The sequence below is a fragment of the Embiotoca jacksoni genome, unplaced genomic scaffold (assembly GCF_022577435.1).
Source record: "Embiotoca jacksoni isolate LCO1_2020_lvr unplaced genomic scaffold, fEmbJac1.0.p SCAF_23, whole genome shotgun sequence".
Taxonomy (NCBI): Eukaryota; Metazoa; Chordata; class Actinopteri; family Embiotocidae; genus Embiotoca; species Embiotoca jacksoni.
In genome coordinates this window covers 11,196,600-11,311,315 of record NW_027185374.1, presented here as the reverse complement: position 1 = coordinate 11,311,315, position 114,716 = coordinate 11,196,600, and the positions used below count along the sequence as shown (strand labels likewise).

General features: G+C 38.9%; 9 protein-coding genes and 1 long non-coding RNA gene across 11 annotated transcripts; 3 read left to right on the top strand and 7 right to left on the bottom strand.

Moving 5' to 3' along the window:
* Positions 1-4,143: 4,143 nt before the first annotated feature.
* LOC138203742 (trace amine-associated receptor 1-like) lies at positions 4,144-5,130 on the bottom strand. Its single transcript, XM_069158753.1, has one exon. It carries the CDS (start codon positions 5,128-5,130, stop codon positions 4,144-4,146), a length of 987 nt encoding a protein of 328 aa, XP_069014854.1.
* Positions 5,131-15,981: 10,851 nt separating this feature from the next.
* On the bottom strand, positions 15,982-16,962 carry LOC138203741 (trace amine-associated receptor 1-like). The gene has a single exon (XM_069158752.1). The coding sequence runs from the start codon at positions 16,960-16,962 to the stop codon at positions 15,982-15,984; it is 981 nt and encodes a 326-aa protein (XP_069014853.1).
* Positions 16,963-28,679: 11,717 nt separating this feature from the next.
* LOC138203683 (uncharacterized) lies at positions 28,680-34,405 on the top strand. 2 transcript variants are annotated; one of them, XR_011178739.1, is made up of 5 exons: positions 28,680-28,726; positions 31,750-31,876; positions 33,055-33,157; positions 33,281-33,332; positions 34,320-34,405. It is a non-coding gene; the product is annotated as an uncharacterized lncRNA (long non-coding RNA). The 2 variants fall into 2 exon arrangements; XR_011178738.1 differs by lacking the exon at positions 34,320-34,405 and having other exon boundaries at positions 33,281-33,648.
* Positions 34,406-39,551: 5,146 nt separating this feature from the next.
* Positions 39,552-44,042, top strand: LOC138203774 (uncharacterized). Its single transcript, XM_069158780.1, has 7 exons — positions 39,552-39,651; positions 39,738-39,908; positions 40,563-40,604; positions 40,712-40,873; positions 41,167-41,337; positions 42,794-42,862; positions 43,951-44,042. The coding sequence occupies exons 1-7, from the start codon at positions 39,552-39,554 to the stop codon at positions 44,040-44,042; spliced, it is 807 nt and encodes a 268-aa protein (XP_069014881.1).
* A 12,765-nt stretch (positions 44,043-56,807) lies between these two features.
* On the top strand, positions 56,808-65,292 carry LOC138203682 (adhesion G protein-coupled receptor F4-like). The gene is made up of 13 exons (XM_069158699.1): positions 56,808-56,952; positions 57,041-57,090; positions 57,183-57,322; positions 57,402-57,608; positions 57,938-58,147; positions 58,241-58,378; positions 58,463-58,641; positions 59,900-60,064; positions 60,177-61,577; positions 61,688-61,729; positions 62,759-62,818; positions 62,990-63,047; positions 63,128-65,292. The coding sequence occupies exons 1-13, from the start codon at positions 56,860-56,862 to the stop codon at positions 63,199-63,201; spliced, it is 2,817 nt and encodes a 938-aa protein (XP_069014800.1). The 5' UTR covers positions 56,808-56,859; the 3' UTR covers positions 63,202-65,292.
* Positions 65,293-65,798: 506 nt separating this feature from the next.
* Positions 65,799-66,800, bottom strand: LOC138203773 (trace amine-associated receptor 1-like). Its single transcript, XM_069158779.1, has one exon. The coding sequence runs from the start codon at positions 66,798-66,800 to the stop codon at positions 65,799-65,801; it is 1,002 nt and encodes a 333-aa protein (XP_069014880.1).
* Positions 66,801-92,762: 25,962 nt separating this feature from the next.
* On the bottom strand, positions 92,763-93,752 carry LOC138203739 (trace amine-associated receptor 1-like). The gene has a single exon (XM_069158751.1). It carries the CDS (start codon positions 93,750-93,752, stop codon positions 92,763-92,765), a length of 990 nt encoding a protein of 329 aa, XP_069014852.1.
* Positions 93,753-95,982: 2,230 nt separating this feature from the next.
* Positions 95,983-96,978, bottom strand: LOC138203738 (trace amine-associated receptor 1-like). The gene has a single exon (XM_069158750.1). It carries the CDS (start codon positions 96,967-96,969, stop codon positions 95,983-95,985), a length of 987 nt encoding a protein of 328 aa, XP_069014851.1. The 5' UTR covers positions 96,970-96,978.
* A 5,942-nt stretch (positions 96,979-102,920) lies between these two features.
* Positions 102,921-103,895, bottom strand: LOC138203737 (trace amine-associated receptor 1-like). The gene has a single exon (XM_069158749.1). It carries the CDS (start codon positions 103,893-103,895, stop codon positions 102,921-102,923), a length of 975 nt encoding a protein of 324 aa, XP_069014850.1.
* Positions 103,896-107,085: 3,190 nt separating this feature from the next.
* LOC138203736 (trace amine-associated receptor 1-like) lies at positions 107,086-108,057 on the bottom strand. Its single transcript, XM_069158748.1, has one exon. It carries the CDS (start codon positions 108,055-108,057, stop codon positions 107,086-107,088), a length of 972 nt encoding a protein of 323 aa, XP_069014849.1.
* Positions 108,058-114,716: the final 6,659 nt, after the last annotated feature.

Sequence of the window (114,716 nt, the reverse complement as noted above, 5' to 3'; positions counted from 1 at the left end):
TGACTGACCTAATTCAACAGAGGTCCAGCTAGTTGATGCCGGCAGTGTCACAATTAGTGAAATGGAGAGCACCTGAGTGCAGTTGATGTTTGTCAAGTGATTGTAGTATAAAAACACCTCTGTCTGGGAGGTCCAGTCTCTGGTTCATCAGTATTGCTGCTACAATTGCAACATGAAGAGAAAAGAACACTCCAAGCAACTCAGAGAAAAGATCATTGAAAAGTATAAGTCAGGAGATGGCTACAAAAAGATTTCCAACTCACTGGACATACCACAGAGTTCAGTTAAATCCATCATTAGGAAATGGAAGGAGTGTGGCACTTGTTTAAATCTGCCTGGAGCTGGCCGTCCTCACAAACTGAATGACCGGGCAAGAAGACTGGTGAGGGAGGCCACCAAGACACCTACGACCACTCTGAAGGAGTTAAAAGCTTCAGTGGCTCAGATGGGAGACTGTACATACAACAACTGTTGCCCGGGTTCTTCACCAGTTGAAGCTGTATGGGAGAGCGGCAAAGAGAAAGCCACTGTTGAAAAAAGCTCACGTAAAATCTCACCTGGAATTCGCCCAAAGGCATGTGGGAGACTCCAATGTCAATTGGAAGAAGGTTCTTTGGTCTGATGAGACAAAAATGTAGCTTTTTGGCCATCAGAGTAGACGCTATGTTTGACTAACACCAAACACTGCACATCACCACAAACACACCAGCTCCACCGTGAAGCATGGTGGTGGCAGCATCATGCTCTGGGGATGCATCTCAGCAGCAGGCCCTGGAAGGCTTGTAAAGGTAGAAGGGAACATGAATGCAGGAAAATATCACCAAATCCTGGAGGATAATCTGATTCAGTCTGCAAGAGAACTACGATTTGGGAGAAGATTTATTTTCCAGCAAGACAACGACCCCAAAGCATACAGCAAAAGCTACACAGAAATGGTTCAAAGACAACAAGGTGAATGTTCTGGAGTGGCCAAGTCAAAGCCCAGATCTCAATCCAATTGAGAATTTGTGGCTGGACTTGAAAAGAGCTGTTCACACCTGATCCCAGAGCAACCTGACGGAGTTTAGGTTGCTTTGCAAGGAAGAATAGAGAAAATTGCAGTGTCCAGATGTGCCAGCCTGTTTGAGACATATCCACACAGACTCAGCGCTGTGATTGCATCTACTAAATACTGACCTGAAGGGGCTGAATATTTATGGGATCATTTACTTTTTACCGTAAAAAAATTGGTTTAAATCCACTTTTGTTCATTTTCTCACATGAACGTAGCCTCCGTGACATTAGACATATTATAAGACTGTTTTTGAAGCTCAGGCTGAAAATAGTCAGTTTTCAAAAGCTTCCTGACTGAGTGAAGTGACCTGGAAGTACTAATAAGGTCTCAATTATGTAAATGCCTAGGAAAGGTGTTTCAATGCTTCCTTTCTTGTCTCATTTAGCATAGGATACACCATCTTTTATGAAAGAAAAGGACATAATCCTGTATGAAGGTATTTTTGTGTCTTTATAATGCAAGCAAAAAGCTTGGAAATAGAAAAAAAAACAGTTCCTGAGTTCAAAATAAATGTTGTAACCCATCCATCCAGCTTCTCATCTAGACTCTTTCAACCTGTAACCACATCAACTGACTTCTTTCTTTTTTGCTGTTTTCTTACTGACACTTTTGAAAGTTTTTAAACTTTTGATCATGTTTATATATGGTTTCTTCTTTGCAGTGTGGAGTTTTAACCTGCAATTGTGGATGCAGCAATGAACTGTGTTCACAGACGATGGATTTCAGAAATATTTCTGCGCCTATTCAGTGTTTTCCAGTAAAGATTTTTATCCGTTTTTAATGCAGTGCAGAGGGGCTGAAGATCAGGGCGTTCAACATTGTTTTTTCAGCCTCATCCCTTCTGTACGGAGATTTTGTCAGATTCTCTTGGTCTTTTACTGATTTTATATATCACAGATGATGAAATCCCCAAATTCTTTGCAATTTTACATAAAGCAACATTATTCTTAGACTGTTACACTATTTACCCACAAAGTCTGTCACAGAATGGAGAACCACACCCCATCTTCTCTCCTGAGAGACTGCCTCTCTTGGAAGCTCTTTTTACATCCAATCTTGTTACTTATCTGTTGGCAGTCAACTTAATTTGTTGTGAGATCTTCCACCTCGTGTTGTTTTAGCATTATACAACTTTTTTACCCTGTCCCAACTTTTTGGGAAACAGAGCTGTATAACTGTATAATTGCAAACTTTGTAGCCAATGACATAAATCCTAACATGTCACGTGTGAATGGAAAATGCTCTTGAAAATGGCAAACCAGTGAAACTTCCATGTCATCCATAAAAACTGTATGCAGGGATCTGAGGACATAATGAAAAATAGGCCTACATGACCATGACAGCAATGTAACGTTGCTCCCTCTTTACAGTTTTGGGGGTTTAAGCAGCATTTTCAGGATATCACTCCAGGTGAAAAATCCTTTATCTTGTTCCTTAAGGGCAAACTGTGACTTCAAGGATGAACTGAAATGATTTTGGAGGTGAAAGGTCATGGTGACCCCCAAAACATATTTGTGGCCATGACTCAATAATTCATACCATAATAGCATTTCACACAAATGTCTAAAAGGATGAAATTATGAAGTGGTACATTTTATATTTAAAAGAACACAGGTCAACTTCACTATTACATTATTCTGCAGGGAAAGGGAAATGGTGACCATATTTGTGAAAATTGGTGTTATGCTGAACTGGGGACACTAATCTTGGGTGTTCACTTTGAAACTGTGGTGATTGTATGGAGGCATTCTGTGCTGTTGGGTTAGAGATGTGTGTCAATTCACGTTTTAGAATTCATTGTTTCTTCACAGCAACATCTATATTTGAATAATTGTCGAGTGACTTTAACTTGTCATAAAATTATCATAGTTGTCTGGACAGATATAATTGTAAACTATAACTTTACTTGATGATGGAAGCATACAACCACGAGGAAGTAATTCAGTTTTGTCTGAAAACAAATACCCTCGTAAAATTAATCATTTTCTAAATAGAGCTTTTCTATCACAGGTCTTACATTGGATCTATATAAGAAAGTTGAGGTGGGAATTCTAAACCGTACTTGTAAAGTCATATAGTACAGAGACATATATGGCGAAACTATTTACATAGCTGTCTGTTTGCCAAGTTTCCTGTTTAATGTTTAAGTCTAGCTATGATATTTTTCATTTTAGGTTGACAAGATCATGAACCAGAAGCATTATATGCTGTATATTCATTAAAGTACTAAAAGATGGAACTAAAAATATGCCCCGGTGTTGTACAGTGTGGAAATGTTGTAACTTTAAATTATGCTTATTTCAAGAGAAGTAAATTTCAAAAGTTGCTTTGAAATTTGATTTGGTTTATGACACTGTATTTGACTATATTTACACACCGTGCAAAACATCAAGAAAAGCAGCTAAGGAAATTTGTAATTTCAAGTGGGATTTTTAATCATATTTCAGTCAGTTAATTACACAAAATAACTTACTTCTACATCTGAGCCAGGCTTTGACAGCATTTATTGTTTTTCATGTACATGCAAACATATTAATGGCCGGATTTTTCTGTGATTCGAACTGCATGTTATCATGGAAATGCAAAGAATTTACAAATGAAAAACACATACATGACGTCAGGTATATTTATTTATATATATATATATATATATATATATATATATATATATATATATTTAATATAAATAAACATACAAAGCATGACATTTGACAGTGTAGGCCAGTTACTAGTTTCAGAGAGAAAGTGGCACTTCATCTAAGAAAGCATCAAAAAGAAAAGAAGTCAGCTGATGTGGTTACAGAGTCCACATGAGGAGCTGGATGGATGGGTTACAATGTATAGTTTTAACTCTTCTTCAATTTAATTTTGTTTTTTTAGTTTTTTGTATCCAACCGTTTATTCCTGTAACAATGGCAACAAAGGTTCCCTGACTCGTCATTTTAACCCAAACCACAAAGTTTCCCTTAAAACAGGACCTGGTCCTTCCTTGTAACGAACCAAATCATTGGGTTTATTAGTTTATTACGGTCTTTTACTGAAACATTTATGACAATTCAACTGTGTTTCTTTGCACCTTAAACAGTAACTCAATGTAATTTGGAGTTAACAAAATCCCCTCTAAATATTTTTCCAGAAATAATCATTTTAAAGGCCGATCTGAACCAGCTGTAAAAGAAAGCATAAATAAATGGATTCAGCATTGAATTTGACAATGTTAGCCAGTTAAGTGTTTCCATCACAGAACCTGGTACTGAATCATTAGTATAAGGCAGAAAGGTGTAACAAAGAAAGAAAGGAGTCCAACATAAAAGAAACACTCCCAAAACAACAGCCAGAGTTTTGGTGGCCTTCCTCTCCATCTTACTGACAGCTGCTCCAGACTTTGTGTTCTGGATTCTCCGTGCCTGTCTCAGTGCAACAAGGAAAATCTTCAGGTAGATACACAGCATTATGATCACTGGGAGGTAAAATGATAATATAAGTCCAATAGTGTTGGCTATGAGAACAGTAATTAAACACTTTCCCTCGCATGTTTCACTGTTTAATCCTGCAATTATGACAACAATTCCAATTAGAGCAGAGACACCCCAGCTCATCAGGATCATGATCACAACAACATAGTGATTGATTTTAATTGAGTATGTTAGAGGCTTACACACTGCGTAATATCTGTCAACAGATATACAACACAGGTTCAGAATAGAACATGTGCTCAGTGATATATCAAAGCTGCCTCGTACTTTGCAGAATAAACCCTCATGATACTGACATGAGCTGAGAGAGAACACCATGCTGAAAGGAAAAACTATAATCCCAACAAGCAGGTCAGCTGCAGCCAAAGAGAGGATGAGGTAGTTAGTGGGAGTGTGCAGCTGTTTGAAGTAAACAATAGAGATTATTACAAGGAAATTTCCACAAACTGTTGTAACAGACAATAAAGCAAGGAAACCGTATACCAATACACATATAATGGAAGGACTGTTTGTCAGTATATAATTCAAATTATCTATGACATAGCAGGGATGTATGTCAGTCACAATGTCAGTCCCATTGACAGATACTTCTGGTTTCATCTTTCACAATTCAATAAAATTCAAATGATGAACAATATAATTTTACCGTCTGCACCAGCCTGACGCTCCACTTGAGTAGCCTGATCAACTAACGAGCTGCTCAGCAGTAAGAGAGTCAACACACAGAGTTAAAGAAGGTTGTAAAGAAGAGAGACAGTGTTGAGAGTTGTCCAATCACATGATGATGACAAAAAAACACATTATCATACTCTAACTATGAAGGTGGGAGGGTCCAGCAGATCTGCAGCACGTTTTTGGTCACGTGCAGCCTAATTGTGCAGCACCTACATGGCCTCTATCAGACAGGAAGTATATGTATTCACAAAGAAGTTAACTAACCAACTACCAGGTAGACATGAGTAAACAATTTTTTACCTCAAACTCATTTTGCAATACCTTGCAACAAGTACAATTTTGGATACTTGGTAGCTTTCCAGCAATCAAATCCACCCAAGACACATGAAGTGACAAAGTGTACATGAGGTTTGTCACTCTCAGATCTTAATCCATCCTTGCACATCATGACCCTCCTTAGGCCATGCTCCACTGCACTGTCGAGGCATTTTCCCAGGGCCAACCAACATCTTTTCCTGGTAGTCCTGTGGATTATCAGTTTGTTGTTGATGAAGACGACAAGTCCGTCACCGTTAATGTCCCAAGGACTCCCAATCATTTCATAAAACTTTATTTTTGATCGGTTTGTGATTTTACAAGTCTCTGCATGTATCGGCAGTAGTGCTGGAACTCGGTTATCGTCCTCTGGACAATAATCGGATGACTCTGAGTCCTTGCACTTTTTGCTTTTGGACCCCTTCTTTTGAGATATTCCCCCATTTTTTTCATCTCGTTCCTTCTTTTTATCCTCCGAAATGTCAACCACCCTAATTAATTCATTCACTAACGGGGTCATTTGGTTTGGCAGAGATTTAGGGATGTCAAGTTTGGTAGGGTCTGTGTCTGGAGGTCATGGTGATTCCTCTATCCCCCATTTTCTGGATCAGATTAAGGATCAAAACTGCTTTTTTCTGATCCATCTCTTTCGGAGCCATGGCTTTCGAACTGGCTCTGACTATTTTTATAGTTGGCTAGTTTGGGTCTTGTATGCTCACAGGCGGTTCAGCTGGTTTGATGCTATTTGTACCTGCTGGTTGCCTTGGACCCAGTGTTTACCAACACAGAGTCTATTCCAGCTTCACCAGCAGTCATTTTAACTATGGAGTCATACATGGTGGATGGGCTCACTTGGGTGGACACCCTGCCACCCCTCCAGTAGCATTACCCACCATTCCAGCCAGATGTGAATGTCCCCTATTGTCTTTACATTGGTTGGACTTTTCCCCACCTCTACTAGCTGGTTCCCCTTGGTCTTCTGGGAGTAGTGGATTTCCTGGACCCGGCAGGTTTCTTCCACCTCTGCCCCGAGTCTGTCGCTGTCCTTCCCCGGGTTGCATTCTTGGAGGTGACGCTGCACCGACTGGTCCCAGGTGTCGCAACTGTCCCCCCTCAGGATGATCTAACACGGGAGCTGATAGGTTGCTCCGGCAGGATCCGAGGCCTGACTCCCTATAGAACCTGGTTCAGCCATGCTGTTATAATATGTCCAGAATGTGGTTTGGTAGTGTTTTGCTGAAACAAGCAAGGCCTTCCCTGAATAAAACGTGGTCTGTATGGCAGCATATGTTGCTCCAAAAGCTGTATATATCATTGAGCATTAATGGTACCTTCCCAGATGTGCTAGCTACCCATGCCATGTGCACTAACGTATCTCTGTACCATCATGGATGCTAGTTTTTTAACTGAGTGCTAATAACATCGTGGATGGTCCCTCTCCTCTTTTGCCTGAAGGACACAGTGTCCATGATTTCCAAAAAGAATTTCAAATTTTGTTATGTCAGACCACATGACCGTTTTGCACTTCACTTCAGTCCATCTTTTGGGAGGCACGGTGGTGCAGTGGTTAGCATTGTCGCCTCACAGCAAAAAGGTTCCGGGTTCGAATCCGGTCCTGGGCCTTTCTGTGTGGAGTTTGCATGTTCTCCCTGTGCTTGCGTGGGTTCTCTCCGGGTTCTCCGGCTTCCTCCCATCATCCAAAAACATGCACGTCAGGTTACCTGGCGCTGCGCTAGTGGCAGCCTGTTGCAGCAGCTCCCCCCTGAGAGCCCCCCTGCTGTAGCGAAGAAATTTCCCCTCGTGGATTAATAAAGTGAAATAAATTAAAATTAAATTAAATCTTAAATGAGCTTGGGCTCAAAGACATCAATGTTTGTGGATCATGTTTATATATGGTTTCTTCTTTGCATGGTGGAGATTTAACCTGCAATTGTGGATGCTGCGATGAATTGTGTTCAAAGACGATGGATTTCAGAAATGTTTCTTCTCCTACTCATTGTTTTCCAGTAATGATTTATATCTGTTTTTAATGCAGTGCCGAGGGGCTGAAGATCACGGCGTTCAATATTGGGGTTTTTTCAGCCTTGTCCCTTAGGTACAGAGATTTTGCCATATTCTCTTAATCTTTTACTGATTTTATATATCGTAGATGATGAAATCCCCAAATTCTTTGCAATTTTACATAAAGCAATGTTACTCTTAGACTGTTACACTATTTACCCACAAAGTATTTCACAGAATGGAGAACCACACCCCATATTCTCTCCTGAGAGATTGCCTCTCTGGGAAGCTCTTTTTACACCCAATCGTGTTACTTATCTGTTGACAGTCAACTTAATTTGTTGCGGGATGTTCCACCTCATGTTGTTTTAGTATTATACAACTTTTCCCATCTGTTTTGACCCTGTCCCAACTTTTAGGGAAACAGGGTTGTAAATATGTGTAATTGCAAACTTTGTAGCCAATGACATAAACCCTAACATGTCACTTGAATGGAAAATGCTCTTCAAAATGTCAAATCAGTGATGCTCCCATGTCATCCACAAAAACTCCTACAAAGCCATGGCTATTGCAGAAATGTATGCAGGGATCTGAGGACAGAATAAAAAATAAGTGTACTTAACCATGATAGCAATGTAAAATTGCTCCCTCTTCACGGTTTTGGAGGTTTAAGCAGCATTTTCAGGATATCAGTCCACGGGAAGAGTCATTTATCTTGTTCCTTCAGCGCAAACTGTGACCTCAAGGATTAACTGAATTGATTTTGGAGGTGAAAGGTCATGGTGACCCCACAAAACATATTTGTGGCCATAACTCAGGAATTCATGCAATAATTATAACAACATTTTACACAAATGTCAAAAAGGATTAAATTATGAAGTGGTGACATTTTATATTCAAAAGATCACAGTTTAATTTCACTGTTACATTATTCTGCAGGAAAGGGCAAATGGTGACCATATTTGACACAACAGATATTATTGCAAATTGCAACTTGACTTGTTGTTGGACGCATTCAGCCACAAGACAGTAATTCTAGTTTTTTTCTGAAAACAAATAACCTTCTGACCAGTGTGACTTTTTTTTATTATCATTTTATATAGAGAGCTTTTCTCATGCAGGTCTTACATTGGATCTATATAAGAAAGTTGAGATGGGAATTCTAAACCATACTTGTAAAATCACATATAGTACAGAGACATATCTGGATAATTTTTTCACGTAGATGTCCGTTTGTCAAGTTTCCTCTTTAATCTTTCAATATAGCTATGCCATTTTTCATTTTAGGATGAAAGGTTTATGAACTAGAAGCATTATACACTGTACATTCATTAAAGTACAAAAAAATGCAATTAAAAATATGCCCCGGTGTTGTAGAGTATGGGAATGTTGTAACTTTAAAATCAAATTAATTAAAAATTAATTCAAGAGAAGTTAAGTTTCAAAACTTGGAAACTGCTTTGCATTCACCGAACTCTTCGTAATTGGAAAAATAAAATATGATTTCTTCAAAACATAGGTATATATTTTATTAGTGCACAAAATAAACCATGCATCAGTTGCACACAAAATCACTGTGTGCAAAGAAAAAAACCAACAAACAAAACATGAATTTCACACAAAAACATAACTCAATGAATGATTTGCGATCAGGTACGCAACTTCGTACGATGCTGTGAGGATCGGTTTGTCGACAAACAAAACATGAATTTCACGCAAAAACATAACTCAGTGAATATTTACTGCAAATCAATGTGACTTTTGCTGTTGCCTTTCAGATACAAGTTCAGAAATGCACGGCTTCTCCTTGGCAAGTGCCACTCTCATATCATTTTTGCAGCAAAGTCTGTTCCTTTTCTTAGTTTTCATGTCCACCATCCTCGAAAAGGATTGCTTGATACGTTGTAACAAACGGTGTGAGTATCTCAAGGGCTTTCTTGGCAATACGAGGGTATGGTACGATTTGGTGACACCAAAACGTTGAGAGCGTTGTTGTTCCGAAGAGTTGCTGTTGAAGCTGGCTCTGCTGAAGTTCAATGATTTTGTCGAGGCATTCATCGTTGACATCTGCTGTCGCAACACTAAACGTGAACGGCTGTCTCACCCTTGCTGGATATGACTGTGTGGTGGGGAAGTATCCGTCGAGGGACTTTGCGAGCACATCTAAGTGCATGGCAATCGCTTGCTTCAGCTCCCCAGGTACAGAAATGTCTCCAATTCCAGACACGTCTTCGATCTTACTTACACAGTCGTCCAGCAGGGGAAAGTTTGCAAAGTTGTCATTCTCTGTTCATCGTTTCCATAAAGGTAGCTTTTTTTTTAAAAACGCATTCAGGTTTTCTTCCGCTTTGATGATGTTGACTCCACCGCCCTGCATCTGTCGATTGAGATGATTGAGAGCATCGAAAATATCGGCCATGTACGCCAAGATGAGAATGAACTCAGAATCTTCGAAGCAATCTGCGTGACAATGTTGGTGCTCTCGCAAAAACAGGGCTAATTCCACACGCATTGCAAAAACCCGATTCAGCACATTTCCCCGGGATAACCACCGAACGTTAGAATGGTACAGAAGTACCTCGAATTCAGAGCCCATTTCCTGACAGAGCTCTTTGAAGATGCGATGATTCATAGCACTATTTCGCACGTAGTTCACACATTCAACTACGATTTTTAGTACTTCTGCCAGTTTTGGAGGCAAGGTTTTTGTTGCCAACGCATGCCTGTGCAGAACACAGTGTGTAACAATGATGTGTGGTGCATCGGATTTCACCAGCGCTCCAAAACCAGAGTGTCGTCCCAGCATGGCTAGAGCTCCGTCCGAACAAACTGCAGAAACCATATTCCACAAAAGATTGTTGTCTCTGAAGAAGTCATCCATGAGTTTCTTCACATCGACTGCCTTGGTTGCTGTTGTAAGAGGCTTACAAAATAAAAAATCTTCCTTTATCTCGTCGTCTTTCATATAGCGCACGAATACAACAAGATGGCTGAGATTGGAAACGTCGGTGGTCTCATCGAGTTGGAGGCTGAATTTTGCTGGGCTTGAAATCAGATCTGCAACTACTTGAGCCAAGATGTTATTGCTCATGTCGTCTATTCTGCTGCTGATCATGTCATTTGAAAGAGGAATTTGGGATGACTTATCTTCAGCAGCAGTGTTCGCCATCTTCAACGCAGCTGGTTTCGCGAGTGTTTCACCAATGGTGTGTGGTTTGCCCTGCTTTGCGATCAGGTACGCAACTTCGTACGATGCTGTGAGGATCGGTTTGTCGATGGGTACAAAGCCGAGAACAGGCAGAGTAGCCTTTTCATCGAATCTGGCTCCCTTCACCTTGAATTCAGCGAGCGTTGTGTTCTTGTATTTCCCATCATGCAGCTTTAGGAAGTGTTCCTTTAGTTTTGCCAGTGCTAGACTAGAATTGCTCAACTTGGCATTGCAAATCATGCATTGAGGACGCTGACTCCCATCACGTTCCTCTTTACACGTGAATCCATATTGTACGTATTCGTCCAACCACTTTCTTTTTTTGCTCGACATGTTAGTATGAAGGGATTGAAAATCACAAATGGCGTACAACAACAGAGCGCAATGTGGCGTGATCAGCTGCAGCCAATGATGGCCAAGCGCAGCATGACGTCACGAATAATACGTGGGCTGAATTGCGCACACCAAGCGCCCCGTTCGGTGTGAACGCAGCATATGTTTTAGCTTTCTCCGTGCTTTTTGGGCTATCCAAGCCACCGTACCCGTTATGCTGCGTTCACACCGAACGGGGCGCTCGGTGTGAACGCACCTTAAGGAATAGACGGTCATTCATTTTTAAAGCGGCGGCTCACTTGACTGCAGTGTGTGTCTGCTGAACCCCTGAGAGTGACTCATCGAACCCCTGGGGTTCGATCGAACCCAGGTTAAGAACCACTGGTATAGAGTGACTCGTGACACTCAAACAGGTCAAGAAAACACCCAGTTGTTGGTGCCAAAAAGCCGTCGGGAAATTATTTTCCAGGCGGCTCACTATAACCCGATGGTGGGCCACATGGGATATGAGAAAACTCTGGACCGGATAATGGCCCGGTTTTACTGGCCGGGCATCCGGGGGGATGTGCGCCGTTGGTGTGCCTCTTGCCCGGAGCGTCAGCTGGTAAACCAGCCGGCCATTCCGAGGGCGCCTTTACATCCGCTACCCTTGATGGAGGTCCCATTTGACCGTATTGGCATGGACCTCATCGGGCCATTCCACCAGAGCGCACGCGGATATCGCTTTGTGTTAGTCTTAGTGGATTCCGCAACACGATATCCCGAGGCAGTGCCGTTGCGCAGCATTTCGGCAAAAAGCGTTGCGCAGGGTCTGTTTCAGGTCATCTCCCGAGTGGGAATCCCGAAAGAGATTCTGACTGACCAGGGCACCCAGTTCATGTCACAAACACTGAGAGAACTTTATGGATTACTGGGCATTAAGTCTATTTGGACCAGTGTTTATCACCCACAGACTGACGGGCTGGTGGAGCGTCTGAATAAGACTTTAAAGTCCATGAGTCGTAAATTTATACATGATGATGGACGTAATTGGGATAAATGGCTTGATCCTCTGTTGTTTGCAGTGCGGGAGGTCCCCCAGGCCTCTGCGGGATTTTCTCCCTTTGAACTGCTGTTTGGCAGGAAACCACGAGGGGTGCTCAACCTGCTTAAGGAAAACTGGGAGGAAGGTCTGAGCCCCGGGAAAAATGAAATTCAGTACGTCATGGACCTGCGAGCAAAACTCCACATACTGGGTCAGATGTCACGTGAGAATTTGCTCCAGGCCCAGGAACGTCAACAACACCTGTACAACAGAGGGGCCAAGCTGAGGCAATTCGCACCGGGAGAAAAGGTACTTGTATTGCTTCCGTCTTCCAGCTCAAAACTCCTTGCCAAGTGGCAAGGGCCCTTTGTGGTCACACGGCGGGTAGGGGACATCGACTATGAGGTGGTGCGATCTGACAGGGGCAGAGCTACACAGATTTACCACCTCAACCTCTTAAAAATATGGAGAGAGGCGGAGCCTGTTTCTCTGGTGTCCGCGGTATCTGAGAGAGAGGAGCTGGGGCCAGCGGTTCCAAAGTCCACCAATCCTGCCTCGCTCCCTTTCAACGCCCATCTCTCCGGGACCCAGAGAACAGACGTGGCCCAGTTGCAGAAGCAGTTTGCTGACGTGTTCTCCCTCCGGCCAGGACACACAAACCTCATAGTGCACAACATTGAGACGTCTCCGGGCGTGACGTTGCGGTCACGGCCCTACCGGTTACCTGAACACAAGAGGAAAATTGTTCAGAGGGAATTGGCTGCTATGCTGGAGATGGGGGTAATAGAAGAGTCCAACAGTGCCTGTTGTAGCCCCATTGTTCTTGTTGCCAAGAAGGATGGATCTATATGGTTCTGTGTGGACTATCGCAGGGTGAATGATGTGTCACGATTTGATGCGTACCCAATTTCCTGGGTCGACAAACTCCTGGACCGACTGGGCACTGCACGTTTCTTCATGACACTGGATTTAACCAAGGGCTACTGGCAGATTCCTCTCTCAGCAGAGGCCAAGGAGAAAATGGCCTTCTCTACTCCGTTTGGGTTATATCAATTCACCACGCTTCCCTTTGGGTTGTTCAGTGCCACAGCCACGTTCCAACGTCTCATGGACCGGGTGCTGCGTCCGCATGATGACTGTGGCCAACTTCCTCTCCCGCTCTCTGGGGGGGGGTTAGGTTAGGCCGGATGGCTCCCCGGCCTAAGTCGGGCGGTGGGGGTATGCGGTGATGGGGTGTGATTTAGCTCAGCTGCAGGGGGTAGAGAGTGGGAGGAGTGGTTCAGGGAATGGTGCCGGGAGGAGGGAAATTGTGTCTGACCTTACAAAGGCAAGCAGGACCTGTTGAGGAGGGAGGAGAAGCAGCCCGGAACCCGGACGCTTGGAGGCTGAACAGGAGAGCGCCGGCCCCAGTTGTAAAGGAGTGAATCACGCAATAAAAGAAACCATAGACCAAACTTGGTGGCTCAGTGTGTCGTCTGTCTCAACGGAACCCCCACGGTAGCTCAGACCTGCTACACCCATCTTCAATTTAAATCAGTTTTTTAGGGGTCTTCGTATCCAACTGTTTATTCCTGTAACAATGGCAACAAAGGTTCCCTGACTCATCATTTTAACCCAAACCACAATGTTTCCCTTGAAACAGGGCCTGATCTTTCCTCAAATCATTGGGTTTATTAGTCTTTTATGCCCATTTACTGTCATATTTTTGACAATTGAATTGTGTGTTGTTGCACCTTAAACAATAATTTAATGTAATTTGGAGTTAGCAAAATCCCTTTGGAATAGTTTTCCGGAAATAATTATTTTGAAGGCCGATCTGAACTAGCTGTAAAAGAAAGCATAAATAAACGGATTCAGCATTGAATTTGACAATGTTAGCTAGTAAAGAGTTCCCATCACAGAACCTGGTACTGAATTATGGAGTATAAACTAGAAAGTTGATGCAAAGAAAGGAAGGAGTCCAACATAAAAGAATCAATTAAAAAAAAGGCTTTCGATCTAGGCCTATTAGCAAAATGTATACCTATAGATTATCTGCCCTTTATTTCAAAAGTTTTTGGAAAAGCAATTGCAAAATAAATGTTCTGACTGAATTTTTCAGTCGGGGTTCCAGTGCCCTTCCTGTGCATCAGAGCACATTACAAATGATCTTCTCGTTGCCTCAGCCAATGGACTCATCTGTTTACTCTTTTTGCTACAGTAGATCTCGTGTTGCTTTTGGCACCATTGATCACATGTCATTCCAGAGACGAAAACATGTCATTGGGATTGAATGAACTGCATCAGGCCAGTGGAAGTCATATTTATCGGATAGATTTAAATTTGGTCCTGTGAACAATTCTATGAACACAAAAGCTAGACACGGAGTTCTACAAGTTTCAGTGCTAAGTCTGATACTTTTCACCTTATGCATTCTCCTTTGAGGCCAAATTATTAAGATGCACTGCATTACTTTCCATTGTTATGCAATGAGACCCAACTACACTTATTTTTGGAAGTGAACAAAACAAATCAGTTTGTCAAATTTCAAGTAAATGGCTGGATGACCAGTATTTTTCATTTATAAATCCAGAAAGAACTGAACTTTTTTTATTTTGCCCAAAATTACAAATTCCTTAACAGTTACTGTAGATGGGTTTGCCTTACCTTTTAGCATAATTCTTAGTAATCTTAGAGTTAATTTCATTAGGATACATCCTTAAACTATTTAAGGAAGTCTCAAGGACTGCTTTCTTTGTGCAATATTCCATGCATTTGTCACTTCTAGGCTACACTACTTTAATTCCCTGTTGTCAGGATGCCCTGGTGGCTCCCTGAAAATCCTCCAGCCAATTCATAATGCTGCTGCAGGACAGGAGTTGGCATGAGAGAGCATATTTCCCCCATTTTACCTTCCCTACATTTCGCTACCTTTCAAATCACAAATAAAATAAAAATCAAGCTCCATCCTATATTAAAGATCTCGTATGTACCCTATTATTATAATAGAGCATTTTGTTACCAAAGCACAACCTTGCTTAAAGTTCTGACAGTTTCCAGGTGTATAATGGAAGGCAGGGCCTTTAGCTATCAAGTACTCAAGTGAAACAAACTCTTGGTTTGAGTTCAGGAGGCAGACATCCAATCTATTTTTTTTAAAGTCTAAGCCAAAAACATTTCTTTTTTAACAAAGCCTATAATTATGGTAGGCAAAAATGACCATGAACCATCCTTCTCCTATACTGTTGTCTGCTCTCCTAGCTTGTGCTACCAATGCATACTATTTTAACATTTCCTTGCAGATGAATGTCATTGTTATTGATATGTAGCATTAATAATTAATTGCGCTTGTATATTATTTAATTCACTGCAATTGCGCCTCAACTTTAGGAGTGCTTTAGCCATTTTCCCAACTTTGGATTTTAATAATTTCAACTCCAGAGAAGAATCATGACAACAGCAACCAAACGTCTTTTAACATACATATAGCATTTGAATATTGTGTCAGACATGAAACATTGTGAACATACTGTAGCTGTGTGAAAGATATCTTTAGGTTTTCCAAGTCAGTCATAATGGACTCTGCAAACATTTGAGAATTTGAGGTAGGGATTTTCTGTTTTAACATAAGGTTAGATATTGAAATTCCCTTCCTGAGACATTAAGTCAGATGAAACAAACTCCCTTTATAGCATGACAAAGACAAATTATAACTTTTGTTGCCTCCAATCACATCAGATGGCTGCATTTGTAAATGTGCTGAAATGTAACTATTTCGGTTTTACTTCAAAGTCCATCGAAATACTATAAATTCTGCTCAGATGTTGAATACATATATTACTGGGAACATATTCATTTTTATGATGGTTGATCTTTATTTTTAAAAAAAATGTATCCAAGTGTTCAAAAGTACATATCAAAGGAGTTTTGTGTTACAAAAATTCCCTTGAAATATTTTTCCAGTAATGATCATTCTGAAAGCCGATCTGAACCAGCTGTAAAAGAAAGCATAAATAAATGGATTGAGCATTGAATTGGACAGTGTAAGCCAGTTCAGTGTTTCAATCACAGCAATTGGAGTTACATCATATGTTAAAGGTTGAAAGATTATACAAATAAAATATGGAGTCCAACATAAGAGAAACATTCCCATAACAGTAGCCAGAGTTTTGGTGGCCTTTCTCTCCAACTTACTGACAGATGCTCCAGACTTTGTGTTCTGGATCCTGTTTACTTGTTTCTGTGCAACAAGGAAAATCTTTAGGTAGATACTAAGCATAATTATGACTGGGATATAAAATGAGAAAACACATGCAAAAGTGGTTGATATTAGAGCATCAATTAAACAACTCTCGTTACACTTTCCTTGATTAAAACCTGCAACTATTATACCAATTCCAATTAGTGCAGCAATTCCCCAGCTTACTAGAATCATCATCCCAACGATACGATCATTTATTTTACTTTTGTAAGTCAGAGGCTGACACACGGCGTAATATCTGTCAATAGAAATGCAACACAAGTTTAAAATAGAAGCTGTGCTCAATGTAACATCAAAGCTGCCTCGTACTTTACAAAACAAGCCTTCATGATACCAACACGTAGTGACGGTGAATGCCATGCTGAAAGGAAAGACCAAAACTCCAACAAGCAGGTCAGCCACAGCCAGAGAGAGGATGAGGTAGTTAGTAGAATTGTGGAGCTGTTTGAAATAAATGATTGAGATTATAACGAGGAGATTTCCACATATTGTGACAAAAGACAATGAACCAAGAAAAATATACAATAAAACACAAGTAATGGACGGGTTGCTTGTAAATATGGAAGACCCATCATGTGATTCATAGCAGGGATGTATGTCACCAACAGTCCTGTTGACACTCAACTCTGGTTCCATGCTTGTAGATTCCTGAAATGAAGGTTTAAAATAACATCACATTACAATTTGAAATACTTTATATGTATAACCACTGAAAAAACAATGTTCCTCAGATGTTTAGTTTGAAAAACACAAAAGAGTTGCAGTTTATTAAGCATCATACCGTATGCCTCGAGTCTGTCAATGCATCAGCGTTGAAGTGTGTCCTTATTCACTGTGCCACTGAGCAGGGACTTAATGTTTAAATAATTAACCCGACCCAGTTATCATAATTAATGCACACATCTTGTCCAATCAGATGGGACACACTACATTCTGTTTGCATGTCTTTGAGTAACGATACACAAACTGTGTTCTTGAGTCTGTTGAAAATGTTTCAAATTAACCTTTTTAAATGAATAATTTAATTCAAAATAAGACAAGATAAACCCTGAAACATGCAAAGTTGGGAGATATTTTCTCTTGCAATATTATTTGCTCTTCCTTACTGTGACAGAACAGTGCAAGCAGAAGCTTTACGGAACTTATTGTAATTTCTTGAATATTTGTTGTTTGTTTGTTTTAGTCACATTGTTTGAATTTGTCTATTCAGTGGCCTGGGGATCACCATCTCGAATCAATTGGTACCAGGCCACCATTTGACAGTAGATAATGATTCAAATACATTATTTGTGTATGAAGTCCTGAGTTATGGGCACAAATGTGTTTTGTGAGGTCCAAGTGACATTTGATTTCCAAAATTGGATCACTTTATTCTTGAGTTCAAGTGAAAGTTTGTCCCACATTTGAAGAAATGTTCCTGAGATGACGTGTTCACTACATATATTATCAGAGTCTGTAAAAATATTGATGTAAACTGCAACTTATTTGGTTTGTGGAGAGACACACAATGGGGTGGTAAATCTGGTGTCATTATTAAGCAGGTCCAGTTGCTCCACAAATAATGTGAAAGTGTCAAAATTCTCAGACCATGGAGAAATGCAAACAGCCCGTATTGACAAACTGTGACATTTGGACTTCTGTAAATTTGTGATGGTACAAGCTCTCGCTCATGTAATATGTCTGCCTGCAGTACGACCCAGAGTCCAGCCTATTATGCAAAAGAAAACATCAAGCGATCATTCAGCCACAGAGCTAGCAAGCTACAAGACCGAAGAACACCTGTGCTTGGCCTGGGTGTGCGTTACTCAGAAAAGAGTCAGCCGATCAGAAGAGAGGGTAATTGATATCAACATTACAGACACAAATCAGCCAGTTCTTAGAACCCCTAAAAGAGAATCTCCACAGAAGATGTAAAATGATGTTAAAATTAATTTTGGGAATTCAAACCACAAAAATATCTTATGGAAGTCAAAACCATAAGTAAAACATGGGACCTCAAAGTAAGCAAGCAATTAATTGACTGTGAACTGGAAGCTTCTTTTACACTTCATTTTATTTTGTAAAAGAGACAAGCTTAATGGCTTAATGAGTCATTATTCAAGAAGAGACAATTAAGGAATGAAGTTCTGGTCAAAATTATCTATTACATTTTATAAATAATAAATAAATACATTTAAACTCTCAAAGGAAAGGTGATGTGTATCTGGATAGGAGCGTCCTATATTTTATGATTTCTCATCACCACATCTGATGAGGCTGATGATTATTTTGTTGTCTGCAAAACTTTAAGGGTTAATGTAACCCAAAACTGTAACTAGCTCTTCATGGAAATGTTTATTCTGGGGAAAAACTGTCTCATTTCTGCAATGTAAATGCTTTGCGTAGGTGCTAATGGCCCATCATGAATTATGCGACACTGCAAACTTCTGTCAATAAAGTAACTGTTGATGCAATAAGCGCAAGTAAATTAGACTTGAAGGTCCCATTGCAATCCATTTATTGACCACATTGACCTTAAAACTTAACCAAATGTTGATTATATATGTATTAATAATTTCAATCAAAAAGATTATGACAATAGATGACTATTGACATACTAATAACAGTGTCTGTCAATTATGTAACATAAGAGGAATAAATGACTTGGGCAACTTTTTGAACATGCCTTTGTGACTTAAGCAATTTTAAACCTTCAACTCTGTCAACAATAAAGCATAACTAACAAACTAACACAACATAATGCTGGCATGTGCATCTCCTCACTTCTCCCTCCAGCTCTTGACTGATCCCTATTGATGTGGCAAATTGTCAAAGAAGTGATGCATTTAAATGACACCGTTATGTGGTGGGTGTTTTACCAGGACCCAAATGCAGGTTCACAGACTCGGGTATCGGTTCCAAAATACAGTCTTTATTTACATAAATAAAAATAAACAAACAAACCAAAAGGTGGCACCTACAGTGTCCACTTGCTTCCAAGTCGGGAGGGCAACTCAACCAACTGATCTAGGGAGACACGGCTGGCAGGGCAGCCGGGCAACTCCACAGACCGGTAGCTCTGCAGGTGGAACAGGAGCCGGAGGAACGGGAACGGGACCAGGACGGACGGAGAATGGACGAGTGACTAACTAATGAACCAACAACCAGAGGAGTGCAGGGGCAGGGTACATATAGTCCAGGGAGGTGATCAGGGAGATGCAGCACACCTGCAGGTGGTGATCCAGGGTGAGTGGCTGCAGCTGCTGGGACCGGTGAGGGGCGTGGCCACGGGAGGTGAGGAGAGGAGGACACAGAACAAGCAGACAGGGGACTGAGGAGACACAGGAGGAGAGGTGATCGGGGGCAAAACGGAGGAAAACCAGACTCCTGACAGACACATTGTTCCACACTACTACTACTTTTTCAAACTGTAACCAATTTATGTGTAATTTGATTGCAATTCATTTGTAGTTAACCCAGGTTGCCGTTTATATTTTATGGGTGAGATTGGCTACTATGTCATGAAGCACGCCAACTGCCTGATTCATATCCAATTCGATACACAAGAGTCAGCTTAATTGTTATTATGACTAACTGAATTGGAAGGTTGCATTCAAAAATCTTGTTTAATTGTTCATGTAAGTGGAATTAAATATATAGATTTGTATAGGTCTGCTCATGTTCACTGTGGCCCAAAATCACATACACCAGAGCATGCAAACTTGTAAATAAAGGCCAGACATTTCTGTGCTTTAAACAGTGCATTTTATTATGGAGATGCAATAACTTTACAATTGAAAAACACATACAGTTATCATGTATATTTGTGTCTGAGCTGTGCCAATATCAGATGGTAATGTTGATGGGGCCACTATTAATAAATCAAAACAGTTTTGTATTAGAAAAAGCACGTTGAATTTTTTTTCCAGAAATGTTTAAAGCTGACCTGAACCAGCTGTAAAAGAAAACATACTAAGCTAGTCACATGTAAGCTAATCACGTTTTCAGATGCAGAAAATGGCACTTCATTTTGGGTCAGAAGCCGAGATAAAAAAAACAAAGAAAAAAAGGACTCCCAACAGATTAGGAAGTAAGTAGGCGACACAGCGAGTGTCCTCCGAAGAACAATGGCAGCATTAGTCATTGTACTCCCCCCAAGCAACATGTTTATTTAAAAGAGACTCGTAGCTATTGTAACTGACCAAAAGAGGAAGTCAGGTGATATGGCTAGAGGCCACATGAGGAGGTGGATGGATGGGTCAAAACATTGCACTTTAACACAGCAACTGCTCATCCCCATCTCCAACTCAGTCCCTTTTTAAGATGTTCCTTTTTTTTTTTTTGCCATGACCAAAATAACAAGAGTACTGTCATCTACTGTTTATTACTGCAAGAATGAAAAGAAAAGTAATTTTAACCCAAATCACAGTGTTTCCCTTAAAATAGTTCCTGATCTTTCCTCATAATTAACCAAGTCATTTGTGTTCACTTTTCAATCGTTATTTGAAGCAGATTTGGGAGGCAATACAAAATGTTGTCAGACCAGGAGATGTTTTGATGTGTGGCACCAAAGAATAGCATATTTTGTCCTTTGATTTATTGTTGCAACTTGTCAGATACAGTAGATATTTAATCACCATGCAATATACTATGCTGCACTTATGATGTTTAGGTTTAAGTTACAGGTTACAGGTTGTGGGTAGGCTATTAGTTGCAGTCACTGTGGTGTTTCTGCCTTTTCTGGTAATTAAAAGGTAATTGCAGACCTCTACTTTCAATTGTTACAGTAAAAACCTAATTTCATTTAGGAGATGCTAAATTGGATTCAGATTTGATGAAGTTCTTTTCAACCTCAATCTGATTCATATTATAGCCCAAAAAACTGTTACAAGATCCTATTCAGAGCATTTAGATTGAAGTGCAGCACATACGGTACATATTTAGCACAACTGTGCTAAATTAATCAGTCTGCATGGTAAGTTATAATAACCTTAAATTTCTACCAAACTGTTATGCATTTCAAAAACAAAAATTGTCTTCATAAGAAACAGAGTGGATTGGTTAAAAATGAGTTCAATTCTTTTTCAAATCTTTTGGGAAAAAAATACATTTTATTCTTTTAACTTATTTTATCTATCATTGTTGTGATGCTATGGGTAGAGTAAAGAAAACATATGTAAATATAGTCACTTTTACTGTCATTTACCATAACATATTTGACATTTAAATAGTGCACCTAAAAAGTAAATCAGTGCAATTTGGAGTTAACCAAATTGCACTGGAATATTTTTCCAGAAATAATCATTCTAAAGGCCGATCTGAACCAGGTGCGTGGAAGTGATTCCAACTATATCTAGCTGATACTGCTCCACCTCCTGCACCAGCTCCAGCTCTTTCCCCGCTAGCGAGGTGACGTTCCACATCACTAGAGCTAGTCTATGACACCGGCGATCGGCTTGCCCGGGCCCCCAGCCTAGCCCGACGCCCGGTCTGCATTGCACCCGACCCCGATGATTGTCCACAGGGTGGCTGTTCCATGTTGTTTCTTCGAGCTGATGGTCCGGCCACCAGACGCTGGCCAGGGAGCTGCCCTCCTAGGTCTGTCTCTGGGAGGGTGCCCTGGTTTCCCTGATCCGGGCGAGGTGACTGTAGACCGTGGGCTGCTATACATCGGGGGTCTTTCGAACCGCTCTTAGACTGGGCTCTCACCTGCTGAACTGGGGACACTAATCTTGGGTGTTCACTTTGAAACTGTGGTGATTATGTAGAGACATTCTGTGCTGTCGGATTAGAGATGTGTGTCAATTCACGTTTTAGAATGTATTGCTTATTCACACCAACATCTATATTTGAATAATTGTTGACTGTCAATCAGCTTCATTTACCAAGCATGGAAACATTTATAAAGAATACTTCAAAGTCTTCCCAAAAAATAGTATAGTTGTCTGGACAGATATAAGTGTAAACTATAACATTAAAGTACTAAAACATTGAACTAAAAATATGCCCCGGTGTTATACAGTATGGAAATGTTGTAATTTTAAATCATGCTTAATTCAAGAGAAGTAAATTTAAAAAACTTACTTTGAAATATGACACTGTAATTGACTGTTTACACACTGCAAAACTGCAAGAAAAGCAGCTCAGGACGTTTGTAATTTCAAGTGGAATCATATTTCTGTAATTTCAAGTGGAATATTTAATCATATTTCAGTCAGTTAATTACACAAATTACCTTACTTTTACATCTAAGCCAGGCTTTGACAGCATTTATTGTGTTTAATGGATTTCTGGCCACAAATTAGTTACATATCATTAAACCTGTGTTTAATGTTTGTTTGTTTTTTCACTCCTGTCGGGCAGCAGAAACCAGCTGTCAACACAACGGTCACATATCATCACCTTTTACGTTTACTGAAGGAAGAACCTGTTAGAAAACCGTTGCTTTGAGGAGATATAGCTGGAAAGTCCCTGCAAACCCACTCAGGTGTTTCACCTCCAGATCGGAGTTGGAAATGTGTTCTAATTTGTGGGATAGCACCTGTGATACACAGTCAAAACCTAGATTTTGGGGGGAACTACTGGTCGTAAACTGGTTTAAGATAAGATAAGATAAGATAAGATAAGATAAGATAAGATAAGATAAGATAAGATAAGATAAGATAAGATAAGATAAGATATAGGTAGCAAAATACAAAGAAAAAAAATACACATACAATAAAAAATAGAATAGAATGAAAAAGTCTTAGAAAATTGAATAAAAAAGAATAAACGTATAGATACACACACAAACAAGCTTTATAAATTAAATGGACTAACCTCTAGCACTCATGTAAATAGCTGCCTAACACTCATCTCCGCCTCTCTGTTTCCCCTCCAGAGAAGAAAGACACGGTGCTCCGGCAGGTGCGTCTGGACCCGTGCGACCTGCAGCCCATCTTCGACGACATGCTGCACATCCTAAACCTGGACGAGCTGCACGTCATCGAGGAGATCCCGGCCGCCGAGGACAAGCTGGACCGGCTGTTTGAGATCGCCGGAGTGAAGAGCCAGGAAGCCAGCCAGACGCTGCTCGACTCGGTCTACAGCCACCTCCCCGACCTGTTGTAGCGGAGAATTGAGGAAGATACGAAGAGGAATGTGTTTGGGAAGAGATGTGTCAGATGTGGTATTATTCGGACATATTGACATATGAACCGACTCATTGTGCCACTTTCTCACACGGTTCATGCTGGGTGTTTACTTTGCGTTTACTCCCTCCGATGGCTCTCTCAAATCTTTAACTTGCATCTGCTCCTCTTCTTCCTTCAATCTCATTCTTCTCCTGTCTGCTGTGTACACTATTACTCCTTTAAAAACACCTCTATCCTATCTTAAATACGTGGTCAGCACTCAGTGTAACTAAGCACGTCTTGTGACCTTAACAGTGAGGCTCAAGAATTTCCTCAGCTAGGATGAAAAGGAGCTGAATCGACTCCACTGTTAGACACAAATAGCACTTTCTTTGTCTTTAATGGCCAATGCCTTCATGTGTCGAGGATAATACCAGCATTCTTTTGTTGTCTCTGTCAATCATTCAGGCTTGTCTTTGCCTTTAACTTGATTTCACTTTTAAAATATGATTTAAAATAATAAAATCAATCACTGCTAACTGATTGAAAGAAACTACACACGGACGTAAGTAAGCTATAACTCCAAACGACACTGGTATTATCCTTCGATTTCAAGGTTCTTGTAAACCATCACCTCAGATATTTTTTGCCCAGGTGTAGATTGACCTGTAAGTCATGTGCCTGAACAATCCGTTATCCCTGCTCATTAGCCCCCCCCCCCCAGCTGCCTGTAACCGTGAGCAGATCACCTGTGGGTATTGTAACAACCAGCAGGTAGCAGCATTAGCTAAGATGGCTGACCTGCTGCTCTGGAAAAAGAAACCATATATCAGAAAATATCCAAGAATTGAGTAAATGTTTATCTTTTTTTTTTGATATTGTGATATATGGCTTTGCCTTGAACTCTTTTGCTCAAAGACAACAACAAAAACTGAACAGGGAGTTTGCAATATCGCTTGCTTCTCTGGAACCAAAGCCATATATCTAACAGGGTTTAGATACGTCGCTTTGGAGGCTCTGTCACTGTTGGACTCGTGGGCGGGACACATTGAATACTTACACATGCAGATCTCTGCTAGCTAGCCCTGTTTGCCTCAACAAATGTAGCGTTGATAAAGTGTTCTTGATACATTTTGGAGCTTCATGTCGTCATGGTGTTCGACCACACCCGGCTGTCTGAGTGTTCCTGTGCTATAACAAAAAAAAAAAAAAAAAAAAAAAAAAATTAAAAAAAAAAAGTAGATTATTTTTTACCATTTATGTTGCTACATGTTCTATGTAGTTGATATTAAAATGTAATAATGATGCATTAATTCTTTTTTTTCTATTGAAGAAGCAGCAATGTACTTTCGGTGTCCTTAATATATATTTTTTTCTTTCCCTCATTCTGAAACGCTGTTCACTAACATTTGGTTTTGTTGTAGTGTTTCCTATATTTAGTTTGATTTATTATGCCTATCGTCGTATCTTTCCGTTCACATTTTAATTTTCTCTTTTCATGGGCATTCACATGTATTTCCCCCCCACTCTGTGTTCCAAGACGACCTGGCTGGGATGTAAGATATGCATACTCCATACTCTACTTGAAGTCTGTCTACTTGTGTTCCTTGATTTAAAGATCATGTACTCTCTCAGTTCCTTCCCCCCTGTCCCACATTCTTTCAACAATACGACACCTAAAAAAAAAGCACCACCAAAAAAACCCTCATCAACGTTCGGAGAGGATTTTGCGCCACGAGAGCAGCAAATGATGGACTCTTGTTTTCACCATGTCAGTTTCTACTGCGGTGCTAGAACTAAACTTTCACCAGTTGGCCTGACACAAGGGAAGAGGGACTTAACCTCAGACTAATGACTATTTAAAATATTCCAGACTGCGTGGAAAACAGTGAAGGTTGTGCTGCTGTGGACTGCTTGCGGGATGTTGACGACGAGGACGGCGACGATGATGTGGATGTGTGAGGATGCGTGAGCTCGCTCCCCGCTTGTGCCGTGGAGACTTAAACTGCAGGATGTGAACTTTTTATTTTGGAAGTCTGAAAGGATGACGGTGAGGTGTGACATGCACATGAAGCTTGAGTGGATGATTTAATCAAATTTCACGCGTGTAACCAGTATGTGTTTAAAAACATAGAGGTAACACGTATTATGTCAGTTTCCGTTTTTTTTTTTTAAATGATTTTGCACAAGCACGGCTTCTAAATGTGTCACATTTACAGCATTTTAAAATTATGACAGTCTGCCCTCCATGAAATTGGGTCTGTTCACTCTCCATAGAGAATCGTTTGCAGTTGTTCCATCCTTCTGGGTGTAGACCTCCAATTTATTTTAGCCAATCAGCTTCCGCTGGAACCTTCCGGTACTCTGGAATCGCTGCTGCTACCTATGGACCTTGTCCACCAAAGCAGTTTTTCTGGAGTACAGTATATATATATATATATATATATATTTTTTTTTTAAAGAACATCAGCAGCCTGAAGAGGTGCTGAGCATTTATTCATCCCTGAGAGCTAAATGTTTGGTGATTTTAGTCAACATGTTAAGGCAGCGCTTGTCACTGTCACCAGCCGTCAAATCACAGTGAAGGAGCGGCAGGAAAACTGAGATTGGAAGACTCACGAGTTGAGTTCCCAGACTGTATTCATTGCAAATAAAAGTCTGCACTTTCCTGCATGAAAATATATAAAGTAGAGTTAAATTAAATAAAGATTACGGGCAACAACAAAAAAAGAGATCCATTTGGAAAGTTGAACACCTTGCTGATCAGGAAATATTAAGCCAGTTCCAATCCTCCTGTAAGATTGTTGAAATGCTGCACCGGTTCTCACCCTCTTTCCAAGAAGTTTAAGTTACGCAGCCGATGTGAACTCTGGAAAGTACAAACAAGATTCCAAACCTGTCTGGAACATAAAGGACATACAGTACATGTACAGCACTCATGTGAGTGACAGGACATTTCATGTACTCTTGGTTGAAGAGGCTGTTTGTGCAGTGTGTTCAGTCTGTTACAGCTTCTACACAACATTTACAGCATCCAAGAATCCAGTGGGGGAGATAAATTACAGCATTTGAGTATTTTCATTTTTCTATCTGCTTTAACCACAATGCCGGAAAGGCGTAACTGCCCTTTTGGCCTCAACTGGTTTGGTGTGTTCAGTGTTCAAAGTCTTTTGGTCTTTGGATAACGCCACTAAAATAATTAACAATTCATCTGTATCTTGTTGGCAGTATAGGAAGCTCATCAGGAGCTTTCATTATATATATATATATATATATATATATTTCACAAAAAATGTCACCTACTGAATCTTACCCTACTGTTAAAGTAAAAAGCTTCCTGTCCCAGTTAATTCTGTGTTTTAACAATTTTAAAGACTTAAAACAGGAAGAAAAACATCTAATCACAATACATCGCTGATGATCTTGACGTCTTGCGTGCTAAGGTCCACATTGTTTTGTTCCCACTACCTCGTAAGGACATGGCTGTCAGACATGTGGCTGTGTGTTCATTTGAAGAGCTTTGATTTATGTGTTTGTCTTTGTTGAAATATTTCCTTAAGGTCTCAGTGATCTTAAACCACATACACCAGGCCTTAATTTGTTTTTCTTTGGTATCATATTTTCATCATTTCCTCAACTACTTAGCATCAAAGTGAAGAAGACAGCGAGTTGGCTCACCTGTCAGGTGTGTGTGTCAGGACTGGTTGAATTATTTTATTCACTGTAGTGTCAGATTCTTACTGGAAGTGCAGAATAACCAGCAGAGCAACTCCCCCCTGGCCCTGTCACTGGTTGCGGTTGTGCTTTCATGTGCAATGTGTCACTGCCACTGTGTACAGTGGAGTCTATGGAGTCTGTTGCTGAGATTGACGAAACACAACAGGGACTCCGATAGGGGTTTGGTGTCTGCATGAGGCCAGTATTAAGACCTCAGAGAGAGGTTAATGGATTAAACCTCCAGCCTACCTACCACAGAGCTGACGGTCTGACCTCCGTATGCAGCTCTTGTACCCAACACTATCTGGTTTTATCATTTAGTTTTTATCATACAGGAGGCTTAACTACCCCAGAGTACAAAGTCTTGTTTGCAGAGACCACACATTCAAAATGAAAGTATGAAATGATTCAAAGGAAGGTCACAAAACAATGTCAACACTCAGAAAATGCTAACCAAAGTCATATTTCTGATTTCAAAATACAGTTATGTTTAAAATGAAAAACTGAAATTTGATTATATGATTTTTTAATTGTGTTCCTTTAATATGTATGTGCCATGGCCACAATATGCAATTTGAATTGGACTTTCATACAAATACATTCATTTTCGTAAAAAAAATAAAATTCTGTTACTTATTTTTTTTAAATCATATAAAAAGAAATATATAAAGAAATATATAAGTATGTCACCTGAGTAAATTACTGTGGAAATGACTTTACAGACCTACATACCAACAGCAAATATGTTTTACAAGGAATGATAACTGTAACATAATCACTTTTGGACATGTCAACAGGCCTAAACACACTGGGCATGACAAATAAACAATAAGCCAAATAATTGCCTGCAAATATTTTCCAACAAAGCCTTTAATAGGCGCAGGGATGCACAGTTGCGACAGTTGTTAAGAAACAAGTTTCAATACATCGCTTGAGTTGACATCTTTTCTATTTCACATATTTTACAGTGTTCTGCTGCATTGGTTGATGACTTTATTATGTCCACAAACTCAGAAAAATCAAACTGCCTTAAAAAAAAAAAAAAAACTACTTTTTTTCCTTCTATGTAAAAGTACTCAATAGTTTGAAAAGATATATTTGAACTTTTTTACTTGTCTATACTTGAACAATTGGTAGATACTTAGAAGGCATCAGATGACAATGAATGCAGATTCTACAGATTTGTTTGCCTGCTACACCTGACCGTATAATTGATCTGGATTTAAATCTATTTGCTCCTTTGTGCTACCGTCGTCCTGCTGCTTCGGGTTATCATCTTACTGTTTTTATGTTCCTGCTCCTCTCTGATCAGAAAAAGATCAGAGTTAAAGAAGCAGCTTATCTTCTTGTGAGGTTTCACATATGCCCACGTCAGCAGAAACATAGAAAACAGCTGATGAAATCAGACAAGGAAACTGGCGGGAATTGTTAAAGCTGTTGACTCCATAATATTGAAAAAGTTTTTTGCACTGCGTGTTTCCCACATGTCAACATACGGGTTTGACAGCCCCTGCACTCTGCACGCTACTTTTGTGCAGTGTGTTACTGGAGCAGCAAACGAGTGGATCAGAGGAGAGAGAAGGTGAACTATGGTAAGGCTGATCTCTATTTTACGAGCTGTTTTACAGGAATGGGCTCACTGAGGGAGCAGCTTGTTTTCACTTTGACCTCTTTTCTGATTATGGAGGAAACACTTTGTATGGTGTCTTCTCAACAAAGGAAAGTTGTGTTAGTGCTGGAAGTAACTGTTAGGTCAATCCGTTTGCTTTGACCCATCGGCATCATTGTAGCTTTCTTCTATCTGTTTTCTTTAACAATATTCCTTGAGCGTTAGCCTTGTGGACTGAATACGACTTTATGGATCATGGATAGTTATTTATTGAAATCCCATTTATTTGTCTTCAGCGATAACACGGGTGTCTGCTGGTGTCCTCTAGCAAACACTAAGGCGGTATCTGCAGTTCACACGGATATTTTAGATTAATGGCTGTTAAACGTAGTCTCCTCTGGAGTTTTGGTCATAAGTATTAGAAACCGCCAGGCTGTTTGTTTGGTTAAATTATTAACTAGAAGGAAGGTAGATGTAGTCGTTAAATCAAATATGCACAGTGCGACAAAGGCTTTACGCACTAAATATATGAATGATTTTTAAAATACTAAAATGAAAAGTTTTTATTTGTCCATTAGATTTGTACAAAGTACAGTACACTAAATCAAATCAGTACGGTCTTTAAACAGCACCAATACTCCTCGGCACATGCACTCATTTTTCTTAATTGGCAGGCAAGGTGTTCAGCATTCTGGAAAATTTGCTTCAGTTCTTTTGTGGATTTATTCTTGTTATATTCTGTCTCTTAAAGTCATTTCAGAGTGACTTCATGATGTTAGGATTGTGGGGGCCAGAACATCTGCTGCAGGATTTCTTGTTATTCTTCAGGCTTAAGATATTTCATCATGACTCGGACTGATTGTCTGCGCTTGTTGTCCTGATGCAGAAGGACTCCGATCAGTTGACTCTCTTATGGCATTGCGTGATGGAAAATAATCTAAACATCAGGTGCCTTAAACCTTTACATCTTGCTGTATTTTTGGGCGCATTCTAAAACCAATATTATACCAATATAATATAATATAATATTATTAATCAGCTATACAGTAGGCCTATATCCAAACAAATGTTTTTGCAATAGTCCTTTCCATGGGGTTATCAAACACCTTTGACAAAAATATGTATTGGAGGTCGGATCGTCTATAGTTAATTGTCTCTCTGATTGGCCAATACTGGGCGCTATATCAGTTGGGTTGTAATGTGTATATTAAATTGTATTGTAAGTAATACATATTATGTATAATGAATCTCATTTTTTTTTTTTTTAAAAAAAACCTAATAATCTAGATAAAATAATTATAACATTAGCTCCAGTTCAATATGTTTAAACCATTTGACAGCTCGACATGAATTTTACACAATCTGTATTTCTTATAATGGCAGGTTCCATAAATATGTAAATACGAAAGAAAAACAGTTCATAACCGTCTCTGTATAATTCAGCATTTTCCCTTTTTTAAAACTTTATCATGCACATGTTTTAATGCGCGCCTGTCACTTTAGATTGGTGCGATACAGATAAAGTATACCTAATATTTATACCTGTTTTAAGGAGGCTGTGGCTCAGATGGTAGAGTGGGTTGCACACTAACCATTAAGGTTGGTGGTTCAATCCCCAGCTCCTCCTGTCCACATGCCTAAGTGTCCTTGAGCAAGACACTGAACCCTAAGTTGCTCCTGATGGTGTACTATCAGTGTGTGAATGTTCTCCTGATGGCAGCACCTTGCATCGTGATCTCTCTCATTAGTGTGTGAATGGGGAAACCATGTTAAAGTGCTTTGAGACCAGAAGGTGATAAAGCACTGTACAAGTACAGACCATTTAATATTTCCAATTTGTTTTTGATTGTCTTGTTCACATTTCTAGAACATATTGTTTTGAAGGCATTGGATTTTTGCGTCATTTATTGGATGTAATATTGGATTTTTGCTGCTGTCTTATTTATGGTAGTTTCTGTTTCCTCTTGTTTTCAAGGTTCTAGTGGAATTTTTTTAGAACATCCAAAAATACCAAATGCAAAGCTTTGTGATTACATGTTCTGTTTCACACCTGTTCTCCTACATGACAATTAAAGATGCATTTATAAAATAGTTCTTACTGAATGTTCAAGTATACGCAAATACCCCAAATTTTACTTCTTTCTTCACCTTTAAACTTTGCTAATGTTTTCATGTGCGAAGTCCCATAAGTGAAAGATTATACTTTTTATTTTGTTCTTTGTATTTTCAATCATGTTGCTTAAAAACAAGGAGCATTTCATGTTTATCTGTTGACTGCCTATTTATAATTTATGGCCTGTTTGACTTTTCCTGTTTTTGAGAGCTTGACACACTTTTCTCACATTTCCAATGTTAATTAATGTTACTTTCATATAACCAGAATTTTGCAGCCAACTACTTTACTTGCAGCAGTTGCATTGCATCGCTGTATAAACCATTGTAAAAGTAACGAAAGCCTTAGAGCTGGCAAGCCAAAGCGAACGAAGTTAGCTAGCAAATGGTAATTGAAACTGAATGGTAATGGTAATTGAAAAAAAAGATTTTGTTTACATTTTTTTTATATGATGTGAAAATAGAAAAAAGTTCTGCACCCTCAAAATTTCAAGGATAACCCAATCCAGTTAAAGACTTATTTCCACTGTAGGTTTTGATGAATGCATGGACTCTTTCATTTACATGGCTCCATTAGCTTCCAATAAAGAGCTCACATTAAAGAGAGAGAGTATTTTTTTTCTTTGATCATGTGACAACAGTTGCTTTGTTCGGTGCTGCACCTGTGAACTAACTGCTGTTCACTGACACTCGTAACTTTTAATGGCATGTCGCTGCCATCTATGTCCTCAGCAACAGCAGAACAATGCTGTCATTTCAATTCATGTCATTGTGTCGTGTTGTATTACCTCAACAAAAGCGCATCAGATTGGGTGTGTCACTGGAAGCACGGACAATTATGTGTTCTTCCTCGGATATATTATCATTGAAATATCTTTATGCATTTCTGAACAGGTCTCCTTTGTGGCATCTCAAAAATTATAAATCTTCTGCTGGATCTTCTTGACTCACAGTCAGTGCTATGTGGAAGCTTCTTTCTTCGGCACAGTTAAAGTTATCTTGAAGAGGACCAGCCATTAAGGTGAGGTTTGAATGGGAGTATGTGAATGAAATCTTTCAAATTTTACCTGAGGATGACTTTCTACCTTTTTTTTTGATGATCCAACCTAATAAAGCCTAACTTTAATTTGAAAAAAAAACAAAACGAACGCAAAAAACGATTCAAAGTTGGATTTTTTTTTTTACCGGTTAAAAACTCCATGCAACAATGGGTGCTTGAAAAAAAAGTACATGGTTCAAGACTGTGTACTTGAAAATTCTGCGGGTGACGTGAATTATGACTCAATTTCAAATTCTGTCATGTGCACCACTAAAGGCTTTCAATTTTTGGTGTCAAGTTTAGGGCACTGTTTTAATAACACTAATAACAAAGCATTTCAAATGATTCCTCCTCCAGTGTTAGCATTATTGAACGGACAGGGGACTAGTTAAGGGTCAATGACTCTCTTTCATAAATAAATCTGTGCGGACAGATCGTGACTGACAGCAGCAGTGAGTAGGTCCACTGTAACCTCAACTGTTAACTGCTGGCTCGGCAAAGCATGACATACAACCGCCGGCCACAGATACCACTTGGTCTGGGTCAGGAACAAAAGCTTTCTTAGTTAGAGTGAGGAAAAGATCGTGGTTTAGGGTAAAATACGTGATTCTATGAAAGTAACATTACCATGTAAATGACATAACTACAGTTAAAAACTGTATATTGAGAAAGTAACTCACTGACAATCAACGTCACTTTCACATGGACTCACACTGGTCTCCTCAGTAACCGTCCTGGGTTTGATCCATCCAACCATCCCTGACTCCCCCCCCCCCCCCCCCCCCCCCCACATTTGGACTTTACTCTTCTTTATACTTCATCACATGTCCTCCATCACATGACCTTCGTCACATGATGTCCATTTTTGACCCTGGTCATACATGCGTGTACTTTTCATGCCTAGCTGAGACAGAAGTCCTCTAGGTATCCTCTGGTGGATTGCTGTGTGTTTTAAACGATTGGCATGATCCCGCAATCTCCAGTCATTTGAACAACAACACAGTGCTGTCATGACAGAAACAAATTAAATCAAGTGTAATTTCTTCTTTATATTATAATTTTATTACATTATATTGATATTATAGGAATATTCTTTTAAATAGAGATCCAGATGGAATCACTAATTTCTTCTTTTTTCCTATTCTGCTCTTATTGAAAAGAATGGCAATACCTGAGAATGCTTTGGCCATCTTTGCCCTTATCGGGACACTTTTTATTTTGGAAACAAGGAATGTTGGGGAACGCACAGGTCTGGTTTTACGGGTAGGTGAGGTCCACTGTATCTATTTACTATAATTAACAGAAAATATGGGACTTGTACTTGATCGCTGTTTAGTTTTACAAATACCAATGATTTAAACCTTTTCGGTTTGTTTTCTGTCTTAGGAACACCATGAAGAAGAACACTTTCTACCACACACCCGGCAGAGAAGGAATGGTTGGTCTGATGAATGAATTAAGATTGTTCTATATGAATATTTTTGGGAAACAGGCAACACTTATTCAATTTCTGGCCGAGAGTTAGATTGATTTGATTTTTTTGATTTTATACACTTAATTAATCCCCGAGGGGAAATTTCTTCACTACAGCAGGGGGGGCTCTCAGGGGGGGAGCTGCTGCAGCAGGCTGCCACTAGTGCGGCGCCAGGTAACCTGACCTGAGGTGCATGTTTTTGGATTGGAAGGATTGGAAGGTGTTTTTACACCACTCCCACATCTGGCTGTTACATGAACATGAAACTAGAGACCATATATCCACGCAGGCATCCTGGCTTGTGAGCCTCCATTTTGCTGCCACACTTTGGCTTTTTTAAAGAATAGATAAAACCAAACTTTGTGAAGCATTTGCATGTTCTAATGAAAACAATGCATAAACCAAGCAACTTTTTACCAAAGTCAATTTTTACTCATTTTTATTCATTTATTAATATAACTTCTTCTCAGTTGTAGAAAACAGAGAGAATGATCAGACGGTGCAATCTAGCTGATTCACAACATGTATCATCTTTGTTATCTTAAAGTGTAAATGAGAAAAACAAAACTTCACTAAGTTGAAATCATACCTTTTTTTATATATTAAAAGTTGTAGAATAGAGGCTATTTTACAATGCAGCATACAAGAATATTACAATTACAAGTGCCTCCTCTTCTGTAAAAACACAACTTGTTGGTTTTCACTTTGGTTTTGGTGTCGACTAAACTAATGAGAGTAACATGTTCATGAGAGAGCTTTAGAGGTCCTTGTAAGCTAAGTCTCCTGGATGTTGGAGTTAATAGGAGTGGGATACATCTTTTCATTCAAAGTGTCAGCCAGAAAGTGCAGAAGTGTATTCTCCAAGGTATTATTTTAGATGTTGTATATTCTATATGTATAATTGCGCTGGAAAATCCAATTTATTTTTTTTTCTCATTCCAATCTTTCCAGTGCTTTCCGACCAGTGGAATTACTCTGTTGATGTTGTACTGAAAGTGTCTAATGTAACATCTGAGAGCATTCTGGCTGCCCTGAATGCAACTAATTTTCCCATTCAACTTGAGAACAACACCGAAGTCTCTGAGATTACCATCACCACAGGTGAGTGGCGGTCCTTAACTCCTTTGGACAAGTTGATAACAAACAAGAAAAACAAAATGAACAGTGTATAATACAGATCTCCTCTTCTCACAGTATGTTTCCCAACTGACTCTGGCTACATATGTAAATGCCAGGAGCAGTTTGCTTGGCCGTACAGCAGCTGCGTCACATATGGAGCCTGTGACGACATTTCCAGTGGCATCTGTAAATGCATCAATGCCATTCCAGCGGATGGCCTCTACTGCCAGCCAATATCAGGTATTCAAGCCATAATTCCATAATGAAATCCACTCAAGGATGAATAGAGAAGTTCTCATTGTCTTGTCTTGTACATGAATTGAATCCCTGAACGACGATGTAACGTATCGCTGAACTTTTATTGACGTACCGGTGACAATACAGGATCTGTTAGCAGGAGGGCGAACTTCACACACGCTGCATCTACATAGGTAACTTAATGTTGTCACTCTGGACACAGTTAAGCATAGCTCATCACCCAATAGGAATAGTTGCAGCCATGTCATTACCGTAACTGGTATCAACACATCTCATCAGTACAGTAGCTGCTGATGTGGCAGATATTTTTCCCAGGAGTGGAAGAAGTGCAGAAACAAAGCCAGAAGGAGAATGAGTATGGATCTTCTCTGTATCCTGTGGCTCACCAGTGGAATGGAAATTGGCAAATTTCTTTAATAAGTAAATTAATGTGCTTCGGTCATGCATGAGATGTTTGGTGTGTGTGTACAGCTTGGTTCTGTTGCCAAAACAAATGAATGAACAAATTAAGACATAATGTATGAAAATATTTCACGGTAGTCTACAGACTTCATAAACCAGCAACATTTATGTACCTCTTATAAATAATTATGCTATTTCACTGTATGTTTTCCCTATACGGTATGTAGGCATAATACATTATCGGATCCCTCACATGAAATTTAGGGTAATTATTTCCAAGAAATACAAGTTTCACCTTCAGCACAATGACTGTGTTGTGATCTCTTAACAAGGGTGTGTCCTGACACAAGAAATAATAATAAAAAAAAATAACGCTGTCATTATCTTTCAGAACTGCTCGCTCAGGTTGAGTATGAGGTTGATGTGGAGCTGAACGTGACAGATATTGAAACAGTGAACATTCTGAGGAGCTTACTGAACAATGGCAGCATTTCCCTGGACTTGAGTCCCACTGTGAACATCACACATCTTGAGTTGACCACAGGTGAGAATGAAGCAAACTGTGTGTGCTCATTTGTATGCTGACTGTTTTTAAAATATGTGATACAGGCTTTTCCACAATTCAGTCCATAAAAACACTTCCTGATGCCTTTGTCAGTAGTCAGATGCAATGTTTGCTATTTTCTTTCATGATAAACTTGAAGATAGATCATGTGACAGGTACTTTACACAATTAAGTGTAGACTTTGGAACACTCACCTCACCAGATCTCTAGAGGAAGTAATGCTGTGGTTAAAGGCATTTATAGACCTAACTGTTGTAAGGCCTTTGATTGTTTTTCCCCATTATTCTGAATAATAGACTGCTTTTCAAGACCTGGGACTTTCCCTGCCCCGATCCTTATGCCCTATGATGAATAACTGCAGAGCAACATCCACCCAGAACATTTTTTGTATTTCTTAGTTTTCTTGTTAACCAAACAAAAGTTACATTCAGAGTTATCACCAAGACGTTCCTATCCAAGGAGATTTTTATATTCGATAAGATCCACGTTGGTCGGACTCACCAGGATGTAGAATGTTGGTAACCTGCCGCTCGGTGACTATTTCAGTTGGCTTTGTCATCCTTTTCCGCCACCTTTGTGTCACCGTTTCAAAATCCCCATCGCAAAGAGGGAAACATCCACAACAACCTCTGAGCAAGCAACCTACATGCTGAAAATGGCACATTTTGACAAAGATTTGGATCCTGAATAAGGCGGGACTGCTTGGTTCTTTTTGGTCTTTTGCAGGGATTTAGTTCAATTCAATTCAATTTTATTTATATAGCGCCAAATCACAACATAGGTTATTTCATGGCACTTAACACATTAAAGTCCTTACAGCAAGACTTTACAACATAGTCACTTGAATATCAGGGCTCGTATCCTTACATGTAAATGTTCCACCCAAACAAGTCCCTGCCTTCCCCCCTCGCTAATTTTTTTTTGCAAGGGCACCATCGCTGCATCCTCGGCTCTGTGCCACCTAAGGTGATTGTGATTGGTTAAAAGCAGGGGTCTCCAACCTATAGTGTGCCACCCATTTCTGAGTAGCTCGCGGAAAGTTCGAACAGTATGCATTGTTTCCCGCACATGGACTCACTTAGGCGCGCCTCCCAGGTACATTGACGGCCGCCCAAGTGTATTGGAGGATCCATTTCGGCATTTTTTATTTATTTATTTTTGAATCTGTCTGAGAGAACGACGGTATTGGCAGAGGTTGAGCTCCACCCTGAGTTAGACACGCAGAGATCAGAGGTCAGAAATGCAGCAGAGACTCTTGCACTGAGCCGGAACGAAACAGGTGCTCATAAATGAGGTAAATGATCTGCATGCGATATTCTTGGCTGGATCACAACAGCAGGGCGGCACTATAAAGGGAATGTCACTGTGTTTTTGAGAGGTCAAAGAAACACCACAGTTTGGCCAAATGCTGTGACTTATCACATTAAAAGCCCTCCAGTTTCACACAGGGTCCAGCCATATATCAGGTGACTTAGACATGTATTTCTTTCAAGAGGGGCAGAGGGTCCCAATCAAAGAAGAAACACTGGATTTCCCTCAGTAAATCTTATATTAGTATGCTTCATTTGACACTTTTCAAACCAGCTTGACTACTCAAGGTTGCGTGCACTGCAGTAGGCATTTAGGGAACATCTGTGTAATTGTAAACATACAGGCATTTTTAAAAAAAATTGTTTTTATTGAACGGCAGCAGCTTGACGAGGTGCCGAGGTGAGCCCTGAACATTTGGTATTTTTTCAATGGTCTTTGTATCACCATTTCATGTGCATGACTGGGCACATGATAAACAAAAAACTGATTCTTACATAGAAAAACAGCTCCATAGCTCTACTAGACTTTAATGCCTCCACAGGGAATCTTTAAAGTCACAGTGGTTTCTCCCAATGCAATGAAAGGAGCCAATTCACAATTGTTATTATAATGTATAAAGATTTTTGTTGTCTTTAGATTTGAGATAAAACAGTCACCATTTAGGTAAAAAAAAACTACTTTTCATCTTTAATCTGAAGAAGTTTATTGCAGGACTTTGCAAAAGGTCTAACAAATTGTACTAAAATCAAGAGCCAACACGACAGGAAATTAACTTTCCAAATACTCACAATCTGTACAGCGTCTCAACAAGGATCACTGCACTGCACTTCACACATGGAACACTTGCACTGTTGTTGCCTACACACAAGTTAAAGTTTAACAAGGAACAAGGAACAACATCCTGCAATCACGAGGCAGCATACAGGATCCTGTTCAGTTCAGAGACACTGAGGAAGAAGCACAGGTGGCCCTTCATAGACCGATGTAGGAGTTGTGTTTTTTTAGTTGCATTTGTAGTTCTCAACCTCGTGTACAATAAAAAGACTACAAATGTGTTCGACCTCTACTTCTGCTCACCACACTTCGCCTCATTCCTTCTTCAGTGTGCTCCCTGAACGGTTCCGACTACCAGTGCAGATGTGAGGATCGGTACGTTTGGTCGTACAGTAACTGTGTTACAGATGGAGCCTGTGATGACATCATTGACAGCACTTGCGGATGCATCAACAGCATTCCGTCAAATGGACAATACTGCCAGCTAAAGCCAGGTGATCTAGACGTTGGTAACACTTACTTGATGTTCAGGTCTCATAATTAAAGGTACACTGAAGCATTTCAACAGCTTCTTTACATTCTTGATGTTTTCTTGTTTCTTTGTTTGCCAGAAGCTGCACAGCTGTATGAATACACACTGGACGTTGAAATCAGCGACAGCAACATTGAACTGATAGAACAGTTAAGCGACGCCTTGCAGAACATCAGTTTTCCTCTAAGACTCAGTGACACTGTGAACATCACACAAATTGACATAATATTTACCGGTAAGAATTTGTAAATCTGCACCTGGTTGTTATACAAAGAAATGGATTAAAATGATGTTTCTTAACTTTTTAGACCAGTTTAAGAAACATAAATAAAAAATCTCTTACTTGTTTTTAAAAAATGCAGTTTATGCTCATGTGATTTTACAAAATAATGAAAACAAAATTGTTTCTAATTCTACCCTGGTGTAACAGTGCCTCCAACTCTTTATGAATATGCGATTTTCATTGAGGTCAACACAACTAACCCGGATCAACTGAGAAGTACTCTAGCAAATATCACTTACCCTATCCAAAGCAGCACTCAAATAAACATATCAGATGCTGTGATCACCACGGGTAAGTGCAAATAATTCAGCCTCTAAAAGGTAGAATTTATCAGTGTCTGTAATTTTTTAAACTAAACAAAAGAGTATTTTTGAAGTTTGCAGCCCAGATGGAGCTGGGTTCCAGTGCCGCTGTGAGGATGAATACCTTTGGCCTTGTGACAAGTGTGTCAGCTACGGGAAATGTGATGGTGATGCAAACTACACATGCGGGTGCATCAAAGCCCTTCCCACAGAAGGACAGTACTGTCAGTCGGCACAGCAGAGTAGGAGTTACGGTCACACGGCAATCCCACTTCTAATCCTTTTCTACCTGATACATTCATACGGTCAATTTTCTGAATTCTTGTTTCCATGTTACACTGTTTTTCCGTCAATGAGTTTTCATATGGATCTGTTTTGTCTACAGACATTACTGTGTGTACTCTGGCAACAACTTCACCATCAACAGGTAAAGCTGAGAAAAAAACAGGGTTGGTTTTAATCAGAGACGAGAACATATCATCGGGAATCTTGTGTACCTGTCTCCGGTGGATTCCTGTTACGTATTATTACATGCTAACTTGAAGTTAAAACATTTTGTTTTTTTGTATTTTCAGTTTCTACAGTTCCTCCAGTTGCATATGATTACTTGATTTCTGTTGAGTTGAACATCTCGGATATGAGAGGAATAAATGATCTGAGGACCATTTTAATCAACAACAGTTACCCTATCAGCATCAAAAACCAAATACAGGTCAATGGCATCAACATTTCTACAGGTGGGAATAATGAGTCTTTTTCTAGCTTTTAAATTGTTACTTGGCAGATTGCTCTGATTGATGTCATGACTGATTTTTGCCCCAAGTTTGCTCTCCGATCAGCGGTGGTTTCCAGTGTACATGTGAGGAGGAGTATCGTTTCTCATGTGACCAGTGTTTAATGTACGGATCCTGTGACAACATCACTGTCGACACATGTGGATGCCTCAATGCCATTCCTCCTGACGGACAATACTGCCAGTTGGTGTATCAAAACAGTGAGTTCATTTGTTAAATTATTAAAGCGAAACTGGTGGGAGATGGGTCGTGTTTAAAACATTTCAAATAAAAAAAACCTCTTATTTTAACGTTAATCTGACAATAATCAGACTCTTTGAGGATTTAGTCATGTTTAAAGCATGAATCAGGTGAGTTAGCATTCAAGAAACATGACGAAGCTTTGAGATCATTTGAAGGTCTTTACTGTATGTCACTTTCTGATCTTAGCATCTGCTAACGCGACAATGTTTTCTAGGTTGCAACACATTTGAGGATTTTGAGTTGTGGATATCTATAATCCAAATTTTGATATCATGAGTCTCTGAAACTTTTGATAAGTGTCACAAATCACATCGCTTTAGCCACTTTGTTTTCTGAAGACAACCACTGTGTCACTTCTTGGCTTTTGAGTTGATTAAAAACAGGAGCTCTGCTCTGACTGAATAAAATGTTTGGAAACAGTGCCATCTTGTGTTAAGACCATATGATTACACTGAAATCCCTCAAATACCATTTACAAATGGTGAGACATAGTGAGTTCCACTGAGGCTCGTGCTGTGTGTTGCGTGTACCGTGAGTGCTGTGGCGATGCATCTTTAAAGAGTCAGGGTCTACATTTGTATTTACTCAGAGACTGTTCTTCATCCTTTCAGACTTTACAGCATGTCCTACAACAACACCTCCACCACCAACAAGTAAGACTCAAAATGTTTCATACGTGAAAACTCAAAGACAGAACATGTTTGAAGAGATATGCTACAGTTCCTGCAGTTTTATTTCTGCATTTCTGCTTTGATGTCAGTCTCTACAGCTCCTCCACTTCTTTATGAATTCCTGGTTTCCATTGAGCTGAACACCACAGATGTTACAGTGATAAATAAACTGAGGGCCATACTGAGAAACATCAGTTACCCCGTCAGCATCAACAACCACATACAACTCTCTGACATCAACATCACTACAGGTAGGATGAATATAACGTACAATAAAAAATGTAGACTAACATTTCAGTGTGGCAACAAAGAACAATGCATTTTCAGCTTTTTGTGCTTTTTGTACAGTTATTCACAAAAGTGTTTTTGACACATCAACATGAGAAATGTAAGAAATGAATCCACAAATATGCTACATTGTCAGAAAAGTGATCTCAGAGTCAATTTGTTAAAAGAGATGACTTCATTCAAATTGAGACGTTTTAAAAGTGTACTTTGAATTATGCTCAGTAAACATATGTATTCATGATATTTTTGTCCCCAGTTTGCTCTCCGATCAGCGGTGGTTTCCAGTGTACATGTGAGGAGGAGTATCGTTTCTCATGTGACCAGTGTTTAATGTACGGATCCTGTGACAACATCACTGTCGACACATGTGGATGCCTCAATGTCATTCCTCCTGACGGACAATACTGCCAGTCGGTGTATCAAAACAGTGAGTCCATTTGTTAAATTATTACAGCGAAACTGGTGGGAGATGAGTCGTATTTAAAAACTTTCAAATTAAAAAAAAAAAAAAAAAAAAAAATCATATTTCAACGTTAACCTGACAATAATTAGTCTTTGAGGATTTAGTCATGTTTTAAACAAGAATCAAATGACTTAGCATTCAAAAAACATGACGAAGCTTTGAGATCATTTGAAGGTCTTTGCTGTATGTCACTTTCTGATCTTAGCATCTGGTAACGTGACACTGTTTTCTAGGTTGCAACATACTTGAGGATTTTGAGTTGTGGATATCTGTAATCCAAATTTTGATATCATGAGTCTCTGATTCTTTTGATAAGTTTCAACAAATCACATCGCTTTAGCCACATTGTTTTCTGAAGACAACCACTGTGTCACTTCTTGGCTTTTGAGTTGATTAAAAACAGGAGCTCTCCTCTGACTGAATAAAACGTTTGGAAACAGTGCCATCTTGTGTTAAGATCATATGATTACACTGAAATCCCTCAAATACCATTTACCAATGGTGAGACATAGTGAGTTCCACTGAGGCTGGTGCTGTGTGTTGCATTTACTGTGAGTGCTGTGGCGATGCATCTTGAAAGAGTCAGGGTCTACATTTCAGTAGTTTTTTCATTAGTCATAATACATGATTATCAACTTTCTCTTCAGACACGGTACCTGATCTAACAACAGAGCTCAACACCACAACATCTCACACATGTAGAAATAAGAGAGGCGAAGCACTGATCTGAGAGAAAAAAAAAAATTTTTTTACAGATCCAACTCTGATTGCTAAAACAGACCGAAACACTATTACATCCCCAACAACCCACACACAAATTACTATCAATTCAGCTTTGTGAAAACCTTCTTTGTATCTCCTTTAAGTCACAGCACAAACTGCAGTATACTATACGATGACTTCAGTCAGTGATGTAAGGTTAAACAAGTTTGTTGTGAAATGTATAATCCATGACTTTAAATCGGTCACTTACATTTTTTTTCTAAAATTGTATAATTAATTTCTCTCCGCTGCACTTTGAACTCTCCTTTCACTTTAAAATGCAGACTTATAGCACTAAAGCTGTCGTTTCCGCTCTGTTTTTAGAAGCAACTAACATTTCCTTTGTCACTATTTGCTGTCGAGTTTTCTGCAATTTATATTCACATTAATGATTTTTGCCTTACGCACTTTTTCCTGTTACCAACTTTACAACGGATGTAACACCAACAATGATAACAACTGAGCGCTTGAACATATTTTGTCCATGATTTTTTTCTTGTTTTGACGAGCCAGTCATTGTTCCGATTAAAGTCACCAACCACAGAATTTACAAGTCAGTTAATGAAAGTGGCAACCTTCGCCTTGTTACAACATGTTTGCAATTTGTTAGTGAATAATGTTCACTTGGAGTTTGTAAATTATTGAATTATCGTTTTAGATTCAACAACAGTTTTTTCAATGGCTGCGAACAAAACAGATCCCAGAGCAACAACAGCAAATGTAACAAGTAAGTATGTCAAAATAATTTGACAGTACTTGATGTATGCTTAAACGCTTGAGTTGTCTATTGTCAGAAATTATGATGACAATGTGTTACTGACACACGACATGTGAACGCTACAAACTAACCAAGAACAATGACATATTAGTTTTGTGTTTCCTCATAATATAGTTTGAAAAAGTTGTGTGTTGTTCCAGTCCACTACAAGCCAAGTAAAAAGCTCTGGAGATACTGCAGAGAGCAGAAATTATGGGATAAGTCTTGCATTAAATTCACATTTTTGGCTGCATTTGAGATTGAATCTGTGGTGCTTTGGATTTGTCTACTGTAGCTATACTGTAACCATTTGAACTTGCACTGCTTCAATTCAATTCAATTTTGTTTATATAGCACCAAATCCAAATATAAGTCAGGCACTTGGCATAGTAAGTTGAGAACGTAGAACATTATCAAGATGAACCCAACAATTCAACAATTCCCACGAGTGCAGGTGGGGAAGGAAAAACTCCCTTTTAACAGGAAGCAACCTCCGACAGAAGCAGGCTCAGAGGTGGGAGGCCGTCTGCTTAAACTAAAGGATGCTTCAATATGAAATAACAAATGTTTTACCAACACACTGTCAGAGTTGAAAAGACTGAGGCTTCAATACAATGCTCAGACTGCACAACCACGTCAATTCACACACAGCCACTGCATTTACTTTATGTTATTCACTCTGACGGCATTCTCCATTTACAAATGTACCACAGCCATAATCTTAACAACCAACGTTTACAGTCCCAATCTCAGCTGTAGCTCTGTCATCCCATACCTGCAGTCATAATACATACAGACATGCATACAAAGCTCTTAATGGGCTCCGATCGAGTTACATCGCTAACTCTCTGCTTAAATATGAGTCTTTTTTTTTTATTGGTAAAGGTATATGAAATAGATTAATATTTAAGAAGCAGGAACTGTTGGAGATTAATATTCAATATTTAAAAAGCATGAAGTGGTCTTTATATAATCACTACCCGTTTCTACAAAATTATTTGCCAGCTGTCTGATTTTATTCTCCAGTTTAACATACAATTATCAAATTCTCGTTTCAGATTCAAAACTTGTTGTCACAACAGTGATGAATACCACCACAGCTGCAACAACAGCAGTAACAAGTAAGGGACACAAAGCAGTTGTTGCGTGATATTTTCTGAATATAATTTAGCCATCATTGTTTGTTAAAAGGATGTGAAATATATGAATATTCAAGCAGCAGTGATTGTGGGGGATTTATGTTTGATGTCTAAAAAGAATGATGTGGTATTTGAAGAATCACCACCTGTTTCTACAAAACTATTTACCAGCTGTCTGATTTTAAAAAGAATGATGTGGTATTTGAAGAATCACCACCTGTTTCTACGAAACTATTTGCCAGCTGTCTGATTTTATTCTCCAGTTTAAAATAAAATTATCAAATTGTCGTTTCAGATTCAACACCTGTTGCTACAACAGTTATGAAGACTACAACAGCTGACACAACAGCAGTAACAAGTGAGGGACACAAAGCAGTCTTTGCATGATATTTTTTTGTTACAATTTAGCTCTCATTGTTTGGTAAGGGGATATGAAATATATACATTTTTAAGAAGCAGTAACTGTTTGTGATTTATGTTCAATATTTAAAAAGCATGAAGTAGCCTTTAATGAATCATCACCCGTTTCAAAAAACAATTCACCAGCTGTCTGATTTTATTCTCCAGTTTAATATAAAATTATCAAATAGTCGTTTCAGATTCAACATCTGATGCCACAACAGTTACGGACACTACAACAGCTGCAACAACAGAAGTAACAAGTAAGGGACACAAAGCAGTCGTTGCATGATATTTTCTTAACATAATTTAGCCATCATTGTTTACTAAGTTGTAGAAAATATATTTATATTTAAAAAGCAGTAACTGTTGGGGATTTATGTTCGACATATAAAAAGCATGAAGTGGTATTTGAAGAATCACCATCTGTTTCTACAAAAACTATTCACCAGCTGTCTGATTTTATTCTCCAGTTTAACATACAAAACATACAATTATCAAATTGTTGTTTCATATTCAACACCTGATGCCACAACAGTTACAGACACTACAACAGCTGCAACAACAGAAGTAACAAGTACGGGACACAAAGCAGTTGTTGCGTGATATTTTATTAATATAATTTAGCCATCATTGTTTACTAAGTTGTAGAAAATATATTTATATTTAAAAAGCAGTAACTGTTGGGGATTTAAGTTCGATATTTAAAAAGCACAAAGTAGTCTTTAAAGAATCATCACCCGTTTCAATAAACTATCCACCATTTGTCTGATTTTATTCTCCAGTTTAACATACAATTATCAAATCGTCGTTTCAGATTCAACACCTGATGCCACAACAGTTACGGACACTACAACAGCTGCAACAACAGAAGTAACAAGTAAGGGACGCAAAGCAGTCGTTGCATATTTTTTTGTTACAATTTAGCTCTCATTGTTTGGTAAGGGGATATGAAATATATACATTTTTAAGAAGCAGTAACTATTTGTGATTTATGTTCAATATTTAAAAAGCATGAAGTAGTATTTAAAGAATCATCACCTGTTTCAATAAACTATCCACCATCTGTCTGATTTTATTATCCAGTTTAATATACAATTATCAAATAGTCGTTTCAGATTCAACACCTGATGCCACAACAGTTACGGACACTACAACAGCTGCAACAACAGAAGTAACAAGTAAGGGACGCAAAGCAGTCGTTGCATGATATTTTTTTGTTACAATTTAGCTCTCATTGTTTGGTAAGGGGATATGAAATATATACATTTTTAAGAAGCAGTAACTGTTTGTGATTTATGTTCAATATTTAAAAAGCATGAAGTAGCCTTTAAAGAATCATCACCCGTTTCAAAAAACTATTCACCAGGTGTCTGGTTTTATTCTCCAGTTTAACATACAATTATCAAATTGTCGTTTCATATTCAACACCTGATGCCACAACAGTTACAGACACTACAACAGCTGCAACAACAGAAGTAACAAGTACGGGACACAAAGCAGTTGTTGCGTGATATTTTATTAATATAATTTAGCCATCATTGTTTACTAAGTTGTAGAAAATATATTTATATTTAAAAAGCAGTAACTGTTGGGGATTTAAGTTCGATATTTAAAAAGCACAAAGTAGTCTTTAAAGAATCATCACCCGTTTCAATAAACTATCCACCATTTGTCTGATTTTATTCTCCAGTTTAACATACAATTATCAAATCGTCGTTTCAGATTCAACACCTGATGCCACAACAGTTACGGACACTACAACAGCTGCAACAACAGAAGTAACAAGTAAGGGACACAAAGCAGTCGTTGCATGATATTTTCTTAACATAATTTAGCCATCATTGTTTACTAAGTTGAAGAAAATATATTTATATTTAAAAAGCAGTAACTGTTGGGGATTTATGTTCGACATTTAAAAAGCATGAAGTGGTATTTGAAGAATCACCATCTGTTTCTACAAAAACTATTCACCAGCTGTCTGATTTTATTCTCCAGTTTAACATACAAAACATACAATTATCAAATAGTCGTTTCAGATTCAACATCTGATGCCACAACAGTTATGGACACTACAACAGCTGCAACAACAGAAGTAATAAGTAAGGGACGCAAAGCAGTCGTTGCATGTTATTTTTCTGTTACAATGTAGCTCTCATTGTTTGGTAAGGGGATATGAAATATATACATTTTTAAGAAGCAGTAACTGTTTGTGATTCATGTTCAATATTTAAAAAGCATGAAGTAGCCTTTAAAGAATCATCACCCGTTTCAAAAAACTATTAACCAGCTGTCTGATTTTATTCTCCAGTTTAACATACAATTATCAAATTGTCGTTTCAGATTCAACACCTGATGCCACAACAGTTACGGACACTACAACAGCTGCAACAACAGAAGTAATAAGTAAGGGACGCAAAGCAGTCGTTGTATATTTTTTTGTTACAATTTAGCTCTCATTGTTTGGTAAGGGGATATGAAATATATACATTTTTAAGAAGCAGTAACTATTTGTGATTTATGTTCAATATTTAAAAAGCATGAAGTAGTATTTAAAGAATCATCACCTGTTTCAATAAACTATCCACCATCTGTCTGATTTTATTATCCAGTTTAATATACAATTATCAAATAGTCGTTTCAGATTCAACACCTGATGCCACAACAGTTATGGACACTACAACAGCTGCAACAACAGAAGTAACAAGTAAGGGACGCAAAGCAGTCGTTGCATGATATTTTTCTGTTACAATGTAGCTCTCATTGTTTGGTAAGGGGATATGAAATATATAAATTTTTAATAAGCAGTAACTGTTTGTGATTTATGTTCAATATTTAAAAAGCATGAAGTAGTATTTAAAGAATCATCACCTGTTTCAATAAACTATCCACCATCTGTCTGATTTTATTATCCAGTTTAATATACAATTATCAAATAGTCGTTTCAGATTCAACACCTGATGCCACAACAGTTATGGACACTACAACAGCTGCAACAACAGAAGTAACAAGTAAGGGACGCAAAGCAGTCGTTGCATGATATTTTTCTGTTACAATGTAGCTCTCATTGTTTGGTAAGGGGATATGAAATATATACATTTTTAAGAAGCAGTAACTGTTTGTGATTCATGTTCAATATTTAAAAAGCATGAAGTAGCCTTTAATGAATCATCACCCGTTTCAAAAAACAATTCACCATTTGTCTGATTTTATTCTCCAGTTTAATATACAATTATCAAATAGTCGTTTCAGATTCAACATCTGATGCCACAACAGTTACGGACACTACAACAGCTGCAACAACAGAAGTAACAAGTAAGGGACACAAAGCAGTCGTTGCATGATATTTTCTTAACATAATTTAGCCATCATTGTTTACTAAGTTGTAGAAAATATATTTATATTTAAAAAGCAGTAACTGTTGGGGATTTAAGTTCGATATTTAAAAAGCATGAAGTCGACTTTAAAGAATCATCACCCGTTTCAATAATCTATCCACCATTTGTCTGATTTTATTATCCAGTTTAATATACAATTATCAAATAGTCGTTTCAGATTCAACATCTGATGCCACAACAGTTACGGACACTACAACAGCTGCAACAACAGAAGTAACAAGTAAGGGACACAAAGCAGTCGTTGCATGATATTTCCTTAACATAATTTAGCCATCATTGTTTACTAAGTTGTAGAAAATATATTTATATTTAAAAAGCAGTAACTGTTGGGGATTTATGTTCGACATTTAAAAAGCATGAAGTGGTATTTGAAGAATCACCATCTGTTTCTACAAAAACTATTCACCAGCTGTCTGATTTTATTCTCCAGTTTAACATACAAAACATACAATTATCAAATAGTCGTTTCAGATTCAACATCTGATGCCACAACAGTTATGGACACTACAACAGCTGCAACAACAGAAGTAATAAGTAAGGGACGCAAAGCAGTCGTTGCATGTTATTTTTCTGTTACAATGTAGCTCTCATTGTTTGGTAAGGGGATATGAAATATATACATTTTTAAGAAGCAGTAACTGTTTGTGATTCATGTTCAATATTTAAAAAGCATGAAGTAGCCTTTAAAGAATCATCACCCGTTTCAAAAAACTATTAACCAGCTGTCTGATTTTATTCTCCAGTTTAACATACAATTATCAAATTGTCGTTTCAGATTCAACACCTGATGCCACAACAGTTACGGACACTACAACAGCTGCAACAACAGAAGTAATAAGTAAGGGACGCAAAGCAGTCGTTGCATATTTTTTTGTTACAATTTAGCTCTCATTGTTTGGTAAGGGGATATGAAATATATACATTTTTAAGAAGCAGTAACTATTTGTGATTTATGTTCAATATTTAAAAAGCATGAAGTAGTATTTAAAGAATCATCACCTGTTTCAATAAACTATCCACCATCTGTCTGATTTTATTATCCAGTTTAATATACAATTATCAAATAGTCGTTTCAGATTCAACACCTGATGCCACAACAGTTACGGACACTACAACAGCTGCAACAACAGAAGTAACAAGTAAGGGACGCAAAGCAGTCGTTGCATGATATTTTTTTGTTACAATTTAGCTCTCATTGTTTGGTAAGGGGATATGAAATATATAAATTTTTAGAAGCAGTAACTGTTTGTGATTTATGTTCAATATTTAAAAAGCATGAAGTAGCCTTTAAAGAATCATCACCCGTTTCAAAAAACTATTCACCAGGTGTCTGGTTTTATTCTCCAGTTGAACATACAATTATCAAATTGTCGTTTCAGATTCAACATCTGATGCCACAACAGTTACGGACACTACAACAGCTGCAACAACAGAAGTAACAAGTAAGGGACGCAAAGCAGTCGTTGCATGATATTTTTTTGTTACAATTTAGCTCTCATTGTTTGGTAAGGGGATATGAAATATATACATTTTTAAGAAGCAGTAACTGTTCGTGATTTATGTTCAATATTTAAAAAGCATGAAGTAGTATTTAAAGAATCATCACCTGTTTCAATAAACTATCCACCATCTGTCTGATTTTATTATCCAGTTTAATATACAATTATCAAATAGTCGTTTCAGATTCAACACCTGATGCCACAACAGTTACGGACACTACAACAGCTGCAACAACAGAAGTAACAAGTAAGGGACGCAAAGCAGTCGTTGCATGATATTTTTTTGTTACAATTTAGCTCTCATTGTTTGGTAAGGGGATATGAAATATATACATTTTTAAGAAGCAGTAACTGTTTGTGATTTATGTTCAATATTTAAAAAGCATGAAGTAGCCTTTAAAGAATCATCACCCGTTTCAAAAAACTATTCACCAGGTGTCTGGTTTTATTCTCCAGTTGAACATACAATTATCAAATTGTCGTTTCAGATTCAACATCTGATGCCACAACAGTTACGGACACTACAACAGCTGCAACAACAGAAGTAACAAGTAAGGGACGCAAAGCAGTCGTTGCATGATATTTTTTTGTTACAATTTAGCTCTCATTGTTTGGTAAGGGGATATGAAATATATACATTTTTAAGAAGCAGTAACTGTTCGTGATTTATGTTCAATATTTAAAAAGCATGAAGTAGCCTTTAAAGAATCATCACCCGTTTCAAAAAACTATTCACCAGGTGTCTGGTTTTATTCTCCAGTTGAACATACAATTATCAAATTGTCGTTTCAGATTCAACATCTGATGCCACAACAGTTACGGACACTACAACAGCTGCAACAACAGAAGTAACAAGTAAGGGACGCAAAGCAGTCGTTGCATGATATTTTTTTGTTACAATTTAGCTCTCATTGTTTGGTAAGGGGATATGAAATATATACATTTTTAAGAAGCAGTAACTGTTCGTGATTTATGTTCAATATTTAAAAAGCATGAAGTAGTATTTAAAGAATCATCACCTGTTTCAATAAACTATCCACCATCTGTCTGATTTTATTATCCAGTTTAATATACAATTATCAAATAGTCGTTTCAGATTCAACACCTGATGCCACAACAGTTACGGACACTACAACAGCTGCAACAACAGAAGTAACAAGTAAGGGACGCAAAGCAGTCGTTGCATGATATTTTTTTGTTACAATTTAGCTCTCATTGTTTGGTAAGGGGATATGAAATATATACATTTTTAAGAAGCAGTAACTGTTTGTGATTTATGTTCAATATTTAAAAAGCATGAAGTAGCCTTTAAAGAATCATCACCCGTTTCAAAAAACTATTCACCAGGTGTCTGGTTTTATTCTCCAGTTTAACATACAATTATCAAATTGTCGTTTCATATTCAACACCTGATGCCACAACAGTTACAGACACTACAACAGCTGCAACAACAGAAGTAACAAGTACGGGACACAAAGCAGTTGTTGCGTGATATTTTATTAATATAATTTAGCCATCATTGTTTACTAAGTTGTAGAAAATATATTTATATTTAAAAAGCAGTAACTGTTGGGGATTTAAGTTCGATATTTAAAAAGCACAAAGTAGTCTTTAAAGAATCATCACCCGTTTCAATAAACTATCCACCATTTGTCTGATTTTATTCTCCAGTTTAACATACAATTATCAAATCGTCGTTTCAGATTCAACACCTGATGCCACAACAGTTACGGACACTACAACAGCTGCAACAACAGAAGTAACAAGTAAGGGACACAAAGCAGTCGTTGCATGATATTTTCTTAACATAATTTAGCCATCATTGTTTACTAAGTTGAAGAAAATATATTTATATTTAAAAAGCAGTAACTGTTGGGGATTTATGTTCGACATTTAAAAAGCATGAAGTGGTATTTGAAGAATCACCATCTGTTTCTACAAAAACTATTCACCAGCTGTCTGATTTTATTCTCCAGTTTAACATACAAAACATACAATTATCAAATAGTCGTTTCAGATTCAACATCTGATGCCACAACAGTTATGGACACTACAACAGCTGCAACAACAGAAGTAATAAGTAAGGGACGCAAAGCAGTCGTTGCATGTTATTTTTCTGTTACAATGTAGCTCTCATTGTTTGGTAAGGGGATATGAAATATATACATTTTTAAGAAGCAGTAACTGTTTGTGATTCATGTTCAATATTTAAAAAGCATGAAGTAGCCTTTAAAGAATCATCACCCGTTTCAAAAAACTATTAACCAGCTGTCTGATTTTATTCTCCAGTTTAACATACAATTATCAAATTGTCGTTTCAGATTCAACACCTGATGCCACAACAGTTACGGACACTACAACAGCTGCAACAACAGAAGTAATAAGTAAGGGACGCAAAGCAGTCGTTGTATATTTTTTTGTTACAATTTAGCTCTCATTGTTTGGTAAGGGGATATGAAATATATACATTTTTAAGAAGCAGTAACTATTTGTGATTTATGTTCAATATTTAAAAAGCATGAAGTAGTATTTAAAGAATCATCACCTGTTTCAATAAACTATCCACCATCTGTCTGATTTTATTATCCAGTTTAATATACAATTATCAAATAGTCGTTTCAGATTCAACACCTGATGCCACAACAGTTATGGACACTACAACAGCTGCAACAACAGAAGTAACAAGTAAGGGACGCAAAGCAGTCGTTGCATGATATTTTTCTGTTACAATGTAGCTCTCATTGTTTGGTAAGGGGATATGAAATATATAAATTTTTAATAAGCAGTAACTGTTTGTGATTTATGTTCAATATTTAAAAAGCATGAAGTAGTATTTAAAGAATCATCACCTGTTTCAATAAACTATCCACCATCTGTCTGATTTTATTATCCAGTTTAATATACAATTATCAAATAGTCGTTTCAGATTCAACATCTGATGCCACAACAGTTACGGACACTACAACAGCTGCAACAACAGAAGTAACAAGTAAGGGACACAAAGCAGTCGTTGCATGATATTTTCTTAACATAATTTAGCCATCATTGTTTACTAAGTTGTAGAAAATATATTTATATTTAAAAAGCAGTAACTGTTGGGGATTTAAGTTCGATATTTAAAAAGCATGAAGTCGACTTTAAAGAATCATCACCCGTTTCAATAATCTATCCACCATTTGTCTGATTTTATTATCCAGTTTAATATACAATTATCAAATAGTCGTTTCAGATTCAACATCTGATGCCACAACAGTTACGGACACTACAACAGCTGCAACAACAGAAGTAACAAGTAAGGGACACAAAGCAGTCGTTGCATGATATTTCCTTAACATAATTTAGCCATCATTGTTTACTAAGTTGTAGAAAATATATTTATATTTAAAAAGCAGTAACTGTTGGGGATTTATGTTCGACATTTAAAAAGCATGAAGTGGTATTTGAAGAATCACCATCTGTTTCTACAAAAACTATTCACCAGCTGTCTGATTTTATTCTCCAGTTTAACATACAAAACATACAATTATCAAATAGTCGTTTCAGATTCAACATCTGATGCCACAACAGTTATGGACACTACAACAGCTGCAACAACAGAAGTAATAAGTAAGGGACGCAAAGCAGTCGTTGCATGTTATTTTTCTGTTACAATGTAGCTCTCATTGTTTGGTAAGGGGATATGAAATATATACATTTTTAAGAAGCAGTAACTGTTTGTGATTCATGTTCAATATTTAAAAAGCATGAAGTAGCCTTTAAAGAATCATCACCCGTTTCAAAAAACTATTAACCAGCTGTCTGATTTTATTCTCCAGTTTAACATACAATTATCAAATTGTCGTTTCAGATTCAACACCTGATGCCACAACAGTTACGGACACTACAACAGCTGCAACAACAGAAGTAATAAGTAAGGGACGCAAAGCAGTCGTTGCATATTTTTTTGTTACAATTTAGCTCTCATTGTTTGGTAAGGGGATATGAAATATATACATTTTTAAGAAGCAGTAACTATTTGTGATTTATGTTCAATATTTAAAAAGCATGAAGTAGTATTTAAAGAATCATCACCTGTTTCAATAAACTATCCACCATCTGTCTGATTTTATTATCCAGTTTAATATACAATTATCAAATAGTCGTTTCAGATTCAACACCTGATGCCACAACAGTTACGGACACTACAACAGCTGCAACAACAGAAGTAACAAGTAAGGGACGCAAAGCAGTCGTTGCATGATATTTTTTTGTTACAATTTAGCTCTCATTGTTTGGTAAGGGGATATGAAATATATAAATTTTTAGAAGCAGTAACTGTTTGTGATTTATGTTCAATATTTAAAAAGCATGAAGTAGCCTTTAAAGAATCATCACCCGTTTCAAAAAACTATTCACCAGGTGTCTGGTTTTATTCTCCAGTTGAACATACAATTATCAAATTGTCGTTTCAGATTCAACATCTGATGCCACAACAGTTACGGACACTACAACAGCTGCAACAACAGAAGTAACAAGTAAGGGACGCAAAGCAGTCGTTGCATGATATTTTTTTGTTACAATTTAGCTCTCATTGTTTGGTAAGGGGATATGAAATATATACATTTTTAAGAAGCAGTAACTGTTCGTGATTTATGTTCAATATTTAAAAAGCATGAAGTAGTATTTAAAGAATCATCACCTGTTTCAATAAACTATCCACCATCTGTCTGATTTTATTATCCAGTTTAATATACAATTATCAAATAGTCGTTTCAGATTCAACACCTGATGCCACAACAGTTACGGACACTACAACAGCTGCAACAACAGAAGTAACAAGTAAGGGACGCAAAGCAGTCGTTGCATGATATTTTTTTGTTACAATTTAGCTCTCATTGTTTGGTAAGGGGATATGAAATATATACATTTTTAAGAAGCAGTAACTGTTTGTGATTTATGTTCAATATTTAAAAAGCATGAAGTAGCCTTTAAAGAATCATCACCCGTTTCAAAAAACTATTCACCAGGTGTCTGGTTTTATTCTCCAGTTGAACATACAATTATCAAATTGTCGTTTCAGATTCAACATCTGATGCCACAACAGTTACGGACACTACAACAGCTGCAACAACAGAAGTAACAAGTAAGGGACGCAAAGCAGTCGTTGCATGATATTTTTTTGTTACAATTTAGCTCTCATTGTTTGGTAAGGGGATATGAAATATATACATTTTTAAGAAGCAGTAACTGTTCGTGATTTATGTTCAATATTTAAAAAGCATGAAGTAGCCTTTAAAGAATCATCACCCGTTTCAAAAAACTATTCACCAGGTGTCTGGTTTTATTCTCCAGTTGAACATACAATTATCAAATTGTCGTTTCAGATTCAACATCTGATGCCACAACAGTTACGGACACTACAACAGCTGCAACAACAGAAGTAACAAGTAAGGGACGCAAAGCAGTCGTTGCATGATATTTTTTTGTTACAATTTAGCTCTCATTGTTTGGTAAGGGGATATGAAATATATACATTTTTAAGAAGCAGTAACTGTTCGTGATTTATGTTCAATATTTAAAAAGCATGAAGTAGTATTTAAAGAATCATCACCTGTTTCAATAAACTATCCACCATCTGTCTGATTTTATTATCCAGTTTAATATACAATTATCAAATAGTCGTTTCAGATTCAACACCTGATGCCACAACAGTTACGGACACTACAACAGCTGCAACAACAGAAGAAACAAGTAAGGGACGCAAAGCAGTCGTTGCATGATATTTTTTTGTTACAATTTAGCTCTCATTGTTTGGTAAGGGGATATGAAATATATACATTTTTAAGAAGCAGTAACTGTTTGTGATTTATGTTCAATATTTAAAAAGCATGAAGTAGCCTTTAAAGAATCATCACCCGTTTCAAAAAACTATTCACCAGGTGTCTGGTTTTATTCTCCAGTTGAACATACAATTATCAAATTGTCGTTTCAGATTCAACATCTGATGCCACAACAGTTACGGACACTACAACAGCTGCAACAACAGAAGTAACAAGTAAGGGACGCAAAGCAGTCGTTGCATGATATTTTTTTGTTACAATTTAGCTCTCATTGTTTGGTAAGGGGATATGAAATATATACATTTTTAAGAAGCAGTAACTGTTCGTGATTTATGTTCAATATTTAAAAAGCATGAAGTAGCCTTTAATGAATCATCACCCGTTTCAAAAAACAATTCACCAGCTGTCTGATTTTCTTCTCTAGTTTAATATACAATTATCAAATAGTCGTTTCAGATTCAACACCTGATGCCACAACAGAAATGGACACTACAACAGCTGCAACAACAGAAGTAACAAGTACGGGACACAAAGCAGTTGTTGCATGATATTTTATTAATATAATTTAGCCATCATTGTTTACTAAGTTGTAGAAAATATATTTATATTTAAAAAGCAGTAACTGTTGGGGATTTAAGTTCGATATTTAAAAAGCATGAAGTCGGCTTTAAAGAATCATCACCCGTTTCAATAATCTATCCACCATTTGTCTGATTTTATTATCCAGTTTAATATACAATTATCAAATAGTCGTTTCAGATTCAACATCTGATGCCACAACAGTTACGACAGCTGCAACAACAGAAGTAACAAGTAAGGGACACAAAGCAGTCGTTGCATGATATTTTCTTAACATAATTTAGCCATCATTGTTTACTAAGTTGTAGAAAATATATTTATATTTAAAAAGCAGTAACTGTTGGGGATTTATGTTCGACATTTAAAAAGCATGAAGTGGTATTTGAAGAATCACTATCTGTTTCTACAAAAACTATTCACCAGCTGTCTGATTTTATTCTCCAGTTTAACATACAGTTATCAAATCGTCGTTTCAGATTCAACACCTGATGCCACAACAGTTACGGACACTACAACAGCTGCAACAACAGAAGTAACAAGTAAGGGACGCAAAGCAGTCGTTGCACGATATTTTTTTGTTACAATTTAGCTCTCATTGTTTTTTAAGGGGATATGAAATATATACATCTTTAAGAAGCAGTAACTGTTTGTGATTCATGTTCAATATTTAAAAATCATGAAGTAGCCTTTAAAGAATCATCACCCGTTTCAAAAAACTATTCACCAGCTGTCTGATTTTATTCTCCAGTTAACATACAATTATCAAATTGTCGTTTCATATTCAACACCTGATGCCACAACAGTTACGGACACTACAACAGCTGCAACAACAGAAGTAACAAGTAAGGGACACAAATCAGTCTTTGCATGATATTTTCTTAATATAATTTCCAAGTTCATCGTGAAAAACCCCCCAATATGTTTGGTTTGTCCAAAATCCTAGATTCACTCGTCAATCCACAAATACATCGCTTACTGTCGGCTCGTGGATGAGGTTATTAACCCACTTGAAAAAAGAGTATTTGTATATGTGCTTTGTTCTGGTGTACATCACTAAATGTTTATGCATGGCTTATCTCATGTTTTCCATCTTTCCATTTTTTATCTTTTAAATAAACAACAGTTGATATAAGAATGTCAATCAGATTGGACTTGGTATACACACCAGACTTGGCAAATCCATTGAGTACTGCATACAGAGAGCTGGAAGGCAAGGTTAATCCAGTGGTAAGTGCATTGTAAACACATCATCAGAATCTAATTGTGAGTTCTTTATGTTCTTATAGAGATATCAATAACTATATTCTTCCCACAGTTACAGGCTCAGTATGGAAGTGTTGGGGCTGCTTCTGTGACCGCATTCAGGTATATTAATTCTGTCATTAATTAAAGAAAGAAAAAGTAGCCTGGAGTCATAATACATCCCACATTACAACTTTGGCTGTCTGTTTTTACAGAGCAGGAAGTGTCATTACAGAGTTTGTTGTCCAGACAACGGAAATTAACATTTCTAGAGTGACTGAAGCAAATAGAAATGTAACAATTGCCATGGCGACTATTGCTCCCGTTATCGGCTCAGTTGTTGCACAGTACAACAGTAAGTTGAAAAAAGTTTGTTTAAAATTTTTGCTTAACTCGACTGAATTTCTAACTGATCTCTTTTACTTTCTCCAAAGGTTCAAATTCAATCAATTTGACATCATTAATTTATACTGGTCAAACCATGACTCTGACATGTGGCCTCACTGACGTTAATCTGGGAACAATTTCCAGTTCTGAGTGGAAATTGAAAGGACAGAAACTTACGACAGTCAGGTTTAAAATAGTTACTGCTGGCAGTCTGTCCACACTCACAGTTACCAACGTTAAAAAGTCTGATATTGGTAAGTCAAGTAACTAAGTTTTGTGATAAGTATTCAGTCACCAAATAATCCCCGTGAAGTTAGAATATTTTGGTCCTTACCCAAGTACCGGGACTGATAAAAAAGTTCAGGAATTGTTTCTGTTACATGTATGTGTGTATTTCATGATACCAAATTTGTAATTTTTGCTGAGTTAGTTTGAACTGGCTATAAAGCTGACAGAGACCAAAAATAATTCCTCTCACAGCATAGCCATCATATCCATATTACAAATTTTACAACCACTTATACCCAATTTTGTTTAGTTAACAGCCAATGCAATCAATAACACCTACTTCTCTTATTCACAGGAACATATGAGTGTTTGATTCTGGGCACAGAGCTTGAATTCTTCCAAAAGGGGAACGTGACAAGTGATATAATCAAAGACGCTCCTAATGTGCTACTACAGGATAAAATTAACGTTGAATGCAAAGAGGGAACTATACAACCACTTAAGTGTTGTGTGCAGTCCCCCTACAATGTCAGCTGGTTTGAGGGTACAACCCTTTTAAATTCAAGTAAGTTTGAGCTGAAAACTTTTCAATACATGGTGGGAAGTTCTACATGGCTATTAAAAAATTCTCATTGACAACAACGTGAAATTTTCGCAGTTCCTGTTGAGACCACCTGCATCAAGCATGACTACACAATAAATGTCTGCACTGGATCAGTGGAAAAAACATTCACATGTAAGGTTGATGACCCAAGTGATTTTGCCCAAACAACAAAACTGACCATTTTCACAGAAAGTAAGAGCAATGTTTGAAATATAACCACACTATTCATTCGCGCTTTCACTGTCCTTTTGACTAATTGATTTTGTGACTCTTCAGCTATTACATGTAACAGCCCTGAGTATGGGACTGGACGAGAAGGTGACCGAGCAAGCGGAAAATGTGATGAAGATCAAGAGGGAACCAAGACTGCAGAGTGTCAGCCATCAGGACAGTGGGTAGTTGTGGAGGACACCTGCATAATCAAAATAATCAATGATTTATTAAGTAAATCCGAGGTAAGCGAGCCACTGATGTCCAAACTGCTTCGTGTATGGAAATTAATTACTTTGATGCCGCTTGGGTGGGGGTTCTTGGAGCTTATTTTTAAACCCACATTTTTGTGACTGCTGGTAAGTCAGCATTTGCAATTTCAACATGGACATGAGCAGAGAGTGGACCCTTGAAATGCTTCAGAAAATCTACGGCAAGTGAAGCAAGGAGCTTGTCGAGATTTTTGTTTAAGATTAAGAGGGGCAGAACGTCACTGTCCAAGACCAAAGAAAGCAGTCAGGAGAGCAATCAGGTGGGTTTTCTTTGACATCTGCATGGTCTTTCACTGAAATTTGTCCCCCAGGGTTAGACTGTCAAGAGAGTTCTGCTGGGACGTTCTGAGGAGTCTGAGGCAAAACATTTGTGGTGTGATAGCTGTTGGGTTTTCCAACATGTCCAGGCGCCTGCTCACTACACATTAAAAACGCACTAGTTTTTTTGCCCTCAACAGCACAGTGGTGACTTCCCACCACCAGCTTTGGCTCCCTGAAACTTCTTTCAATTCACAAATAAAGATCTGACACGGGTGGCACAGTGGTGCAGTGGTTAGCATTGTCGCCTCGCAGCAAAAAGGTTCTGGGTTTGAATCCATGCCTGGGCCTTTCTGTGCAGAGCTTGCATGTTCTCCCTGTGCCTGCGTGGGTTCTCCCCGGGTACTCCAGCTTCTTCCCACCATCCAAAAACATGCGTCTCAGGTTAATTGGTGGTTCTAGAAATTGCCCTTAGGTGTAAATGAGAGTGTGATTGGTCTTTGTTTCCATCTGTCTCTATGTGGCCCTGTGATGGACTGGCAATCTGTCCAGGGTGTACCCTGCTTTTGCCCTAAGTGAGCTGGGATGGGCTCCAGGCCCCCCCCCCCCCCCCCCTGTGACCCTGTTCAGGATAAAGCAGGTATAGATAATGGATGGATGGAAGATCTGACACAAACTTCACTGTGCACTCTCTGCTCAGGTTTCAAGTCTATGGTGAAATTGTAAATGCACATGTACCAAACATGTGTAACTTGGGTGGTAATTTTGATGAGGTGACATAATTTGGAATATTGACTGACCAGGGTTATAGCTGCTACCTGCTATTGTGGCCCAAATGTTGCACAACTGTTCAGAACATTTTTTTTTTCTTGACCATGAAGGTAATAGCATTTGTCATGCAGAGGGTCATACTTACAAAATGTGGCATAATCAGTTTCTGTTGCTCTGTTTTAATTATTTTTCATTTTGTCAGGATCTGGTTGTGGAAGATGTGCCGGTGTTTGTGGTGGAGCTAAAAGATGCTGTCCAGGAAGAAAAAGAGAACATTTCAAATTCATCTGCAACAATATCAGCAATTGTTGACATCCTAAATACCATAGCAAATATTAGCAATGCTGTCAGTGAAGATGTCATGTTGGTAAGTCAAACCTTCTACTTTGAAGCCTCTTAGTAAGGGACTTATGATAATGGCAACACATACTTGACTTTTTTACGAGGTTGTAATCTTAAAATGGAATATCTCTTTGCAGGATGTGCTAAGCACGGTTGATGTCATCATTGGTGACGATGCAAGAGAGTCATGGGCATTTCTGAATTCCAATGAAACCCTCAATTCCAGCTCAGAGCTACTGGGTTCAATGGAGACACTCGCCGATGGGCTGAATGATACTTTTACAATCAAGACTCAACGGATCCTGCTCAATAGAACTATGTTTGACAACTCTTTCATGGCAGATCTGAACTCCAGTGTTGTCATACAAATTCCAAACAGCGACATTTCCAACGTTTTTATCACCACCATTGTCTTCAGCACCCTTAATATTGTCATGCCAACGAGGAACTCCACGTTTGACGTCGGCCTCTTAAACGCCACTGGTAATGGAACTTTGGCTGATGATGCCATCAATGCTGCAGTGGTGCTGGTCAAAATAAATGCAACAGTTCCAAATGTCACTCTGAGCTACAACAAACTAAACGGAGCCCTGTCACTGAACCCACAGTGTGTCTTCTGGAACTTCACACTTTTCAATGAGACTGGTGCCTGGGATGATGAGGGCTGTATCTTTGTTTCCGACATAAACAACACAGTAACCTGCAGCTGTGACCACCTCACGTCCTTCTCAATTCTGATGGCAACTGACATCCCTCCAAAAATAATAACACTTTTGGATGTCATCACTTATGTTGGAGTTGGGATATCTCTGGCATCCTTAATTATATGTCTCATTATTGAGGGATATGTTTGGAAAGCCGTTACCAGAAATAGCACTGCCTTCATGCGTCATGTTTCCATCATTAATACTGCCCTGTCTCTGTTGATTGCTGACATCTGTTTCATAATCGCTGCCTTTATTGCCAAAAATCCCCTTGAAAACCCAGGAGAAGACTATGAAGTCCCAGTTGGGCCGTGTAGCACAGCAACATTTTTCATGCACTTCTTCTACCTTGCTCTGTTCTTTTGGATGCTCGTGTCAGGCCTTCTGCTTTTTTACCGGACAGTTATGGTCTTCTCCCACATGTCCAAGTCAACCATGTTGGCCATTGGCTTCACTTTAGGTTACGTCTGCCCTCTGATTATAGCTGTTATAACTGTTGCGGTCACAGCACCAGGACGTGGATACATTAGGAAAGACAATGCTTGTTGGCTAAATTGGTTGGAGACCAAGGCCCTGCTGGCCCTGGTAATACCTGCTTTGACCATAGTTTTAATCAACATTTTGATTGTTATCGTGGTCTTGTTCAAAATGCTGAGAAGAGGTGTGGGAGACACTGCCCACACAGATGAAAAACACACCATGGTGGTCATTCTAAGGTGTGTGGCCATTTTGACTCCCTTATTTGGGCTGACCTGGTCTCTGGGAGTGGGGACCATGATATCACCAACAAATGAAGGAATCCACATTGCCTTTGCATTCTTCAATTCACTACAGGTATTTGCACCTATTGATAAACAAGGCAGTAATGTTTGCAGTGCAGTTATAAAACCTTTTTGTGTTCTTTCATTCTGATGATGAAAAAAAATCCGTCTGATTTTCTTCAGGGTTTCTTCATTTTAGTGTTTGGAACACTGTTTGATTCAAAGGTAAGAAAAGCTTCACATTCGGTTACCATGTCTCCACAGGAGGTAGTGAAGGTAGCATGTTAGCTTAGCAGCAGCAGTTTTGATATTTCCTCAGGGCATCCGCAGTATGTGTTTAGTCACAGTACTAAGTTGTTGGTCACTTATGTTTTGGCAGTGCTTACAGCCCAACAAACAATAATTGAAAGTAAAATAGACACAAATACACATGACAGGTGTGTGTTTTTGTTGTTCTTCTTCTTTTCTGAACTGTCAACAATGACAAAAAACTTTCCGTGCAGATATTTGATTTTTTCGTTAAGAGACAAATGAGGAGATCAATATCTCTAAGTGTAGAGGAGGATTACTTCAGTCTTTAAAAGGGAGAGTAGCAACAGCACAGTGTAAAAATACAATTCATAACGAGGAAAAGTCTAACATTTAACATTGTGGTCAAAATATAATTTATAACAAAGAAAAGTCCTACATTTAACATTGTGATAAACATATAATTTATAACAAGGAAAAGTCCTACAGTTAAAATTATGGTAAAATCTGAGAAATTATTCATTTACAGATTTTAGACTATTTTTGGTGAACAGACCTATGGCTATTTTTTTTTACCATAGTTAATTGGTGGTTATGAACCTGGTAAAGACATAATGAAAGATTTAGCTCATTTAAAAAAAATTCAAAAAAATTGACCAAGACTATTACCTGGTCAACGCCCACTGTTACAAAGACACAATACCCTTTAGTGACTGACGGGTGTATTAAAGCTTTGCCATGATACATTCCAAAAGTGTTGTATGTAAAATTAAGAACGAATATTTTTACGGTTTATTTTTTAATGTTTATTGCTTCCTGGCTTTATTGTCAAATAGCATACGCTGACATCAGAATGGTATCAATCCTCTCTTCTCATTGGAAAGAGATATAAACACCTTTACAGTATTTCCCATGTAAACCTGTTTATTTAAAATGCTTATCTTTCTGAACATTTCCAGCACTGTGAATTAATTTTGATATTGCCGTGAATTTTTCTGTCTGTAGATCCGTTCTCTCCTCTCTAAACGAGTACCAACAACAAACAGTACCTCTAATCCAACAAGAGTAAGAGAATTTTTTTTTATATATGACAAACGAATATGTGCTTTTCTTTGCACATTAGTTGAGCCTACCCGTCGCTGCATCAACCGACCTGTTAATTTCGAAAGACCAATCTACATTAGGATACAAACAATTTCCTGCACTCTCTTAATCTTACACACTTTTCTATCGTAGAGCACAAGTGATGGCATTTTCTCTCTGAGTGAAATGTTCAACAGAATCCGTGATAGAAGTAAGTTGTCTTACATTAAGCAGCTTGCCTGTTTACTTAAATTAGGTATCTCATCAACCGTTTTCTGTTTTGTCTTTCAGATGTTTACCATGTTCCAGGGGCCAGAAACTCAAACAGCAGCAGTGCATCGGAGTCACGTGAATATCTGAATTAGTACAACAATCTGTACTACAAAAAAATTATCTCTTTGAAGACTCATATATTGTAAATACAGCCCTACAGTTTAAAGTGCCATATGTCCTAAATGTATAGCTGTTATAATATGAATTGCATTGCATTGTAAACTAATTAAGATGACACAATTTCTGTTGATCAGTATGACATATTTAATGTCACTGTTCTGGTTACCAGTGTTATGTGGTATTTCTGTTGTTTCACATATTCAAAACATTCAGAAATACAGTGAACCCTCGTTTTTCGCGGGGGTTACGTTCCAAATAGAAACCGTGATAGGCGAAATCTGTGAAGTAGTAACCTTTATTTTTTTTACAATTATTATACAATGAAATACTCCATAATACATTGAAACCAAAGAACAAAACCTTTTTACAGGCCCAAGCATTTGTTTAACAAATAAAAGTACTGTATAAATGTTTTTTTTTACAAATAACTACTGTACTGTAAAATAATAATTTTAATCATCAATATGAACTGAAGGCTTCAAATTGTTGAGATCATTAATCCACAAAGCTAATGCAGACTCCATCCTTACCATGGTCTTGTTGCGGACAGTTGCAACCCTTTTTGCATCCTTATTAAAACTTATTGCTGCTGTCTTCCTTATGTTATTTTCCTCCTTCTTTATGGAACGAACGGAAGATTCATTAATTCCGTAATGGCGACCTACAGCCGCATAGCTTCTACCTTCATTTAACATGTCCAGAAGTTTAACTTTTTCTGCGATAGTTAGCATCTTCCTCTGCCTTTTGGGCCCGACCGTAAGTGCCTTTGTCGGTGCAGAACGTTTTGTCGACATTATGGGTTTTAGAGAAACTTGAAATTGCAAGAGAATTTGCAAACTTAAATTTGGCAAGCTGTTTTACATACATGTACATATTAAACCGCAACGTTATTGACAAACAGGTAGAGAAGAAGCGGAGAGACTGTTTAGCCAATCAGAATGCAGAACACAATGCACGATGCAAATCCGTGAAGCAGCGAGACCGTGAAAGGTGAACCGCGTTATAGCGAGGGTTCACTGTACAACGAACTGAAAATATTAGGTAACAGGCCTTCAAAGAATCTCATGTACCAGTCATAAAAACTAAGCCGTATGTAATGCATCAAAGTATCCAGAAAATGATTAACCCCTAAATGGTCATATTGTGATACATTATCCTCTAGCTATGCATGTAAACCGATTTAAAAAAAAAACCAGTATCTGCTAACTGCGAAAAATCACATCAAAAATAAATTAAATGTGAAAAAAAGAACACAAGAATGAAATGAAATAATTATATATTTTTTGGTCCAAGCTGAAATTTGCTTTAGCTTTGTTGTTAAATTAAGTACTGTGTGTACTGCATGAGTTCATTGAGTTGTCTTTCAATTTAATGTTTCAAATCCTTTATTTTTTTAAACTATGAATGAAAAGGTATAAAAGACTGTAAGCGTGTTTTTAATGTGTCACAACGAAGGTTCAAGATGTCTTAATAGCAACTTTTGCGGCCCCAGAAACTTGAATTACAAGTATTAAAATACTGTTAGTTCTGCCAAATATATAAAAAGGATTTCTTCATGAACCAAAAAGATTAATGACTATATGGACATTTTAGAAATATATTATTTTATACCAAGAGTGCTTTGACTGGCCATAGATACCACACAAAGAGGTCAATAAACATCTGTGATGACTAAATACAAATATTTATACACTGTGGAACTGTGCACACCCTTGAGAACATTTAAAATGCATTATGGTTGTATTATTTATGTTATCTGTATCTTTAAAGTACGAGCACATAGTATATATTACATAATAGTAGAACATTAATTAAGATAGTACTTTATTGTTCTGAAAGCTTTATCAGCATATATATGTCTGGCTTATTTAATATAATTTTTGATAAATGTAAAGGAATTATGATATCGACAGGGATTTTATCCATGCCCCAAAACAGAGCATACAGATATGTCAGTACACAGATGGTATGTTGAATGTACAGACACTGTATGCAGTACAGCAACATTTTGGATATGAATTAATGAGATGAAGTGGAATAAAATGTTCTGTTTTGATTTCTGATTTTAAGTGTCAACACTTTATTAAGATAGCTTTAAATTGGAAAAAAAAAAATCACCTTGAAATATCTACCCAGAAACAACCATTTTAAAAGCTGATCTGAACCACTTACAGAAGAAAGCGTGAACAAATAGATTGCCCAATGAATTTGACCATCCAAGCCACTTAAATGTCTTGATTACAGGAAGTGGCATTGTGTACTTGCTTAAAGGGTGAAAAGAAAGAAAGGAAACCAACACGAGAAACACTCCCACAACAATAGACAGACTTTTGTTTTTGAATATACAATATGTTTTTAATATTGTTATACGACAACTGTTATTATGACATGACATAAAAGTATGAGTATGAGTAAAGCATTCCACTTTCTAGTTTTTAGTAATTCATTTAGCATTATAATGAGTATAAAACAAAATGCAGTTTTCATTTTCTTTTATGGTTTTACTGTTATATGGCCCTTTGTGAAAAACAATTGAGAATATGTACCCAAGTTTTAAGCTGCTCAGTCATTAAAGTTTTGCATAGGTAAGATTGCTGTGAAATGTTTTTCCAGAAATTAGCATTCTAAAAGCTGATCTGAACCAGCTGTAAAAGAATCCATAGACAAATGGATTGAGCATTGAATTTGACCATCCAAGCCAAACAAGAGTTTCAAGCAAAGGTGATGGGACAGAATAATCAGTCGCAGGATTAAAGGTTGTCGAGAGAAAGAAAGGAGTCCAACAGAAAAGGAAAACTCCCATTACTACAGCCAGAGTTTTAGTGGCCTTTCTCTCCATCTTATTCACAGTTGCTCCAGACTTTGTGCTCTGACAGGTTGTGTTCTGAATGCTATGTATTTGTTTCTGTGCCTCAAAGAAAATCTTTAGGTAGATACTGAGCATGATGATTACTGGGAGGTAAAAAGAAACAACAGGGCCTATTAAATTTGAATTTGGAATATTAAATATGAAACACCTTCCTTCACAGACAGTATTTTTGAGTCCCAAAAATATAATGCCAAATCCGGACACAGCAGAAACAGCCCAGCTAACCAGGATCATGATTACAACAGCACGATCATTGATTTTAGTTCTGTATGTCAGTGGCTGACACACTGCAAAATATCTGTCAATAGAAATACAACATAGGTTGAGAATGGATGATGTCATGAGTGAAATATCAATACCTCGTCTCATTTTACAGACTAAATCCCCAAAATACAAACATGACCTTACAGACAGTGCCATGTTAAACAGTAAAACCAAAGTTCCAACGAGCAGGTCAGCCACAGCCAAAGAGAGGATAAGATAATTAGTAGGAGTGTGCAGCTGCTTGAAGTAAAGGATGGACGTGATTACCAGAAGATTGCCGCCTATTGTCAGAAGTGATACTGTACTGCCAATAAACATATAAATAAATACACGTATTGTTGAAGGGGTTATTGCCATTATGCATGAGGCATTCCCTGTTTCATAACAGAAATTCATGTTGCCATCATCAGTCATGTTGATGTTGATTCCAGTTTCCATGCTACCTGAACCCAGAATGTTTGCTTATAATTTCCAATCAAAGACATTTACATATTAAACAGGAATAAACTATACACTTTGTAGACAGGTAGTAGGGATTTGTCAGTTGCTTATGGGGCTGCTGAATGATTCACACCATACCTGTTAACCCTGAAGAAATACCCGTTGGATGTCCAGTCATATTGATGTCCCTCTCTCTGACCACTGTTTCTCAAAACTTCTCACATACCTCGATATGTACAGCCTGTTATCAAAATGAACAATATGCTAAACCCCACCCCTGAGCAGTATTTGTCCAGTCATGGCTTACCATAAAAATCGTGACAAGGCACAGCCAAGTGGTGAATGCTGAGTAGATGTACTCAAGTAGTGTACATTAGTCCCGGTATGATATACGTATACTTTACCTGAGTCTTTACTTTTTCCACTACTTTAAAGAAATGAGCTCAAAGATTTTTTTTTCGAAATAAATGCCTGTTAAGTCACTATCATTGAATTAGATCCCAATTTTGATAAAGCCTGTGGCCCACTGGTGAAAACAGCATATATACGATCTGAGTGAGCTGGGTGTCTTTGGTGACATCACATACCCTGACGTCTACAATCACCAACTTAAACCCAACAGAGAGGATGATGAGTTTGAACAGAGTATAGGAAAAGCAGCCAACAAGTCTTCATAAAGCGGCTGAGAGAACAAAGTGTTAAACTGTTATCAAAGCAAAAGGTAGCTAATTTGAATCTAAATCCAAAACTGATAATAATTCCATATATGTTATTTTATAGTTTTTGTATCTTTGGTTTTGTTCTACACTGTAGAAAATAATATAAATAAAGACTAGAATGACGGCCTCATGGCTGTATGGTTTCATCAACCAGTCAAGTTCCAGTTTATAGCCTAGTTTGTCCAGACTCAAAGCATCCCTGAGATATCACGTTCACCAGCATGGAATGGCTGTGAGGTCACAGTGACCTTGACCTTATACCACCAAAACCTAATCAGTTCCTTCTTTTAAGAAATTCCCTCAAGGCATTCCAGAGACCACAACAAATAACTTTTAGTTTAAATAATAAGTGTTATGTTTAGAGAAAGGAAAGCACTGCAGCTATCCGTCTTTCTTTTTGTCTAATGATTCCACGGATAATTTTTCAAAAGCCTTCTGGTTTGTCCACAAACTCCATAGCGAACTGCAGATGGACAGAAATACTCTTGTTGAAGAGCGGTGACTTTCTCCTTGGAACTCTGCTGTGCACACCATTGTTGTTCACTGTTCTCCTGATGATGGACTCATGAACATTAACATTAGCCGATGTGAGAGGACTTTAGTTGCTTCGAATTTACCCTGGGTGCCATTGAGACCTCGCAAACTATTAAATACTGTGCTCTTAGCGGGATCTTTGTTGGTCAACCATTCCTGAGGAGGGCAACAATGGTCTTGGATTTCTCGATGTGTACAAGGTCTGTCTGGCTGTAGATTGGTAGAGTCCAAACTCTTTCAAGAGGGTTTTTATCACATTTTCCAGGCTGATCAGTATTAATAACTCATTTTTCTGAGCTTCTCAGAAACACTTCTACAAACATGTTTTGAAGCTCAGACTTTGACAGATTCCTGTTCTTTAAATAAAACAGATGTCATTTTGGGTCATATGTATGGGGAAATATAAATACATTACTAAAGGGTTTACCAACTTTCAAGGACCACCATATGTCCAAAATTACATACAACACCAGTGAGTTCTGGATGTCGTAAGATGACAACCAACAGGTTTCTAGTGCATTAAGACAATTTCTGAACAACAGCACCATGAGGAACCGGTGAGGTGTTGAGAGTTGTGTGCAACTGCAAAACTGGATTTTATTATTCATGGTTCTTATACCAGTTGTCACTGCTCCTAGAACAGTTCAATTTAAAGTCATCAGTGTTAACTATCATCAGAATATAGACCTTAAATGTGCCAATCTACGGGTTAAACAAGTAATAAGTGCAGTAAGTTAAGAGTAGGGAATCCCAGGGGAGAAATATGTGACATGCTATTAAGCTTGACCACAAATATGCCAAAAGCGGAAGGAGAACATTAGCCTGGCTCTGCCAGACTATTGCTCACAGTTTCAGTTTTCTTTGCAGTGATTTTAGTAGGGAAACCTTGTTTGCATTCATGTTTGCGCAGCCACTCTGACCAATCAGCGACCAGTGTGGGTGGCAAAGTGCCATGTAGTTGCAGTGATGATAGAATTTTATCAATAGGTTTTGACCTTTACAAACTGTCTAATGGATTTGGCACATATGGTGGTCAATGCTGATTGGTTAAAAGTTGCTCCAATATTGTTTTAAATTAACCAGAGGTCTAGGCCATTAGGTTAGAACAACTGGATTATTTATGTAGTGTGGCCACACCCATATATTCACACAGTGAATTTGGCACTGGTTATGTTCCCTTAGCACCCAAATTTAGGCGTCAGACTTCTGGATTTGAACCTAAAGAGACATGTGGGCTAGGTTAGGTAGTTAGGTAGGTAGGTAGTTACTTTATTAATCCCCAAGGGGAAAGTTTTTCGCTACAGCAGCATTTATAGATACAGGAAAGCAATAAAATAACAGTACAAATATTAAATATAAAAATGTGCAGTGTATACAGTACAGTATATATATATTTTCTTATATTTAAACAAACAAGAAACACAGACAACAGTGTTATTGTTGTGTGATGGATTTTGCCAGAGGTGAGTTATTGTACAGTCTTATTGCAGTGGGCAGGAATGATCTCCTGTATCTGTCCTTGTGACAGCGGAGCTGGAGGAATCTTTTGGAGAAAGTGCTCCGCTGTCCATGCAGCAAGTGGTGGAGAGGGTGGTCAGGATTATCCAATATGGATAATAGTTTGTTCAGCGTCCTCCTCTCCACCACCTTTTCCAGGCTGTCCAGTTTATAGCCGATGATGGAGCCGGCCTTCTTAACCAGTTTGTTAAGTCTGTTGGTGTCGCCGGCTCCAATGCTGCTCCCCCAGCAGACCACAGCGAAGTACAATGCACTGGCCACAACAGACTGGTAGAACATCTCCAACATCTTGCTGCACACATTGAAGGATCGAAGTTTCCTCAAGAAAAAGAGTCGACTCATCCCCTTCTTGTAGACAGCGTTGATGTTGGTCTTCCAGTTCAGTCTGTTGTCGATGGAGACACCCAGGTACTTGTACTCCTCAACCATGTCCACCTCCTCTCCCAGAACTCTCAGCGGTTGTGGAGCCGTCGTCTTCCTCCTGAAGTCGACCACCATCTCTCTGGTCTTGGCCACGTTCAGGAGCAGATGATTCCTTCCTGCCCACTCCACAAAGTCCTCCACTACTGCCCTGTACTCGTCCTCCCGTCCATCCCTTATACACCCGACCACTGCAGAGTCATCAGAGAACTTCTGCAGATGGCAGGACTCTGAGTTGTACTGGAAGTCAGTGGTGTATAAGGTGAACAGGAAGGGAGACAGAACAGTTCCCTGTGGAGCTCCAATACCACTGACCACTGTATCAGACAGCACACTGCCCAGACAGACAAACTGTGGTCTGCCTGTCAGGTAGTCAGTGATCTAGGAGACGGTGGATGTGTCCACCCCCACCTGCGCCGTGTTATTTAGTGAATCTGTATTGGTAGTAGTTGTAACTGAATGTGAAGGTTTGGCTGTCTTTCGGTGTTGTCCTTTACTGTGATAAAGCAGGTATAGATGATGGATGGATGAACTAAAAACATATCAGTACGAATGAACAAACGTGTGCTTGAATCCATTAAAGACCCAGGAAGCCAGATAGCTTGGCCAAACTGTAGCCCAAATCTGGCACAGACTTATGCCATCCCAAACACTTCCCCCTCTGATCTCTAGCAGCCCAGTCTCCAAAGAATGTTAGTCATTTTTATTGAATACTTTTGGAATAAACTGTGCACCTCAAAAAATTGACAGTGCAAATTGCAACACTCCAGAAATGTGTTTTTTGTCATTGAGCTGTTTAATGCTACTTTTTACTTTCTCAACATGATGCCAAACGTATGATCTCTACCTTAACCAAGGTTGAGATTATCCCTCTGTTGAGATTACACCAGCACAAAAATGTCTTTGGTGCTTTCATTGCTTCAGACGAATACTGTAGAAAATTAAATGAAAACTATGTTTTAAAAAAAGTTTCTGGTGAGTTCAGTGTGAACATTTTGTGAATTTGTACCAATCTGTGTATTCATTCATGCATATATCACATTTTTCTCTCAAAGCTTTTCACACGTTAATAACATTTAACTTTTTTTTTAATAGAGATTTACGTAAGGTTTTTAAATAACCATCAACACTGGAGCAAAACCCAGATGTTTAGATTGAGTTTAAATTGAGTTGAGCTTTAGTGTGTATAATGGAACAGCAGACCGGTGTTCAAGATTTTTAACCTGTTAATATTAATGTCAGATTTGTACATATTCACATACTAAACAATGCAAAAGGTTTTAGTGAAAATAAATATTTAGTCATAAGTTTAATCATAACTAAGTTTCTTCTGTGTGGCCTTTGCAGTTTGTTTACAATCTGATGCAACTGTATTACGCAACCTAACACCTCTCCCATTGAAGGTGTTAGTGACTGTTGAGTCTTCGGTCCCTAAACTGCTTCGGTGGTACACAGAGCTCTGCTTCTCCCTTAGGTGCACTCTACGAGCAAACTAATCTTCCTGTCTCTTGGCAATTATCGAATGGCAATTATCTAATGTTTTCATATGAAGTGTTTCCCACAAAGTTACAAGTTGGAACAAAACAAGATAAATAATAACAGTGACGTGACCTGCTGCAATCACAACTGTGTATGAGCCAGGATCAATTCAAGTACAGAATGACAAAAAACTCTTAATGGCACACACTGCAGAAACAAAATCAATAGCAGTTTGCCTTCATATTCAAAATCCGCTTTAACATGACGCATAATTAAAGCAACTATATTATTTTGCATAGTTGCTAACAAGCGCCTGTGAAAAGCCTAGTTCTCTTTCACAAAGGAAAGCGATTGTAGTCTGCAACAATAACAACAGCTTTTAATGCTTGTCCTTGTTTTACAACAAAAAATAGGCAACAATATGATTAGGATCAACAGATGTGGTAATAGGTTATGTAGACCATTGATATACATTTAGGTTTTCTGAAATAACCTCACCTTGTCTTTCCTGTCAGACAAATGGGCCCCCTCCCCCTCCCCCCAATGCTTCCCAAGAAAAGTCAGGATATCACCAAAATAATTGGGATTCATGTTCTGGGCTCAATAAATATCTGTTTATAAATTTGTATTTGTATTTGTATTTTATTTGTACAGGGACAAGTATGTCAAATTCGCCAATGCCACACATATATGGACACCCAAATCTAATTTCCAGTGCCTGCTCCGACATGGGCCTTTAAAATAAATCAAATTCTACAACAAAAGAGACTCAACAATATATACATGCAGTTCCAAGCAAGACGCAAGGTACAAACTACCAATCCATCAAGTAGTTACTATTTAGAATCTGAATCCTATAGGGAATAGAAGACAGTGGGACATACTACAGATGTTCAAAACATGCATTTGTTTAATCAAGAGGACAGCCATTTATATTAGTAACATTCCCAGGTCAAAACCTAAAATAAAGTTCCAAGACTACTCCTGTTGAGCGCCAATGACAAGTAGCAGGGGGGAAGCTTTATTTATGAGTTTTACAAAAACATGTGGAACTCAGGTGCTGATTATGATCAAATGACAAAACTTGGAATACTTACTCACAAAGGCTAAAGCTTCCCCGGCTCTGTCCACTTACAGTTCATGAAATAGCAGTCTTAGAAATTTTTGATTGACCCTCATCTAGCTGGATCATGTAAAAATGCAAAGGGGATTTTAATTGGAAACAGGGACTTGTAATTTCAAACAGATACAGGAATTTACACCATTCGGCCAACCAGTGGTGGCTTTGGCTATTTTCTCACATTAGCTCTGAAGTTCATATGAAACAGTAGACAAGTACTTTGTATTTGATGACAGCAACAGCAACAACTTCACCATGCACGTGCCACTGTTTGCGCTTGTGCCACAGGTGCGCCTGCGTACTTCAACAAATAGCACCCCTCGTTAGACCCCTTACTTTCTCCTCTCTGGTATCTGACTTTTGACCGCCTTATAGTAAACCTGCTGTCTGGCAAAAATGTCCAAATGTAGTGGGCAAGCAGATTACTCTCAAAGCCATTGTCGGAACAGCTAGGACACCGGGTTCTGAGTTCTGTGCCTTGTTTGGAGTAGCATCAGGGTAGGCCAGGACTATGGGTTTAGCAGTTCAAAACCAGCAAAGGAAGTCCCACAGATATCATCCCAGTGTAATACAGTAGCTGTTCCTGCTGTATCAAATGTCAGTGGTCTGATAGTGGCAGACTGCCCCAAAGCTACAGGCCATATAGGTTAACCCTGGAAAGAGTCACATTTGGTGGTGTAGGGCGTCAGCCTATCCCTGCTCTTGCAGTGGCTGGGATGATTTGCATGCATTCAGACTGACCCTCAGGTATAGACTGATTCCTTGAGATATAGACTCCCCAAGACCTCCTTTCCAAGTGCGGTAAATTGTGAGGAAGGACAATAGATTGTACCTGTTTTTCCAGCACGTCCCGTAAAATGGATTGAGACATGGGCAATTTCGAGGCCAAAACAAGTCAAGTTGACCTCTTCATAATTTTTCTTAAATCATTCATGAACCCGCGGTCCTCCACTTGCCTGCTTCCCATAGTGCATCCTGCTGCCATACCGTCCCCAGCAAAACATGATTCATCAGACCGGTCCACCTTCTTCCATCGTTTCATTGTATTATTTCTTTTTTGGTTTGTTTAATTGCTAATTTAATCTTTAATGGATTAACTGTTTCTATGTTTGAAACACTTTCTGGAAAACTGTTGTTGCAATGTGCTTTAAAAATGATGTTGACTTGATATTGCTCTCTCTCTCTCTCACTCTATACACACACACACACACACACACACACACACACACACACACACACACACACACACACACGGTGTGGACAGGTTAAACAGAGAGCCCCCTTGCATGATAAAGAGACAGGGCACAATCAGCTGCCCTCTCATAAAAAAAACCTAATTTAATACATTAGAGCCAGTTAGAACTAACATAATTCAACATAATTTTAAGTAATTAAAACAATCATGAAAACATACAAAAAATTCCAGGACTGGACACAGGATTGTTTTCTCATCTTGTTTCTGAAACATGAAATTAAAAGAACCAGATTGCAGGTGAATATGATCCTTAAATGAAATTTACTTTTCATTGATATTTACTGAGAAACCAATTGTAATGGAAGATGTGTAAATTAACTTCTATATGCTGTTGTCTGTTGCTGGTGGTAGTGTTGGCCATCATCTGTATTAGCAGTTTTTTCTAAACATGGTTTATACATAAATGCCAGTTAGACACAGTGTTCATCGCATCCAGGATGACTCTTTTAACAGCAGAGGACAATAAATATACATCTATTACATCCTACTGTGATGGACTAAATATTAGTTTATTGTCTCAGCAAAAGTACACATATATGGTAGTATACAATGATTTGCAAATCCCATAAGCCTATACTTAATTGCAAATAGAACAAAGACAACATATAAAATGTTGAAATGGAGACAGTTGATTGTTTTATGAAAAATATATGCTTATTTTGAATTTGATGCCAGCGACACATCTCAAAAAAGTTGGGACAGGATCATGTTTACCACTGTTTTGCAGCACTTTTTCTTTTTACAACACCAAAACTAAAGCAGCTGGTCTCCTTAACTCCCAAACATTTACAGACTGTTGTAGAAAGAAAAAGCGGTGCCCCTGTCCTAGCGTTTTTGAGACGTTTTGCTGGCATCAAATTCAAAATAAGTTGGATAAGTAAGGGAGGTGCAGACAGCAGCCCTGGGGCTGCCACCCGGGGCCCGATGCATCTACGGGGACGTAAAAAGGGTCATTATGGACCGGCTAGGCTTGTCCCCTGAAGACCACCGGAGGAACTTCCGGGAAGCTAAGCTGGGGGCTGGGGACAGACCATTTGCCTACACTCAGCGGCTGAGGGACTCGGCGACCCGGTGGCTGCAGCCGGAGAACGCCGGAGGAGCGCCGGCGGTGGTGGACAAAATCGTGACTGAGCAATTCATGGAAGGGCTGCTGGCCAGGACCGTGGCATGGGTCCGCTGCCACCGCCCGGCGACGCTGGAGGCCGCCATCACCCTGGCCGAAGACCACCTCGCGGTCCATCCCGGGGGGCGGGAGGGGATGGGGGTCGGCCACCGGCGGCAGCCCGACCGATTCCCGCGCCGCGGAGGAGAATCCCACAGCCTGGGCCAGCCCGGGTCCTGCCGGCGCCACGGGCACTAACACCCCCCCGGTTCCCCGATTCCTCGGGAGCAGCCAGCCCCGGCACATTTCACTCCCTACAGGGGGGGCCTCAACTGCCAGGGAAGGAATGTTGGAGGTGTGGGCAGCCCAGACACTACCAGAGGGAGTGTCCATTGATGGAGGTGGGACAGACGGTTCAGGTTGCCGGGCCTCCAACATCCTCCCCCGGTCCAGGAGCGACATATTGCGTTCCGGTAAGGATCCAGGGGGGTACACACCAGGCGATGGTGGATTCGGGCTGCATGCAGTCGCTGATCCACCAGAGCCTGGTTCGGCCCGGGGCATTGGTGGAGGCATCGTGGGTGAGGATTAAGTGTGTGCATAGGGATAGTCACGATTATCTGGTGGTGGCTGTAGAAATTAGATACGGGGGGAAAAAAGCATAAAGTGAAGGTAGCGATTAGGTCCCACCTTACGCACCCCCTAATCTTGGGGACAGATTGCCTCATTAACTTATGAAACCCAGGCCAGAGTGCGGGGGTGCGTTCACGACCGACAGGGACGTGCGGGAGGTGTGCTGTGCTCAGCGGTGATGCGAGGTTGGCCGACACTGCAAAGAGGGAGGGGGAACTGGCGGAGACTTCTGTGGAGACTCCACCGGTTCCCGAATTACGCTCCATGGAGGATTTTCCACTTGAGCAGTCTCAGGACAATACTTTACGCTTCGCTTTTGACCAAGTGATAAAAATTGATGGTCAGCTGGTGCGCCCTGACGTAGCGCCGTCATACCCGCACTTTTCATTGATTCGGGACAGACTATATAGAGTGAGTTGTGACACTCAAACAGGTCAAGAAAACACCCAGTTGTTGGTGCCAAAAAGCCGTCGGGAAATTATTTTCCAGGCGGCTCACTATAACCCGATGGCGGGCCACATAGGACATGAGAAAACTCTGGACCGGATAATGGCCCGGTTTTACTGGCCTGGCTTCAGGGGGGATGTGCGCCGTTGGTGTGCATCTTGCCCGGAGTGTCAGCTAGTAAACCAGCCAGCCATTCCGAGGGCGCCTTTACATCCGCTACCCTTGATGGAGGTCCCATTTGACCATATTGGCATGGACCTCATCGGGCCATTCCACCAGAGCGCACGCGGATATCGCTTTGTGTTAGTCCTAGTGGATTACGCAACATGATATCCCGAGGCAGTGCCGTTGCACAGCATTTTGGCAAAAAGTGTTGCGCAGGCTCTGTTTCAGGTCATCTCCCAAGTCGGAATCCCGAAAGAGATTCTGACTGACCAGGGCATCCAGTTCATGTCTCGAACACTGAGAGAACTTTATGGATTACTGGGCATTAAGTCTATTTGGACCAGTGTTTATCACCCACAGACTGACGGGCTGGTGGAGCGTCTGAATAGGACTTTAAATTCCATGATTCGTAAATGTATACATGACGATGGACGTAATTGGGATAAATGGCTTCATCCTCTGTTGTTTGCAGTGCGGGAGGTCCCCCAGGCCTCTACGGGATTTTCTCCCTTTGAACTGCTGTTTGGCAGGAAACCACGAGGGGTGCTCAACCTGCTTAAGGAAAACTGTGAGGAAGGTCCGAGCCCCCGAAAAAATGAAATTCAGTACGTCATGGACCTGCGAGCAAAACTCCACATACTGGGTCAGATGTCACTTGAGAATTTGTTCCAGGCCCAGGAACATCAACAACAGCTGTACAACAGAGGGGCCAAGCTGAGGCAATTCGCACCGGGAGAAAAGGTACTTGTATTGCTTCCGTCTTCCAGCTCAAAACTCCTCGCCAAGTGGCAAGGGCCCTTTGTGGTCACATGGCGGGTAGGGGACGTCGACTATGAGGTGGTGCGATCTGACAGGGGCAGAGCTACACAGATTTACCACCTCAACCTCTTAAAAATATGGAGAGAGGCGGAGCCTGTTTCTCTGGTGTCTGCGGTATCTGAGAGAGAGGAGCTGGGGCCAGAGGTTCCAAAGTCCACCAATCCTGCCTCGCTCCCTTTCAACGCCCATCTCTCCGGGACCCAGAGAACAGACGTGGCCCAGTTGCAGAAGCAGTTTGCTGACGTGTTATCCCTCTGGCCAGGATGCACAAACCTCATAGTGCACAGCATTGAGACATCTCTGGGCGTGACATTGCGGTCACGGCCCTACCGGTTACCTGAACACAAGAGGAAAATTTTTCAGAGGGAATTGGCTGCTATGCTGGAGATGGGGGTAATAGAAGAATCCAACAGTGCCTGGTGTAGCCCCATTGTTCTTGTTGTCAAGAAGGATGGATCTATATGGTTCTGTGTGGACTATCGCAGGGTGAATGATGTGTCACGATTTGATGCGTACCCAATGCCCCAGGTCGACAAACTCCTGGACCGACTGGGCACTGCACGTTTCTTCACGACACTGGATTTAACCAAGGGCTACTGGCAGATTCCTCTCTCGCCAGAGGCCAAGGAGAAAACGGCCTTCTCTACTCCGTTTGGGTTATATCAATTCACCACGCTTCCCTTTGGGTTGTTCGGTGCCACAGCCACGTTCCAACGCCTCATGGACCGGGGGCTGCGTCCGCATGCTGCATATGTGGCTGCCTACCTGGATGATGTCATCATCCACAGCGCCGCCTGGGCGGAGCATGTGCAGTGGGTGGGCGCAGTGCTGGAGTCCCTGAGGCAGGCTGGGCTCACCGCCAACCCAGGGAAATGTGCAGTTGGACGGAGGGAGGTACGGTATCTGGGGTACCACTTGGGTGGTGGGCAGGTGCACCCTCAAGTGGACAAGACTGTGGCTATCGCAGCCTGCCCAAGACGAAAAAGGAGGTAAGGCGGTTTTTGGGGCTGGCGGGGTATTACAGACGGTTCATCCCGGGCTTCGTGGAGTTGACCAGCCCCTTGACCGACCTGACCCGGAAAGGTGCCTCAGATCCGGTCCAGTGGACGGAGCAGTGCCCGTGGACGGTTGAGAGGGTAAAACAGGCTCTCTGTGGAGGGGGGGGGGGTAGGTAGGTTAGGCCGGATGGCTCCCCGGCCTAAGTCGGGCGGTGGGGGTATGTAGTGGCGGGGCGTGGTTAGCTCAGCTGCAGGAGAGAGAGTGAGGGAGTGGTTCAGGGAACGGTGCAGGGAGGAGGATAATTGGCGCAGCTGATCTGAATCTGGGAAATTGTTTCTGCCCTTACATAAGTAAGCAGGACCTGGTGAGAAGAGAGAGGAGGAAGCAGCCTGGACATGGACACTCGGAGGCTGGGCAGGAGAGCACTGACACCGGGTATAACGGAGTGTGTGCCGCAGTGAATCACCCAATAAAGCGAAACCATAGACCAAACTTTGTGGCTCAGTGTGTTGTCTGTCTCAAAAGGAACCCCCATGGTAGCTCAGACTTGCTACATACGTAAAAACTCGGTTTAAACAATAAGGCAATAAGTAAAAAAAAAGTACCCGTGCTTTATAGTGATTAATGTACCTTATCAACCTTAATAATGGTTGCATTAACAGTGCGACTTGGTTTGGAGTCCTAAAACTTACCACTCTTTAAAAGACATTCTTGACATTTGATCAACGCACATGTAATTTCACATTTCAAATCAATAACAATTGCTTTTCTTGTCAAACTTACACAGATCTTTTCTTTATCTCCAGTGTCCCATTGTGTGCCTGGTATATGTATTCTGCAGAGTTAAGGCAGACAGGCTCAAGGCCTGAATGATGAGTCATGCATTGCAGCCCTTCAGTAAGCTCTACACATCTATTCTACTCCTTTTGGAGTATGTCTTACAATGTGTTTTAGTGCTGGAGATCTAGTACTCTACTTGCTGGTAATTAGAATTGTTGAAGATACAAATGTTTTTCTTCACATACATCATTAAGCTCTTTGCAGCAGACATCCTTGTCCCCTGTGGGCATTGTCCTGCATTCTTTACAGATTCACCTTTTGAAGTGCCGCTTAAAGTCCCAGGGTGACCAAAGATATCTTCAATAATTTTAATTGTCAAATCTATATCACGAACAATAAAAGCTATCTGAACAATTCCAAGCATATTGTTGCAGGTAAGTAACCAAAACAGTACAATGTAGTAATTTTAACTTCACTGATATCATCCCACATCTATATTTGGTAATATTCCAAACAACTAAAACATGATAGGTAGTTGCAGTCCCTTTATGCTGCTTACAAAACAAAAATTATACAAATGGATGAGGAAATAATAAGTAATAAAATAAGCATCTTAAGCATCTGGAGTGTTGAGACTGAAATAATTTTCACAATGACTATGAGGACAATTAATACTATCAGGAAAATTTTTATTTTTAGACAACATGTTGTCTGTTGTATTTATTGATAGCCTAACTTAATTTAGCTAGGATAGCTGGTCAGTCATAGATGCTACAAAGTTGCATAAATAATCATAATAAAAAAAGCTTTCTGTTGCAGACTAAGAAGAACAAGATGGATTCATAGGTAGGGCTGTGTCCACTGGTTCTGAACTGAATTCTGCCGGCTTTAACATGTATAGCTAATGAGTCCAATAAATCTGACAGTTAAAGCCTCCATTTTTCAGGTTGTAGTGGTGTTTGACACTTGAGAGGTGGCACCGTTCTTAACGTGACTTAGCGCGGTTTTAGTACCTTTAGCGTACATGCCCCGAGCTTTTAAAAGTAGAGAGTACTGATTTTTAAACCTAATTGAATGTATTCCATTTTGTAAAAAAGGGATAATTACATAATGTGGACTATGGCCTCAGTCCAAAATGTAAAATATGAGTTTCCTTCAAAACAATCCAAGGCATACTGTCAAGTTCTAAATAAAATACCTTTATTTGAAATGGCGATGTGTCATTAAATTGACCCTAGTTTTGTATATTTGTCTATTTTTTTTAAAGAAACATTTGTGGTCTAAAAAACCCCAACTGTTTCCAAAAAACTTGGGATGCTGTGTAAAATGTAAATAAAATCTGAATGCAGTTATTTGCAAATCATGTAAACCCATACTTAATTGCAAATAGACCAAAGACAACATATCAGATATTAGTTATGAGCAAGTACACCATTATCTGTACCTGTTAAACCAAATTATAAAATTGATTATAAATGATTTGTATCCGTATCTATATTATGAGGTGTTGGGGCTTAATCCGGAAGTGGTTGGTGCTTAGACCGATAGTAGGTGGGAACTGACCCAATAACTAATAACTTTCATTATTTGTGTTGTGTGGATGTGATTACAACTAGACCAGATTTAATCATTTGGTTGCAGTACAAAAAGTGCAAAATGATAGGATGAAGCAAAATAGATACTCTTTGTTCTCTGCAAGTACTCTTTGCAGCATGTAAAAATGTTCACTCTTCAGATGGAACCTACAAACACATATTCAAAGCAAATGTCTGAATGTCTGTATGCTTTAAATGTGTGTTTCTGGGCTCCAGCTACAGTGGATTTTATATTATTTATATATCTCTGTGTTGTCTGTCTGATGTATACTCATGTGTTTTTATCTACTGTGGGAACCTTGCTAATATATTCAGATATTCTGGATAGTTTCCACCTGTTGCTGTGTTTTATTGAATTTAGTGTAGTAATGAAATGTACTGCAGTGAATAGTGAATTGAGCACTTCAATTTGGAAGAAATACAGGGGGAAAAAAGTGTAACAGGCTATGTGATGCCACAAGGGAAATAGTGATATAAGGCTCACACTGTGCATGTATTCAGTGAGGAAATTATCTCCCTACAGGGAGGTGGACACTGCTGTGCAGATTGCCAGTTATCTGGAGGAAATGGCTTCGGTTCATACAGATTGTAATAAAAATGCTTTGTATTTTGTGGTAGTGTACAGGGGGTTATGCCAATGTGATTTTGCAAGAATGATCATACTTGTATTAATGGTCCACCAAATTCCCCATACCAAACATCAAAGAGTTTGAATGGATGATATTATAATATCTGATTTTAAACATGTAATGTGTGAAAACGCAAGTTATTGTACATACACAAAGTAAATCATGAGTAAATTATTTTAAACCTTAATAAAGAATATTGAATACTGAATTAATGCCAAAACATGGTGTAACTAACTCGCAGTTTCATACACATAAAAAGTCATTTTAATTATTTAACCATTTTGTTTATAAATGTTTTTTTTATTATTTCATAAAACCATTTATAATTGCAGATCATATGACAGCATCGTATTGTTATTCACTTTTGACACCTTATTGTTGGAGACGCTGTGCACATATAAAGTCGTGACTTTGCATAGTGACAGTTCAAAAATACAGTATATATATTGTAAAGAACAAGATACAGAGTGGCAATATTGTTCATATCTATTGTTGTCATTATGTACATAAATAATCAGTGCAGTTTTATGTTTACATAATTACCTTGAAATATTTTCCCAGAAATTATCATCCTGAAAGCTGATCTGAACCAGCTGTAAAAGAAACCATAAATAAAAGGATTGAACATTGAATTTGCGATTGCAAACCAGTTAAATGGTTCTAGCAAATTCATTATAATATAACTGAAATACTGAAAAGGGTACAAAATAAAAAGAGGCAGCCAGCACAACAAAAATAAACCCATAACCATAGCCAGAGTTTTGGTGGCCTTTCTCTCCTTCTTACTGACAGTTTGTACAGACTGATGCATCGCATTCTGGATGCTGCGTCCCTGTCTCTGTGCAACAATGAGAATTTTTAAGTAGATACAAACTAAAATTACTGCTGGGAGGTAAAATGATAAACATACAAACAAAAGAAATCCAAAACATTCTCCTTCACAAACTCCATAATTAATTATCATCTGATAGAAAACAACAAAAAAAAGAGAAATAACCCAGCTCCCCAGGCACATCATCAAAGCCACATTACCAGTTACTTTAGTTTTATATATCAGAGGCTGACACACTGCGTAATATCTGTCAATAGCAACACAGAATAAGTTTAGAAGGGAAGCAAAGCTCACTAGAGTATCTAAACTGTCTCGAATTTTGCATGATAAACTGTAACGAGACAGACATGAGGTTATAGAAATTGACATAGTAAAAGGAAATATCAGAGCACCTATTAACAGGTCAGACAGAGCCAGAGAGAGGATAAGGTAGTTTGTGGGAGTGTGGAGCTGTTTAAAGTAAATGATAGAGATTATCACAAGAAGGTTCCCACATATTGTGACAGCAGTTAATGAGCCAAGGAAAACATACAATAATGCACATAGTATGTCATTTTCTGATTCACAGAAATGAAAACCAAATAAATTACCAGTCCTATTGAAAGACTCCATATTTAAACACTCCAGAAATTCCAACAAATAATTTGTTTGTCATAGAAAAGTAACTGCTACGAAACAAAAGCATTCAAAATAAAATATCTTTAGTGAGAATGTATCAATTACAGTTTTCTAAAAAGACAGATAAAAATGAGTTTAGTTCATGCTCACTTCTTTCCACCAGGTAGCCTCTGTGTTGATGAATGAGCTTGGTCTCACTCACACTGAGCAGAACCCTTGGACCTAACTGGCACTTTTACAATTTCCCACTTAATAATTAAATATATGCTTAACCACTCAGATGTGCGTACGCCTGTTTCTTTTGTGACATCACAACTAATTAATAGGATGATGAATTTGTGTGTATGCATGCATCTTAATCATTGATATATTTGTGATGGACCAGGAACAATAATATACATAAATTATCACCTTATTTTGTATATTCTACCTAAACTAGCTTAAGGGTAATTTTCATCTGCCTCCTTCTTTGAGAGGTCACAGTTACAATATACAGTGGTGTGGAAAAGTGTTTGCCCCCTTCCTGATGCCCCCTAAACCTAATAACTGGTTGGGCCACCCTTAGCAGCAACAACTGCAATCAAGCATTTGCGATAACTTGCAATGAGTCTTTTACAGCGCTGTGGAGGAATTTTGTCCCACTCATCTTTGCAGAGTTGTTGTAATTCAGCCACATTGGAGGGTTTTCCAGCACCAACTGCCTTTTCAAGGTCATGCCACAGCATCTCAACAGGATTCAGATCAGGACTTTGACTAGGCCACTCCAAAGGCTTCATTTTGTTTTTCTTCAGCCATTCAGAGGTGGACTTGCTGGTGTGTTTTGGATCATTGTCCTGCTGCAGAACCCAAGTTGGCTTCAGCTTGAGGTCACGAACAGATGGCCAGACATTCTCCTTCAGGATTTTTTGGTAGACAGTAGAATTCATGGTTCCATTTATCACAGCAAATCTTCCAGGTCCTGAAGCAGCAAAACAGCCCCAGACCATCACACTACCACCACCATATTTGACTGTTGGTATGATGTTCTTTTTCTGAAATGCGGTGTTACTTTTACGCCAGATGTAATGGGACACACACCTTCCAAAAAGTTCAACTTTTGTCTCATCAGTCCACAGAGTATTTTCCCAAAAGTCTTGGGGATCATGTTTTCTGGCAAAAATGAGACGAACCTTAATGTTCTTTTTGCTCAGCGGTGGTTTTCGTCTTGGAACTCTGCCATGTGGGCCATTTTTGCCCAGTCTCTTTCTTATGGTGGAGTCATGAACACTGACCTTAACTGAGGCAAGTGAGGCCTGCAGTTCTTTGGATGTTGCTGTGGGGTCTTTTGTGACCTCTTGGATGAGTCGTCGCTGCGCTCTTGGGGTAATTTTGGTCGGCCGGCCACTCCTGGGAAGGTTCACCACTGTTCCATGTTTTCTCCATTTGTGGATAATGGCTCTCTCTGTGGTTCTCTGGAGTCCCAAAGCTTTAGAAATGGCTTTATAACCTTTTCCAGACTGATAGATCTCAATTACTTTCTTTCTCATTTGTTCCTGAATTTCTTTGGATCTCTGCATGATGTCTAGCTTTTGAGGATCTTTTGGTCTACTTCACTTTGTCAGGCAGGTCCTCTTTAAGTGATTTATTAATTGAGAACAGGTGTGGCAGTAATCAGGCCTGGGTGTGGCTAGAGAAATTGAACTCAGGTGTGATAAACCACAGTTAAGTTATGTTTTAACAGGAGGGTGCAAACACTTTTTCACACAGGACCATGTGGGTTTGGATTTTTTTTCTCCCTTAATAATAAAAACCTTCATTTAAAAACTGCATTTTGTGTTTACTTGTGTTATCTTTGACTAATATTTAAATTTGTTTGATGATCTGAAACATTTAAGTGTGACAGACATGCAAAAAAAATGGAAATCAGGAAGGGGGCAAACACTTTTTCACACCACTGTATACAGAGTGGCAGCAGCAAAAACAAACTATACAAACAAGACCACATACATAAAACAAAGTCATAGACAGTAGTACAACACACACACACACACACACACACACACACACACACACACACACACACACACACACACACACACACACACAGTTTAAGCACCCAGTGTTTCACAAATACAGACAATTTTATGTATTTTATGTTTTTATATTTATTTTCAGAGTGGAGAACAATTTCACACACTTTTCATGTTGTTCTTATCTTTATGTCATCTCTTAAGATGTTAAGACTGAATTGTCCATTGTAATGCAACGGTACAGTACAACCGCTAATCAATCAAAATGTACCTTTAAGATATGATGTAGCTTGGTTATTAAAGTCCATGTTGGCAAGAAGGATTTAAAATTGTATGCTGAATTTTACAGGAAGCTAATGAGAAGAAGATAATATAAAAATACAATAATATCAAACATTGATAGTCTTACTGCAGCATTTCAATGAGTTATTGGGATATTCTGATAATATGGATTTACAATAATCAACCTGGCAGTAACACATGAACAGACTTGCTTTTTAGCCTGGTTATGAGACAGGATTTTCCTAATTTTAACCATATTGTGCAGCTGAAGGAAAACAATCCTAGAGATCTGCTTTAAATGTCAATCAAATAACTTTCTTTATGCAAGTTAAATGGCATGTCCTGGTCAAAAATAATTTTAAGGGCATGTAGATGTGGCAAACTTTTTTTGGTAATGTGGAACATTGGTGGTGCAGTGATACAAAATAGGAGGAATAGATAATTAGAAGGTGTATCACAGGGGCTTTGGAGGCCAAAAACCACAACCTGAAATATGTCTGAGTTTAGAAGTATTTAGAGGTCATCTCGGCCTTTATGTCTGCATGACATACTTGAAGTTTAACTAACACGTTTTTTAAACAAATATAGCTGGACCTCATCTGTACAACATTGAGTAATTATGCAGTGCTTCATTCTTAAATTGCCTAAGGTAAGCTTAAACATTGTGAAAAGTATCGGTCCTGGTACAGAACTATTTGGAACCATATCAAAAGGTTTTGTGTGCACAGAAGACTCATCATTGACATGACAAAATTAGAAAAATTAGAATCTTTTACACCAGCCTAATTAATCTCAATTATATGTTCCGTCTTGGTAATACAATATAGTGATCAGTGGTTTTAAATGCTGCACTAAAGTATAGCAAGACAATTACAGAGACAAGTCCTTTGTCTGAGGCAATGAGAAGATCACCGGTACCTTTAACCAGACCTTTTTCAGTGCTATGATACCCTCTTTGATTAGATTCAATTCAATTCAATTTTATTTATATAGTGCCAAATCACAACACAGGTTATTTCATGGCACTTAACACATTAAAGTCTTTCCAGCATTATACAGAGAAACCCAACAATTCAACAATTCCCACAAAACCTCCTCTTTAAGGGAGAAAAACCTCCAACAGAGGGAAAGAAAAACTCCCTCTTAACAGGAAGAAACCTCCGACAGAACCAGGCTCAGAGGTGGGCGGCCATCTGCCTTGACCGGATGGGGTGAGAGGAGAGCATAGAGAGAAAAGGACAGCATAGAGATACAAGAGAAGAACTGTTGGTGGGGCCGACAATCACAGCGCAGAGCTACGCAGCTCCATGACGGGACATCTGCAAAAGAAAGACCAGGAACTATGCAAAGCGAGGGAACTGAATGGAAGCAACAGACAATAAGCAAAAGCTGTGGGAGAGAAAAAACATGAAGTTAATGAGATGTAATGGTAAGATATGAGTCTATAGAGAGTGAAAGAGTAAGAGGAAAGAAGCTTAGTGGATAACGAGGTCCCCCAGCAGCCTGGGCCTATAACAGCATAACTAAGGGATGGTTCAGAGCCACCTGACCAGCTCTAACTATAAGCTTTATCAAAAAGGAAAGTTTTGAGTCTAACCTTAAAGCTAGAGAGGGTTTCTGCCCCTCGAACACAAACTGGGAGCTGGTTCCACAGGAGAGGAGCCTGAAAACTGAAGGCTCTGCCTTCCATTCTACTTTTGGAACCTCTTGGAACCACAAGCAGGCCAGCGTTCTGAGAGCGAAGTGCTCTGTCAGGATGATGTGGTTCTATAAGATCTCTAAGATAAGATGGAGCCTGGTCATGTAGAGCTTTAGTCAGCAAGCAAATTTTAAATTCTATTCTTGATTTAACAAGAAGCCAATGAAGAGAAGCTAAAACAGGAAAAATATGATCTCTCTTCCTAAATCCCGTCAGCATTCTTGCTGCAGCATTTTAGATCAGCTGCAGGGTATTTAATGAGTAATTTGGACATCCTAACAACAAGAAATTACAATAATCCAGCCTGGAAGTAACAAATGCATGAATGAACTTTTCTGCATCACGCTGAGGAAGGATTTTCCTGATTTTATTAATATTATGTAGATGAAAGAAGGCAGTTCTGGAGATTTGCTTTATATGGTGTCTAAAGGACAAATCCTTATCAAAGATGACTCCAAGGTTCCTCACAGTTGTGCTGAAGGCCAGGACAATGTCATCTAGAGTAACTGAGGGATTAGAGAAAGAGTTTCTCAGGTGTTTAGGACCAAGTGCAATAACTTCCGTTTTGTATGACTTCAGAAGCAGGAGATTATTAGTCATCAAGGCCTTTATGTCTGTCAGACATTCTTCAAGTTTTACTGACTGATTAGTTTCATCTGGTTTTATGGAAAGATATACTGTAGCTGCGTGTCATCTGCATAACAATGGATGTTTATGCAGTGCTTCCTGATGACATCTCCTAATGGCAGCAATGTACAAAGTGAAAAGTATTGGGCCTAACACTGAGCCTTGTGGACATCCATTGCTAACTCTTGTTGGTCTGGAAGAGTCGTTGTTGAACTAACTGAAATCTATCTGATATGTACGATTTGAACCAGTCTAATGCAGTTCCTTTGATCCTCGTAACATCTTCCAATCTCTGTAATAAAACTGTGATCAATCGTATCAAAAGCAGCACTGAGGTCCAGAAGAAGCACAGAGACAAGTCCTGTCTGAGGCTATAAAAGATCATTTGTAACTTTCTCCAGTGCTTCTTCTTTTCGTTTCACTGAAGCGTGATGGTTATATGACAGTTTCCCATTTATTTACACAGTCCTTTGCGTTTTTATTGAAAACTGGAAGGTCTTTTGAGTTGCAAGGGTTGGGTAGTAGAGGGCAGACAAGGCAATGCTCCATAGTATGGTCTGCTTCTCCACATTCACAGATGGTTGGGCCAGTCTTGTAGCCCCATCTGGCCAGAGCAGCTTTTGATCATCTCGTTCTCGTTCTGAGGCAGTTTAGAGTTTTCCATTGAGACCATGGTGCTTCTGGGCCAGGTGGGTGGAAGGTTTTCAGTAGGGGGTATTTCCACGACAGTTGGAGGAGGGTCATTCTCAAGCTTTTCCATCCAGAGTTGGATTCTGGTTTGTTTCTGAGATTTTGTTAGGGGCTGGACATGGCTGAGAAAGCCTCTTCTTGACTTTAGCTGTTGGGCCGGAGGTTGACATCCATGGAGGAGATGGCGTTCATCACTTGTAGATTTTGTTTTCTCGACTCGGCTGGCAACTTCCTGTCTAATATCAGCAGGGGCAATGCCAGCTAGGAGGTGAAGGTTGCTTGTGTTGGTGGGTTTCAAGCAGCCAGTGATCAGGCGGCAGGTGTTGTTCAGTGCTGGGCCAAGTTTCTTGGCATGGGTTGACCTCTCCCAAACAGGACATGCATATTCCGCAGAGGAGTAGCACAGGGCCAGAGCAGTAGATCTTAATGTGTGTGATGTGGCTCCCCATTTGAAGTTGGTTAGTTTCCGTAGAATGTTGTTTCGGGAACCGACCTTGGATTTTGTGTTGTTGACATGCTCCTTAAAGGAGCGAGTACGATCCAGGGTTACTCCAAGGTAGACAGGGTGGGTACAGTGCTCAAGTGGTGGTCCAGACCATTTGATGGTAAGTGGTCGGTTGGCTTCACGGTTCCTGAGATGGAAGGAGCAGACTTGGGTCTTTGCAGGGTTGGCATGTAGGTGGTTGCACTTGTATTAGAGGAGTAGCTCATTTAGGGCTGTGGTGAGGTTTAGTTCTACTGCTTTGAACGAGTTCTCTTGGGATGTTACACAGAGATCGTCTGCATAGATGAAACGCTCAGTGTTCTGGTCCATTGGCTGGTCGTTAGTGTAGATGTTGTATAGTAGTGGGGCCAGCACACTACCTTGAGGTAGGCCATTCCGTTGTTGTCGCCAACAACTCTGCTTGTTATTCAGGACAACAAAGAAGCGCCTGTCTTTCAGAAGGGTTCCAATGAGGTCTGTGAGTGGTAGGGCTTTATTCAACTCCAAGATCTTTTTTAGGAGGAGGCGATGGTTCACAGTGTCATATGCGGCAGACAGATCAACAAAGACGGCTCCTGTTATCAGTCCTTTCTGGAATCTGTCCTCAATGTGTTGAGTGAGGTTCAGAAGTTGGCTTGTGGTAGATTTTCCAGGTTGGAATCTGGCTTCTTGAGGTATGATGGCTGGTTCAGCAACAGGAGCAAGCATGTTGAGAATCAAGCGCTCAAACAGCTTGTAGAGGTGGCATAGTAGAGAGATTGGGCGGACGCTCTTTGCATGCGCTGGGTCTTTGCCTGGTTTGAGGAGGGCAATAATCCTGGTTTTCCTCCAGATCTTTGGGATGTTTTTTGTCAGCATGCACTTATTTATTTATCAGCTCGAGGATCCATTTCTTAACCAGAGGTCCAAAGTGCTTGATCTCTTCAGTGAAAATATTATCCAGTCCAATGGCTTTGCCGGTTTTAAGGGTGTTGATGCTGTGCTTGGTCAGTCCCATGGTTTGGGTGTGCTTTACTCGATCTACCTTTGGTCTTGGCTGTTTGGTGGTGGATCTCCCATTGAGCAGCAGCTGATGCGCAACTTGGTTGGTAGTGGTTGTATACTGTTGCTGAGTTACGGTTGATGGATCGTTGCTGATTTTTCGTATGAGGCTCCATCCTTTTTGATGTTCTTTGCCATATCAGTTGTCTACAGCAGGTTTTTCCACTTCAGCTGGCAACGTTCTGAAATGGAGGTCATGAGTCTCTCACCTACTTCGGTGGTAGTTTGAGCAAAGGGGTCACATTCCTAGAGCTGTTGGTATCGCTCGTACAGTTCGGTGCTTGTAACATCAAGGCCCATGATATATTGAGTGCGACATCCTCTTGGGATGTTCTTGCGGGCTGCTTCGTGCACAAGTTTAGTGAATTTGTCATAATTCCTGGAGTCTGCTGGGAGATGGGCAATCTTCCTTTCAAGATCTTCTTGGAAGTCAGGCCAGGTCGCTTTTCCAAAGTTGAATCTTCTTCGGGATGGAACTGTGCCTGGGGTTATTGCAGCGTTGACTGTGAGTCCAATGGGACGGTGTTGGGTCCTTGGCAGTGGCTCCAAGACCATCTTTTTGCTTAATCTGGCAATCTTGTGGCTGACAAACACAATATCAGGGTTGTAACCTGCTCTCCATCGACCGCAGTTGAAGGACTTTGGTTGTTTTGCGTCGTGGATCAAGTTAAGCTGGCAGTTTTCGGCCCACATTTCTACTGCATCTCCATCTGTGTTGTTGTTGGCGTGTCCCCATTGCATGCTGTGGCTGTTGAAATATGCTATCACAATCTTCGGTTTTCCGGATGGTGGTATTTCAGGCATTTCCAGTTTGTAGACTGAGGTAATGGTAACTCCTCTGAGCTCAGTGGCTAGGACTTTAATGTTGTTTTCATTGCTCTTTGATGTTGATTCAGTGATTGTCCCATTTTTTGCTAGCATGATGCTATTTCTCATGTGGTCTTTCTATGAGGGTGGTCATACCCTCCACACGGGGGCGATGATTTTTTTGGTCCACGGTGGGTTTTCTGTATGCAGAGAATATCTCACTGGTATTCTTTGCAGAGTTTTGCAACAAGTTCTTCTTTAGTTGCAGACAGTCCTTCTACATTGAGAGATATAATGGTCAGTGCTGGCCTTGGAGGCAGGCATTGGCCTCTCTTCCTACTCCGGACTGGAGGGCTGCTGTCGTTTGTTGAGCTTCTTCGCTCGCTTCGATGTCTTCGGTAGAATTTGCAGGTTTGTTTAAACCTGACAGGGATCGCGACGTGAACGCTTCTACCATGATCCCCTCACCAGTGCTGTTTCTGTGCTATGATGTACTCTAAAGCAAACACACCATTCCTTTGTAAATGATCACAAAGTTGATTTGCAACAACCTTTTGAAGGGTTTTAGAAATAAACGTCAGGTTGGAAATTGGTCTGTAGTGTCTTAAAACAGCTGGATCAAGAGTCGGCTTTTTAAGTAAAGGTTTAATTACAGCCACTTCAAAAGCCTGTGGTATATTGCGATATGTTGATCTGATTTAATATGGAAGTCCTAATTAAAGGGAAGACTTCCTTGAGGAGTTTTGTTGGGATGAAATCCAAGAGACAGGTAGATGATCCAGATAAGGAAATAATTGCTGTTAGCTTGAAGAGCTCAGCAGGAGAGAAATGTTTGAGGTACAAATCTGGTCCCACGGTTGCTTCCAGGGCTGCCGTGCTTAGCAACATATCAGTGACAGTGGCAGGAAGGGTCTGCCCGATTCTTTGTGCACATCTCAGATTGCGTGAGCATAAACAAGACTTAAGTGTGACATCAAGGCATTGTGTCGAGCAGGTGGTTGTGATTACAATAATGCCTTTTAGGCTGGGGTGAATCACATCTCCCGGTGTGGGAGAGCCAAGAGCCAAAAGTGAAGGACACAGCCACACACAAACAGACAGAGAGATAACAAACTGGAAAATAAAAGAGCAACAAAAGCTCACATTTAAGAATTAAACTTAATTAAATCAGATGTAAGCATTGTTGAATCTGCAGACAGTGGCGTGGAAGTAATTAGAAGCTCTGCTGCTGATCATGGAAGCCCTGGTAGAGCAGCAGCTCTGCTGCATCCCCAAATCCCCCCATCAGTGCTGCATAGCCTACAGAATCTAAAACTTACTTTAAGTGACTTGTTTACAAACTAAAGAATTGAGATATCATTTTTGTTTAGTTTTTCTGAATATTTCAAGGCATAATATTATGTGCATGCTGACATATGAATCTATTGCACTTATTTTATTGAAATTTTATGTTATCAAAATTAATAATTAAATATTTTTCAGTATTTTATTGTAGCCATCCATCCGTTATTTTGTTCACAGGAATATTGTTATCGCAAAAGTATCTAGATGTATTGTAAAATTATTTTAGGGCTATATCACCTATTATAGGTAAATTTTTTGGAGGAATTCTGGATCAAGTCATTGATTAGCATTTGAAAATAAAATTAAGAAAACAATAGAATTTAACTAGCTTACTCCTTCAATCTTATCTGTTGTGCTGGATGTGGCACACCTGGAATTGCATATGTATTATGTATCAATATGTATATTATTTTCCTATGAAATATATATTGCATCCAATTAAGAAGGGACTAAAAGAAAGGAGTGTATCTGCACAATTTATTATACTGCATGCTGGGATTATAACCATTTTACTATGGAATATACAACTTATGCAACAATCTCCTTGGACAGTACAGTGTTACTTGCTCATACTTTCAGCAATTTTCAGTGATTTGTAAGGTTAGGTTAGGTTAGGTAGTTACTTTATTAATCCCCGAGGGGAATTTTTTTTTCGCTACAGCAGCATACAGGAAGCAATAGATAATAATAGAATAAATAAGTTCATATAGCTGTGGGCTAGTTATAGCTATGACAGACATTGCTGAGTTAAACACTTTTCCTCCTATTTCCCAGCATGCCCTCTATCCTATGTAACTCTGAGGAATAAAGTAAGCAAGTTAAACAGATGTTGTTGACTGGTAGAAATTATATTTATTTTTGATGAAATATACAGTTTTGGAAAAAAAATTCCAACAACAAATTCAGATAATCCACATAATATAAAATGTAACTGTGACTCAAAACTATAAGTGTTCATAGTGGTAGGTGAAATATACTGTACATCTGTCACACTTTTAGACAGTGACCTTACAAAGAGTAATAAACAACTGTGATGTTTCAGGTTCAGGCTCTGAGTACACTTGGTAAGAGATAAGCCATAAAAGAGATAGTGTAATGATCATTAAGTTCTGACAGAGTAATTAGCTTTAGAAAAACAAAACAAAACAAAAAAAATAGCCAGCAGGAAAATTGTGTGCAAACATTGAAATGAGATCCTACTAGATGCTCTAACATATTGTAATGATTAAGAATAACATTAGGAGGTGGGAAAGTATATATTTTTTTCCAACCCTTATTTTGTGGGTTAGTATTTTAGCAATCCATGAAATAATCAAATTAATTTTGAGTTGGCTAAATCACCCTGAAATATTTTTCCCGAAATGATCATTCTGAAAGCTGATCTGAACCAGCTGTAAAAGAAAGCATAAATTAATGGATTCAGCATTGAATTTGACAGTGTAAGCCAGTTAAGCATTTCTATCACAGGAACTGGTGGGGGATTATAAGCTAATGGCTGAAAGACAACACAAATAAAGTAAGGAGTCAAACATAAGAGAAAAACTCCCATAACAATAGCCAGAGTTTTGGTGGCCTTCCTCTCCATCTTACTGACAGATGCTCCAGACTTTGCTGTGTTCTCTATGCTGTTTACTTGTTTCTGTGCAACAAGGAAAATCTTCAGATAGATACAGAGCATTATGATCGCTGGAAGGTAAAATGAAAGAACAGGTCCGATAGTGTTTGCAATTACAACATCAACAGAGCACATTTCTTCACACGTCCCTTGGCTGAAACCTGCAATTATGATCCCAATTCCTATCAGAGCAGAAATACCCCAACTCACCAGTATCATAATCACAGAAACGTGAGCATTTATTTTAGTTCTATACGTGAGAGGCTGACACACTGCGTAATATCTATCTACAGAAATGCAGCACAAGTTGAGTATAGAAGATGTGCAGAGTGATACATCAAAGCTGTCCCTAATTTTGCAGAATAAATCTTCATGATACAGACATGAGGTTACAGTGAATGCCATACTGAGAGGGAAAACTAAAACTCCTACAAGCAGGTCAGCCACAGCCAGAGATAGAATGAGGTAGTTAGTGGGAGTTTGGAGCTGTTTGAAGTAAATGATGGAGATTATTACAAGGAAGTTTCCACATATTGTAACAACAGACAGAGAACCGAGGAAAATATACAATAAAACACATATAATGGAAGGGTTGGTTGTAAATGTGTGAGTCGCATTGTATGATTTATAGCAGGGATGTATGTCATCAATGACGGAACTGCTGTTGAGATTTAACTCTGGATCCATGTTTGGAGATCTCTGCAATATCAATCTAAAATGTTAAGAAAGTTAAAAAAGATTTAGCTGAGACATACAACAATTATTTTTTTTTTAGAGGAAAAACATGATCAGTGTATTTGAACTTTTTGTTTTTTACCTGGTAATAGGGTGATGTAATCCATGTAAGAGCAGTGTCGTGGGGCCCAACACACTGCGCCACTACAGAGCAGTTGAACTTGGTATTTAAAAGTCATTACTTAAACTTGGTCATCCAATCAGATGTGGGTGCCAACACCTTGTTTGCATGAGATACAAAAATGCAGAATAATGAGTAAACATGGCGTGTGTGTGTGTGTGTGTGTGTGTGTCTGTCTGTCTGTCTGTCTGTGTGTGTCTCTCTGTGTGTGTGTGTGTGTGTGTGTGTGTGTGTGTGTGTGTGTGTGTGTGTGTGTGTGTGTGTGTGTCTAAATAATTATACTTTGCCAGTACAACTGAAATAAGAAATACTGTATATTGCATAAACATGAAGTAAAAAACTCAGAAATATGAATTATTTACTTGGCAATAAATAAAAAGGCCCCCAGCCAAAATAGGCTCCTACTTAAAAAAAAAAAAAATAGATCGATAAAATAGTGTACTTAATGACAATCTACACTTATGATATTAATAGTGTGGTTGAAATAACAGAAACATCTCTCAGTATGATGCAATGCAATGCAACTGTCTGTATGTGATGCAATGTCTTGGTTGTTTAGGTAGAATTTAAAGCTTCTTTCCAGCAACATTTATATTTGAAGAATTGTCGATTGTCAATCAGCTTCATTGACCAAGCATGGGAACACGTATAAAGATTACTTCAAAGTCTTCCCAAAATATATTATATTTGTCTGGATAGATATAATTGTAAACTGCAACTTAACTTGTTGTTGGAGGCATACAAACACGAGGCAGTAATTCTAGTTATGTTCTGAAAAGAAATAGCCTTCTGATCATAATATAAATTATTTATGATCATTTTATATCGAGAACTTTTCTTTTGCAGGTCTTACATTGGATCTATATTAAAAAAGTTGGGAATTGTAAACCATACTTGTAAATTCATATAAAGTACAGGGGCATATCTCGATACAAAATTTTTACATAGATGTCTGTTTGCCAAGTTTCTTGTTTAATGTTTTAGTATAGCTATGATATTTTTCATTTTAAGTTGACAAGTTCATGAACCAGAAGCATTATATACATTCATTAAAAAAAAACTACAAAATTAAACTAAAAATATGCCTGTGTTATACAGAAATGTTGTAACTTTAAATTATGGTTAATTCAAGAGAAGTTAAGTTTCAAAACTTAGAAATTGCTTTGGTTTATGACACTGTATTTGACTATTTTTACGCCGTACAAAACGGCAAGAAAAGCAACTCATCACATTTTTTATTTTAAGTTTGGGTTTTTTTTATTTATATTTCAGTCAGTTGATTACAATTAAACAATACCTTACTTCTACATCTGAGTCAGGCTTTGACAGCATTTATTGTTTTAATGAACATGCAAACTTGTTAATGGCCAGATTTTTCTGTGCTTCTAACGGTGCATTTTATTATGGAAATACAAAAAATGTACAATTGAAAAACACATACATGATAATAAGGTATATATACATGTATATATTATCAATTTATATAAGTAAGTTTACTTTAAATGATATCAACCGTGCCATTATCAGATGGTAATCCTAATGCTGCCAGTGTCAGAAGTCAAAACAGTTTTCACCTTATTTTCTTGAAGCCAACTTGAACCAGCTGTAAAGGAAAATATTAACAAACATACTGAGCATTAAATTTGACAGTGTAGGCCAGTTACTAGTTTCAGACAGAAAGTAGCACTTCTTTATGGCTCAAAAGTTGCACTAAGAAAGCAACAAAAAAGAAAGAAGAAAGTCAGGTGATGTGGTTACAGAGTGACAAAGTCCACATGAGGATGGGTCACAACCTTCATATTTAACTCAGGAACTGCTTGTTTCCTATCTTCAATTTGAATCAGTTTTAAAGGGTCTTTGTATCCAACTGTTTATTCCTGTAACAATGGCAACAAAGGTTGCCTGTCTTGTCATTTTAACCCAAACCACGATGTTCCCTTAAAACAGGACCTGATCTTTCCTCGTAACGAACCAAATCATTGGGTTTATTAGTCTTTAACGGCCATTTACTGTCACATTTTTGACAATTCAATTATGTTTTTATGCACCTTAAAGAGTAACTCAATGTAATTTGGAGTTAGCAAAATCCCCTCCAAATATTTTTCCAGAAATAATCATTTTAAAGGCCAATCTAAACCAGCTGTAAAAGAAAGCATAAATAAACGGATTCAGCATTGAATTTGACAATGTTAGCCAGAAAAGTGTTTCTAATACAGAACCTGGTACTGAATCATTAATATAAGGCATAAAGATGATGCAAAGAAAAAAAGGAGTCCAACATAAAAGAAACACTCCCAAAACAACAGCCAGAGTTTTGGTGGCCTTCCTCTCCATCTTACTGACAGCTGCTCCAGACTTTGTGTTCTGGATGCTCCGTTCCTGTTTCAGTGCAACAAGGAAAATCTTCAGGTAGATACACAGCATTATGATCGCTGGGAGATAAAATGACAATATAGGTCCAATAGTGTTGGCTATGATAACTTTAATTAAACACCTTTCCTCACATATTTCAACGTTTAATCCTACAATTATTACAAAAATTCCAGTTAGAACAGAGACACCCCAGTTCACCAGGATCATGATCACAACAACATAGTGATTGATTTTAGTTGTGTATGTTAGGGGCTGACACACTGCGTAATATCTGTCAACAGATATACAACACAGATGCAGAACAGAACATGTGCTTAGTGATATATGAAAGATGCCGTGTACTTTGCAGATTAAACCCTCAGGATACAGGCATTGGCTGAGAGAGAACACCATGCTGAAAGGAAAAACTATAATCCCAACAAGCAGGTCAGCTGCAGCCAGAGAGAGGATGAGGTAGTTAGTGGGAGTGTGCAGCTGTTTGAAGTAAACAATAGAGATTATGACGAGGAAGTTTCCACATATTGTTATAACAGACAATAAAGCAAGAAAAACATACATCAATACACATATAAGAGAAGGACTGTTTGTCAGTATATTATTAAAATTATCTATCACATAGCAGGGATGTATGTCAGCCACAATGTCAGTCCTATTGACAGAAACTTTTGGTCCCATGTTTCAAAATTCCTGCATTTCAATAAAATTCATATAATCAACAATCTAATTTCAGCGTCTGCACCAACCTGAAGCTCCACTTAACCTGGCCTCTCCTGGTCAACTAACGAGCTGCTCAGCAGTCAGAGAGTCGACACACAGAGTTAAAGAAGGTTGTAAAGAAGAGAGACGGTGTTGAGAGTTGTCCAATCACATGATGATCACAAAATAAATATGATCATACTCTAACGATGAAAGTGGGAGGTTCCGGCACGTGTTTCCCAATTCTGCAGCACCTACATGGCCTCCATCAGACAGGAAGTATATGTATTCACACAAAAATTAACTAAGCAACTACCAGGTACATGTGAATAAATCATTTTTACTTCATAATCATTTTGCATCAAGTACCATGTTTGGTACTTGGTAGATTTCCAGCAATCGAGTCCACCAAAGACACACGAAGTGACAAAGTGTAAATGAGGTTTCTGACTCTCAACCCAACTTAAATGGCCTCAACTGGAAAAAATTTGGTTTAAATGCACTTTTGTAAATTTTCTCAGATGAACGTAGCCTCTGTGACATTACCCATATTATAAGACTGATATTGAAGCTCGGGCTGAAAATAGTCAGTTTTCAAAAGCTTCCTAACTGAGTGAAGTGACCTGGAAGTACTAATAAGGTCTTAATTATCTAAATGCCTAGGAAAGGTCTTTCAATGCTTCCTTTATTGTCTCTTTTACCATAGGATACACCATCTTTTATGAAAGGAAAGGACATAATCCTGTATGAAGGTATTTTTGTGTCTTTATAATGCAAGCAAAAAGCTTGGAAATGGAAAAAAAGCAGTTCCTGAGTTAAAAATAAATGTTGTAACCCATCCATCCAGCTTCTCATGTAGACTCTTTCAATTGGTAACCACATCAACTGACTTCTCCTTTCTTTTTTGTTGCTTTCTTACTGCAACTCTTGAAAAAACTTTTGTAAGTAAAAATATATGAAGTGTTTGCACACAGTAGGCTGTGTAAGGTTGTACACACACACCTTGCTCCCTCTGGCAGCAGAGGATTATTAGTTGAGCTACATAGAGGTCTGCTGACGTTATATTGCTCTTTTCTATTTAAATGCTTTAACATGTGACAGCATGACTTGCACCTGACATGACCATGTCTCTCAACCTGGCTCTGACTATCTTCATCTTGATCTGACGGCTGGCTAGTTTGGGTATTGTATGCTCGGAGGCAGTTCAGCTGGTTTGATGCTCTTGGTACCTGCTGGTTGCCTTGGATCCAGTGTTTACCAACACAGAGTCTATTCCAGCTTCACCAGCAGTCATTTTAACTATGGAGTCATAATCGGTGGACGGGCTCACTAGGGTGGACACCTTTCCACCCTGCCACCCCTTCAGCAGCATGACCCACCATTTCAGCCAGATGTGAATGTCCCCTATTGTCTTTACATTGGTCTGACTTTTTCCCACCTCTACCAGCTGGTTCCCCTTGGTCTTCTGGGAGTAGTGTACTTCCTTGTCCCGGCAGGCCTGTTCCACCTCTGCCCCGAGTCTGTCGCCGTCATTTCCCGGGTTGCATTCTTGTAGGTGACGCTGCACCGACGGGTCCTAGGTGTCGAACCCGTCCCCCCTCAGGATGATCTAACACGGGAGCTGATAGGTTGCTCCGGCAGGATCCGAGGCCTGACTCCCTATAGAACCTGGTTCAGCCATGTTGTTATAATATGTCCAGAATGCGGTTTGGCAGTGTTTTGCTGAAACAAGCAAAGCCTTCCCTGAATAAAACGTTGTTTGTATGGCAGCATATGTTACTCCAAAAGCCAAAAATGGTACCTTCCCACATGTGTTAGCTACCCATGCCATGTGCACTACGGCATCCCTGTACCATCATGGATGGACGGCTGTAGCGTTATGCCAATTTACTTCGTGAGGATTAAATCTTGCTTTCAAGGGGCACCGGTCCAATATTGGACAAATTATTAATTCAAAATTAATATGAAATCAGTCAATCATAACCTGAATTCATGAATTCTCGTATCGGAACTCAAATTATTTGATATATTCAGAAAGTTACAACCAGGACACAGTTGGGTCTAATTAGGTAGGTAGGTAGGTAGGTAGGTAGGTATTTACTTTATTAATCCCCGAGGGGAAATTTTTTCGCTACAGCAGCATACAGAAGCAATAAGATAATAATAGAAATAATAGAATGAAATAGAATAGAATAGAATAATATAATAATAGAAAAGCAATAAAATAAAATAGCAGTAAATAGCAGTAAAAAATATAAATATAAAATATAAAATGCACAGTATATACAGTACATTATATATCTATATATATTATATACAACAAACCAAGAAACACAGTCAACATATATATAGTACAGTATATATCTATATATATTATATATAAACAAACCAAGAAACATAGTCAACAGTGTTATTGTACTGTGATGGATTTTGCCAGAGGTGAGTTATTGTACAGTCTTATTGCAGTGGGCAGGAATGATCTCCTGTATCTGTCCTTGTGAAAGCAGAGCTGGAGGAATATTTTAGAGAAAGTGCTCCGCTGTCCCTGCAGCAGGTGGTGGAGAGGGTGGACAGGGTTATCCAATATGGACAATAGTTTGTTCAGCGTCCTCCTCTCCACCACCTTTTCCAGGCTGTCCAGTTTGTAGCCGATGATGGAGCCGGCCTTCTTAACCAGTTTGTTAAGTCTGTTGGTGTCACCGGCTCCAATGCTGCTCCCCCAGCAGACCCCAGCGAAGTACAATGCACTGGCCACAACAGACTTTAAATTAATTAAATTAAATTAATTAAATTAAAAGAATTTATTGTTTAACTTCTCATGAAATTATTAAATGACAGATGTGTTTATATGAATGAGAATGCACAATTACTTCTGATTACTGACGGTGAAGTGAAAGAGGGAATTGTTACCGGGCTAACAGAAAACTGAATAAGGGAAATGTAAGTCTATGAGGCTAATTTAGAAATTTCGCCACCCTGAATAAATGAGCCAGCTTACTTTTGAGATGAGTTGACCACGGGCCGGAAAAACGGGTCCAGATGATGCCGATCAGAGGTCCGGTGGATGGGAGTTGAATAACGGGGGTTCCCTCCCGTTCTCAGCTTCCCTCCGTTCGTCTGGCGACGGTGCTGGCCCTTTGAGGTGCCGTGGGGGGTCGTTAGACCGAGGTGGAAGAGGTCTCGTCAGGCTCGCCGTTAGCAGGTGGATGTAGACGGCGTTTCGGTCTGCCGAGTCCTGGCGATTTTCCGATCGTCACTACTTTGTGATTTTGTATAAACGCGTAGGCTGGCCTTGACACAGCGTTAACAAAATTACTGATAATGATACAGGCTCGTCACAGGGTTGAATTGAGTATTTGATCAGAGTTGCTGATCATACTCTGAGAATTTGATTATTATGTGCGTTAAAGTTGAACAAAAATGTAGATCTAAAAATTACTAAGTCAAAACTTAATGAACTAAAAAATAACTGAAACTAAAACGAATCTCAAATTGAATCTTAGATGAATTTAAAACGAATCTTTTAGAGAATAAACCGAATCTTAGTGAATCTTGCAGCGAATCATGAACCGAATGTGAATGATCAGCTTGAGTCTCTCTCTTTTGAGGTGGAGAGCATGGGAAATGATCGGGGTGTCGAATTTCACCTTATCGATACCCTGTCTCAGGGGGAGAGGAGGTGTCAGGAGGAGGAGGATGAGGTGTCATAAGGGCCAACGTTGAACACGACTTGATTGAAACCATGTATAAAAGAAGTACCTTATTTCACTTCACCAACGTATTATGAGATATATTATTATCACAGATCATATTTTAAACAATGAATTAATTGTAGTTCTAGTTAGTTAGATGGAGAGGAGAGAGACGATGGAGACGAATGAGTGGACAGAGAGAGAGAGAGAGGGGGGGGGGGCAGAGATCTGGGGATAAGCAATATTCACCTCTCTAGACTCAGGATATAGTTTTTAGTAACACCTAAACTTTTGATTAACATCACAACGTTAGTATAAGAATATCATAGCATACAGGACAGCAGCATATGTCATTATGAATTCACAAGTCCATATTTTATTCTGAAAGTTTGTGAGTTTTGGTGACATCTGACCACCTGAGGGAGCCATGGCTTTTCTGGGAGGGTCAATGTTGATGGTCATCTGATATCTGGAGAGTGTCAACTGTGGGGTTGGTGTATTGACCAAAAGGGATTAAGGAGGTATCCTTTGGTTTACGGCTGGCCGGATGTGGTCTCCAAAGTGACGGGTTTTATAGACCTAAAAGGGTGTGGGTACTGTCACTTGTGGCAGAAGTTTGGGTTTTTATGAGGAAAGAGGGTGATAAAGAAGGGCCAGGGGAATTTAGCAAAAGTTCACATACTCCAGACATGTGGGGGTGAAGGGAGCGTGAAGATTTCCTTTTCAGGTCAGGGAGATAACGGGTGAAGAGATGTTGTACTGGCACTTTGTGAGGGATAGTTTATAAAGCGAGTTCACTACACGGTGTTCAATATTGTTTTTTCAGCCTTGTCCCTTCTGTACAGATATTTCGCCAGATTCTCTTCATCTTTTACTGATTTTATATATCGTAGATGATGAACTCCCCAAATTCTTTGCAATTTTACATCAAGAAACGTTATTCTTAGACTGTTACACGATTTACCCACACAATCTTTCACAGAATGGTGAATCCCGGCCCATCTTCTCTCTTGAGAGACTGCCTCTCTGGGATGTTTTTTTTTTTTTTTTTTACATCCAATCTTGTTACTTATCTGTTGGCAGTCAACCTAATTTGTTGAGATTTTCAAACCTGGTCTTATTTTAGCATTATACAACTTTTTGATCTTGTCCCCATTTTTTGAGAAACAGAGCTGTATAATTGTAAATTTGCAAAATTTGTAGTCAATGACATGAAACCTAAAATGTCACGTGTGAATGGAAAATGCTCTTGAAAATGGCAAACCAGTGATGCTTCCATGTCATCTACAAAAACTCCTACAAAGCCATTGCTATTGCAGAATTGTATGCAGGAATCTAAGAACAGAATAAAAAAATAGACCTACTTGACCATGACAGCAATGTAACATTGCTCCCTCTTTACAATTTTGGAGGTTTAAGCAGCATTTTCAGGATATCACTCCATCAGGATATCACTCCATATGAAGGATCCTTTATCTTGTTCCTTAAGCGCAAACTGTGACCTCAAGGATGAACTGAATTGATTTTGGAGGTGAAAGGTCATGGTAATTACACTAAAACAATGATTTGATTCTACATCTGAGCCAGGATTTTGACAGCATTTATTTGTGTTTAATGTACATGCAAACTTAATAGCCAGATCTTTATGTGCTTCTAACAATGTATTTTATTATGGAAATTTAAAACATGTACAAATGAAAAATACATACATGATGCCCAGATATACATGTATAGTCATTATTTAAATTAGTATGTCTAAACCGTGTCATAATCAGATCCTAATAATGCCAGTGCCAGTAAGTCAAAACATTTTCACCTTATTACATTTTCTTGAAGCTGATCTGAACCAGCTATGACAGAAAACATAAATAAACATACTGTGCATTACATTTGACAGTGTAGGCCAGTTTCTAGTTTCAAACAGAAAGTGGCACTTCATCAAGGCTCAAAGGTTAAAATATAATGAAGAAAGAACGGAACAGATCAGAGAGTTATTAGGTTACATCATGACTGCTTGTTTCTCATCTTTAATTTAAATCAGTTTTTTAGGGGTCTTTGTATTTCTGTAACAATGGCAACAAAGCATCCCTGACTCATCATTTTGACCCAAACCACAATGTTTCCCTTAAAACAGGGCCTGACAGTTCCTGAAATCTTTGGGATTATTAGTCTTTTATGGCCATTTACTGTCTCATTTTTTAACAATTCAATTGTGTTTTTTGCACCTTAAGCAGTAACTCAATGTAATTTTGAGTTAACAAAATTCCCTCTAAATATTTTTCCAGAAATAATCATTTTAAAGGCCAATCTGAACCAGCTGTAAAAGAAAGCATAAATAAACGGATTAAGCATTGAATTTGACAGAGCGAGCCAGTTAAGTGTTTCCATCACAGAACCTGGTACTGAAATATTAGTGTAACGCAGAAAGGTGATGCAAAGAAAGAAAGGAGTCCAACATAGAAGAAACACTCCCAAAACAACAGCCAGAGTTTTGGTGGCCTTCCTCTCCATCTTACTGACAGCTGCTCCAGACTTTGTGTTCTGGATTCTCCGTGCCTGTTTCAGTGCAACAAGGAAAATCTTCAGGTAGATACACAGCATTATGATCGCTGGGAGGTAAAATGACAATATAGGTCCAATAGTGGCGGCTATGAGAACTTTAATTAAACAGCTTTCCTCACATGTTTCACTGTTTAATCCTACAATTGTCACAACAATTCCAATTAGAGCAGAGACACCCCAGTTCACCAGGATCATGGTCGCAACAACATAGTGATTGATTTTAGTTGTGTATGTTAGGGGCTGACACACTGCGTAATATCTGTCAACAGAAATACAACACAGAGTCAGAATAGAACAAGTGCCCAGTGATATATGAAAGCTGCCTCGGACTTTGCAGATCAAACCATCAGGATACAGGCATTGGCTGTAAGAGAACACCATGTTGAAAGGAAAAACTATAATCCCAACAAGCAGGTCAGCTGCAGCCAGAGAGAGGATGAGGTAGTTAGTAGGAGTGTGCAGCAGTTTGAAGTAAACAATCGAGATTATGACAAGGAAGTTTCCACATATTGTTATAACAGACAATAAAGCAAGGAAAACATATATCAATACACATGTTATGGAAGGATTGTTTGTCAGTATATTATTAAAATTATCTATGACATAGCAGGGATGTATTTCAGTCCTATTGACAGAAATGTCTGGTGCCATGTTTCAAAATTCCTGCTTTTCAATAAAATGAATATAATCAACACTGTAATTTAAGCTTCTGCACCAACCTGAATGTCCACTTGACCTGGCCTCTCTTGGTCAACAAACGAGCTGCTCAGCAGTAAGAGAGTCGACACACAGAGTTAAAGGTTGTAAAGAAGAGAGACGGTGTTGAGAGTTGTCCAATCACATGATGATGACAAAAAAAAAACATTATCATATTCTAATTATGAAGGTGGGAGGGTCCAGCAGATCTGAAGCATGTCTATGATGATCTATGTTTGTCTATAGTTCTAAAACCCGAATATGGTTTGCCAAGCATCTATTAAGAAACACAACTGGAGGTCTTAAATTGCATGAAACCTTTATTGTTTTGGGGAACATCAATAGATTGTGTATTTTTAACTTGAAATGTAGACTCTCAACAGCATGTTTACTGTAATAGAAAAAACTTTTAGCCTATAAACATGACATAAACACTAACATGACACAATGTTCTACAACTATTGTGAATAGTTTCACAATTAATGTGGTTCATGTTGCTTGTGTAACACTGTTTATATTGTTAAGCTGTAAACGTGAGAAGCTTAATTGACATGATTTACTTTTGTTGTGAAAAGCATAAAACAAGAAATGCTGTTACTTTGAAGTACCAGGAAGTAGCATGGTACGTGGCTTCTTGACGCTAACTGAAAAATGATGATACGGAGAATACCAGATGTCGGGTGCAAGAACGTGTTCTGTTCACTGTTCCAGTTTGTAATACTGCAGTTCAGACAGTAAAGTGTTCCGTTCAAATGAGACGTGTTTTGGTCCTCAGTAGAAGCTCCACTTCACAACAACAACCCTGTTTCCAAAAAAGTTGGGACACTGTAAAATATGAATAAAAACACAATGTCACAACTCACAAGTCATACAAACCCATAGTTAATTGAAAGAAGACCAAAGACAACAAATCAAATGTTGAAACTGAGAAATTTGATTGTTTTGGGGAAAATATATGCCCATTTTGAATTTGATGCCAGCAACACATCAAAAAAGTTGGGAAAGGGACATGTTTACTGCTACTTTTCATTGCTTCTTTTAACCACACTCTGTACAATTTTGGGAACTGAGGAGGCCAGTTTCTGGAGTTTTGAAAGTGAAATTTTGTCCTATTCTTGCCTGATTTAGGATTTTAGCTTTTCAATAGTTTGGGGTTTCCTTAATCGTATTTTTCATTTTATGACACTCCAAATGTTTTCGATGGGCGACAGGTCTGGACGTCAGGCAGGCCTGTTTAGCACCCAGACTGTACAACTACGGAGCCATGCTGTTGCGATACATCCAGGATGTGGTTTGGCATTGTTTTGCTGAAACAAGCAAGGTCTTTTCTGAATAAAACATCTGGATAGCAGCATATGTTGCTCCAAAACCTGTATATATATCATTCAGCATTAATGGTGCCTTCCCAGATGTGCTAGCTACCCATGCCATGTGCACGAATGCATCCCTGTACCATCATGGATGCTGATTATTTAACTGAGCGCTGATAACAAGCTGGGTGGTCCCTCTCCTCTTTTGCCCGAAGGACATGGTGTCCATGATTTCCAAAATGAATTTAAAATGTATTTATTGTTTTAGCCTTGTCCCTTATGTACAGAGTTTTCAACGGATTCTCTAAATCTTTTACTGATTGTATGTATCGTAGATGATGAATTCGCCAAATTTTTTACAATTTTACATCAAGGAACATAACTCTTAGATTGTTACACTATTTACCCATGCAGTCTTTCACAAAGTGGTGAACCCCACTCCAAATTAATTGCTGAGACTGCTCCAATCTTGTTACTATTCAACACCATAATTCAGGAACAGAAGGGGAAATGGTGACCATATTTGGTCTGATGTGGACTGGGGACACTAATCTTGGGTGTTCACTTTGAAACTGTGGTGATTGTATAGAGACATTCTGTGCTGTCGGGTTAGGGATGTGTGTCATAATTTATAGGTTCTTTGCAGCAAAATATATATTTGAATAATTTTTTACTGTTAATCAGCTTCATTGACCAAGCATGTGAACATTTATGAGGATTCCTTCAAAGTCTTCGCAAAATAAATTATATTTGTCCGGACAGATATAATTGCAAACTGCAACTTGACTGGTAGGTGAAGGCATACATTTTTATGAAAACAAATACCCTTCTCATTATAATTATCATAACATTAATGTTTAATGACCATTCATATAGAGAGCTTTTCTATTACAGGTCCTGTTTAATGTTTAAGTATAGCTATGATAGTTTTCATCTTAGGTTGGCAAGTTCATGGAACAGAAGCATTATATACTGTACATTCAATAAAGTACCAAAACACATAACTAAATGATATGCAACGGTGTTGTACAGGAAGGAAATGTTGTAACTTTAACTTATGCTTAAGTCAAGAAAAGTTATCATGTTGCTTTGGTTTACGGCACAGTATTTCACGATGTTTAGACACTCTAGGAACAGTAAAAAAAAAAACACTCTTGGAGTACTGCAAGAAAAGCAGCTTGTGATATTTTCAATTTTAACTTGCAAATTTAATAGCCTGATTTTTGTGCTTCCAACAGTGCATTTTATGATGGGAATGCAACACATGGAAAACACATGCAGTACATGATGCCCAGTTATCCATGTATAGTCATTATTTAAATTAGTATTTCTCAACTGTGCCATTATCAGATGGTAATCCCAATGCTGTCAGCGTCAGTAAATCAATACAGTTTTCACCTTATTACATTTTCTTGAAGCCAATCTGAACCAGCTGTGAAAGAAAACATAAATAAACATACTGTACATTACATTTGACAGTGTAGGCCAGTTTCTAGTTTCAGACAGAAAGTGGCACTTCATCAAGGCTCAAAGGTTAAAACATAATGAAGAAAGAAAGGAACAGATCAGAGAGTTATTAGGTTACATTATGACTGCTTGTTTCTCATCTTTAATTTAAGTCAGTTTTTTAGGGGTCTTTGTATCCAACTGTTTATTTCTGTAACAATGGCAACAAAGAATCCCTGACTCATCATTTTAACCCAAACCACAATGTTTCCCTTAAAACAGGGCCTGATTGTTCCCGAACTCTTTGGGTATATTAGTCTTTTTTTTTTTGCCAATTACTGTCACATTTTTGACAATTCAATTGTGTTTTATGCACCTTAAACAGTAACTCAATGTAATTTGGAGTTATCAAAATCCCCTCTAAATATTTTTCCAGAAATAATCATTTTAAAGGCCAATCTGAACCAGCTGTAAAAGAAAGCATAAATAAACGGATTAAGCATTGAATTTGACAGAGCGAGCCAGTTAAGTGTTTCCATTACAGGAACTGGTACTGAATCAATATAAGGCAGAAAGGTGATGCAAAGAAAGAAAGGAGTCCAACATAAAAGAAACACTCCCAAAACAACAGCCAGAGTTTTGGTGGCCTTCCTCTCCTTCTTACTGACAGCTGCTCCAGACTTTGTGTTCTGGATTCTCCGTGCCTGTTTCAGTGCAACAAGGAAAATCTTCAGGTAGATACACAGCATTATGATCGCTGGGAGGTAAAATGACAATATAGGTCCAATAGTGGCGGCTATGAGAACTTTAATTAAACAGCTTTCCTCACATGTTTCACTGTTTAATCCTACAATTGTCACAACAATTCCAATTAGAACAGAGACACCCCAGTTCACCAGGATCATGGTCGCAACAACATAGTGATTGATTTTAGTTGTGTATGTTAGGGGCTGACACACTGCGTAATATCTGTCAACAGATATACAACACAGAGTCAGAATAGAACATGTGCTCAGTGATATATGAAAGCTGCCTCGGACATTGCAGATCAAACCATCAGGATACAGGCATTGGCTGTAAGAGAACACCATGTTGAAAGGAAAAACTATAATCCCAACAAGCAGGTCAGCTGCAGCCAGAGAGAGGATGAGGTAGTTAGTGGGAGTGTGCAGCTGTTTGAAGTAAACAATAGAGATTATGACAAGGAAGTTTCCACATATTGTTATAACAGACAATAAAGCAAGGAAAACATATATCAATACACATGTTATGGAAGGACTGTTTGTCAGTATATTATTGAAATTATCTATGACATAGCAGGGATGTATTTCAGTCCTATTGACAAAAATTTCTGGTGCCATGTTTCAAAATTCCTGCGTTTCAATAAAATGAATATAATCAACACTGTAATTTCAGCGTCTGCACCAACCTGACGCTCCACTTGACCTGGCCTCTCCTGGTCAACTAACGAGCTGCTCAGCAGTAAGAGAGTCGACACACAGAGTTAAAGAAGGTTGTAAAGAAGAGAGACGGTGTTGAGAGTTGTCCAATCACATGATGATGACAAAAAAAACACATTATCATACTCTAATTATGAAGGTGGGAGGGTCCAGCAGATCTGAAGCATGTTTTTGGTCACATGCTTCCCAATTTAACAGAACCTACATGGCCTCCATCAGACAGGGAGTATATGTATTCACAAAGAAATGAACTAAGCAACTACCAGGTACATATGAGTAAACAATTTTTACTTCATAATCATTTTGCAAGAACCTGCATCAAGTACCATTTTTGATACTTGGTAGCTTTCCAGCAATCGTATCCATCTAAGACACATGAAGTGACAACGTGTAAATGAGGTTTCTGACTCTCAACCCAACTTAAATGACCTCAACTGGAAAAACTTTGGTTTAATTGCACTTTTGTGAATTTTTTCACATGAACATAGCCTCCGTGACATTACCCATATTATAAGACTGATATTGAAGCTCTCGGTGCAAATACTCAATATTCAGAACCTTTCTAACTGAGTGAAGTGACCTGGAAGTACTAATAAGAGCTGTCTTAATTATCTAAATGCCAAGGAAAGGTCTTTCAATGCTTTCTTTCTTGTCTCTTTTAGCATAGGATACACCATCCTACACGAAAGAAGAGGACATAATACTGCATGAAAGTATTTTTGTGTCTTTATAATGCAAGCAAAAAGCTTGGAAATGGGAAACAAGCAGTTCCTGAGTTAATAATAAATGTTGTAACCCATCCATCCAGCTCCTCAAGTAGACTCTTTCAATCTGTAACAACATCACCTGACTTCTTTTTTTTTTTGTGCCGTTTTCTTTAGAAAAAAAGTTTGGAAGTAAAAATATAGCAAGTGTTTGCATTTGTTTGTGTAATAGGTTAAAAACGTTGTAGCAAAGTTTTTTTTTTTTATGATGAAACAGACACCCCCTTATTTTTTGGAGATACCACTGAAGAAACTCCGCTAACCGAGTGTACATAAACGCATCGTGAAGTTTCTCTTCATGCCCAATGCAGCCGAGTCAGAATAAAATGGCTGTGGCTTGATGAAGACGTCACCTCATCGTATGACTCTTTAAGTTTACTGTCACACGAAGGTGAATATTTCAGGAACAACTTTGCTGTGTTTTGAGATTACTGTGATAGATATGCGATGTCGGAGTGTGTAGTTAAACCGAGTAAATTTGCCGAGAGTAACGGCCGCGGTTTAGATGCCAGTTAGCCGCTACATGTAGTAAAGCTGGGTTGTGAATGTAATTTTGTGTAACTTTGAGAAATGATTTTACATGCATATACGTATTTTCACGTTACTTAAAATATTACAGCTTTCAGTGTTTAGAAATGAGTTTCACCATAAAATGTTGTTTAGAGTTACTTTTATATTGCTGTTCAGCCGTTGCCGCCACCAACCGCCATGTTGTGCTTTTCGCCAACAGAGTGAGTTGTTGTGAATCTGGTATGTTTGATAGTCACACATTTTATTTGAGTAACAGAAAGAATATTATTTATTTTTCTAATGACTGATATTTTATTTGCACTTTTCTGTATTTTCCTATTGTTTTGAATACTAATGTACGAGTGTAGTATAGGACAATATTTTTGATATAGAGTAAGAATAAAATGGCGCTGGCTTGATGAAGACGTTACCTCATCGTATGTTTCTTCGTTGATCCGCAGTGAACCACAGATCCACAGTGCTGTTCAGCCTGTGTATCACATGTTACTGGTCCAGATACCCCTAGGTCTGGCGCCGGTTACATTTGCACACAGTAGGCTGTGTAAGGCTGTGCACACACACACACACACACACACACACACACACCTTGCTCCCTCTGTTTTTTTTAATTTTTTTTTAAATGCTTTAAAATGTGACAGCATGACTTTCACCTAACATGACCATGGCTCTCGACCTGGCTCTGACTATCTTCATCTTGGTCTGATGGCTGGCTAGTTTGGGTCTTGGACCCTGCCACCCCTCCATAAGCATGACCCACCATTCTAGCCAGATGTGAGTGTCCCCTATTGTCTTTACATTGGTCGGGCTTTTCCCCACCACTACTAGCTAATGTAAAATGCTCTTGAAAATGGCAAACCAGTGATGCTTCCATGTCATCCACAAAAACTCCTACAAAGCCATGGCTATTGCAGAATGTTATGCAGGGATCTGAGGACAGAATACAAATAATAGACCTACTTGACCATCGCAGCAATGTAACGTTGCTCCCTCTTCACAGTTTTGGAGGTTTAAGCTGCATTTTCAGGATATCATGAATCCTTTATCTTATTTCAAGTGCAAACTGTGACTTCAAGGATGAACTGAATTGATATTGGAGGTGAAAAGTCATGGTGACCCCAAAAAACATATTTTTGGCCATGACTCAATAATTCATACCATAATAGCAACATTTCACACAAATGTCTAAAAGGATAAAATTATGAAGTGGTACGTTTTATATTCAAAAGGTTACAGGTCAACTTCTTTGTTACATTACTCTGCAGGGAAGGGGAAATGGTGACCATATTTGACAAAATTGGTGTTATGCTGAACTGGGGACACTAATCTTGCGTGTTCACTTTGAAACTGTGGTGATTGTATAGAGACATTCTGTGCTGTCGGGTTAGAGATGTGTGTCAATTCACGTTTTAGAATTCATAGCATCTTTGAAGCAACATCTATATTTGAAGTATTGTTGATTGTCAATCAGCTTCATTTACCAAGAATGGGAACATTTATAAGGATTCCTTCAAAGTCTTCACAAAATAAATGATGTGTCTCGATAGATATTATTGCAAACTGCAACTTGACTTGTTGGAGGCATACAACCACGAGGCAGTAATTCTCATTTTATTTCTGAAAACAAATACCCTTCTGATCATAATATTAATTTGTTTATGATCATTTTACATAGAGAGCTTTTCTATCGCAGGTCTTACATTGGATCTATATGAGTAAGTTGAGGTGGGAGTTCTAAACCATACTTGTAAAGTCATATATAGTACAGTCATATTTGGCTAAAGTTTTTACATGGATGTCTGTTTGTCAAGTTTCCTGTTTAATGTTTTAATATAGCCATGATATTTTTCATCTTACGTTGACAAGTTCATGAACATAAAGCACTATATACTCTACATTCATTAAAATACTATAAGATGCAACTACAAATATGCCCCAGTGTTATACAGTATGGAATCTTTATAACTTTAAATTGTAGCGTTATGTCTATTTACTTCCTGAGGATTAAATATTGATTTTGTTATTAGAAGGGATACCAGTCCAATATTGGACAAATTATTAATTCAAAATTAATATGAAATCAGTCAATCATAACCCGAATTGGAATTCTCGTATCGGACCTCAAATTCTTTGATATAAGTTAGGTTAGGTTAGGTAGTTACTTTATTAATCCCCGAGGGGAAATTTTTTCGCTACAGCAGCATACAGAAGCAATAAGATAATAATAGAATAATAGAAAAGCAATAAAATAGCAGTAAAATTATAAAATATAAATATAAAATATAAAATGCACAGTATATACAGTGTATATAGTACAGTATATATATATATCTATATATATTATATACAAACAACCAAAAAACACAGTCAACAGTATTGTTTTGCCAGAGGTGAGTTATTGTACAGTCTTATTGCGGTCGGCAGGAATGATCTCCTGTATCTGTCCTTGTGACAGTGGAGCTGGAGGAGTCTTTTGGAGAAAGTGCTCCGCTGTCCCTGCAGCAGGTGGTGGAGAGGGTGGTCAGGATTATCCACTATGGATAATAGTTTGTTCAGCGTCCTCCTCTCCACCACCTTTTCCATATTGTCCAGTTTGCAGCCAATGATGGAGAAGGCCTTCTTAACCAGTTTGTTAAGTCTGTTGATGTCACCGGCTCCAATGCTGCTCCCCCAGCAGACCACAGCGAAGTACAATATATATATATATTCAGAAAGATACCACCATGACACAGTTGGGTCTAATTTAAAAGGATTTATTGTATAATTTCTCACAAGAAATGACTTGATGACAGATGTGTTTATATGAATGAGAATGCACAAATTACTTCTGATTACTGACAATGAAGTGAAAGAGGGAATTGTTACTGTGCTAACAGAGAAAGAACTGAATGAGTGAAATGTAAGTCTATAATACAAATTTTGAATTCTCCACCCTGATAAATGAACCAGCCTACTTTGTGATGTGACCACGGGTTGGAAACGGGTCCAGATGGTGTCGTGCAAAGGTCCGGTAGATGGAAGTCAAATAACGGGGGCTTCCTCCCGTTCTCAGCTTCCAATTTGGTTCGTCTGGCAGAAGCTGGCCTTGAGGTCCCGTGGAGGTCGTCCGGCAGAGAGGCGGAAGATGTCTCGGTCAGCCGGCGTCGGCCAGTTGAGAGTTGGGTCGGCGATTCACTAATCGTCCCTACTTGTAACTCTGATGAACGCTTGGAGCTGGCCTGGCCGCAGTGTTAACAAAATTACTGGTGGTGAGGCTCGTCAAAATGGGTTGAATTGAGTACATGATCAGCGAAGTTGCTGACATACTCTGAGACTTTAATTATGATGTGCGCCACAGCTTAACAAAAAGGTAGATGAAAGAAAAAACGAATCTGAATGATCAGCTTGAGTCTCCCTCTTTTAAGCTAAAGAGGATGGTGTTATGAGGTGAGGTGTAACAGGACCCAAACGCAGGCACACAGACTCGGGTATAAGTTCAAAACAGTCTTTATTGAACACAGGTGGTACCTACAGTCTATTTCCTCCCGAGTCGGGAGGGCAACTCAACTGACTCTCACGGGGGGGGGGAAGCTGGCAGGACAGCTGGTAGAACAGCTGACAGGCTAGCTGGCAGGACATAAGGTCCAGTGTTTAACACGATTTGATTCAAACTATGTATAAAAGAAGTACCTTATTTCACTTCACCAACATATTATGAGATATATTATTATCACAGATCACATTATAAACGATAAGGTCATTTTACCTAATTACTCAGACAGAGAGGTGAGAGAGAGGGGTGGGAGAGAATGAGGTAGAGAATTTGGGTTAAACAATATTCACCTCTCTAGACTCAGGATATAGTTTTATAGTTTTCACCTAAACTTTTGATTAACATCACACTGTTAGTATAAGAATATAATAGCATACATAATAGCAGTATATGTAGTCATGAATCACCAAATCCATAATTTATTCTTATAGTTTGTGAGCTTTTGGTAACATCTGACCACATGATGGAGACGTGGATCTTCCGGGATGGTGAATGCTGGAGGTCATCTGGTGTCTGGAGAGTGTCAACTGTGGAGTTGGTCTATTGACCCAAAGGCTTAAAGGGGTTATTCTGTGGTTTTCGGCTGGGCAGGTGTGGTCTCCAAAGTGACAGGTTTTATAGAACCAAAAGGGTGTGGATGCCGTCACTTGTGGCAGAAGTTGGGGTTTTTATGAGGTAAAAGGGTGATAAAGAAGGCCAGAGGAGTTTACCAACACTTCACATCCTGCAGGCATGTGGGGGTTGAAATCAGCTTGATGGATCCTGCTAAGATCACAGAGATAACAGATGTTATGTTAAATGGTCCATTTCTTGCGGACTATCTGTTGGGAGACCTTACCCCTGTCCTTCCATGTAGCCTGATGCAATAGTTCTTAAAAATGATGTAAAAACTACATTTGATTATTGAAACCCTTTCTCCCATTAAAATAAATAGTTGAAAACAGCCAACATGTAACAAGTGTATCATGAACAGTAGCTTAAAACTGGAGAGAAAGTCAATTTCAGATACTTACATTCATTCTCATTTGGTACACCCCCATCAGACAGGAAGTATATGTACCTACACAAAAGTGAACTAAGCAACTACTCAACATATGAGTAAACTCATTTTACTTCATAATCATTTTGCAACACCCTGCATCAAGTACCATTTTTGATACCTGGTAGCTTTCCAGCAATCGAATCCACCTAAAACACATGAAGTGATAAATTGTAAAAGAGGTTTCTGACTCTCAGCCCAACTTAAATGGTCTCAACTGGAAAAAGTTTGGTTTAAATGCACTTTAGTGAATTTTCTCACATGGATATAGCCTCCGTGACATCACACATATTATAAGACTGCTATTGAAGCTCAGGGTGCGAATAGTCAGTTTTGCTTCAGAAGTTTTCTAACTGTGTGAAATGACCTGGAAGTACTAATAAGGGCTATCTCAATCCTTTAAATGCCAAGGAAAGATGTTTCAATGCTTCCTTCTTATCTCCTTTAGCATAGGATACACCATCCTCTACGAAAGAAGAGGACATTATTGTTTATGAAGGTATTTTTGCATCTTTATAATATAAAAAGCAAATTTGTATCACTGCAAACAAAAATCTAAAAAAAAGTTTGTAAGTAAAAATATATGATATATAATTTGTTTGCACACAGTAGGCTGTGTGAGGCTGTACACACACACACACACACACACACACACACACACACACACACACACACACCTGACTCCCTCTGGCAGCAG

Coding starts and splice junctions, on each gene's coding strand:
- LOC138203742 (XM_069158753.1), bottom strand. CDS start 5,130: ATGAAACCAGAAGTATCTGTCAATGGGACTGACATTGTGACTGACATA.
- LOC138203738 (XM_069158750.1), bottom strand. CDS start 96,969: ATGGGACCAAAAGTTTCTGTCAATAGGACTGACATTGTGGCTGACATA.
- LOC138203736 (XM_069158748.1), bottom strand. CDS start 108,057: ATGGCACCAGAAATTTTTGTCAATAGGACTGAAATACATCCCTGCTAT.
- LOC138203737 (XM_069158749.1), bottom strand. CDS start 103,895: ATGGCACCAGACATTTCTGTCAATAGGACTGAAATACATCCCTGCTAT.
- LOC138203773 (XM_069158779.1), bottom strand. CDS start 66,800: ATGGAAACTGGAATCAACATCAACATGACTGATGATGGCAACATGAAT.
- LOC138203739 (XM_069158751.1), bottom strand. CDS start 93,752: ATGGATCCAGAGTTAAATCTCAACAGCAGTTCCGTCATTGATGACATA.
- LOC138203774 (XM_069158780.1), top strand. CDS start 39,552: ATGAGAGGAATAAATGATCTGAGGACCATTTTAATCAACAACAGTTAC. Junction 39,909..40,562: donor CCAGTTGGTGTATCAAAACA/GTGAGTTCATTT, acceptor TCATCCTTTCAG/ACTTTACAGCATGTCCTACA. Junction 41,338..42,793: donor CCAGTCGGTGTATCAAAACA/GTGAGTCCATTT, acceptor TTATCGTTTTAG/ATTCAACAACAGTTTTTTCA.
- LOC138203682 (XM_069158699.1), top strand. CDS start 56,860: ATGTCAATCAGATTGGACTTGGTATACACACCAGACTTGGCAAATCCA. Junction 57,323..57,401: donor AGTTGTTGCACAGTACAACA/GTAAGTTGAAAA, acceptor CTTTCTCCAAAG/GTTCAAATTCAATCAATTTG. Junction 61,578..61,687: donor CATTCTTCAATTCACTACAG/GTATTTGCACCT, acceptor GATTTTCTTCAG/GGTTTCTTCATTTTAGTGTT.
- LOC138203741 (XM_069158752.1), bottom strand. CDS start 16,962: ATGGAACCAGAGTTGAGTGTCAACAGGACTGTTGGTGACATACATCCC.